Below are 137,113 nucleotides of genomic sequence, written 5' to 3'. Positions count from 1 at the left end.
GCCCCCCAATTTCCGTCGCTTGCATGCCAGCGCCGATGCGCCACAATCCGATCGCGTGCGCCAAAACCCTGGGGCAATTCAGGGAAAATCAACGCAAATCGGAAATATTCGGGTAACACGACGGGAAAACGCGAATCGGGCCCTTAGTAAATGACCCCCAATATCTTCCCCCATCACTGAGGCTCCCAATGTGTAAGCAGAGGCTGATGACTAGTATATACTGTATATACTGTACCCCTGAGGTCCTATATTATGCCTATGAATGTAATATGTAATATATGGTGTCCAGAGGATAAATCATTAAGTAACTACCAGGGAGGTCAGGGGTGAGATGACTTTTAGGGAGCCCACTCCCCAGAGCCCAACTCTCCCACTCCCCAGATTTCAGGTTGTCTACAGTAGCCCTAGAACACATTACATGTTACTATTTACTATCATGAACCCCATATGATATCGCACAATAAATATTAATCAATAACTTAAATACTCATCAGACACAAGGAGAAGTGGCCTCTAGCATCATCTATTTTTATCGTTAACATAACTACATGGTGACTTCTCCTGGCCAAATCTTTTTCTTGGGAATTCGACCCCAGATGTTTTCTGCTGCTTGTAACAGATTGCCACACTGTGCTCCTAAAAGTATTACAGTCATGTTTCCTGGATAACAACATTGGCCCAATATTTAGCCGCTCACTAACTCCATTCTGGCACCAACTCTCCTGAATCCTTTGAAGTTCTGGAGCAGTGGAGCATGGGCTCCCTGCAATCACCGGCAGAACTTTGCCCAGAACTCAAAAACCAGGGCATAAGAAGCTAAAAGAAGAGCAGATCCTGCCAGAGGGGGCACACACCAGTATGTCAGTGTTGCTGTGTTTACAATCCTTCATCCTGGTGGTAGATGTTCTTTTAAAGAAAAAATTCCTCATCTAACCCACCCTCATTATGGCACTAAGGTTGTCTCCCTAAGGGACATAGCCAATGTGTTCATGGATTTTTATTCTAGTTTGTATAACATCAAAGATGATCCGTTCCCTCCCAGGATCATATTCAAAAATTCTTGGATAAAATTTCCTTCCATAAAGTAAGCCCTGAACGACTCATTGCTCCTAACTCTCTTATCTCAGAAACCCTACAGAGTAATGAGGCTCCGGGCTCTGATGGACTCCCCGGGCGTCCTACAAAAATTTCTCCCCAACGCTATTAACTTACCTCCGCAGAGTGTTCGATGACGCGGCTTCCCAAGGAAGATTCCCGGAGAGACTCTGTTGAGCCACTTATAGTAACCAAAGCCGGTAAAACATTGGACAACACATCGAATTTGCGTCCAATCTCGTTGTAAAACGACGACGTTATGCTTGTGGGCGTATGTCTTTTTGACATTACGGAAATTTAGTTATGACGGACACATACAGTATTTATGGCCATAGGCTTTATATTCTCCGCCTACAGGTAAAGTATTTGTAAATGACACTTTGCCCCACCGGATCACCCTGTTGGACAAGATGTCATGGCTGCCCACCTTTCCATGATAATTGTTGTTCTGTCTATCGAGCCTCCTGTAGAAGATGTAAGGTCCCAACCTTATATCTGGGGGAAAGAGGTCAGAGGTCGTGATCACAGAATCCCATTATTTTAAGTTCGCCTTCCCTAGACCGTTCCCTACAACACGTTTGTGATGCTACGTTGGAGTAAGATTAGCAGGAGGCCTCGATTGTCAGATCTAAAAGACTATTTGGCAATCGAGGCATTGGTGGAAAGGGGAAAAAATACGGCCTGGAAAGATATAGAAGGAGGTTACAGGAAAAAATCCCCACTATTTTATTGTATATAGATGGTCCCCTACTTAAGGACACCCGACTTACAGATGACCCCTAGATACAGACGGACCCCTCTGCCCTCTGTGACCTCTGGTGAAGTCTCTGGATGTTACTATAGTCCCAGACTGCAATAATCAGCTGTAAGGTGTCTGTAATGAAACTTTATTGATGATACTTGGTCTCATTACAGCAAAAAATTTTCGAAAATCTAATTGTCACGGACAAAAAAAGAAAAAATTGTCTGCTACAATTATAAAGTATACTAGTTCTGACTTACATACAAATTCAGCTTAAGTACACATTATTTTCCTGGTCATGTGATGTCCCACAGGTGCACGGCTCGTTACATCCATGGTCATGTGATGTCACACAGGTGCACGGCTCATTATATCCCTGGTCATGTGATGTCACACAGGTGCAGGCTTGTTATATCATACCGGTGTCTTAACTCTGTGTGATATAACGAGCCATGCACTGGTATGACATCACATGACCTGGGAAATAACAAAGCCGTGCACCTATGTGACATCACATGACAGCAGGGGACGGGAGGAGGATTTTAGGAGCTTTTAGGAAGACAGTTATCTAGAATGGAAAATGTTTAATCTGGATGCAGATAATATAATTGTCAAAATAATAATGATAAATAAAAATTATAATATTAATATATATTTATTAACATTTAAAAAAAACATTTATTGTGATATAGCTCAGGATTAAATATCACACTTTAGAATCATTTTAAATCAATAAATCGAAAAAAAAATCTTTTAAATTGAAATTTTTTTACATTTTAAAAACATGTCAAATACTGTGTGCAATCAGATAATGATGTGCTGCCCCCTTCAGGTGATGCTGGTCACTACATTTTCATTTTTACAAACTCTTCTCCCCAGAGCTTCACTAGGAGATTACCGATAGCTGAAGCATTTGGGGGACTATATCGCCAAACTTTTACTCAAGAGCTTTAGGGCACGATGGGAGTTGTAGTGCTGGGAATAATGGATTGTATATACATTTTTGTCTGATGAGTGCAATGCCATAATAACTTTCTGGGGATCTCTAAGATCATTGTGATGTGTATGTAGTTTTATTCACTGACAGCAAGCAGAGCTCTAGATACAAGCTTGCAGGAGGAGGCTGTAGACATAACTGTATAAGTGGGATAACATTTTAGTGTGATTCGTTTGTTTTACATAGGACTGCAAACACAGCGCTGATTGTCCTTAAGGGAAACTATCAGCAGGTTTGACCATGCAAAATGCAGACTTTTTACTATGTAAAAAATATACTTTTTTATATGTTTTTAGAAAACAAAAAATTCTGAATTGTGGGATTTTCAGGAGCACTGGAGGCTTTTCCTCACACTGCTGTGCTCTTAGCGCCTTATATTCCTTACACATCTGCTACAACTTAGAATCAAAACAGAGGGAAAGGGCTTTAGAGTTCAACGTATAAAGCACAGAGCACAGCAGTGTGAGGACACTGGAGGCAGAAGTAACTACAGAGAGCTAAGAGCACAGCAGTGTGAGGACACTGGAGGCAGAAGTAACTACAGAGAGCTAAGAGCACAGCAGTGTGAGGACACCGGAGGCAGAAGTAACTACAGAGAGCTAAGAGCACAGCAGTGTGAGGACACTGGAGGCAGAAGTAACTACAGAGAGCTAAGAGCACAGCAGTGTGAGGACACTGGAGGAAGAAGTAACTACAGAGAGCTAAGAGCACAGCAGTGTGAGGACACTGGAGGCAGAAGTAACTACAGAGAGCTAAGAGCACAGCAGTGGGAGGACACTGGAGGCAGAAGTAACTACAGAGAGCTAAGAGCACAGCAGTGTGAGGACACTGGAGGCAGAAGTAACTACAGAGAGCTAAGAGCACAGCAGTGGGAGGACACTGGAGGCAGAAGTAACTACAGAGAGCTAAGAGCACAGCAGTGTGAGGACACTGGAGGCAGAAGTAACTACAGAGAGCTAAGAGCACAGCAGTGGGAGGACACTGGAGGCAGAAGTAACTACAGAGAGCTAAGAGCACAGCAGTGTGAGGACACTGGAGGCAGAAGTAACTACAGAGAGCTAAGAGCACAGCAGTGGGAGGACACTGGAGGCAGAAGTAACTACAGAGAGCTAAGAGCACAGCAGTGTGAGGACACTGGAGGCAGAAGTAACTACAGAGAGGTAAGAGCACAGCATTGTGGGGACACTGGAGGCAGAAGTAACTACAGAGCGCTAAGAGCACAGCATTGTGGGGACACTGGAGGCAGAAGTAACTACAGAGCGCTAAGAGCACAGCATTGTGAGGACACTGGAGGCAGAAGTAACTACAGAGAGCTAAGAGCACAGAATTGTGAGGACACTGGTGGCAGAAGTAATTACAGAGCGCTAAGAGCACAGCAGTGTGAGGACACTGGTGGCAGAAGTAACTACAGAGAGCTAAGAGCACAGCAGTGGGAGGACACTGGTGGCAGAAGTAACAACAGAGCGCTAAGAGCACAGAATTGTGAGGACAATGGAGGCAGAAGTAACTACAGAGAGCTAAGACCACAGCAGTGTGAGGGCACTGGAGGCAGAAGTAACTACAGAGAGCTAAGAGCACAGCAGGGGGAGGACACTGGAGGAAGAAGTAACTACAGAGAGCTAAGAGCACAGCAGGGGGAGGACACTGGTGGCAGAAGCAACTACACAGAGCTAAGAGCACAGCATTGTGAGGACACTGGTGGCAGAAGTAATTACAGAGCGCTAAGAGCACAGCAGGGGGAGGACACTGGAGGCAGAAGTAACTACAGAGAGCTATGAGCACAGAATTGTAAGGGCACTGGAGGCAGAAGTAACTATAGAGAGCTAAGTGCAAAGCAGTGTGAGGACACCGGAGGCAGAAGTAACAATTATGGAACATCAGTGCATTTTTCACAGTGCTGCTGCTACTAACATTGCACACAAAAGAGTGGTTACAAATCTCTCCAGGGACAATACATCACACTGGCTACGGAGAGCTAAGAGCACAGAAGTGTAATGACACACCCCCAAGTGCACTTGCAGAAGTTACAATCCTGGAATATCAATCCACATTACTATCACTAGAGGTAAAAGTTACAATCCTGGGACATCAATGCATTTCCACATTCCTGCTGCTACTAACAACACATATAGGAATGATAACAATTATCTCCACGGATGATACTTTCCACTGTAAGCAGGGAGCTAAGAGAACAGCAGTGTGACTACACTCCCCCAGTAATATTCGCCCATATATAATCCTGGAGTATAAATGTATGTATCACAGTCCTGCTGCAACTAAAAACACACACAAAGGTAACACCACACACCTATCAATAGATGATACCTAACACTGGCTAACAGATTTCATATAGATATAAAATATGCCCTGTTGGGTCAGTAACCTAAAAACTCCCCTGCCCCTAAACATCAAAAGAAAGGGTTAATTAATGACCTTGAACATAAAGATGAAGGTCGCCCCCAGTAGATGTAGGGAGTAGTGGAGGCCTGCACCTCCGTCCGTGCAGGTGATGTCTGACTTAAACTTCAGATGTCCAAATGTCCCTTCCTCGTGTCGAACAGCACAGAGGCTGGGGGTGGCGCAGCCACGTATCGCCGTAGGGGGTGTTCCTGGAAGGGAGGGGTACAACAAAGATCAGTGTAATGATATAATATCTACTGTCCCCCTGAGGCTTCCGTATATTCTGTAACATTAGGTAAAGGACGTTACCTCTTATGTGTTTTGAAAATGTTCAATAATTATTTCAGCCCTAGTTTTATCCTCTGCTCACTGTTTTGGTTGTCCTGACATGATGTGTTTGAGGTAAGTGCATGTGTAATGTGTATATATATATATATATTATACGAGCTGTAGGTATAGTATAGTAAATAAAAATGTTTTTAATCTATCTATGCATCTATCTTTCCCTGTCTGTCTCTCACTCTCCCTGTCTCTCAATTACTCTCCCTGTCTGTTTCCCTGTAATTCACTCACTCTCCCTGCCTGTCTCCCTGTCTCTCACTCACTCTCCCTGCCTGTCTCCCTGTCTCTCACTCACTCTCCCTGTCTGTCTCCCTGTCTCTCACTCACTCTCCCTGCCTCTTTCCTTGTCTCTCACTCACTCTCCCTGTCTGTGTTACTCACTCTCCTTGCCCTTCTCTCTGTCACGTACTCTCTCTGCCTGTCTCCCTGTCTCTCACTGACTCTCCCTGTCTGTCTTCCTGTCTCTCACTCGCTCCCCCTGTCTGTGTTACTCACTCTCCTTGCCCTTCTCTCTGTCACTTACTCTCCCTACCTGTCTCTGTGTTACTCACTCACCTTGCCCTTCTCTCTGTCACTTACTCTCCCTGCCTGTCTGTCTCTCAATAAATCACTCTCTCTACCTGTCTCTCAATCACTCTGCCTGCCTGTCTCTCTGTCTCTCATTTAATGTCCCTGTCTGTCTCATAATCACTCTCCCTGAATGTCTCTCTTATGGTCACTCACTCAATCACTCACTCTCCCGGCCTGTCTTTCACTCACGCACACACTCAGCTTTATATATTTGATATTGGGGCTTATTTACTAAGGGTCGTGGATCTGTCCGTGAGCGTTAAAGAGCTAGTATGTGATGGTATAATTTACATGAGTGTTCATGGCTGTTTTATTTATACATATAATGTATAGCTGATCTTATTATGCTTTAGGGGAGGGGTTACAATAGGCTTTATTTTAAGCCCTCTGTATCAATTGCCCCTGTGTACCCGATATAGTACTGCTGTAGCCCCATGAATTATCAAGTCTGGTTTTCTGATAATTACCTGAAGACATGGCCACCTGCGATATGCACTTAGTCTCATTTCCGATGCACTCCATGTAGAGGTCAGAGTCACAGGGGCGGGCTTCCATGCTCTGGCAGCCTTTGCAGATAAGACCGTTTTTCTTGGAGGTTATTGGAGGCACTGATATAGGAGGAGATAATCCAAAAGTCAAAATGGGAAGCAAAAAATTCTTTAGATTGTATTGTTGGGTGAAAGGGGGAGGTCCAGACTACACAATCTGACTACACTGATACAACCAAGTGCTGTATGTCTCCGAATGCTCCAAAAGTTTGTCTGACTTTTAACTACTACAAGACGGCTCTGAGACACTATAGTGCATGGTTATTATGAAGGTGACTGTAAGTACTTACATACAGGACGCGGAGGAGTGCAGCTATCTGTATAACAGCAGGAGGAGCTAGATATGATTCTAGCATGAGGGATGCTCACACTGCTGGATACAAAGCACTGAGCTTGATTCCCACAGCCTCGCATGAACAGTTTTACTACTGGTATTCCATCTGCAAAGACATGAAGATTAAGTCATCACATTCACATTTCATTTAATTCATATATATTCTTCAGTCGGATATTATTTAAAAAATTATTACTCTGATATTACTCTGATGTGATAATCCCTTTAAGGGTAACATGCAGTCAGAGACCACAACAAAAGCATTTCATTATATTAATCAAAATTTTATTGTCACATACCTATTAAAGTCAAGGCAAATTCAGATACACAGACCTCGTTCTCATCACATGTATCTGCATCTCCTGTACAGGGGACATCAGTGGCGTCCTTACACTCTATACAGGATAATGAGTGACCTAGAAGGAGATTACAAGTAGTAAATATACACAGAGATAAACATATTTTACCATCCTGAGTTCACATCATGTATTATACCCCAGAGCTGCACTCACTATTCTGCTGCTGGTGCAGTCACTTTGGACATACATGACATTTCTTATCCTGTACTGATCCTGAGTTACATCCTGTATTATACTCCAGAGCTGCACTCACTATTCTGCTGCTGGTGCAGTCACTGTGTACATACATGACATTACTTATCCTGTACTGATCCTGAGTTACATCCTGTATTTTACTCCAGAGCTGCACTCACTATTCTCCTGCTGCTGGTGCAGTCACTGTGTACATACATGACATTACTTATCCTGTACTGATCCTGAGTTACATCCTGTATCACACCCCAGAGCTGCACTCACTATTCTGCTGCTGGTGCAGTCACTGTGTACATACATGACATTACTTATCCTGTACTGATCCTGAGTTACATCCTGTATTATACCCCAGAACTGCACTCACTATTCTGCTGCTGGTGCAGTCACTGTGTACATACATGACATTACTTATCCTGTACTGATCCTGAGTTACATCCTGTATTATACCCCAGAGCTGCACTCACTATTCTGCTGGTGCAGTCACTGTGAACATACATGACATTACTTATCCTGTACTCATCCTGAGTTACATCCTGTATTATACCCCAGAGCTGCACTCACTATTCTGCTGGTGCAGTCACTGTGTACACACATGACATTACTTATCCTGTACTGATCCTGAGTTACATCCTGTATTATACCCCAGAGCTGCACTCACTATTCTGCTGCTGGTGCAGTCACTGTACATACATGACATTACTTATCCTGTACTGATCCTGAGTTACATGCTGTATTATACCCCAGAGCTGCACTCACTATTCTGCTGGTGCAGTCACTGTGTACACACATGACATTACTTATCCTGTACTGATCCTGAGTTACATCCTGTATTATACTCCAGAGCTGCACTCACTATTCTGCTGCTGGTGCAGTCATTTTGTACATACATGGCATTACTTATCCTGTACTGATCCTGAGTTACATCCTGTATTATACTCCAGAGCTGCACTCACTATTCTCCTGCTGCTGGTGCAGTCACTGTGTACATACATGACATTACTTATCCCGTACTGATCCTGAGTTACATCCTGGATTATACTCCAGAGCTGCACTCACTATTCTGCTGCTGGTGCAGTCACTGTGTACATACATGACATTACTTATCCTGTACTGATCCTGACTTACATCCTGTATTATACCCCAGAGCTGCACTCACTATTCTGCTGCTGGTGCAGTCACTGTGTACATACATGACATTACTTATCCTGTACTCATCCTGAGTTACATCCTGTATTATACCCCAGAGCTGCACTCACTATTCTGCTGGTGCAGTCACTGTGTACACACATGACATTACTTATCCTGTACTGATCCTGAGTTACATCCTGTATTATACCCCAGAGCTGCACTCACTATTCTGCTGCTGGTGCAGTCATTTTGTACATACATGGCATTACTTATCCTGTACTGATCCTGAGTTACATCCTGTATTATACCCCAGAGCTGCACTCACTATTCTGCTGGTGCAGTCACTGTGAACATACATGACATTACTTATCCTGTACTCATCCTGAGTTACATCCTGTATTATACCCCAGAGCTGCACTCACTATTCTGCTGGTGCAGTCACTGTGTACACACATGACATTACTTATCCTGTACTGATCCTGAGTTACATCCTGTATTATACCCCAGAGCTGCACTCACTATTCTGCTGCTGGTGCAGTCACTGTACATACATGACATTACTTATCCTGTACTGATCCTGAGTTACATGCTGTATTATACCCCAGAGCTGCACTCACTATTCTGCTGGTGCAGTCACTGTGTACACACATGACATTACTTATCCTGTACTGATCCTGAGTTACATCCTGTATTATACTCCAGAGCTGCACTCACTATTCTGCTGCTGGTGCAGTCATTTTGTACATACATGGCATTACTTATCCTGTACTGATCCTGAGTTACATCCTGTATTATACTCCAGAGCTGCACTCACTATTCTCCTGCTGCTGGTGCAGTCACTGTGTACATACATGACATTACTTATCCCGTACTGATCCTGAGTTACATCCTGGATTATACTCCAGAGCTGCACTCACTATTCTGCTGCTGGTGCAGTCACTGTGTACATACATGACATTACTTATCCTGTACTGATCCTGACTTACATCCTGTATTATACCCCAGAGCTGCACTCACTATTCTGCTGCTGGTGCAGTCACTGTGTACATACATGACATTACTTATCCTGTACTCATCCTGAGTTACATCCTGTATTATACCCCAGAGCTGCACTCACTATTCTGCTGGTGCAGTCACTGTGTACACACATGACATTACTTATCCTGTACTGATCCTGAGTTACATCCTGTATTATACCCCAGAGCTGCACTCACTATTCTGCTGCTGGTGCAGTCACTGTACATACATGACATTACTTATCCTGTACTGATCCTGAGTTACATGCTGTATTATACCCCAGAGCTGCACTCACTATTCTGCTGGTGCAGTCACTGTGTACACACATGACATTACTTATCCTGTACTGATCCTGAGTTACATCCTGTATTATACTCCAGAGCTGCACTTACTATTCTGCTGCTGGTGCAGTCACTGTGTACATACATGACATTACTTATCCTGTACTGATCCTGAGTTACATCCTGTATCACACCCCAGAGCTGCACTCACTATTCTGCTGCTGGTGCAGTCACTGTGTACATACATGACATTACTTATCCTGTACTGATCCTGAGTTACATCCTGTATTATACCCCAGAACTGCACTCACTATTCTGCTGCTGGTGCAGTCACTGTGTACATACATGACATTACTTATCCTGTACTGATCCTGAGTTACATCCTGTATTATACCCCAGAGCTGCACTCACTATTCTGCTGGTGCAGTCACTGTGAACATACATGACATTACTTATCCTGTACTCATCCTGAGTTACATCCTGTATTATACCCCAGAGCTGCACTCACTATTCTGCTGGTGCAGTCACTGTGTACACACATGACATTACTTATCCTGTACTGATCCTGAGTTACATCCTGTATTATACCCCAGAGCTGCACTCACTATTCTGCTGCTGGTGCAGTCACTGTACATACATGACATTACTTATCCTGTACTGATCCTGAGTTACATGCTGTATTATACCCCAGAGCTGCACTCACTATTCTGCTGGTGCAGTCACTGTGTACACACATGACATTACTTATCCTGTACTGATCCTGAGTTACATCCTGTATTATACTCCAGAGCTGCACTCACTATTCTGCTGCTGGTGCAGTCATTTTGTACATACATGGCATTACTTATCCTGTACTGATCCTGAGTTACATCCTGTATTATACTCCAGAGCTGCACTCACTATTCTCCTGCTGCTGGTGCAGTCACTGTGTACATACATGACATTACTTATCCCGTACTGATCCTGAGTTACATCCTGGATTATACTCCAGAGCTGCACTCACTATTCTGCTGCTGGTGCAGTCACTGTGTACATACATGACATTACTTATCCTGTACTGATCCTGACTTACATCCTGTATTATACCCCAGAGCTGCACTCACTATTCTGCTGCTGGTGCAGTCACTGTACATACATGACATTACTTATCCTGTACTGATCCTGAGTTACATGCTGTATTATACCCCAGAGCTGCACTCACTATTCTGCTGGTGCAGTCACTGTGTACACACATGACATTACTTATCCTGTACTGATCCTGAGTTACATCCTGTATTATACTCCAGAGCTGCACTCACTATTCTGCTGCTGGTGCAGTCATTTTGTACATACATGGCATTACTTATCCTGTACTGATCCTGAGTTACATCCTGTATTATACTCCAGAGCTGCACTCACTATTCTCCTGCTGCTGGTGCAGTCACTGTGTACATACATGACATTACTTATCCCGTACTGATCCTGAGTTACATCCTGGATTATACTCCAGAGCTGCACTCACTATTCTGCTGCTGGTGCAGTCACTGTGTACATACATGACATTACTTATCCTGTACTGATCCTGACTTACATCCTGTATTATACCCCAGAGCTGCACTCACTATTCTGCTGCTGGTGCAGTCACTGTGTACATACATGACATTACTTATCCTGTACTCATCCTGAGTTACATCCTGTATTATACCCCAGAGCTGCACTCACTATTCTGCTGGTGCAGTCACTGTGTACACACATGACATTACTTATCCTGTACTGATCCTGAGTTACATCCTGTATTATACCCCAGAGCTGCACTCACTATTCTGCTGCTGGTGCAGTCATTTTGTACATACATGGCATTACTTATCCTGTACTGATCCTGAGTTACATCCTGTATTATACCCCAGAGCTGCACTCACTATTCTGCTGGTGCAGTCACTGTGAACATACATGACATTACTTATCCTGTACTCATCCTGAGTTACATCCTGTATTATACCCCAGAGCTGCACTCACTATTCTGCTGGTGCAGTCACTGTGTACACACATGACATTACTTATCCTGTACTGATCCTGAGTTACATCCTGTATTATACCCCAGAGCTGCACTCACTATTCTGCTGCTGGTGCAGTCACTGTACATACATGACATTACTTATCCTGTACTGATCCTGAGTTACATGCTGTATTATACCCCAGAGCTGCACTCACTATTCTGCTGGTGCAGTCACTGTGTACACACATGACATTACTTATCCTGTACTGATCCTGAGTTACATCCTGTATTATACTCCAGAGCTGCACTCACTATTCTGCTGCTGGTGCAGTCATTTTGTACATACATGGCATTACTTATCCTGTACTGATCCTGAGTTACATCCTGTATTATACTCCAGAGCTGCACTCACTATTCTCCTGCTGCTGGTGCAGTCACTGTGTACATACATGACATTACTTATCCCGTACTGATCCTGAGTTACATCCTGGATTATACTCCAGAGCTGCACTCACTATTCTGCTGCTGGTGCAGTCACTGTGTACATACATGACATTACTTATCCTGTACTGATCCTGACTTACATCCTGTATTATACCCCAGAGCTGCACTCACTATTCTGCTGCTGGTGCAGTCACTGTGTACATACATGACATTACTTATCCTGTACTGATCCTGAGTTACATCCTGTATTATACCCCAGAGCTGCACTCACTATTCTGCTGGTGCAGTCACTGTGTACACACATGACATTACTTATCCTGTACTGATCCTGAGTTACATCCTGTATTATACCCCAGAGCTGCACTCACTATTCTGCTGCTGGTGCAGTCACTGTACATACATGACATTACTTATCCTGTACTGATCCTGAGTTACATGCTGTATTATACCCCAGAGCTGCACTCACTATTCTGCTGGTGCAGTCACTGTGTACACACATGACATTACTTATCCTGTACTGATCCTGAGTTACATCCTGTATTATACTCCAGAGCTGCACTCACTATTCTGCTGCTGGTGCAGTCATTTTGTACATACATGGCATTACTTATCCTGTACTGATCCTGAGTTACATCCTGTATTATACTCCAGAGCTGCACTCACTATTCTCCTGCTGCTGGTGCAGTCACTGTGTACATACATGACATTACTTATCCCGTACTGATCCTGAGTTACATCCTGGATTATACTCCAGAGCTGCACTCACTATTCTGCTGCTGGTGCAGTCACTGTGTACATACATGACATTACTTATCCTGTACTGATCCTGACTTACATCCTGTATTATACCCCAGAGCTGCACTCACTATTCTGCTGCTGGTGCAGTCACTGTGTACATACATGACATTACTTATCCTGTACTCATCCTGAGTTACATCCTGTATTATACCCCAGAGCTGCACTCACTATTCTGCTGGTGCAGTCACTGTGTACACACATGACATTACTTATCCTGTACTGATCCTGAGTTACATCCTGTATTATACCCCAGAGCTGCACTCACTATTCTGCTGCTGGTGCAGTCACTGTACATACATGACATTACTTATCCTGTACTGATCCTGAGTTACATGCTGTATTATACCCCAGAGCTGCACTCACTATTCTGCTGGTGCAGTCACTGTGTACACACATGACATTACTTATCCTGTACTGATCCTGAGTTACATCCTGTATTATACTCCAGAGCTGCACTTACTATTCTGCTGCTGGTGCAGTCACTGTGTACATACATGACATTACTTATCCTGTACTGATCCTGAGTTACATCCTGTATTACACCCCAGAGCTGCACTCACTATTCTGCTGCTGGTGCAGTCACTGTGTACATACATGACATTACTTATCCTGTACTGATCCTGAGTTACATCCTGTATTATACTCCAGAGCTGCACTCACTATCTGCTGCTGGTGCAGTCACTGTGTACATACATGACATTACTTATCCTGTACTGATCCTGAGTTACATCCTGTATTATACCCCAGAGCTGCACTCACTATTCTGCTGCTGGTGCAGTCACTGTGTACATACATGACATTACTTATCCTGTACTGATCCTGAGTTACATCCTGTATTATACTCCAGAGCTGCACTCACTATCTGCTGCTGGTGCAGTCACTGTGTACATACATGACATTACTTATCCTGTACTGATCCTGAGTTACATCCTGTATTATACTCCAGAGCTGCACTCACTATTCTGCTGCTGGTGCAGTCACTGTGTACATACATGACATTACTTATCCTGTACTGATCCTGAGTTACATCCTGTATTATACCCCAGAGCTGCACTCACTATTCTGCTGCTGGTGCAGTCACTGTGTACATACATGACATTACTTATCCTGTACTGATCCTGAGTTACATCCTGTATTATACCCCAGAGCTGCACTCACTATTCTGCTGCTGGTGCAGTCACTGTGTACATACATGACATTACTTATCCTGTACTGATCCTGAGTTACATCCTGTATTATACCCCAGAGCTGCACTCACTATTCTGCTGCTAGTGCAGTCACTGTATACATACATGACATTACTTATCCTGTACTGATCCTGAGTTACATCCTGTAAATCTTTTATTTTATATATAAAAATGAAAAACATAACAATCATAAACATAAATCAAGCCATAACTTCTGGCAAAATAAAACAATAATAATAATAACAAAACAATAATACAAACTAAAAGAGTCTTATGAAAATCTCCTGGCCCAGCCACACACACACCACACAATCAGCATTATAAAACAAAACCTTCACCCAATCCCACCACCTAATTTTTTTTTTTTAATTATTATTATTTTTTTATTTTTTTTTTCCATAAATAACTAAAGAATACACAAAAAAAACATAAACAGGAAATAAAAACATTAAATATAACTAACTAAATCCCACGCCCATCACCCTCCCACCCAGACACTGGTCTAACGTCCAAAGTTCGCGCTATATAGTCCAGACCAGTGCCCAGGATCATATTGTCCAAATCCCGTCCACCCCCCTCCCAACCTAACACCCTAACACCAACACCCCAAAACCAACCAACCTATATACACATTAACTATAACTACATATAACTATATACACACTGTACACAAAATACAAACACATTAAACAAATCAACATAACAAATCCAAACCACATAAAGCCCAGGTTCGGCGCCTGCAAGCCCAACATCACTATAACCTCAGAACACAAAACAAAAATCTACTGTGCAGCATCAGCCCAACACCAGGAGAGGAGATGACAGACTAAGGGACACTAAAGGAGAACCCCCTCCAAAGGAGAGAGGCCCTCCCCGTGCCCCGCCTCTCATACTCCAGAGAGCGCACCTTCACCAGGTCACCCAGAATGTTCCTAACCACCTCAACCACCGGGAGGATTTTACGCTGCGTCGATACTAAACCCTGTGCGTTCCACGTGTGGTACCTGACCACTAGACTAACTAGGAATAACGTGCAGCGGTCCCGGCCACCCAGGCCTCTGAATGCTCCATAGGCCCACTCCGCATAGGAGAGAACGGCCAACCCGGGCCAATGGATGGAAGCGCCCACTCGGTTGTACACCTTCATGTTAAAGGGGCACTGAAGCAGGAAGTGGTCCATGCTGTCCAGCAGGCCACCGCACTCCTCCCGGGGACAACCCCTTTCCTCAGAGCTCCTACACTTCAGATTGTCCCTCACACACAGCTTTCCATGGAAGCAGCGCCAAGTCAAGTCCCAAAACTTCAAGGGGATCCTGATGGAATTCAATAAACTCAAATCCACCCCAAGATCCCGACTTGGCAATCCCTGAGGGCCAGAGGCTTCTGGAAATGGGTCAACAGAACTCTCTTGTCAAGGAGTTTCCTCGACATGGTCCTGATCTCCCACATTCCCAGACCCCACCGGCGAATCACCTTCAGAACCGGGGTAGCCAGAGCCGGAAGATGCCCATGAGGTGTGCGGAGATCCTTCACTCGCCCTCCTGTCTCCCATTCCTGGAAGAAAGACCTAAACCATCCCCTGCAAGAGTATACCCACGGAGGAGCCCTCTCTTTCCAGAGGTTTGCTACATTGATCTTAAGAAAGGTATTCACTAGGAACACCACAGAGTTGACCATACACAGCCCTCCTTGTCTCCTCGTGCGGTAAGTAACCTCTCTCTTGATTAGGTTCAGCCTATTCCCCCATAACAGCTGGAAGAACAGACTGTAGACCCGAGTCCAGAGGGGTTCTGGCAACATGCACACACTGCCCAGATAAATCAGCAATGGGAGCAGGTAAGTTTTGATCAAGTAAACCCTTTCCCTGAGGGTCAAAGACCAACCCTTCCACTGGTCCACCTTCTGGGCGGCGATCTTAAGCCTGCCGTCCCAGTTTTGCATGGGGTAATCCCCCTGACCAAAATCGATGCCTAGAACTTTGGCAGAGTCTTGAGGCCCTGGAAGAGTGTCCGGGAGATCAAAGCATGGATCCCCCTCTCCCAGCCAGAGACTCTCACACTTATCCCGGTTGATCTTGGACCCAGAAGCCTCTGAGTAGCGGTCAACCTCTGACATCACCCATTGCGCCTCCCCTCTCGAGGACACAAAAACGGTGACATCATCGGCATACGCTACCACTCTAAGTGTGGCTTCCGGTGCTGCCCGATCTATCCCGACTCCCACCAACGGCCCACGATCAACCCTCCTAAGGAATGGGTCAATCGCAAACACGTATAAAAGTGGGCTCAGAGGACAACCCTGGCGAACACCAGACCCGACCTCAAAAGAGCGGCCAATCCAACCGTTCACAAGCGGGAAACTCTCTGCCCCTGCATACAAAACCTTTAGCCAATTGACAAACTCCCCCGGCAGGCCATACCTCAGAAGGACAGACCAGAGGTACTCGTGGTTAACCCGATCAAACGCTTTTGCCTGATCCAAGGACAGCAAGTACCCCTTCCAGTTACCAGCCCTGCCCTGCTCCACTGCCTCCCGGACACAAAGCACAGCACTAAATGTACTACGGCCTGGAACAGAGCAGTGCTGGGTCCCCGAAAGGAGCCGGGGTGCAAACTGCACCAGCCGATTAAACAGCACCTTTGCCAAAACCTTTCTGTCCGTATTGAGAAGCGCTATGGGACGCCAGTTCTCAATACGAGATCGGTCCTTACTAGAGATGAGCGAGCACTAAAATGCTCGGGTACTCGTTATTCGAGACGAACTTTTCCCGATGCTCGAGTGCTCGTTTCGAGTAACGAGCCCCATTGAAGTCAATGGGAGACTCGAGCATTTTTCAAGGGGACCAAGGCTCTGCACAGGGAAGCTTGGCCAAACACCTGGGAACCTCAGAAAAGGATTGAAACACCACGGAAATGGACAGGAAACAGCAGGGGCAGCATGCATGGATGCCTCTGAGGCTGCTTAATCGCACCATTATGCCAAAATTATGGGCAACAGCATGGCCATGACAGAGTGACCGAATGAGGCTAGATAGCATCTAAAACATCCAATAATTGACCCTGACACTATAGGGGACGGCATGCAGAGGCAGCGGCAGCGGCAGCAGCGGCAGGCTAGAGAGTGTCATGGCAACATACCCTAAATGGAGTCAGGCTTCAAACCAATGGGTGGCAGAGAGGAACCAAAGGAGGTGAGCAAGAAGCGCTCAAATAATATCGGTACATGATAAAAGTTTGCCAGTATATTTTGTGGATTACACAGCAGGGTGGCGACAAAGTTAACATGGAAGCCATGAAAACAATCCAAAATTCTGCCTGACACAGCTCGTTTGATAAGGGGACCATGTACGGAGGCAGTGAACTAGTAGTAGATTAAAGGTGCTGCAGTTAAAACTATGTTAGTTGGATCTTGGCATGGAGCTGGCGCTCCGCTGCCAGGCGAGCTTTCGCCAATCCAAGCCCCTGTCTCTAGGCTACTCCCCAAACAGCACTTCTAAGAACCTTTTGTATAAGATCAAGTGTAGTAGCGTTCTTATAAGTTTGGGATATAGCGGGTGAGGGGAATGTAAACATCTGCGCAAGAAGCGCTGAAATAATATCCGTAAATGAAAAAAGTTTTCCAGTATATTTTGTGGCTTACACAGCACGGTGGCGACAAAGTTAACAAGTTTGATGTGGAATGCCCTGTAATAGCTCTTGGGCGGTGTGCCTTTTATCACCTAGGCTCAGCAGTTTGAGCACCGCCTGCTGTCGCTTAGCGACGGCACTGCTGCTGTGCCTAGAGCTACCGACTGATGGCGCCATGCCCACGGATGGTAATTCGGAGGAGGAGGTGGAGGAGGGGTGGGAGGAGGAGGAGGCATAGTAGGCCTGAAACACCTGGACCGAGGTAGGCCCCGCAATCCTCTGCGTCGGCAGTATATGACCAGCCCCAGGGTCAGACTCGGTCCCAGCCTGCACCAAGTTAAGTGTAGTAGCGTTCTTATAAGTTTGGAATATGGCGGGTGAGGGGAATGTAAACAGATGCGCAAGAAGCGCTGAAATAATATCCGTAAATGGTAAAAGTTTGCCAGTATATTTTGAGGATTACAACGCAGGGTGGCGACAAAGTTAACAAGTTTGTTGTGGAAGCCATGAAAACAACCCAAAATTCTGCCTGACACAGCACGTTTGATAAGGCGGCCATGTATGGAGGCAGTGAACTAGTAGTAGATTAAAGGTGCTGCAGTTAAAACTATGTTAGTTGGTTCTTGGCATGGAGCTGGCGCTCCGCTGCCAGGCGAGCTTTCGCCAATCCAAGCCCCTGTCTCTAGGCTACTCCCCAAACAGCACTTCTAAGAACCTTTTGTATAAGATCAAGTGTAGTAGCATTCTTATAAGTTTGGGATATGGCGGGTGAGGGGAATGTAAACAGATGCGCAAGAAGCGCTGAAATAATATCCGTAAATGGTAAAAGTTTGCCAGTGTATTTTGTGGATAACACAGCAGGGTGGCGACAAAGTTAACAAGTTTGATGTGGAATGCCCTGTAATAGCTCTTGGACGGTGTGCCTTTTATCACCTAGGCTCAGCAGTTTGAGCACCGCCTGCTGTCGCTTAGCGACGGCACTGCTGCTGTGCCTAGAGCTACCGACTGATGGCGCCATGCCCACGGATGGTAATTCGGAGGAGGAGGTGGAGGAGGGGTGGGAGGAGGAGGAGGCATAGTAGGCCTGAAACACCTGGACCGAGGTAGGCCCCGCAATCCTCTGCGTCGGCAGTATATGACCAGCCCCAGGGTCAGACTCGGTCCCAGCCTGCATCAAGTTAAGTGTAGTAGCGTTCTTATAAGTTTGGAATATGGCGGGTGAGGGGAATGTAAACAGATGCGCAAGAAGCGCTGAAATAATATCCGTAAATGGTAAAAGTTTGCCAGTGTATTTTGTGGATAACACAGCAGGGTGGCGACAAAGTTAACAACTTTGATGTGGAATCCATGAAAACAACCCAAATTTCGGCCTGACACACCTCGTTTGATAAAGGGACGATTTATGGAGGCAGCTATATAAACGACTTTTGGAGGTAGCAATGGAGACAACGTGTGGAGGCTGCTATGGAGACAATTCAATTTGGATAGTGCCTGTATCTGGCAGTCCAAAAAAGTTTTCAAACCAGAGGAGCAGGTAGGTGGCCCTCCATAAAAATGGAATAGATTGAGTGCCTGTATGTGGCAGTCCAAAAAAGTTTTCAAACCAGAGGAGCAGGTAGGTGGCCCTCCATAAAAATGGAATAGATTGAGTGCCTGTATGTGGCAGTCCAAAAAAGTTTTCAAACCAGAGGAGCAGGTAGGTGGCCCTCCATAAAAATGGAATAGATTGAGTGCCTGTATGTGGCAGTCCAAAAAAGTTTTCAAACCAGAGGAGCAGGTAGGTGGCCCTCCAGAAAAATTGAATAGATTGAGTGCCTGTAGGTGGAACTCCCAAAAATTGTTTAAAACAGAGGACCGGGTCGGTGGCCCTCCATAAAAATTAAATGCATAAAGTACTATAGCTAGAGCCAGTGGGCCCTGTCCAAAAATAGACAGTTTCCTCTACTTTACTGTACAAAGAGGAGGAGAAGGAGGAAAATGAGGAGGAGGAGGAGTGGATAAATTATTCAGGTTGAGCTTCCTTCACCTGGAAGGCGTGTACGCTTATCGGTGATGATGCCACCAGCTGCACTGAAAACCCGCTCGGACAAGACGCTAGCGGCAGGGCAGGCAAGAACCTCCAAGGCGTAGAGCGCCAGTTCGTGCCACATGTCCAGCTTTGAAACCCAGTAGTTGTAGGGAGCTGTGTGATCATTTAGGACGATGGTATGGTCAGCTACGTACTCCCTCACCATCTTTCTGTAAAGATCAGCCCTACTCTGCCGAGACTGGGGACAGGTGACAGTGTCTTGCTGGGGTGACATAAAGCTGGCAAAAGCCTTGTAAAGCGTACCCTTGCCAGTGCTGGACAAGCTGCCTGCTCGCCTACTCTCCCTCGCTACTTGTCCCGCAGAACTACGCACTCTGCCGCTAGCGCTGTCAGAAGGGAAATACTGTTTCAGCTTGTGCACCAGGGCCTGCTGGTATTCATGCATTCTCTTTTTTTTTTTTTTTTTTTTTTTTTTCAACAGATCGTAACATTTCCTAAAAGGAGAAAGACCACATCCCTTAATCTAGTAAATATTATTCTATAAATTTCTACAAGTTGATAAATGAAGAATACCAGATTTAATATACTACACAAGGAACCTAGTGTCATTAGATTACTTTTAAACCCCTTAGTATACAACATCAATTGATATAAAAGATAGTGTACCCAATCCCACCCCCCCCCCTCCCAGTATGTAGACAAAGAAAAAATATCACATTTAATATACTATACAAGTAAATTTGTATCATTGGTTTACCTATAAACCCCTTGATATTCAACACCAGTTGATATAAAAGGTAATGTACACAATCCCACCCCCCCTCCCAGAAAGTAGACAAACAAAAAACAACAAACAAAACAACAAAAAAAAAAAAAAAAAAAAAATTTTTAACCCGTGCCTCTCTCACCCCCCCCCCCATCAAAAAATTCAGCTATCACACACCTCCCAGCATCAATATCTCCTCCCGACCGAATTTAACCTCAATCCATAACTTCCAGTCTCTCCTTATTTTTCCCCATCTTGATCCACCTCTTAGCATACTCGCAAAGCCTTCGGCTAGAATGGTGTTATTCATAATTCTCTGCCACATCCCTATTGTCGGACAGTCTTTAGCAGTCCATTTTCTTATCAAACAAAACTTAGCTACTGATAGTAGTTTCACCAGGACGTTGTATCTAACGTTCTTACATTCTACGGTGTCTAATATACCCAACACACAAGTCTGAAGTGAGTCTGGTATAACGACCTCGAAGACCCTTTCAATATCCTCCAATACCACTCCCCAAAAAGGCCTAATCCTCGGACAGTACCATAACATATGTATATCGTCAGCTCTCTCCATGCCACACCTCTTACAGCAAACAGTCCTTCTGCCGAATTTAGAAAGGATTTTCGGTGAGTAGTATATTCGATTTAATGTAAATAAATGGGCAACACGCTGGGCCGGGACCACAAGGATCCTGGTTACCTTCCCAAGTAGCCTTTTCCAGGTACCTTCCTCAATGATGCCCACCTCTCCAATCCATTTATCTTTTAATTTCAGCAAGTTATTATGCTGGTTGTTCACAGGAAACAGCCGATAGAGCTTTTTGCTCTTAATTTTGAGATACTCCAGGATTGGCTGGGGTTCCCCGGCACCACCCAACACCGCCTCCACTGCCCTCCACCATGATTTTAGCTGCATATAGGTATAATAGCCCGATACATGAATCCCAAATTCCTCCTGTAATTGCCAAAAGGATTTGAGGACACCGTTATTAATAATTTGTTTGACATGTATCACACTCTTCTCAATCCATAGTTTAGCATTGGAGTCTGGCACCTTCAAGGTCTTATTGCCCCAAATAGGGGTAATGGCAGAAATTCCCTCGATGTTAAATCTAGCCTTTAGTTCTTCCCAAATTCCAGCCATAAGCTTCAGAGTGGGCAGTGAACTATCTTTTTTGGGGCACTTCCAGATCCCGGTCTCCAATAGTTCTAAAACATTATAATTATACTGTTTCAACTCGAATCTACAATGGGTGGCCAAGGTGTTTTTATCCCAAACCAAAATATACTTTATCTGAGATATGACAAAGTGCAACCTCAAATCCGGCAATCCAAACCCACCCCTTTCATAGGGTTGCTTAAGTACTGCCATCTTAAGACGAGGCTGCTTGCCTCGCCATACCAGATCGGCCAATAGACTTTCGATGATCTTAAAGATTTTATTCGTGATCATTATCGGAGAGGCCGCTAAAACGTATAGGAGCTTAGGGAGCATTATCATCTTGGCCACCGCTATTCTTCCCATCATATTTAATGGAAGTTTTTTCCACACCTGAACTCTCTTCCTCAGATCAGCTACCACTGGAAGAATATTTTTAACTACGTAATCCTTTAAATTATCCGAGATATTAATACCCAAGTATTTTACTGTTTGGCCCCTATCAATAGTGACCAATTGCTGTGGAGGGTCTGCAGCCGCCATATCTAGGGGCATCCAAGCCGATTTATGCCAGTTGATGCGTAATCCGGAGAGTTTCCCGAAGTCCCCAAACACCCCAAAGACTCTTTCAATTGACCTGTATTCTCCCAAGTATAGTAGAACATCGTCGGCATATAATGAAATTTTCTCGTGCGTACCCTCATATCTAAACCCGACGATGTCATGATCTTGTCTTATTTTACATGCCAGCGGTTCCATAGTAATTGCAAAGAGGAGTGGGGAGAGTGGGCATCCTTGCCGGGAACCTCTACTAAGATTAAAAGGTCTGGAGACTTTCCCATTAATTAATATTCTTGCTGTTGGGTCAGAGTATAAGAGTTTCACCCAGGAGATAAACTTCTGGCCGAAACCCATTCTTTCCAGTGTTTGCCATAAAAATTTCCATTCCAGGGTATCGAATGCCCTAGAGGCATCCAAAAACATTAGAGATCGCTGTCCAGGATTGGATGGCATGACCTGCATGTTTAAAAAAAGCCTGCGGAGATTATCCAATGTCGAGCCTCCCGGCATAAAGCCATTTTGGTCCACGTGTACCACCTCCCTAATTACTGTCTTCAATCTTTCAGATAAGACCTTAGCAAGTAACTTATTGTCGACATTAATAAGGGAGATGGGGCGATAGGACTCAACTTTACATCTATCTTTATCAGGTTTTGGTATTAGAGTAATGAGAGCCTCTCTCATTGAGGGGGGGAGACACCCTTTCTCCAGGGAGTAATTCCAAACCTCAACCAACTGCCCCAATAGTTCTTCCTTATAAAGATCATAAAATTCAAAGGGAATGCCATCCAGTCCCGGCGTGCTACCCCTCGGTGAACTGGCTAGTACCCGTTGGACCTCTTCCACCCTAATTTCCCTATCGAGGGCATCTCTCCCCTCCCTGGAAACCTGTGGGATAGTACAGCCACCCAAATACTCCAATATTTCTTTTTGTGTTGATGAGTTCTGGGACGAATAAAGATCCTCATAATAGGCAGTAAAGATTTCCTGGATCTCCTCAGTGACGATTGTAAACCCACCTCCAGGTTTCTCAACACCCATTATGTGTGTATTCTCCCTATTATTTTTAACCAGATTGGCGAGCATCTTTCCAGAGGTGTTAGCCTGAATACATCCTTTCCTGGCCTGTGCCATAACTTTCCTATCTGCCTGTATCTTAATCAAATCAATATAGCATGCACGCGTATCCTCCCAGTTCTGTCTATTCAATGCCGTGGGTAATTTAAGAAATTCTTGTTCCATTTTCTTAACCCTCTCTTCCAGTTCCATCAAACCCGCATTTAAGTGTTTTTTGTACCTACAGAGTTGGGCCTTATATTCCCCCCGAATAAAAGCCTTAGCTGTATCCCATATGATATCCTTTTCAGCTGCCCCCATATTTGTCGAAAAAAAGTTAAACAAATTATTAGTGAACCATTCTTGTTTACCTAAAATCCCTAACCATGTTGGTGCAATTCTTATTGTGTTAGGTAGTTGGTGAACGCCTATTTTAAAATTTACCACCAACGGTGCATGATCTGACACCCCCTTACTCCCAAAACAAATCTTATCTACAAAATGTAATGCCTTACCATTGGTTAAGGCCATATCTAAACGTGAAAAAGCTTGGTGTGAAGCAGAAAAACAGGAATACTCCCTTTTATCCGGATTAAATATTCTCCATGTGTCAAACCAATTAAATTCCCTTACCAATTTTTCCAATGTCGAATTTTTATGTGAAGAGGCCTTCCCGTGCATTATGTGATAAGTGTCAATGCAAGAGTTCATTACTGTGTTACAATCACCGATGAGAATTATATGGGGGTCCTCTATCTCTAAACAAAAGGTATAAAACTGGATGATAATATTGGGGGAGAAGGGTGGGGGTACATAGATGTTTGCAATTGCCCACTTCTTCCCCTCAAAGGTACCGGCCAGGAAAACAAATCGGCCCTCAGAATCTATTTTTGCCCTATCTTCTATAAAACTAAATTTTCGATGCATAAGAATGGAAACACCCCTGGAATAAGACGAGTAACAAGAATGATATGCCTTCCCTATCCAGGGTTTTATGAGAACATCTCTCTTTTCTCCCACAAGGTGGGTTTCCTGGATAGCGATTATATCCGGGCTTTGTCGTCTTATTAAATCAAAAACCGCCACTCTTTTTGCAGGAGTACCCAGTCCTCTAACATTCCATGACAAGATTTTCATGTCACTGGTTTATTCCTGGTTTAACCTCTAACCCGAAAGATAACATGGAAGGGGAAATGAGAGAGAGGCATGAGAGAAAAAAAAAAAAAAAAAAAAAAAAAACCACAACATAAACGAACAAATTCCCCCCCCCCCACCCACCAGGTGGCCGATACTCAATCCCCTGGGTCGCAAGGCCCATAGGTCTCAGTTACCGCCTCTATCCCAAGCATCCCCCTCCCGCCTCCCCCGGAACCACCCCCCGCAATCCACCCCTATCGACATCAGAGGACAAAGTGCGGGAACAAAAAAATAATTAAGGCCAGGGAAAGACACTTTATTTCACAACCCTATCTAGCCATTCTATTACTTCATTGGGGTTGTCAAAGAAGACCGTCTTATCCTTCCAAATTATTCGCAGACGAGCTGGGAATAACATGGAATATTGGATTTCCTTCTGGCGGAGCCTATTCTTGGCTTCAAAAAAACTGTTTCTTTTCTTTTGAGTATCAACCGCAAAATCTGGGAAGAATCTGATTAAATGTCCCTCGTATTCGGTTCTCCCAATTTGTCGCATTTTTTTGAGAATCAAATCCCTATCTTTAGACACCACCAGTTTCATAAGAATGGGACGTGGCATGGCTCCAGGGATAGGAGGTTTACTCGGAACCCTATGGGCTCTTTCTATAAAGGAGGGGAATGATGCAAAACCTTCTCCGAGGATTCCAATTAACCAGTCCTGCATAAACTTAATAGCATCTCCCCCTTCAGCTCCCTCCGGGAAGCCAAGGCATCTCAAATTGGCACGACGTGACCTGTTTTCTAGGTCAACAAGTTTCCTTTTTTGCTCTTCCTGCCCTGACTTTATTATTTTCAACTCAGCCTTCAGTTTAGACATATCATCCTCTAAATCTGAGGTCCTCATCTCCACCCTGTCTAAGCGTTCCCCCTGTTTGTGTACATTTGCCCTTATGGAGGCCATTTCCTCTTTAAACTGGCCAATTTCCTTGGACAGGGTCACTATGGACCCCTTACATTCCATAATGGCTTCAAAGATCTCCGACAGAGTAGGGACTCTTCCTCCCTCAGCCCTCTCTTTTGAGTGTTGATTTCTTCCCGAAAGATCTATCAACCCATTCTCCTCAATTTCAACTGGGGTGTTTTGGCCAGTGTTCTCTCTACTCATAGATTGACTATTTTCAAGGGGATTGGGGCTGTCTTCCTGTAAGTTTTCCTCAGTCGGCCGGGTCCCCTCCTTTAGCGGGGAGACCGGGTCCAGCTGCGGTCCAATCAGGCCTCCACGCTTCTCCACTAACTTGGGGGAAACGGCATATTTGTCTAGTTTTTTTATAGCATTTTCTCTCACTTTCTCAGCCATTTTTTTAGGTGTTTTACTTGGGGATGAGACAGGGGTAATATTTGTCCCCTTTTTTTTGGTTCCGGGTCTGGTCATCATGAAACAGAGGAGGAGGGATAGCAACCCCTTCCCCTCCTTAAATGCAAATAGTCAAGAAAAAAAATAATGCAAAATTTCAACGTACAGGGGCCAGTGACCGATCACATACAACAAAGTTAGTTATTATTAGTGCGAATAAATAATTAAGCCTAAAATAAATCCCCAAGAACCAAGTCCTCTAATAAAGCCCTCTTTAACAATAAGCTTCAGTAATTATCGACAACTGATAACAAGCAAGGACCCAAATAATATAAAATAAACACTTAAAGTCCAGGACAGTTATGTGTACACCAACGGATATTTCCAGTTCTCAAGACGTCCAGACCCTTTTATATTGAGCTCATGTCCAAACCATGAATAGGAGGCCCCCCTTTGACAATTAAATGTTTACACAACAGTCGTTAACCGCAGCATTTGGCCAAAGTTGTTATACTGGGCACATTTAGTGTAAGCATGGACAGAAACCCTCCTGGCAATCAATTAAGGAATATGAGATGCATTCGAGCCCGGTACCATCCACGCTACCGCGCTTGAAGCAGTCAATAGGTGAAACACAAATTAACGACTTAATGTTACGAAGTTAAGTAGCAAGTTATCGGCAAGATGGTATTTAGTTAAAAGAAAGCCCTCTTTGACAATATGATTGACTGCCAGGGAGGGCTAAAGTACTCCGTGGCCAGGAGAAAGGACCGTATTGCAGAATTATACAGGATTACAGTTGGCAATAGATAGCGACAACCAATAATAAAAAAAGGACTCAGTTAGTATGGAAAAAAAAAAATCCTGAAAGTCCAGAACAACTGTATATATACCGACAGAGGTTTTCCAGTTCTCAAAGAACGTCCAAAACTTTTTGCTTTTAAAGTCGTGCCCAAGCAATTAATAAGGCGGTCCCCTTTAAATCACTAGATGTTTACAAAGCAGTCGTTAACAAGTTCACCATTGACCAAAGTTATTATACTGGGCCCAGTTAGTATAAGAATGGACAGAGCCACTCCTGGCAGACAGTTGTGAAATCCGTTAGCGACAACCAATAATAAAAAAAGGACCCAGTTAGTATGGAAAAAAAAATCCTGAAAGTCCAGAACAACTGTATATGTACCGACAGAGGTTTTCCAGTTCTCAAAGAACGTCCAAAACTTTTTGCTTTTAAAGTCGTGCCCAAGCAATTAATAAGGCGGTCCCCTTTAAATCACTAGATGTTTACAAAGCAGTTGTTAACAAGTTCATCATTGACCAAAGTTATTATACTGGGCCCAGTTAGTATAAGAATGGACAGAGCCACTCCTGGCAAACAGTTGTGAAATCCACCCTATAATGCTTGAGGTAGTTAGTAGGTAAGACACAAATTTAACGCCTTGATGTCATCAGATTAAGTAGCAGGTTATCGGCAAAAGGAGTGTTAGTTGGAGTTAGTGAGGGAACATGGCCATTATCCAACATACGGGCAGAGATGTGATGATTCACGATACTTAAACATCAAAGAGAGCTGGGAGTCTTTACAGCTCTTAAAAGGAGTATGATAATACGACCTGGTGGAGAGGGTCCTCGTCTGAAACCAGGGAATAGCAGTCCTGGTCGGTCCAACCGGGGCGGGGGGTCCGGAGCCGTGAAGGTTAATGTCCCCCAGTCATCCTTAGTAGACGCTAGTGGACTTCGCCTCACCGCATGGGATCACACCCGCGTCCTTTCAGGCACCAGCCACGACACACACCAACGGATCCCTCACGTTACCTCCACCAAGGGGCAATGTTGACCAATCCACACTCCAAAGAAAGACAGGGGTCCCGATGTCAGGGGATAAACGCCTTGCCTTTTACTCCATGGCCGAAAGCTGCCCTCCACGCTCTAGGAAGAGTTTCATGCTCAGCGTGGCTCCGGGAGAGCACAGGGAAGCGGGCGGGCGTGACGTCACGTCCGCTCACATGCTCCTCCCATCTCCCCCGTATTCATGCATTCTCACACTCCTTTCCTCTCCAGGGATGAGAGTGGAAAGATTTTGCTTGTACCGTGGGTCCAGGAGAGTGAACACCCAGTAATCGGTGCTGGAATAAATTCTTTGAACGCGAGGGTCACGGGATAGGCAGCCTAGCATGAAATCTGCCATATGCGCCAGAGTACCAACGCGTAAGAATTCACTCCCCTCACTGGCCTGACTGTCCATCTCCTCCTCCTCCAACTCCTCTTCTTCTGCCCATACACGCTCAACAGTGAAGGACTCAACAATGGTCCCCTCTTGTGTCTCGCCAACATTCTCCTCCTCTTCCTCCTCATCCTCCTCCACCTCCTCCGATATGCGCTGAGAAACAGACCTAAGGGTGCTTTGGCTATCAACAAGGGAATCTTCTTCCCCCGTCTCTTGTGAGGAGCGCAAAGCTTCCGACTTCATGCTGACCAGAGAATTTTTCAACAGGCCAAGCAGCGGGATGGTGAGGCTGATGATGGCGGCATCGACCATCTGTGTTGACTCCTCAAAGTTACTCAGCACCTGACAGATATCAGACATCCACGTCCACTCCTCATTGTAGACTTGAGGAAGCTGACTGACCTGACTACCAGTTCTGGTGGAAGTTGACATCTGGCAGTCTACAATCGCTCGGCGCTGCTGGTAAACTCTGGATAACATGGTCAGTGTTGAATTCCACCTCGTGGGCACGTCGCACAACAGTCGGTGAGCGGGCAGTTGGAGGCGGCGCTGCGCTGCCCTGAGAGTGGCAGCATCTGTGCTGGACTTCCTGAAATGCGCACAGATGCGGCACACCTTCGTGAGCAAATCAGACAGATTGGGGTATGTCTTGAGGAAACGCTGAACTATCAGATTTAACACATGGGCCAGGCATGGCTCATGTGTCAGTCTGCCGAGTTGCAGAGCCGCCACCAGGTTACGGCCGTTGTCACACACAACCATGCCTGGCTTCAGGTTCAGCGGTGCCAGCCACAGATCAGTCTGCGCCGTGATGCCCTGTAATAGTTCTTGGGCGGTGTGCCTTTTATCGCCTAGGCTCAGCAGTTTCAGCACCGCCTGCTGTCGCTTAGCGACGGCACTGCTGCTGTGCCTAGAGCTACCGACTGATGGCGCCATGCCCACGGATGGTCATTCGGAGGAGGAGGTGGAGGAGGGGTGGGAGGAGGAGGAGGCATAGTAGGCCTGAAACACCTGGACCGAGGTAGGCCCCGCAATCCTTGGCGTCGGCAGTATATGACCAGCCGCAGGGTCAGACTCGGTCCCAGCCTCCACCAAGTTAACCCAATGTGCCGTCAGCGATATATAGTGGCCCTGCCCGGCAGCACTCGTCCACGTGTCCGTGGTCAGGTGGACCTTGTCAGAAACGGCGTTGGTCAGGGCACGGATTATGTTGTCTGACACGTGCTGGTGCAGGGCTGGGACGGCACATCGGGAAAAGTAGTGGCGACTGGGGACCGAATACCGAGGGGCGGCCGCCGCCATGAGGCTGCGAAAGGCCTCGGTCTCTACTAGCCTATAGGGCAGCATCTCCAGGCTTAGCAATCTGGAGATGTGCACATTAAGGGCTTGGGCGTGCGGGTGGGTTGCACTATATTTGCGTTTCCGCTCCAGCGTCTGGGGTATGGAGAGCTGAACGCTGGTGGATGCTGTGGAAGATCGTGGAGGCGACGATGGGGTTTTTGTGGCAGGGTCCTGGGCAGGGGGCTGACTATCAGCTGACACAGGGGAAGGAGCAGTGGTGTGCATGGCCAGAGGTGAACGCGCTTGTTGCCACTGAGTGGGGTGTTTAGCATTCATATGCCTGCGCATACTGGTGGTAGTTAAGCTATTAGTGGTGGAACCCCTGCTGATCCTGGTTTGGCAAATGTGGCACACCACAGTCCGTCAGTCATCCGGTGTTTCCTTAAAGAACCTCCAGACTTCTGAAAATCTAGCCCTCGCCGCAGGAGCCCTCGCCACGGGAGCTTCACTAGTTGACACATTTGGCGCTGATGCACCAGCTCTGGCCCTGCCTCTCCGTCTGGCCCCACCACTGCCTCTTCCAACCTGTTCTGGTCGAGGACTCTCCTCCGTCTCAGAAGCACTGTGTTCACCCGGCCTCTCAACCCAGCTTGGGTCTGTCACCTCATCATCCTCCGATCCCTCAGACTGCTCCCCCCTCGGACTTCCTGCCCTGACAACAACTTCCCCACTGTCTGACAACCGTGTCTCCTCATCGTCGGACACCTCTTTACACACTTCTTCCACTACGTCAACAAGGTCATCATCACCCACAGACTGCGACTGGTGGAAAACCTGGGCATCGGAAAATTGCTCATCAGCAACCGGACAAGTGGTTTGTGACTGTGGGAAGGGTCCAGAAAACAGTTCCTCAGAGTATGCCGGTTCAAATGGCAAATTTTGCTGGGAGGGGGCAGACTGGGGGGGAGGAGGCTGAGGTGCAGGAGCTGGAGGAGTGCCGATTTCGGTGACATGGGTGGACTGCGTGGAAGACTGACTGGTGGACAAATTGCTCGAAGCATTGTCGGCAATCCACGACATCACCTGTTCGCACTGTTCTGGCCTCAACAGTGCTCTACCACGAGTCCCAGTAACTTCAGACATGAACCTAGGGAGTGTAGCTCTGCGGCGTTCCCCTGCTCCCTCATCAGCAGGTGGTGTCTCACCCCGCCCAGGACCACGGCCTCTGACCCCTGCAGTAGTTGGACGCCCACGTCCCCGCCCTCGTCCTCTACCCCTAGCCCTCGGGTTAAACATTTTGAAAATGAGAGTTATAACTTTAATTTTTTTTTTAACTTTTTTTTGTGTTTTTTTTTTTTTTTGTGTGTTTTTTAGTTTTTAAAACCAAACGATGCTATCCTATTGCTATGGCTATTTTCTAGCCAAGTATGAAAGCACACTGCTATGCCAGATGAGATGACGCTGAGTTATGAAAAAAATAAACGTAAAATAAAAAAGGAAATGGCAGACTGTGCCTAATTGAAATCCAACCCCGGGCCCTAATAAATTTTCCCACTTCGGTCTTTGCGATGGATATGTGCGTCACTAAGCGCAAAACACAGTGGTCGCAAGTCTCACTCCAAATTGCTCACAATTTGCTAGTAGATGCACTGCAACAACTACAGCCACCAGCAGATCAACCAGAAATCAAATATATATAACGCTACTGTAGGCGTAAGTAAGCCGTTTGGATTTTCCTATGGCTATTTTCTAGCCAAGTATGAAAGCACACTACTATGCCAGATGAGATGACGCTGAGTTATTAAAAAAATAAACGTAAAATAAAAAGAAACTGGCAGACTGTGCCTAATTGAAATCAAACCCCTAATAAATTTTCCCACTTTGGTGTTTGAGGTGGATATGTGTGTCACTAAGAGCTAAACACAACGGTAGCAAGTCCCCCTGCTAATTCCTCACAATATGGTACTAGCTGCACTACTAGTGCCAGCAATCCCAGCCACAAGCAAATAAAAAAAAAAAGGATAACGTTATTGTAGCCCTAAGAAGGGCTGTTGGGTTGTTGTAGAATCACTCCTGCCTAACAGTAAGCTAATAGAACAGCCTAACGCTTTCCCTGACCAGCAGCAGCTCTCTCCCTAGCGGCATCCAGACAGAGAATGATCCGAGCAGCGCGGGCAGCGGCTAGTCTATCCCAGGGTCACCTGATCTGGCCAGCCAACCACTGCTATCGACGTGTAAGGGTACCACGTCATGCTGGGTGGAGTGCAGAGTCTCCTGGCTTGTGATTGGCTCTGTTTCTGGCCGCCAAAAAGCAAAACGGCGGGAGCTGCCATTTTCTCGAGCGGGCGAAATACTCGTCCGAGCAACGAGCAGTTACGAGTACGCTAATGCTCGATCGAGCATCAAGCTCGGACGAGTATGTTCGCTCATCTCTAGTCCTTACCCTTTGACAGAATGATCAGAGCAGACCTCCTCATTGACTTCGGCAGAGCGCCCGAGGAAAGACACTCATTATATACCTCAGTCAAGAGGGGAACCAAGTAGAGATGAGCGAACATACTCGTCCGAGCTTGATGCTCGATCGAGCATTAGCGTACTCGTAACTGCTCGTTGCTCGGACGAGTATTTCGCCCGCTCGAGAAAATGGCAGCTCCCGCCGTTTTGCTTTTTGGCGGCCAGAAACAGAGCCAATCACAAGCCAGGAGACTCTGCACTCCACCCAGCATGACGTGGTACCCTTACACGTCGATAGCAGTGGTTGGCTGGCCAGATCAGGTGACTCTGGGATAGACTAGCCGCTGCCCGCGCTGCTCGGATCATTCTCTGTCTGGATGCCGCTAGGGAGAGAGCTGCTGCTGGTCAGGGAAAGCGTTAGGGTGTTCTATTAGCTTACTGTTAGGCAGGAGTGATTCTACAACAACCCAACAGCCCTTCTTAGGGCTACAATAACGTTATCCTTTTTTTTTTTTATTTGCTTGTGGCTGGGCTTGCTGGCACTAGTAGTGCAGCTAGTACCATATTGTGAGGAATTAGCAGGGGGACTTGCTACCGTTGTGTTTAGCTCTTAGTGACACACATATCCACCTCAAACACCAAAGTGGGAAAATTTATTAGGGGTTTGATTTCAATTAGGCACAGTCTGCCAGTTTCTTTTTATTTTACGTTTATTTTTTTCATAACTCAGCGTCATCTCATCTGGCATAGTAGTGTGCTTTAATACTTGGCTAGAAAATAGCCATAGGAGAATCCAAACGGCTTACTTACGCCTACAGTAGCGTTATATATATTTGATTTCTGGTTGATCTGCTGGTGGCTGTAGTTGCTGCAGTGCATCTACTAGCAAATTGTGAGCAATTTGGAGTGAGACTTGCGACCACTGTGTTTTGCGCTTAGTGACGCACATATCCATCTCAAAGACCGAAGTGGGAAAATTTATTAGGGCCCGGGGTTGTATTTCAATTAGGCACAGTCTGCCATTTCCTTTTTTATTTTACGTTTATTTTTTTCATTACTCAGCGTCATCTCATCTGGCATAGTAGTGTGCTGTAATACTTGGCTAGAAAATAGCCATAGGAGAATCCAAACGGCTTACTTACGCCTACAGTAGCGTTATATATATTTGATTTCTGGTTGATCTGCTGGTGGCTGTAGTTGTTGCAGTGCATCTACTAGCAAATTATCAGCAATTTGGAGTGACACTTGCGACCACTGTGTTTTGCGCTTAGTGACGCACATATCCATCGCAAAGACCGAAGTGGGAAAATTTATTAGGGCCCGGGGTTGTATTTCAATTAGGCACAGTCTGCCATTTCCTTTTTTATTTTACGTTTATTTTTTTCATAACTCAGCGTCATCTCATCTGGCATAGTAGTGTGCTTTAATACTTGGCTAGAAAATAGCCATAGCAATAGGATAGCATCGTTTGGTTTTAAAAACTAAAAAACACACAAAAAAAAAAAAAAACACAAAAAAAAGTTAAAAAAAAAATTAAAGTTATAACTCTCATTTTCAAAATGTTTAACCCGAGGGCTAGGGGTAGAGGACGAGGGCGGGGACGTGGGCGTCCAACTACTGCAGGGGTCAGAGGCCGTGGTCCTGGGCGGGGTGAGACACCACCTGCTGATGAGGGAGCAGGGGAACGCCGCACAGCTACACTCCCTAGGTTCATGTCTCAAGTTACTGGGACTCGTGGTAGAGCACTGTTGAGGCCAGAACAGTGCGAACAGGTGATGTCGTGGATTGCCGACAATGCTTCGAGCAATTTGTCCACCAGTCAGTCTTCCACGCAGTCCACCCATGTCACCGAAATCGGCACTCCTCCAGCTCCTTCACCTCAGCCTCCTCCCCCCCAGTCTGCTCCCTCCCAGCAAAATTTGCCATTTGAACCGGCATACTCTGAGGAACTGTTTTCTGGACCCTTCCCACAGTCACAAACCACTTGTCCGGTTGCTGATGAGCAATTTTCCGATGCCCAGGTTTTCCACCAGTCGCAGTCTGTGGGTGATGATGACCTTGTTGACGTAGTGGAAGAAGTGTGTAAAGAGGTGTCCGACGATGAGGAGACACGGTTGTCAGACAGTGGGGAAGTTGTTGTCAGGGCAGGAAGTCCGAGGGGGGAGCAGACTGAGGGATCGGAGGATGATGAGGTGACAGACCCAAGCTGGGTTGAGTGGCCGGGTGAACACAGTGCTTCTGAGACGGAGGAGAGTCCTCGACCAGAACAGGTTGGAAGAGGCAGTGGTGGGGCCAGACGGAGAGGCAGGGCCAGAGCTGGTGCATCAGCGCCAAATGTGTCAACTAGTGAAGCTCCCGTGGCGAGGGCTCCTGCGGCGAGGGCTAGATTTTCAGAAGTCTGGAGGTTCTTTAAGGAAACACCGGATGACCGACGGACTGTGGTGTGCCACATTTGCCAAACCAGGATCAGCAGGGGTTCCATCACTAATAGCTTAACTACCACCAGTATGCGCAGGCATATGAATGCTAAACACCCCACTCAGTGGCAACAAGCGCGTTCACCTCCGGCCGTGCACACCACTGCTCCTTCCCCTGTGTCAGCTGATAGTCAGCCCCCTGCCCAGGACCCTGCCACAAAAACCCCATCGTCGCCTCCACGATCCTCCACAGCATCCACCAGCGTTCAGCTCTCCATACCCCAGACGCTGGAGCGGAAACGCAAATATAGTGCAACCCACCCGCACGCCCAAGCCCTTAATGTGCACATCTCCAGATTGCTAAGCCTGGAGATGCTGCCCTATAGGCTAGTAGAGACCGAGGCCTTTCGCAGCCTCATGGCGGCGGCCGCCCCTCGGTATTCAGTCCCCAGCCGCCACTACTTTTCCCGATGTGCCGTCCCAGCCCTGCACCAGCACGTGTCAGACAACATAATCCGTGCCCTGACCAACGCCGTTTCTGACAAGGTCCACCTGACCACGGACACGTGGACGAGTGCTGCCGGGCAGGACCACTATATATCGCTGACGGCACATTGGGTTAACTTGGTGGAGGCTGGGACCGAGTCTGACCCTGCGGCTGGTCATATACTGCCGACGCCGAGGATTGCGGGGCCTACCTCGGTCCAGGTGTTTCAGGCCTACTATGCCTCCTCCTCCTCCCACCCCTCCTCCACCTCCTCCTCCGAACGACCATCCGTGGGCATGGCGCCATCAGTCGGTAGCTCTAGGCACAGCAGCAGTGCCGTCGCTAAGCGACAGCAGGCGGTGCTGAAACTGCTGAGCCTAGGCGATAAAAGGCACACCGCCCAAGAACTATTACAGGGCATCACGGCGCAGACTGATCTGTGGCTGGCACCGCTGAACCTGAAGCCAGGCATGGTTGTGTGTGACAACGGCCGTAACCTGGTGGCGGCTCTGCAACTCGGCAGACTGACACATGTGCCATGCCTGGCCCATGTGTTAAATCTGATAGTTGCGCCGCATCTGTGCGCATTTCAGGAAGTCCAGCACAGATGCTGCCACTCTCAGGGCAGCGCAGCCAACTGCCCGCTCACCGACTGTTGTGCGACGTGCCCACGAGGTGGAATTCAACACTGACCATGTTATCCAGAGTTTACCAGCAGCGCCAAGCGATTGTAGACTGCCAGATGTCAACTTCCACCAGAACTGGTAGTCAGGTCAGTCAGCTTCCTCAAGTCTACAATGAGGAGTGGACGTGGATGTCTGATATCTGTCAGGTGCTGAGTAACTTTGAGGAGTCAACACAGATGGTCAGTGGCAATGCCGCCATCATCAGCCTCACCATCCCGCTGCTTGGCCTGTTGAAAAGCTCTCTGGTCAGCATGAAGTCGGAAGCTTTGCGCTCCTCACAAGAGACGGGGGAAGAAGATTCCCTTGTTGATAGCCAAAGCACCCTTAGGTCTGTTTCTCAGCGCATATCGGAGGAGGTGGAGGTGGAGGAGGATGAGGAGGAAGAGGAGGAGAATGTTGGCGAGACACAAGAGGGGACCATTGTTGAGTCCTTCACTGTTGAGCGTGTATGGGCAGAAGAAGAGGAGTTGGAGGAGTTGGAGGAGGAGGAAATGGACAGTCAGGCCAGTGAGGGGAGTGAATTCTTACGCGTTGGTACTCTGGCGCATATGGCAGATTTCATGCTAGGCTGCCTATCCCGTGACCCTCGCGTTCAAAGAATTTATTCCAGCACCGATTACTGGGTGTTCACTCTCCTGGACCCACGGTACAAGCAAAATCTTTCCACTCTCATCCCTGGAGAGGAAAGGAGTGTGAGAATGCATGAATACCAGCAGGCCTTGGTGCACAAGCTGAAACAGTATTTCCCTTCTGACAGCGCTAGCGGCAGAGTGCGTAGTTCTGCGGGACAAGTAGCGAGGGAGAGTAGGCGAGCAGGCAGCTTGTCCAGCACTGGCAAGGGTACGCTTTACAAGGCTTTTGCCAGCTTTATGTCACCCCAGCAAGACACTGTCACCTGTCCCCAGTCTCGGCAGAGTAGGGCTGATCTTTACAGAAAGATGGTGAGGGAGTACGTAGCTGACCATACCATCGTCCTAAATGATCACACAGCTCCCTACAACTACTGGGTTTCAAAGCTGGACATGTGGCACGAACTGGCGCTGTACGCCTTGGAGGTTCTTGCCTGCCCTGCCGCTAACGTCTTGTCCGAGCGGGTTTTCAGTGCAGCTGGTGGCATCATCACCGATAAGCGTACACGCCTGTCGACTGACAGCGCTGACAGGCTGACGCTTATCAAGATGAATAAAGCCTGGATTTCTCCTAATTTCCAATCTCCACCAGGTGAAGGAAGCTCAACCTGAATAATTTATCCACTCCTCCTCCTCCTCATTTTCCTCCTTCTCCTCCTCTTTGTACAGTAAAGCAGAGGAAACTGGCTATTTTTTGACAGGGCCCACTGGCTCTAGCTATAGTACTTTATGCATTTAATTTTTATGGAGGGCCACCGACCCGGTCCTCTGTTTTAAACAATTTTTGGGAGTGCCACATACAGGCACTCAATCTATTCAATTTTTCTGGAGGGCCACCTACCTGCTCCTCTGGTTTGAAAACTTTTTTGGACTGCCACATACAGGCACTCAATCTATTTCATTTTTCTGGAGGGCCACCTACCTGCTCCTCTGGTTTGAAAACTTTTTTGGACTGCCACATACAGGTACTCAATCTATTCCATTTTTCTGGAGGGCCACCTACCTGCTCCTCTGGTTTGAAAACTTTTTTGGACTGCCACATACAGGCACTCAATCTATTCCATTTTTCTGGAGGGCCACCTACCTGCTCCTCTGGTTTGAAAACTTTTTTGGACTGCCACATACAGGCACTCAATCTATTCCATTTTTCTGGAGGGCCACCTACCTGCTCCTCTGGTTTGAAAACTTTTTTGGACTGCCACATACAGGCACTCAATCTATTCCATTTTTCTGGAGGGCCACCTACCTGCTCCTCTGGTTTGAAAACTTTTTTGGACTGCCACATACAGGCACTCAATCTATTCCATTTTTCTGGAGGGCCACCTACCTGCTCCTCTGGTTTGAAAACTTTTTTGGACTGCCACATACAGGCACTCAATCTATTCCATTTTTCTGGAGGGCCACCTACCTGCTCCTCTGGTTTGAAAACTTTTTTGGACTGCCACATACAGGCACTCAATCTATTCCATTTTTCTGGAGGGCCACCTACCTGCTCCTCTGGTTTGAAAACTTTTTTGGACTGCCACATACAGGCACTCAATCTATTCCATTTTTCTGGAGGGCCACCTACCTGCTCCTCTGGTTTGAAAACTTTTTTGGACTGCCACATACAGGCACTCAATCTATTCCATTTTTCTGGAGGGCCACCTACCTGCTCCTCTGGTTTGAAAACTTTTTTGGACTGCCACATACAGGCACTCAATCTATTCCATTTTTCTGGAGGGCCACCTACCTGCTCCTCTGGTTTGAAAACTTTTTTGGACTGCCACATACAGGCACTCAATCTATTCCATTTTTCTGGAGGGCCACCTACCTGCTCCTCTGGTTTGAAAACTTTTTTGGACTGCCACATACAGGCACTATCCAAATTGAATTGTCTCCATAGCAGCCTCCACACGTTGTCTCCATTGCTACCTCCAAAAGTCGTTTATATAGCTGCCTCCATACATCGTCCCTTTATCAAACGAGGTGTGTCAGGCCGAAATTTGGGTTGTTTTCATGGATTCCACATCAAAGTTGTTAACTTTGTCGCCACCCTGCTGTGTTATCCACAAAATACACTGGCAAACTTTTACCATTTACGGATATTATTTCAGCGCTTCTTGCGCATCTGTTTACATTCCCCTCACCCGCCATATCCTAAACTTATAAGAACGCTACTACACTTGATCTTATACAAAAGGTTCTTAGAAGTGCTGTTTGGGGAGTAGCCTAGAGACAGGGGCTTGGATTGGCGAAAGCTCGCCTGGCAGCGGAGCGCCAGCTCCATGCGCATCATGCGCTTCTTGCGCATCTGTTTACATTCCCCTCACCCGCCATATCCTAAACTTATAAGAACGCTACTACACTTGATCTTATACAAAAGGTTCTCTTAGAAGTGCTGTTTGGGGAGTAGCCTAGAGACAGGGGCTTGGATTGGCGAAAGCTCGCCTGGCAGCGGAGCGCCAGCTCCATGCGCATCATGCGCTTCTTGCGCATCTGTTTACATTCCCTTCACCCGCCATATCCCAAACTTATAAGAACGCTACTACACTTAACTTGGTGCAGGCTGGGACCGAGTCTGACCCTGGGGCTGGTCATATACTGCCGACGCAGAGGATTGCGGGGCCTACCTCGGTCCAGGTCTAAAAAAGGCCTACTATACCTCTTCCTCCTCCCACCCCTCCTCCACCTCCTCCTCCGAATTACCATCCGTGGGCATGGCGCCATCAGTCGGTAGCTCTAGGCACAGCAGCAGTGCAATCGCTAAGCGACAGCAGGCGGTGCTCAAACTGCTGAGCCTAGGCGATAAAAGGCACACCGCCCAAGAGCTATTACAGGGCATTCCACATCAAACTTGTTAACTTTGTCGCCACCCTGCTGTGTAATCCACAAAATATACTGGCAAACTTTTATCATTTACCGATATTATTTCAGCGCTTCTTGCGCATCTGTTTACATTCCCCTCACCCGCCATATCCCAAACTTATAAGAACGCTACTACACTTGATCTTATACAAAAGGTTCTTAGAAGTGCTGTTTGGGGAGTAGCCTAGAGACAGGGGCTTGGATTGGCGAAAGCTCACCTGGCAGCGGAGCGCTTGCTCCATGCGCATCATGCGCTTCTTGCGCATCTGCTTACATTCCCCTCACCCGCCATATCCCAAACTTATAAGAACGCTACTACACTTGATCTTATACAAAAGGTTCTTAGAAGTGCTGTTTGGGGAGTAGCCTAGAGACAGGGGCTTGGATTGGCGAAAGCTTGCCTGGCAGCGGAGCGCCAGCTCCATGCCAAGGTCCAACTAACATAGTTTTAACTGCAGCACCTTTAATCTACTACTAGTTCACTGCCTCCATACATGGTCCCCTTATCAAACGAGCTGTGTCAGGCAGAATTTTGGATTGTTTTCATGGCTTCCATGTTAACTTTGTCGCCACCCTGCTGTGTAATCCACAAAATATACTGGCAAACTTTTATCATGTACCGATATTATTTGAGCGCTTCTTGCTCACCTCCTTTGGTTCCTCTCTGCCACCCATTGGTTTGAAGCCTGAGTCCATTTAGGGTATGTTGCCATGACACTCTCTAGCCTGCCGCTGCTGCCGCTGCCTCTGCATGCCGTCCCCTATAGTGTCAGGGTCAATTATTGGATGTTTTAGATGCTATCTAGCCTCATTCGGTCACTCTGTCATGGCCATGCTGTTGCCCATAATAACACTTTTCCTGCGCCTTTCTCTGCAGGCTGCACGGGATGTTTGGGAGGCACCGCACTACAAGCCCCAGAAGCCCCATCACGCTGCCGCTGCTCACCGGAGCAAGCAACAGCGCTAGGGGCCACAGGAGCCACCGCCACTGCCCCTGGCACTGGGCCACCCCCCCTTCCCACTAGGAGGCAGCGCACAGTACCAGGACCTGCTGGATCGCCCTCACTGTCCGGCCTTTCGGCCGATGCCTTCCCTGCACCATCCTTGCTACTGCAAACAAGGCTGGTGCTCTGCGCCATGATGGAACGTGGCTTTGTACTCTCCCCGCACCCTGGCACCGAGTCCACTGCAGGATTCGTGCTGGGCTTGGTAACGGGGCCTACACGACAGGCTGACACTGCTGCCCGCCCGGAGGAAACAGGGAGGGGACGAAACACCAGATTCACCTCCTGAGACGCCTTGGTCTTCTTGGCTCTCTTCTTTCTCTTTAGGTCCTCATCTGGCAAATCATCACCGAAGGAGAAGTTCTGGAGGTGAACTGGGGACTCAAGCTGTCGGATCTGAGCCATTAGCGCCCCTCCCTGGCCGCTGTCATCACTTTCCTCCTCCAGGTTGGCAGAGCCGCAGCCTGATGGTAATGGCGCTTGCTCTGCAGGCAGCCTGTCGTGCGAGGCCTGCTGGTGTTTGTGCAGGCCACCAGACGGACACGGCAGGTCTTCCTCATCCTCCTCATCATCGCCATCATCCGCCTGGATCTCAAGCCCCTTCAGCTTTCTCAGCTTATCCTGGCGCATATCATCAAATCTGGCGTCGTTTTCTAATTTCTCACGAAACGGACCGCTGTGCTCACGGATTAGATGACGCTTTTCTTCCAGAGCGGTGACCTCGGCTTTTAGTCTGTCTATGGTGGTAAGTAGATCAGACTTTTTCTTTCTCTGCGTAGCCACCCCCGCTAGGGCCAAGGTCTCCCTTATCTCCTCCTGGAGCCTCCTCAGCGCTTTTCCAGCTTCCTCGTACCCACGGAGGTGCTCAGCAATCCGGGAGCCATAGATGGAAGCAGACTCCCGGGCCCTAAGTTCACCCCATGCTTTTTGCACACCTCCGTGAGCACCCGGCTTTCCAGCTGAACCACCCAGCTTTCCCGCACAGTCACTCAGCTTTCCAGGAGGAGCACTCAGGCTGATGTTACTTGCCTTAATATTCTGTGTTCCGGAGACCTTGCGGCTTCCCTGGGTCTTAAGGGTGGCAGCCTAGGTCACATCGCTGCGTCCTTGGCTCCGGGCAGATCTTCTCACGCCATCAGTTTTGGCCGGTAACTGGATTCTCCTGCCCCCCGCCGGCCTGGTCCGGGAGACAGGAGCCTGGGACTTTCCTGCAGGATTCATCCCACAGAACCCACTCCCTCCCTGGGGAGGAGAGAGCAGGCCTGGGTGGATTGGGTTTGCTCCAGGTGGTGCAGGAGCTCAGCAGAACACAACCACACCCGTCAGCAGTGCACAGCAGAATGAGAATGCACTCACTATTCTGCTGCTGGTGCAGTCACTGTGTACATACATGACATTACTTATCCTGTACTGATCCAGAGTTACAGCCTGTATTATACCCCAGAGCTGCACTCACTATTCTGCTGCTGGTGCAGTCACTGTGTACATACATGACATTACTTATCCTGTACTGATCCTGAGTTACATCCTGTATTATACCCCAGAGCTGCACTCACTATTCTGCTGCTGGTGCAGTCACTGTGTACATACATGACATTACTTATCCTGTACTGACCCTGAGTTACATCCTGTATTATACCCCAGAGCTGCACTCACTATTCTGCTGCTGGTGCAGTCACTGTGTACATACATGACATTACTTATCCTATACTGATCCTGAGTTACATCCTGTATTATACTGCAGAGCTGCACTCACTATTCTGCTGCAGGTGCAGTCACTGTGTACATACATGACATTACTTATCCTGTACTGATCCTGAGTTACATCCTGTATTATACCCCAGAGCTACACTCAATATTCTGCTGCTGGTGCAGTCACTGTGTACATACATGACATTACTTATCCTGTACTGATCCTGAGTTACATCCTGTATTATACTCCAAAGCTGCACTCACTATTCTGCTGCAGGTGCAGTCACTGTGTACATACATGGCATTACTTATCCTGTACTGATCCTGAGTTACATCCTGTATTATACTCCAAAGCTGCACTCACTATTCTGCTGCAGGTGCAGTCACTGTGTACATACATGGCATTACTTATCCTGTACTGATCCTGAGTTACATCCTGGATTATACTCCAGAGCTGCACTCACTATTCTGCTGCTGGTGCAGTCACTGTGTACATACATGGCATTACTTATCCTGTACTGATCCTGAGTTACATCCTGTATTATACTCCAGAGCTGCACTCACTATTCTGCTGCTGGTGCAGTCACTGTGTACATACATGACATTACTTATCCTGTACTGATCCGGAGTTACATCCTGTATTATACCCCAGAGCTGCACTCACTATTCTGCTGCTGGTGCAGTCACTGTGTACATACATGACATTACTTATCCTGTACTGATCCTGAGTTACATCCTGGATTATACTCCAGAGCTGCACTCACTATTCTGCTGCTGCAGTCACTGTGTACATACATGACATTACTTATCCTGTACTGATCCTGAGTTACATCCTGTATTATACCCCAGAGCTACACTCAATATTCTGCTGCTGGTGCAGTCACTGTGTACATACATGACATTACTTATCCTGTACTGATCCTGAGTTACATCCTGTAGATCTTTTATTTTATATAAAAGTAAAAAACATAACAACACAAACCAAACATAATATACAATATATATACAATATCTTACCTGCTGGTCCAGCCCCATTCACACCTAGCAAAAACACTAACTTACAATACACCAAAATTAATAAACACCAAATACCACAACCTCCACCCAACAAATTATCACATCCTAAACCAAACCAATAAACAAAGACAAGCCACACCCACAAATAAACATAATTGACCATAAATATACATTAACCCACCCCACACCCTCCAATAACAAACCACCCCACACCCATATATATATATATATTTTAAATATATAATAACAAACACATAACACTACACTGCACTAGATCCCTCGCCCGCACCCTCCCCTTCCCCCCAGACACTGGTCTAACGTCCAAAGTTTGCGTTAAGTAGTCCAGACCAGTGCCCAAGGTCAGTTCGTAAATCCCACCACCATCACCCCCCTCCCAACCTAACGCTATGTCCCAAACCCCACTATATACAATATATACAATATATACACTGATTACAACATAACATAAAGAAAACATAATACAAATAAAAGCTGAACAACATCAAAACCACATAAAGCCCAGGTTCGGCGCCTGCAAGCCCTACATCACTACATGCTCAGATACAAAACAAAAATCTACAGTGCAGCATCAGCCCAACACCAGGAGCGGAGATGACAGACTAAGGGACACTAAAGGAGAACCCCCTCCAAAGGAGAGAGGCCCTCCCCGTGCCCAGCCTCTCATACTCCAGAGAGCGCACCTTCACCAGGTCACCCACAATGTTCCTAACCACCTCATCCACCGGGAGGATTTTACGCTGCGTCGATACTAAACACCGTGCGTTCCACGTGTGGTACCTGACCACTAGGCTAACTAGGAATAACGTGCAGCGGTCCCGGCCACCCAGGCCTCTGAATGCTCCATAGGCCCACTCCGCATAGGAGAGACCGGCCAACCCGGGCCATTGGATGGAAGCGCCCACCCGGTTGTACACCTCTGTGTTATAGGGGCACTGAAGCAGGAAGTGGTCCATGCTCTCCAGCAGGCCACCGCACTCCTCCCGGGGACAACCCCTTTCCTCAGAGCTCCTACACTTCAGATTGTCCCTCACACACAGCTTTCCATGGAAGCAGCGCCAAGTCAAGTCCCAAAACTTCAAGGGGATCCTGATGGAATTCAATAAACTCAAACCCACCCTCAGATCCCGACTTGGGCAATCCCTGAGGGCCAGAGGCTTCTGGAAATGGGTCAACAGAACCCTCTTGTCAAGGATTTTCCTCGACATGGTCCTGATCTCCCACATTCCCAGACCCCACCGGCGAATCGCCTTCAGAACCGGGGTAGCGTAAGCCGGAAGATGCCCATGCGGTGTGCGAAGATCCTTCACTTGCCCTCCTGTCTCCCATTCCTGGAAGAAAGGCCGAAACCATCCCCTACAGGAGTATACCCACGGAGGAGCCCTCTCTTTCCAGAGGTTTGCAACATTGATCTTAATAAAGGTATTCACTAGGAATACCACAGGGTTGACCATACACAACCCTCCTTGTCTCCTCGTGCGGTAAGTAACCTCCCTCTCCAAAACTCCAAAGCTGCACTCACTATTCTGCTGCTGGTGCAGTCACTGTGTACATACATGGCATTACTTATCCTGTACTGATCCTGAGTTACATCCTGTATTATACTCCAGAGCTGCACTCACTATTCTGCTGCCGGTGCAGTCACTGTGTACATACATGACATTACTTATCCTGTACTGATCCTGAGTTACATCCTGTATTATACACCAGAGCTGAACTCACTATTCTGCTGCTTTCTTGGCTTTCAGAGCCTCTAGGACACATATTTATTTTAAATACAGACAAGACTTCTATGATATACCCCAGAATCACTGTCTCCTTAATCTATTTGTTTAAAGTTTAAACCCAACTAAACTCTTGGTTCCGGTTAGAACTACCTGGACTATACATAATCAAACAGAGATCCAAATCAACCTTCTAAATAATACCTTAGATCAGGGGTAGGGAACCTATGGCTCGGGAGCCAGATGTGGCTCTTTTGTTGGCTGTATCTGGCTCTCAAACAGATCTTTAATAAATAGTGATGGCTGCTGTGTGTCATAGACTGATCGCTGGACACAGGCAGCAATGTTACCGCTGCCTACGTCCTTTGTATGACCCAGACGCCATCGTCTAAGCCTGGGTCAAAGAGAAGAGTGTCGGAGCAATGAGGAGCTGGCTGCAGGGAGTGCTGGTAAGTGACTACCTATTTTTGGGGAGCATGTGCTGTGGCTACTTATATACTGGGAGGCATGTGCTGTGGCTAGCTATCTATTTGGGGGCATGTGCTGTGGCTAGCTATCTATTTGGGGGCATGTGCTGTGGCTACCTATCTACTGGGAGGCAAGTGCTGGGGCTATCTATCTCCTGGGAGGCATGTGCTGGGGCTACTGATCTACTGGGAGGCACGTGCTGGGGCTACCTATCTACTGGGAGGCATGTGCTGGGGCTACCTAACTACTGGGGGGCATGTGCTATGGCTAGCTATCAACTTGGGGGCATGTGCTGTGGCTATCTATCTACTGGGGGTATGTGCTAGGGCTATCTATCTCCTGGGAGGCATGTGCTGGGGCTACCAATCTACTGGGAAGCATGTCCTGGGGCTACCTATCTACTGGGAGGCATGTGCTGTGGCTACCTAACTAACAGCAGGCATGTGCTTTGGCTACCTATCTACTGGGGGTATGTGCTGGGGCTACCTAACTACTGGGAGGCATGTGATGTGGCTATCTATCTACTGGGGGTATGTGCTGGGGCTACCTAACTACTGGGGGTATGTGCTGGGGCTACATATCTACTGGGAGGCATGTGCTGGGGCTACCTATCTACTGGGAGGCATGTGCATATTGTACGGCTCTTACAAAATAACATTTTAAAATATGTGGCGTTCATGGCTCTCTCAGCCGAAAAGGTTCCTGACCCCTGCCTTAGATACACCCTGTTAGAAGCTATTGGTTTAGGCAATGAAGACCTAGAAAAAAACCTACAAAATTAAAAAGTAAACAGCTAATGTATGTGTAAGCATTGGGGTCACTTACTTGTTGTCAATGAGGAAAAAACACACACGAAAAGAAGAGAGAAGATCATAATGACTGTGACCAGAAGATGCAGATCCTGGAAATGTCCTGTGTTGATCACAAGTGGTTATGACAAATTTGTTACACAGGAAAGAATCTCACAAGTGTCAGCAAAATAAAAAATAATCGACATAGCTGCTGATTTGTGAGATCTGCAGAACTATTCTTAATTTTAGCAGAGAGATTACAAAATTGTTTATCCGGTTTTGTGCTTGTGTCCTGGTCATAAGAAAAGTCTGTGGATGGAGTAGGAGGTCTCTCTGTTGTAGTGTTATGGCAGTTACTATGGTCGGTAGGTTGCGAGTTTTCCCCACTATGGACCCATTTGAATCTGCTTTCTAGGGTTTTTCAGTCCATCAAGTCGGTTGGACTTGATGGACTGACTTCTTTCTTCAACCATGGTACTATGAAAGGCAGTGCTGCTCCATCAACAAAGCTCTATAGCACTTGTGGAGCCACTTAATCCCGATCACCAGAGATGTCAGCAGTCAGACCCCCAATGTAAATAGCAGATATTTGACTGTGCTGAAACACTGGGGGTCATTTACTAAGGGCCCGATTCGCGTTTTCCCGACGTGTTAACCAAATATTTCCGATTTGCGCCGATTTTCCTGTATTGTCCCGGGTTTTTGGCGCACGCGATCGGATTTTGGCGCATCGGGGGGCGTGGCCAAGCGAAAACCCAACGGATTCGGAAAAAAACAATGCATTTAAAAAACCGAAAGTGTCGCAGAGCTTGCACTTACCTTCATCCAGGATAGGCCGGTGTACTTGAGTGCGTTCCGATGCTCTTCAGCGCAGCAGCGCCACCTGGCGGACGTCGGAGGAACTACCTTAATGAATCCTGACCGGACCCGAATCCAGCACAGAGAACGCGCCGCTGGATCGCGAATGGACCGAGTAAGTAAATCTGCCCCACTCCCTTTAATTAATAAAGGGTAACAGTTAATTTAAAAAAAATGTTGTACCCAAAGATAAAGAGTTAATTATATAAAATGTGTATTTTTCTGTGGAATTTCGTTTCAGCTTTTGTGGTACCGCAATGGGATTTCATATGACCCCATCTTTACAAAGTGTTATCTTTATATATTAACTAAATCAGCACCAAAGGGTTAAAGCTGAAAAATAATGCAATATCTTGGAAAAAAAAAACCTTTCAGCCATAAATGATGTAATGCATATGGATAAGTGACCGGGTCGTTTAGCTCTGCAGTCTTTCTTGGAGGTTTGTCGTTTAGAACCCCTTAGATGAAGCATTGATGGAGTAACCTAATATGTGTAGATTCTGTTTGACTCTTCAAAAATGGAATTTTACCTTTTTACATTATTTACATGCTATTTTATCTCACCAAATTGTGTATACTGTGTATTTTATTTAGTTACAGCAAAAAGGAAACAGGAAAGATAAACCTCAATGAGGTCACATGATTCATTGTATCAGCTAATAGGAATATCCTGACTAACAAACATGTGTTCTCTACACTCCTCCACCCCCACCCACAATACCAAAACTCCAATGCATGAACAAAATTTGCGTCAGGGAGCAATAAAGTTACTATACATGGAATATTTGGGCATGTCAGTCAGTTAGAATTAATGGTTCTCCCTCCCCCCACTTGCACTCAATTGATCATCTTCATATCTATATTTTAGTTATATTTTCTCTTCAGCAGAATTTTACTTTGAGAAACCAGACAATGTTCAGCGTGTGGCTGAAAATACAAAAAAATGGCGCTCCCAACCCCCTTCCTCTACACAACTTCAAATTTACAGTATGGGAATAACATTTATTTACATTATTGAAAATAATCTAAAATAACTATAAAATGAGATGAATTTACTTGAAAATGGCGCCGCTGGCACATAAATAGCTCTGTTCACATATTATAGCACATGGGTCAGTGATGAGAGGACCCACACCAACAATGTTCAGGTCTGTGCTGAACATTGCCTATTCAGGTCCCCAAACCTGGACTTCAGCAAGAAACCCAGCACCGATCCTGCACCTTTAACACCTAGGATCAGTGTGGGGGTTAACAACAAATGTTGACTCTTTAAATACAACCAAAAGGGGGTCACAATGCCACATCCTTAAAATGACAGGGGTCAGAAATCCATTCGTTTGGATTTCTTACCACCTCTTTGCTGTGGTCACTTGGAAGTCGCTGTCACCGGTGCCCCTGCGATCCATATATCAACCCCTCTCCATAGTGACAACCCGTCTCGGCTGGCCAGCGCACACGTCCTTGCTCCTTATGGTGCGCTGGCCACGCTGGCACTCACAGATTTAAAGAGCCAGTGTGCCGCTGATTGGCGCTGGCCACTTCCGGGATTCTTTAAAAACTGCTCAAAGCAACCCCCCACCCTGGATCTTAGTGCTCCTAGCCTATGAGAAATCTTGTACTCTGACCTCCCGTTGTGACCCCGGACCTGACCCTGACCTTGTTCCTTCGCCGCCAGCTCTGACCTCCTGCTACGTTCCAATTTTTGCACCATTGCTGCCCCCTTTGCGGAGGGCTCTGGTGAAGACCGAGTGCCACTTAGATTCCGGCTTGTGTAATCATCCGCGGTGGTCCAGGGGGTTCCCTAACCCCATGCCCAGGTAATCTGTTAAACTTACTTGCAGTTTGACCACGGTGCCACTGAGATCTTTTACTACAAAACTTGTTTAAGGTCCAAAGTCACAAGTAGTTCTTGTCTAAGTTCTCAAAGACAGCGCATCATTGGCCACAACCACCTGTAGAGATCAGACACTCAAGGCACAACTTATACGAGCTTTATTTAGTCAAGACATTCGTGGGTGTCTTTTTTTTCCGGGTTTTGGGCTTGTTTAATTTATCTTGGAGGATGATATTTTTGGCATTTGAGTTTAATTATTTTAGGACTTTTTTGCAAAAAAAATTGCATGAAAGAGTCTTGTATACCATTAATGTAGGTTCAGGACTGCAGGGTTTTTTTGCCCATTTTTACTGCGATTGCGCAAAAATTTGGGAATTTTTCATATGGCCACATATGGATTTTAAAGATATATTAGGTGAAACACCGTTAAAAAAAAAATTGGCAGCAAAAGTAATCAAAAAAAGGTGAAAAAATATGAGAGAAAAAAAAGAAAAACTGAGAAAACTACCCCCTAAAGCATCACTTATTGGAACATTCATGGATAGCTAGGATTTTTCTAAATGTGGATATGGTTGAAAGCGTCAGGTGTTTTCCTTAGAAAGTCTTGATTTATCACCAATATTTGGTAGTAATAGTAATTACACAATAATCTGACAAACAACGACCAATTTCAATTAGAAAATATTTATTATTCCAGATTATGAGTTTATATCTACTGTATTCCAGTGGTACCTAATGGGATCAAATTTGACCCCATGAAATATTTGCTTATCAAATGCATTATTTTGCTCACCTGCCAGTGTAGTGCAGGGTCATAGCTGATAAATGATGCATTTCTTTCTTGCTGCAATAACCACTAACATGTCCTGTCATCAAATGGTAAAATTATCCATTAAAAGTCTAAATTGTAAGGTGCCCTCCTAAGTGTCAAGGGGTTTTTCCTACTAAGCAATATTCTGGCACCAAAACTTGGTCAAGGGGGTCCAACACTTAATTGAATCTGTGTTCTTCTTATGGGCCACTGCAGGTCCAATTGAATTTTTCTCTGGCCAATTTCACCAAGGTCCAACATCTGGTTGCTGCAAATTGATTTGGACTGTGTGTGGCTGTAAACTGTTTGGACAGTTTCATGTTCCTGGTGGGGGGTCCCAAGAGGCAAACTCCTATTGACCAAGAAGACATGGTGTGTACAAGTGATGACCACCGTTTACTTACACGGGATAACTCTTTTAATACACATGTTATTGGAATAATTAGAGGCCATAGTTGTAATTTTCCATTCTGGACTTAATTATTACTAAAATGGCAAAAATATATTAGAAATAAGTACCGGTATACAATGTGCAAATATTTAACTTAAATGAGATCTACCATCCGAATTATTGATGGTAGACCCACCAAACTTACATGCTCCATTTACAAAAGACGGTGGTAAAACATGAAAATGAACCGGAGGGGCTCCGGCCTATGTCACGAGAGTGCAATTTGGTTCTGGATCAGATTATACGTGCACGCCCCCACTCTTTGTATTTTAACCTGGTCCTGCCCACCGAATCGCAATGATGTCACGAGTGGTGGGTTGCTAAAATACAAAGAGTGGGGGTGTGCGTATAAAATCGGATGGGAGAACCGAGAGGCACTCCCGTTACATAGACCAGAGCCCCTCCGGCTCATTTTCATGTTTTTACAAGGTCTTTTCACAAGAATGCACCTATTCAATTACATAAGAAAAATGGAGCCAGATACTTTGAAAATGAAGGATCATGTAAGTTTGGACAGTCTACCACCCGTAAATCTGATGGTCGATCTCCTTAAAGGCTTAATTCAAGTTTTGTAAAAACAGTGTAACCTTGCATAGATACATGCCGCAAATATACAGCGGAAGCAATAGCCATACAGTAGGTAGGACAGTACCCCGGCAGATACTGTGTGCTTGAGCAACTAAGATTCAAAAGTTAACATGAGGATTTCCAAAAAAAGCTGAACGAGAGGATCAGAAGGATCAACGCGGGTTGAACATGGATTCCGCTTCTGGAACAAGTGTTTTCTACGTTGACGATCATCTTCCCCAGATTCCACAACTGACGGGCAGGTTGGCACATATCTTTGGTGGCACACCCTTGTACGGCTGTTGTGGCGGAAACGTCTCCTAAAGAATATTGACAGCAAGTAAATAATAGGGTTATATAAACAATGATATATTAATATAAATAATACAAGAAAATACAAAAAAAATCTGAAAAAGCTAAATTTTTAAAAGAAACATTTGAAAAGTCTAATTTAGTCTAATTACATTTAGAGTTTATATCGGAATCATGCGTCAAGAGTAGAGACGGAAGTTCTCAGAGCCTTGTGTAGGACAGATAAACCAAAGGGGAAATCTATGATAATGGGAAGTTTTCGAAAGAAATATTTCTAAAAAAATGTTTCACCCTTTGTACATATAAAACTGGCCCTAGACCACACACTCAATGAGACTTATCTGCATGTGGCTGCCTGTTATGGTTCCCACAGATTTCTCTATAACGCATCCTACCCTACTAGATGTGATTAGTCTGGAAAAGAGACGACTACGAGGGGACATGATTAATTTATATAAATATATGAATGGTCCATACAAAAAATATGGTGGAAAGTTGTTCCAGATGAAATCAAATCAAAAGACAAGGGGGCACTGTCTCCGTCTGGAGAAAACAAGGTTTAATCACCGGAGACGACAGGGCTTTTTTGCTATGAGAACTGTCAATCTGTGGAATAGCCGAGCTCAGGCGCTGGTCACAGCAGGGACAGCGGAGAGCTTCAAGAAGGGTCTAGATTAGAGATGAGCGAACATACTCGTCCGAGCTTGATGCTCGTTCGAGCATTAGCGTACTCGAAACTGCTCGTTGCTCGGACGAGTATTTCGCCAGCTCGAGAAAATGGCATCTCCCGCCGTTTTGCTTTTTGGCGGCCAGAAACAGAGCCAATCACAAGCCAGGAGACTCTGCACTCCACTCAGCATGACGTGGTACCCTTACACGTCGATAGCAGTGGATGGCTGGCCTGATCAGGTAACCCCGGAAGAGACTAGCCCCTGCCCGCGCTGCTCGCATCATTCACTGCCTGGATGCCGCTAGGGAGAGAGCTGCTGCTGGTCAGGGAAAGCGTTAGGGTGTTCTATTAGAATAGTGTTAGGCAGGAGTGATTCTACAAGAACCCAACAGCCCTTCTTAGGCCTACAATAACGTTTTATTTTACTTTTTTTTGGTTTGCTTGTGGCTGGGCTTGCTGCTATTAGTAGTGCAGCTAGTACCACATTGTGACACACATATCCACCTCAAACACCGAAGTGGGACAATTTATTAGGGGTTTGATTTGAATTAGGCAGAGTCTGCTGATTTATTTTTTTTTACGTTTATTTCTTTTTAGAACTCACAGTAATCTGGCAAAGCAGTGTGCTTTGAGTGTGGGCTAGAAAATAGCCATAGGAGAACCCCAACGGCTTATTTAGGCCTACAATAGCGTTATATTTTCCGTTTTTTTTGGTTTGCTTGTGGCTGGGCTTGCTGGCATTAGTAGTGCAGCTAGTACCATATTGTAAGTAATTTGCAGGGCGACTTGCGACCGTTGTGTTTAACTCTTAGTGACACACATATCCACCTCAAACACCGAAGTGGGACAATTTATTAGGGGTTTGATTTGAATTAGGCAGAGTCTGCTGATTTATTTTTTTTTATGTTTATTTCTTTTTAGAACTCAAAGTCATCAGGCACAGCACAAAATCCAGTTGTGTGCTGTCAGTGTAGGTTAGAAACTAGCCATAGCAATAGTATAGCATCGTTTTGTTTAAAAAAAATAAAATAATTTTTTTTTTAAAGTTTACACTTTAATTTGGAAAATGTTTAACCCCAGGGCTAGGGGTAGAGGACGAGGGCGTGGACATGGGCGTCCAACTACTGCAGGGGTCAGAGGCCGTGGTCCTGGGCGGGGTGAGACACCACCTGCTGATGAGGGAGCAGGGGAACGCCGCAGAGCTACACTCCCTAGGTTCATCAAGTCTCAAGTTACTGGGACTCGTGGTAGAGCACTGTTGAGGCCAGAAAAGTGCGAAGAGGTGATGTCATGGATTGCGGACAATGCTTCTAGCCATTTGTCCACCAGTCAGTCTTCCACGCAGTCCACCCATGTCACCGAAATCAGCACTCCTCCAGCTCCTCCACCTCAGCCTCCTTCCCCCCAGTCTGCCCCCTCCCAGCAAAATTTGGCATTTGAACCAGCATACTCTGAGGAACTGTTTTCTGGACCCTTCCCACAGTCACAAACCACTTGTCCGGTTGCTGCTGAGCTATTTTCCGATGCCCAGGTTTTCCACCAGTCGCAGTCTGTGTGTGATGATGACATTATTGACGTAGTGGAAGAAGTGTGTAAAGAGGTGTCGGACGATGAGGAGACACGGTTGTCAGACAGTGGTGAAGTTGTTGTCAGGGCAGGAAGTCCGAGGGGGGAGCAGACTGAGGGATCAGAGGATGATGAGGTGACAGACCCAAGCTGGGTTGATAGGTCGGGTGAACACAGTGCTTCTGAGACGGAGGCGAGTCCTATACCAGAACAGGTTGGAAGAGGCAGTGGTGGGGCCAGACGGAGAGGCAGGGCCAGAGCTGGTGCATCAGCGCCAAATTTTTCCCGTAGTCAAGCTCCCGTGGCGAGGGCTAGATTTTCAGAAGTCTGGAGGTTCTTTAAAGAAACACCGGATGACCGACGGACTGTGGTGTGCAACCTTTGCCAAACCAGGATCAGCAGGGGTTCAACCACTACTAGCTTAACTACCACCAGTATGCGCAGGCATATGAATGCTAAACACCCCACTCAATGGCACCAAGCCCGTTCACCTCCGGCCGGGCACACCACTGCTCCTTCCCCTGTGTCATCTGCTTGTCAGCCCCTGCCCAGGACCCCGGCCCAAACACCTCCCGTGCGAGAACCCCATCTTCGCCTCCACGATCCTCCACAGCATCCACCAGCGTTCAGCTCTCCATACCCCAGACGCTGGAGCGCAAAAGGAAGTTTAGTGCAACCCACCCACATGCCCAAGCCCTCAACGTCCACATCTCCAAACTGCTTAGCCTGGAGATGCTGCCTTATAGGCTGGTAGAGACTGAGGACTTTCGAAACCTCATGGCGGCGGCCGCGCCTCGGTATTCGGTCCCCAGCCGCCACTACTTTTCCCGATGTTCCGTCCCAGCCCTGCACCAGCACGTGTCAGACAACATCATCCGTGCCCTGACTAACGCCATTTCTGACAAGGTCCACCTGACCACAGACACGTGGACGAGTGCTGCCGGGCAGGGCCACTATATATCGCTGACGGCACATTGGGTTAACTTGGTGGAGGCTGGGACCGAGTCTGACCCTGGGGCTGGTCATATACTGCCGACGCCGAGGATTGCGGGGTCTACCTCGGTCCAGGTCTCAAAGGCCTACTATGCCTCCTCCTCCACCCGCCCTTCCTCCACCTCCTCCTCCGAATTACCATCCGTGGACATGGCGCCATCAGTCGGTAGCTCTAGGCACAGCAGCAGTGCAGTCGCTAAGCGACAGCAGGCGGTGCTCAAACTGCTGAGCCTAGGCGATAAAAGGCACACCGCCCAAGAGCTATTACAGGGCATCACGGCGCAGACTGATCTGTGGCTGGCACCGCTGAACCTGAAGCCAGGCATGGTTGTGTGTGACAACGGCCGTAACCTGGTGGCGGCTCTGCAACTCGGCAGACTGACACATGTGCCATGCCTGGCCCATGTGTTAAATCTCATAGTTCAGCGTTTCCTCAAGACATACCCCAATCTGTCTGATTTGCTCATTAAGGTGCGCCGCATCTGTGCGCATTTCAGGAAGTCCAGCACAGATGCTGCCACTCTCAGGGCAGCGCAGCGCCGCCTCCAACTGCCCGCTCACCGACTGTTGTGCGACGTGCCCACGAGGTGGAATTCAACATTAACCATGTTATCCAGAGTTTACCAGCAGCGCAGAGCGATTGTAGACTGCCAGATGTCAACTTCCACCAGAACTGGTAGTCAGGTCAGTCAGCTTCCTCAAGTCTACAATGAGGAGTGGACGTGGATGTCTGATATCTGTCAGGTGCTTAGTAACTTTGAGGAGTCAACACAGATGGTCAGTGGCGATGCCGCCATCATCAGCCTCACCATCCTGCTGCTTGGCCTGTTGAAAAACTCTCTGGTCAGCATGAAGTCGGATGCTTTGCGCTCGTCACAAGAGACGGGGGAAGAAGATTCCCTTGTTGATAGCCAAAGCACCCTCAGGTCTGTTTCTCAGCGCATATTGGAGGAGGTGGAGGAGGAAGAGGAGGAGAATGTTGGCGAGACAGAAGAGGGGACCATTGTTCAGTCCTTCACTGTTCAGCATGTATGGGCAGAAGAAGAGGAGTTGGAGGAGTTGGAGGAGGAGGAAATGGAGAGTCAGGCCAGTGAGGGGAGTGAATTCTTGCGCATTGGTACTCTGGCGCATATGGCAGATTTCATGCTAGGCTGCCTATCCCGTGACCCTCGCGTTCAAAGAATTTATTCCAGCACCGATTACTGGGTATTCACTCTCCTGGACCCACGGTACAAGCAAAATCTTTCCACTCTCATCCCTGGAGAGGAAAGGAGTGTGAGAATGCATGAATACCAGCAGGCCCTGGTGCACAAGCTGAAACAGTATTTCCCTTCTGACAGCGCTAGCGGCAGAGTGCGTAGTTCTGCGGGACAAGTAGCGAGGGAGAGTAGGCGAGCAGGCAGCTTGTCCAGCACTGGCAGGGGTATGCTTTACAAGGCCTTTGCCAGTTTTATGTCACCCCAGCAAGACACTGTCACCTGTCCCCAGTCTCGGCAGAGTAGGGCTGATCTTTACAGAAAGATGGTGAGGGAGTACGTAGCTGACCATACCATCGTCCTAAATGATCACACAGCTCCCTACAACTACTGGGTTTCAAAGCTGGACATGTGGCACGAACTGGCGCTGTACGCCTTGGAGGTTCTTGCCTGCCCTGCCGCTAGCGTGTTGTCCGAGCGGGTTTTCAGTGCAGCTGGTGGCATCATCACCGATAAGCGTACACGCCTGTCGACTGAGCGTCGCTGACAGGCTGACACATATCAAGATGAATAAAGCCTGGATTTCTCAGAATTTCCATTCTCCACCAGGTGAAAGAAGCTCAACCTGAATAATGTATGCACTCCTCCTCATTGTCCTCCTTCTCCTCCTCTTTGTACACTAAAGCAGAGGAAACTGGCTATTTTTTTCCAGGGCCAACTGGCTATAGCTATAGTACTCTATGTATTTAATTTTTCTGGAGGGCCACCTACCCGGTCCTCTGTTTTAAACAATTTTTGGGAGTGCCACATACAGGCACTCAATCTATTTAATTTTTACGGAGGACCACCTACCTGCTCCTCTGGTTTGAAAACTTTTTTGGACTGCCACATACAGGCACTCAATTTATTTAATTTTTCTGGAGGACCACCTACCTGCTCCTCTGGTTTGAAAACTGTTTTGGACTGCCACATACAGGCACTCAATCTATTTAATTTTTCTGGAGGACCACCTACCTGCTCCTCTGGTTTGAAAACTTTTTTGGACTGCCACATACAGGCACTATCCAAATTAAATTGTCTCCATAGCAGCCTCCACACGTCGTCTTTTTAGCTGCCTCCACACGTTGTCTGCATTGCTACCTCCACACGTCATCGCCATAGCTGCCTCCAAAAGTCGTCCTTATAGCTGCCTCCATACATGGTCCCCTTATCAAACGAGCTGTGTCAGGCAGAATTTTGGGTTGTTTTCATGGCTTCCACATCAAACTTGTTAACTTTGTCGCCACCCTGCTGTGTAATCCACAAAATATACTGGCAAACATTTACCAATATTATTTCAGCGCTTCTTGCGCATCTGTTTACATTCCCCTCACCCGCCATAACCCAAAATTATAGGAACACTACTACACTTGATCTTATACAAAAGGTTCTTAGAGGTGCTGTTTGGGGAGTAGCCGAGAGACAGGGGGCTTGGCGAAAGCTCGCCTTGCAGCGGAGCGCCAGCTCCATCCCAAGATCCAACTAACATAGTTTTAACTGCAGCACCTTTAATCTACTACTAGTTCACTGCCTCCATACATGGTCCCCTTATCAAACGAGCTGTGTCAGGCAGAATTTTCAGGTGTTTCACCAGATACATAGTGGAACTCGGCCCATCTGTCGCCGCCATGCTGGAGACCTGAAGTTGCAATCATAGCAGCGCAATATGGATACCCCATACTGTCGCTCTTAATCATGGAACAATTTCCGAAAAAACAATTAAAAATAGAACCATTATGCTATTCCATTATTCCTAGGTGAAATATTCAAACGACCTGGCCTGCTTTGAAAATTATAATTTTTTCAAAGTAAACGCTTCTGGCCCCCAGGCCCATTTTGGGTGGGGAGGAGCCGAGAGACAGGGGCTTGGACAGGCGAAAGCTCGCCTGGCAGCGGACCGCCAGCTCCATCCCAAGATTAGGCAGCCTCAGAGGCATCCATGCATGCTGCCCCTGCTGTTTCCTGTCCATTTTGCCTCCACGATCCTACACAGCGTCCACCAATGTCTCCATGCGCAACTTTCAACTCTCTATACCCCAGACACTGGAGCACGAGAGGATATGCAGCACATCATCCCCTTATCAAACGAGCTGTGTCAGGCAGAATTTTCAGGTGTTTCACCAGATACATAATGGAACTCGGCCCATCTGTCGCGCCATGCTGGAGACCTGAAGTTGCAATCATAGCAGCGCAATATGAATGCCCCATACTGTCGCTCTTAATCATGGAAGTCGTCTCCATGGCTGCCTCCACATGTTGTCCCCTTATCAAAAGAGCTGTGTCAGGCTCATTTTTCGGGTGTTTCACCAGATACGTTATGGAACTTGGTCACTATGTCGCCACCATGCTGTGTTATCGACTAAATATACCGTCAACCTTTTGTTGACATAGGAAATCATTTCAGCGCTTCTTGCTCACCTCCTTTGGTGAAACCTGAGTCCATTTAGGGTATGTCGCCATGACACTCTCTAGCCTGCCACTGCTGCCACTGCCTCTGCATGCCGTCCCCTATAGTGTAAGGGTCAATAATTGCATGATTTAGATGCTATCTAGACTCATTCGGTCACTCTGTCATGGCCATGCTGTTGCCCATTATTTTGGCATAATGGTGCGATTAAGCAGCCTCAGAGGCATCCATGCATGCTGACCCTGCTGTTTCCTGTCCATTTCCGTGGTGTTTCCATCCTTTTCTGAGGTTCCCAGGTGTTTGGCCAAGCTTCCCTGTGCAGAGCCTTGGTCCTCTTGAAAAATGCTCGAGTCTCCCATTGACTTCAATGGGGCTCGTTATTTGAGACGAGCACTTGAGCATCGGGAAAAGTTCGTCTCGAATAACGAGTACCCGAGCATTTTAGTGCTTGCTCATCTCTAGTCTAGATGCCTTTTTACACCTAAATAACATTGATGGTTATGTTATATAGAATTGTTTCCCCTTAATCCCCTCCTCATCCAATCCCTTCCCTTCCTTGATTGAATTTGATGGACATGTGTCTTTTTTAAACCGTATAAACTATGATAAACTATGATCCCTGGAGACCTCCGGGATGGGGACCTGCATAGTGATGGGATGCAAGTTCACTTGACTGGCTGCTGAATTTTGAGGACCACAAATAAGTAGGATGAAGGTCTAGCGTTCTATCATTTACGAAAAAAATTTAATTTTTATCTTCATGCAAATTAGCTTATTGTTGCACTAGGGGCAGGGCCGAGTCTTCTCAGACGTGATATTGTGTAAGCAGTTATAATTAAGCTATAATAGGAATACTATAAAACAGTAGGGTACAACTATACAACCAAAATACTAAATGTGATGTGGAGGGAGAAGTGTTGGGCTGAAAGAAGGTAGGTGTGATTCTGAGCAATTAGATCTCTATCCGCCAAACAGAAGATCTGAAAGGGATCATATGATTCATTCTGGAACACTTGGTTCAGTGCAAAGTGTCTATCATTAGTGATGAGTGGACCCCTAAAAATTCGGGCTTGACTAAGACCCTGCCCCTCCCCGACCACCACCACCAATTTCTGCAGCCATGTGCGCCACCATTTTTGGCAGGATAGTCACTCTCGATAACATCATCTAGAACCTATGATCCTCCCCAAAATAGAGGCGCCCTGCACTGCCACCATGCTGATGCATCTGGTAACTTTGCCAACACCATTTAAAGAGTTAATGCCTGCGATCAGTACCAGCAGTATCAGTATCAGTACCAGCATCGTGGGAGGTTTAGCTGAACATGGCCCCAAACTTCTAATTAATTTTTTCACCAAACTTTGCCGCTCATCACTATCTATCACATATTTTTTTTCAAAGCTACCAACTGGCTCATAGGGATGAAATATCATGTTCCTTGGGTCTACTGGATAAAATTTTTCCTGGGGTCTACCCTTCACCAATCCCTAGGACTAGGAAATAAACTACTTTAGTCTCCAAATTAGGTTATTTTCTGCTAGGGTCTAGTATTTGGTTAGAGGCTGTTCCTACTGGAGGATCCTCTGATGCACCGGTGGGCCAGTCCGACACTTCTGGAAGGACATTACACTTGTATTTTGGTTTTGTTTTGACTGTGCCTGGGGGATCTTTAGAGCCTCATTTATGGGTAAAAACCACCCCCTAGGCTGGTAATTCTAACAAGAATAGTTAAAGAGGACCTTTCACCACCTCACACATGTAGAGATTATAATACCATCCTGTAGGGGCTGCTTCACAGATTCAGGCACACTTGGAATTTTCCTTCTAGCCCCCGTGGTTGCGGAGATATCATTCCGAGGTTCTAACCATTACAATCTGTGTTTGGTCGAAGAGGAGGAGCTGGGGCTGGAGCTGGGGGCGTGTCTTATGCTAATCTTCTCTCATACTTTCCAATCAGTGGCAGGCAATGTCAGAGAAACCATTATGAATATTGATCTGTGAGTTTTTTCTATGTTCATCTAATGGTTGTGTTCACACACATTCGGCTAATATTCTGTTGACATTATGTTTACGATGTTTGGGCAGTTTTGCTTGTGGTTGCGATTACGCGGCGTTTGCGCCAGTAATGATTACGTGGCGTTTGCGCGAGTTACGATTACGCTTATTCCGCATTTGTGACTGGGTTATGCTTACGCGGTATTTGCGTCCCATTTGCGCTTATGAGCATTTGCGGCACATTAACACTTACGCAACAGTTGCGTCACGTTTACGCTTACGCTGCAATTACGTTTCCGCTGCAATTATGTCACGTTTACGCTTACGCTGCATTTGCGTTACGCTTACACAGTGTTTGAATTATGGTTAATTTGCGCCATGTTACATAGCATTCGCCTTTATGTCGAGTGTGACTTGTGTTTTTGCTTATGTAAACTGCTCTTGCGTTTACGGCACATTTACACTTACATTTACATGCCATTTGCATTTATGTCTGGTTAGCATCATGTTTACGATTATGTGGTGTATGCATTGATGTCTCCTTTGCACTTACGTTTACACAGCGTTTGCGTTTCCGTTTACATTGCCTGTTTACCAATGCGTGTAACATTGCATTTTTGTAAACATTGTGTAAATGCAATGTCAACAGAATATTAGAATGTGTGTAAACATAGCCTTTAGATACAGATAGAGAAATTACATCTCACCACTGACAGTATGAGATAAGATTAGCATAACACACGCCCCAAGCTCTTGCCCCAGCTCCTCCTCTCTGACCAAACACAGATTACAATGGTCAGATCTCATGACTAATAACTCTGCAACCGAGAGGGCTAGAAAGAACATTCAAAGTGCCCGTGAATCTATGTAGCAGCCCCTACAGAATGGCATGATAATCTCCATATAATTGAAGTAGCGAAAGGTCCTCTTTAATCTGTGTCTACCAATGAAATGCAAAAGGGGCCGAGGCCGGTCATAAAGAAATGTTGATTGTCTGGTACCTGTTCTGGTTGTGACTTGATTTATACACATGGTCTCATTTCCAATACAGTCGGTGAGCAGGTCTGAATCACAAGTCTTCGAATTTGTGGCAAAGCATGTTTTGCAAGACAAACCATTTTTTTTAGTAGACTCCCCAGGAACTACAAAGAAAAATCAGTAATTGTCATAAAATAAACATAAAAACAAATAATACAAAATCATTAAAAAGAGTGATAGTCAAAGTCTAAAGTCTTATTCCTTTCCAATGTCTCCTACAGACCTTAGACAGTCCCATACAAAGGTCTGAATCACCTACAAAAAATGACATGATTATGCTCTATCTGCAGGCACCACTAGGGGGAGCTATTTGTTTATATATATGCAATAATCTCTGGAGCTTAATGTGTTCAGCCCATGGAAACATACCCGTATGTTGGTCTGATCCGAATACATTGAACAGGATGGGAGTCCTGGTAACATACAGAAATATGGTGCAAGGACTCCCTTTCATCTGCCTGCCAAACTGCAGCATTGGTACTGCAGCATTGCTGCTGTTTGGCTGGTTGATAGCGAGTCCTTGGATCATATTTCTGTCTGAAACAAGGACTCCCAACCTGTGCAATGTTTTCTGATCAGTCCACCATACCGATATGTTTCCATGGGCTGAACATTTTCATGTGCAGCCGGCATTAGGTCCTCAAGATGCGAGAGATTCCAAATTTTTTAGTTTCTCCAAAAGATGCTCTAGATGAGGTCACAAAAAAATTTACTGAATAATTTGCAAAATGTATTCCAAGTAGAGAACTTACGGACGGGGTTGGAAGGAGCACAATCATTGGTCCTACAGCAGGTGGTCCCGGCTTTTATTCTACCATTGGGGAGGCTGATGCTCCCACTTTTGGAGCACATGGCCCGTTTTCCACATTGGCGAATGTACATTTCTGATATTTCCATTCCACCTGGAAAAGAAGAGACACTTGTTTAACCACAGGGGCAATGGAAATCCGGGCCCATGCGGCTGAGAGGGCCCATAAGGTGTCACTTTCCCATATGAGAAGACTAGTACTATTAACTATATATAATAATTAGCGGCCTGGCCAAACCTTTACACCGGGGCCCATCATCTTCAGCTTACACCATGGTAAAAAGTCAAAAAGTCAAAAATTTCAGCCAAAATATGGCGCAGAGTTCAAAAATACTGCCCAAAAATAAATAAAGACCAGTATAACAGTCTGATTTGAAGATAAATTTTGAGACCTACCCATGTATGTAACTATATAAGATGAAATGCAGGAATCATCTCCAGAGGGGCAGAGCTTCGACGTCCCATTACATATGGTGTCACCCAGCGAGGTGCATTCAATACATGACAGAGAATAACCTGAAGGAGAGACACAGGGAGAAGAATCAGTCTGGGAAAAGTTGCAAGAATTTTTTTTATATAAGAAACGTTGCATGGGGGGACCTGAACCCAAACTTTAGCCAGAAGTTTGGTATCACCTGAAAAAGCTGATTGAAGAGCTGCCGAACCAATGAGCTGGATCTTAGACTCACCACTCACACTCGCAATTGGAGGCAGGACTTACAATTCTGCCGACGTGCATGTGCTGTTTGGGTTTGGGCTCAGGTACCCGAACCAAACTTATATTCTAAACTTGTGTGAACTCACCAAACCTGAATTTGCTCACAAATCCCTAATTATAATAGTTATCGCTTTTATGTCTTAAATCTCACAATAACATCATTTTGCCTAAGCTACAATGACGTGTTGCTCCCTTCTGGCCAAGAATGGAAATGCAATGTGTGCAGTGAAGGCTTTGTCCTGTGTTATACAGAGGCCTCCCTGATTTCATGTTTATGGCTCCAGTGACATCTGCAGCTGCACCCAAAATTTGTCTGCCCCATGCCTGGAATTTGTTTTTAACACTGTGTTGACAGATGCATTCCTAGCAGCTGAACTCCCAGCATGCACTGCATTTGCATCCAGCGAGTTGTGATAAATATGTTTTATACAGCAGAACACCTTACTGTACATCTTCTATAATCTGCCCAATGGGCTTTTGATATAGTCAGAGACTTGTCTTATACAAGGATCCTTAGCTCTGCTCATGTATTCCTTCTTCATAAGTTGGGACCCGAAAGCCACCAACCACCACATTTAAGGTCAGTTCATGTCTCTCTAAAGATAAGATCACCAATTTCACCAATTCTGGTTGACCTTTGGTCCAGTTTCTCTTCAACATCTTATGATTCTGAATCTTCTTGAGATCTTTGGTCTGGGCTCGTAGTCAATTGTTTGGAAGAGAATTGTTCTTCGACAAATACTCAACTCATTAAGACATTATCCCGTTTGTCCTTTATTTCACCCAAAACAGAAGCTAGGATATCATCTTCAGATGATGTTTGGATGAAGCATAGCCACACACTGCACCCAGATTCCTCAGGACGGGGGAGCGCCCTCTTGGCTTTCCACATGTATTTAACGTTCCACTTTTAACATTTGACCACGATTAAAGCGTCTTTTCTCTTTGTAGACTTTGTAGCTTTTTGCTACAGCTCATGCAAGTTCTTCATGATAAACTCTTCATCAATCTAATGTTAATTTCCTACTATGTCTATTACAGTAAGGTGTACATGACTATAGGGACAGTTTTAAAGGGGTTGTCCACTTTCACCAAACAATTGATATTGTTTGTGGCTTTTTATATCCCTGGTTATGTGATGTCACACAGGTGCATGGCTCATTATCTCACACAGCCCCTGTATGATATCACATGACCGGTAATATATGTGTGACATCACAAGTCCATGGACCTGTTTTTATCCACTAGAAGTAGACAATGAAGCCTCCTATAGAACTACAGCAAGCAGAGATGTAGAAAACAGGCAGGAGTTGATGCAGAAAGTATATTGGAAAACTTTTCTTTACAATATCAATTATTTGCTTAAAGTGGGTATCCCCTTTAAATACCACCACAGCAAGACCACTTCTAGATATTCCTGATGATCTGTAACCCTTGACAAAATAATACAAGCCATTAGATCATTTTGGTCGGTTACTTGGGGCCCCCACTGATCGTCTGGCTGCTTCTGTATGGTGGCTATAGTGGGTCATTGCACATCAGCTTCCATTCATGTGAAGATAACTCACCAATCTGTAGAGGACAGAACAAGTCTTCCGGCACTATATTCTCTCCAGAGATTGGGGGGGGGGGGAGGTCCCAAGTGTTGGTATTTTAGGGAAGATAGCCGTTTATCGTTTATGATAAACAAACATCTTACGGTAAATTCATTTTACTTGAACTATTCTTGGTCTAATCTCTCGGCAGAAAAATGGCAGAGATGGTCGCTCTTCGGAGTGTTGTACTCACACTGTGTCTCAGTTACTCCTGGCACAGGGTGGAGGAATCTGGAATGTACAAGTCACTAGGACAAGCTCTGAAGTATTAATAATCCAGAAGGACACAAACTCCTGACTGATTATAGGAGCAGAACATGCACCGGACAACCCAACCAGGTTCACAAGTTCATAAAAAACTGCTCGGAAACAAACATTCCCATATAGAGGAGTGGAAGGTGTGTGAAAAAATGGCTAGACCATTGGATATGATGATTAATACAAATGTGTTATACATGTAACCCTAACACCACCAACATGCCCTGACCACTGGACATGACCATACGACAATACTAATATACTCTACACACAGAACAATACAACCCTCACCGTGAGCCAACCACTGGATATGACTGCAATTCAAGTCTATTATACACTATACATACTGCACCATGCACTAACCACTGTGCATGACTATACTACTCCATACATAAAACATTACAACCCCTCAAACATGACCGACCACTGGGCAGGAGCATAATACAATTCTGTTATACTCTATACATAGATGAATACCAATCCCAACATGACCAACCACTGGGCAGGAGCATAATACAATTCTGTTATACTCTATACGTAGATAAATACCAATCCCAAAATGGCCGACCACTGGGCAGGAGCATAATACAATTCTGTTATACTCTATACATAGATGAATACCAATCCCAACATGACCGACCACTGGGCGGGAGCATAATACAATTCTGTTACACTCTGTACATACATGAATACCAATCCCAACATGACCAACCACTGGGCAGGAGCATAATACAATTCTGTTATACTCTATACATAGATGAATACCAATCCCAACATCACCAACCACTGGGCAGGAGCATAATACAATTCTGTTATACTCTATACATAGATGAATACCAATCCCAACATGACCAACCACTGGGCAGGAGCATAATACAATTCTGTTATACTCTATACATAGAAGAATACCAATCCCAACATGACCGACCACTGGGCAGGAGCATAAAACAATTCTGTTATACTCTATACATAGATGAATACCAATCCCAACATCACCAACCACTGGGCAGGAGCATAATACAATTCTGTTATACTCTATACATACATGAATACCAATCCCAACATGACCGACTACTGGGCAGGAGCATAATACAATTCTGTTATACTCTATACGTAGATAAATACCAATCCCAACATGGCCGACCACTGGGCGGGAGCATAATGCACTTCTGTTATACTCTATACATAGATGAATACAAATCCCAACATGACCGACCACTGGGCAGGAGCATAATACAATTCTGTTATACTCTATACATACATGAATACCAATCCCAACATGACCGACCACTGGGCAGGACCATAATACAATTCTGTTATACTCTATACATAGATGAATACCAATCCCAACATGACCGACCACTGGGCGGGAGCATAATACAATTCTGTTATACTCTCTACATAGATGAATACCAATCCAAACATGACCGACCACTGGGCAGGACCATAATACAATTCTGTTATACTCTATACATAGATGAATACCTATCCCAACATGACCGACCATTGGGCATGACTATTATATAAGTTCATTATAATAAATTCACAGAGCACTACAACCACCACTTTGCCCTGAACACTGTACATAACCAGAATACAATCACATTGTAGAGCATTGAAACCCAAAATACAGCCAACCATTGGACAGTACTCTATAGAGAAAGCATTACCTCCTCCAACATGAATGACCACTGGTCATGGCCATAATACTATTATTGTTTCTATACAGAACACAAATCCCAACATGAATCAACCACCAGACATAACCATAATATAAGATAAGATAAGATAATCCTTTATTAGTCCCACAGTGGGGAAATTCACAGCGTTACAGCAGCAGAGAGGGTACAGAGAATATTAGGGATAAATGAACAAAAAGAAAAGGGGGATAAAAAGACAAAAAAGAGACAAGCAATGATCGTCAGTTTGATGTTTAGTCTGTTGATGGGACCTGCAGGGACTGGTTATATGGGGGGCGCAGGTTGGTTGGGCCTTGTTTGTTGAACAGCCTGATGGCAGCGGGAGGAATGACTTACGATAACGCTCCCTCTCACACTTGGGGTGAAGCAGTCGGTCAGTGAAGGTGCTCCCCAATGCCACCACAGACTCATGCAAGGGATGGGAGCTATTCTCCAGAATAGACTTCAACTTACACAGTGTCCTCCTCTCAGCTACCACCTGCACTGTGTCAGAGGACCCCCAGGACAGAGCTGGCTTTCCTAATCAGTTTGTCCAGTCTGCTCCTCTCCCTAGCTGAGATGCTGCTTCCCCAACAGACTATGCCAAAGAAGATGGCTGGTGCCACTACAGAGCTGAAGAAGGTCTTAAGAAAAGCCCCCCGCACTCCGAATGCCCTCAGCCTCCTCAGCAGGTGTAGCCGGCTCTGACCCCTCCTGTGAAGTGCGTTTATGTACTCTGCCCACTCCAGTTTATTGTTGAGGAGGACACCCAAGTACTTATAGGACTTCACTGCCTCGATGTTTCTATTATACTATATACATAGAACACTCCAACTCCCAACAGGACAAAAATACAATTACATCCACAGAGCACCGCAATCTTCACCATGAGCTACCAGGTGGATAGAGCCCGGGGAATTGTATTGTACCTTTGTTTGTTGTCAGTCGTCATATAATATCTCACTATTCATATCTTGTATTCAGTGGTAGGGGATTTTTATTGGAGGGGGCGGTTGTTAATTAATCGCTGCTATTCATAGTGTAGATGCATTCATTCTGAATATACAGAATTACTATGGGTGTGGTTACTCCTTGACTTTAAAATCTGATATCCCTGGCCGTGACCCAAAATTCTACTGGCATCGGTCCCTTGTCATCTCCCTGCTATCTCTACTACAAACCACAACACTGTCCATTTACTGTAGATCCAGATCACTTTGGCTCCAGGAAGCCCGTTTTCCCATGAAATGTATTTATTGTGGATCCAGTACCATAGGGCATCATGCTAATGGTTTCAATGTATGTGTTTACTTGGTTGGACTGTGGCCTGTGGTTTACACACCTCCGTTTTCTTAGCCTTTTCCAAAGAAGTGAAGACATTTTTTAATTTTTTTGTTCCATCAGGGATTCTGGGAGGTTGGCACCAATCAGCTTTTCAGCCTATCAAAAATACAGAGCAAGGTGATGGAAGGTCCATGAAATGTGCAGTGGCCAGAAGTGATATACTTTTGCTCCTTGCTCTGTATTTTAAACAGCTCTCCAATAAGATATTGATGTCTATCTGTCATGGTTTCATTAGAAAAATTTTTAAAGTGGTTATTTTGGAGTTAAAGGGGTTTTTCGAGTGTGTATAAAAATCTACAGGTGACCTGGGAGGGGTTACGGGCTGTAAAAAAACAATTGTCCTTCCTGCCCGACAACTTCTGCCAACCTGGCATGCCCACTCATGCCCTGTCCACAGGCCGGTATGACTGCCAGCACTGGACAGTTGCGCCCCACCTCCCTAGGCCACCAGTAGATTTATTAACACACCCAGGCAACCTCTGTATTTACAAAATAACAACTTTAGGGACTCAAAATTCTCATGCAACCGAGACCATGGGAGCTGTTTATCACTTTTTGGCAGTAATGAAAAGACTCATCAGTATTCGATTCTGGCCAGTATGGCCAAACCTAAACCAAAAGTTAACACTTTAAATGCGTCCGGTCACCCAATGGTAACACCCTCAATCAGTGCTGGCACTGATTACAGGTGTTATCCTCTACATGCAAAAGCAAAGCATTTCTTGTTGCTCCCTTTGATGAAATGGGGAGCCACAAGATTGTTGCTTTGCCAGCATCGATTGTGGGTGTTACCGATGGAGTTGCGGTGTGAGCCGAACCCAGATTTATGACTAAAAATATTATCAGGTAAAATACCATGTGACCTCATTTAAAGGATGGAGTTTATAGTAGCAATGTTCTGCATGGGTCACATGATTTTATCACAATCAACTAAAGAATGGCAAAAATAATCACCTTTGTAAAAAGAGGGAAATTAGGGGTTGACAATTATTACTTAAAAACAGGATGGTTGATAAAGCTATGATCACTCAGGTTCTTACTACTAGGACCTCCATTGTGGTCCTATGTCCCCTATTTTTATAAGCTGGTGACTACATATGAGTAGTGATGAGCAGACTGAAACTACAATGTTTGGGTTCTTGAATATCATTGTACGTTTGGGTACCCAAACCCGGATGGTTGATGAGCTGCCGAGAGGCTTGTTCCCTAGGATTGTCGCTCCCCGATGATGTAATAGGGAGCAACGGTCCTAAAGAAAATTGTGGCATGTACACGCTGCTGGTATTTTAATTCCACCAATCACTTTACTGGTGGCATCTTACGAGTTCACACCCACAATCTGTGCCCGCACCGATGCCGGTTGTTAGCAATTTGCTCTGGTTCATGTACTCAAACTGAACATTTGGGTACTGAACTGAACTTGTGGAACCTGAACCCAACTAAGTCCACTCATCACTACTAATGTCCCATTTTATCTCTATGAAACAGATAGATTGTGTGTGACACAATCGCAGTGCAGAAACTGTTTAAATACCTGTGCAAGTTGTTTTTAGCCATGATGAATGATAACATTCCAACTAAAGTACGGTGCAAAGCGGCACAAAACCCTTAGTTGATGTGCCAGTCATGAGACACCATAGGATAATATATTTTACACACAACCTGTGCACCCAACAATTGCATAGAATATAAATCTTTTTATTAGTTCAACCTCTATAATACTCTCTAAATATCACAATCAGCGATTTTTTTTTTAGAAGCTGAAGTTTGTGGTTTTACAGTTCCTCTAATAAGTGCAACAGCTGCCACTGCTTGTCTTATCTAGACATGAACATCAAGATATATGTATCACTTCTCAGAACACATAACCTACAGTATGCACATAGCTTTATAAAATACTTATAAGACACATTTACTTACTTCATCATCTCCACAGTGTCCTGTCCTCCATACACTCAAATAGACCAAACTATTCCTATTTTGTATTTTATAATTTCCATTTGTACCTTTTAATACACACAGATTTATATATAAATTATGATAATATTATCAGGACAGGGTTAACATCTCTGACCGCAGTTGATGATGATGACGAAAATCAGAAGTCAACTTCATGTTGGGGGAAAAAATGAAACTTTTTTTTCAGGATTGTAAAAGTTTATCTGAATATAAGAAGAGTTGAAAAAGCAGAGGATCAAGTGTATACAAAGCAGATTTGAGATTGTAATATATAATATATAACATGGGATTTTCATAAATCTACTGTATTATGATTATCTGATATCTATGCCTTTATTATTCAACATATGGCTTACTTATAAAACTCCTCACCCGTAGGATATGTGAGCAGTCCCATGTCCCTGTCTATTTATATGCAGTCCATACCAGGCTGATGGTCATATTACAGCAATTGCTACTACATGTTATTTTTTTTTTTTTTAGAAAATTGTCCTTACCTGTGGCTGCAATAGCAGACAGGAGGCAGGTGACCAGCAGACAGGAGCTCATTGTCTTCATAGCTTCCAGGGCTATTCTCAGAGCAGAGCTTTAATCTCAGCTGCCGTGTTCTGTTATAATTCATCTATGGGTGTTGCCAGAACTGGCAGATATGATAGGGAGGGGGGATTGAAAAGGAGATGACATGTTCCACTAAAAGTACACAACCAAAGGTTGGCTTGTTTATTTTTTTTTTAATATTTACCCTTATGTGACCTCCTAAATAGGGACATGACAGCAGGGGTAGCAGCCCTATCAGCTGCTCCTGGGCCCACAGGGTTATGGGGCCCGGTCCCCAAACTACCACACAACAGAATGGAGGGTGTGCACTGTTGCACATTGTACAAAATAATTGACCTAATTTTTCGAAAGTATCTAAAAGAAAACTTAATTTTTGTGAATTAGTAATTAGTGTGAATAAATGTATGTTTGTGTAAATGTTGTATGTGTGTTTATGGTGTGTATGTGTGTATAAATGTGTGTATGCTGTTTGTGTGACTATGCTGTATGAGTGTATATGGTATATGAGAGTACATGTTGTATCTCTGTGTAACTGCTGTACATGTTTGTATATGCTGTATATACTGTATGTGTGTGTATATGCTGTGTTGTGTGTATATACTGTATGCATATGTATATGATGTCTAAATAATATCTTTAAGTGTATATGTCGTATGTGTGTATATATGCTGTATATGTGTGTACATGCTGTATGTGTGTTTATAATGTATGTATGTGTATATATGGTGTTTACAATTTATGTATGTGTCTATATGTTGTGCATATACTGTATGTCTTAGTATTTCATGTATATACTATATGTGTGTACAAAATGTGGAATGACATACAGTACTTTATGTGATTGGTGATTTGGGTTTGCCCAGCGTCTATACCAGCAGAATTTAAAGAGTGAAGATTTGCAATAGGTGCCAGCACCGATTGCAGGTGTTACCGCTGGTTGGGGTGAGCCAAATGCAGAACCCAAATTTGGACTTCTGGCAGGTTTGGGATCGCTCATCACCATCTCTGATCAATGTGGTTTTTGCCTTGGGAAGGTTTTTGAAAAAGAAATTGAGATAATCACTGGATTATGAGAATAATTTGTTCCGGGACCATGTTTGTAATCTTAATTGCTTGTATACCAAAGCAAGCTTTCCCATAGGAAATCATTGAAATTCAAACGATTTGTTCCACATTCCAAAAATACAGTGTAATCTTGCATTAAGAGCATGATTTGTTCCGGGAACAAATCCAAACTGCTCGTAAATCAAAGCAAGTTTATCCATAGGAAATCATTAAAACGTAGAGGATTTGTTTCACCCCCAAAAATATTTATTCTTGTGTGGTACAACATCTACCCCTTTCTTTTTATTACCTCTTCAATTTTTTGTTATACAGTTTTGTGATGAAGGGAGGTACAGTACAGTAGAGGGCTCACATAATCTATAATCTATGTAAAATACAAGTATGTCTTGTATAGCACTTCTGTGCATATTTTATGAGAGTCAGTTGAACCCAGGGGTGCACCAGACATGAGGCGAGTTGAAACTCTTGCCTCAGGCGGCACCACCTGCAGCAAAATGGGGGGCAGCATTAGAAGTGCAGTCACCTGCTACAAAGCAGAACTTGACACTTAAAAATAGCATCTTTTCACGCCTGATGTCAATGGATGGGTATTGGACACTGCATGGAGAACCTATATACTAAAAAAAACTGATATAACTAGTGGATGGGGTGGAGAGGGCACCGTTCTATTGTTTGTCTCAGGCAGCAGAAAGTTTATGTTTATCCCTGTATCAACCTTCTAGTTTCTGCAGGTTGAGCTGAATATCCAATATGTATGGGGCTTCCCGAATCTCTGCAGACTCTTCCCCCGCTGGAAGTTATTTTTGGAGATAAGGATCGGGTGTATTTTAGTTTGACCTGACAACAATGGCCACTATCTTACAAACTCTCAAAAATGGAGTGTGCTGCAAAGCAATGGCACAAAAATCCTTTACAACTGTAAGACAAATCTCTGATACATGGTATATATGTCCCTAGAACAATGTCTATCTATATACAGGATGCTCATGACCCTGGCACATACCTTGTGTACTGAACTTTAAGGAAGATCTCTTCTTACCAGAGCAGAACAATGTAAATAATATATGTCATAGGACAACATTCCCATTGACGTAAATTAGAAGCCGGAATGTTGTCTTTTCTGTAATGGCTCGGGCACGGCCTGATATATATCTTTATATGACGGTAGAGAGGTCCTGGGTAACCAAACACCAATTAGGGAGTCTTCTGAAAGACACATTTTACTATTATAGGGTAGAGTATTTCTGTGGCAACTGCAATGGATGGCGGTGAGATTCAGAACAGTATCTGTGGACATTTATACAGTCGTAAGATAATATTATATAGTAACAATAGAATATGTTTTCTCAAACAATCTGATGTAGCATAACCTGCAATATTCTACAGAGCAGGGGCGTTACTACAGTGGTAGCAGCCATTGCAACTGCTATGGGGCCCACAGTGTGAAGGGGCCCGGCATTTGGGCTATTGGGTGTAAATATGCCGCTTGTGTGTATTTATGATATGTATGTGCTCTAAATGTGTATGCATATGTGATGTGTATATGCTGTATGTCAGTGTATATGATACATGGGTGTATATGGTATTGTTATATCTGCGTATAAGCTGCATGTATGTATATATGGTGTGAATATATGGTATGTATATTTTAAGGGGTAAGTGGGGCCCCATTCAGAAGTATGCCTAGGGGCCCCTGCCTCTCCTAGTCCAGTTATGCCACTGTTACACAGTACTGCCCCTCCCCCAGAGGCCAGGAAGCGACAGGGAGCTGAATACAGAGCCCTACCTGTGTGAGAACGTCCTTTATTTAGGTCTTTGTCAGGCGTTAAAATAAAGGTAGAAAACAAAATAAAAAACCAACAGGCGCCACTTGGTGCAGATAGAACTAAACGGATTGTCGGGTGAGCTAGGTAAGTTAAAATTTGCTCACCTTATTGTTTTGGAGAATGTTAACTTGAATGTCACCTCTTGGATGATGAAAAATCCCGGGTTTCGGATGTATTAGGTCATTGCCCAAAAATGTCACATGTATAAGAATAAAGGATCAGTGTTGGAGGTGCGTTTCCAGGTGATTAAGATACAGGGATTGTAAAAATAATGGCAAAAATCCACGTTCACATTTACGAGAACTCAATGGGGGTCATTTACTAAGGGCCCGATTCGCGTTTTCCCGACGTGTTACCCGAATATTTCCGATTTGCGCCAATTTTCCCTGTATTGCCCCAGGATTTTGGCGCGCACGATCGGATTGTGGCGCATGAGCGCTGGCATGCACGCGACGGAAATCGGGGCCGTGGCCGAACGAAAACCTGACGGATTCGGAGAAACCGCCGCATTTAAAAAAAAAAAAGTGTCGCGGGACTCGTGCTTACCTTCACCTGGAATAGGCTTGTGAACTTCAGGGCATTCCAGCGGGCCTCGGGGGACTTCAGCGCAGCAGCGCCACCTGGTGAATGTCGGAGGAACTACCTTAGTGAATCCCGGCCGGACCCGAATCCACCGCAGAGAACGCGCCGCTGGATCGCGAATGGACCGGGTAAGTAAATCTGCCCCTATGAGTTGTGTATAACAGTCCTCTGGACACTGTAACTGCCAGCTCTGGTCCTAAAAGTTTTTCACACCTGATGAAGATTCCGATTTGGCTTCGAAGTGCGTTGTCATTTCTTTACCATTATTTTTACTAATAAAAACATTTGGTGCAAAAAATTATTATCCCTGTATTTTTAATCTCTGATCCTTTTTTCCTCTATTCATCCGTCGGTAGTTGTCTTCTTCATTACCCCCCTCCATTCCTACGATGGTAATGAGATGACTCGTTTTACCCTGTCATATAATAAAACGATGGTGACTTACATAATCTTCTGTAGGGAATGTAGAGATGCTTGTGCTTACCCAATTTTTCACGATAATGAGATCCCCCGCTTACCCAACTAACCCTGACCCAACTATTTAAGGATAATGAGATGAAAGTTCCGATCTAACTCTCTTATGATAATGAGAAGACTGTTGACCCCACCTTGTTTTGATAATGAGATGGTGACACTAGCCTCACCTTACAATCATGATGAACCATTGTCCTCATCCCATTCTTTGGTGATGGCACTGACCTGATCTCTTTTCATAATGAAATAACTCTACTGCCCCAGTACTCTAATATTAATGAGATGACTGTTGACCCCAGCTTCCACGAAAATGGGTTATACTGATCCTACCCGCTAACGTTAATAAGATGGTTGTCCATACCCAACCCTTTGAGGATGGTACTGACGTAACATCTTATGATAGTGAGATGACTCTGCTGACCTATGGTAAAAAGATGATGGCTCTCATCCATTAAAAGGGCTGTGTAGACTTGGGGGGGGGAGGGGGCTCTGAAAACCACAACAATCTTATACTCACCTTGTCTGACGCTCCCGTTCACCTGTAGTGCCAGTTGGTCTACAGAGGCCAATTGATACATCTGTGCCAGCGTCTTTCTTGATTCATGCTGGGAGACTGAGAAAATGCAGATTTTCTAAGTGTGTCACTTTCTTTGACAGTGTGAACAGTGGCTTATTTGCTGTGCTGATAATTAAATTAACCACACCAATCTCTCTGAAGCTGATGGAACTTAAATCCAGTCACTTGGGGAATATTTCTGGATGCCTATAAAGATATTGGGGGTCATTTATTAAGGGCCCGATTCGCGTTTTCCCGACGTGTTACCCGAATATTTCCGTTTTGCGCCGCTTGTACTTAAATTGCCCCGGGATTTTGGCGCACGCGATCGGATTGTGGCGCATCGGCGCTGGCATGCGCGCGACGGAAATCGGGGGGCGTGGCCGAACGAAAACCCGACGTATTCGGAAAAACCGCCGCATTTAAAAACCGAAAATGTGTCGCATAAGGACCGCTTACCTTCACCTGGTCCAGCTCGGTGCATTCCGGCGCGATGAGTTTACTTTCAGCGCAGCAGCGCCACCTGGTGGACGGCGGAAGAACTACCTTATTAAATCCCGGCCGGACCCGAATCCAGAGCGGAGAAGCCGCCGCTGGAACGCGAATGGACCGGGTAAGTAAATTTGCCCCATTGTGTCCAGGTTCCCACCTGCTGGTTTATGTTGCCCTGTTTAATACACAGTGAGTGAGACTTCTATCTGTATTCCTGGCACATGCTGATCTTGGCTTCTGTTATTGACTATTCTCTTGTATCTACGACTTTGTACATCAACTTTTGCAACCTCACATATTTGTTGTGTAGTTTGTCATTATGTTACATGCTTTAACTTTGGCGTATGGAGTGAACAATGCCCTGGTTACCACTGGCCACTGGTTAGGGTGGATCCACTAAGTAGGCAAGGACAGTTCACGGGGCTCAGTTTTGAAATGACTGTTGTGGCCATAACTTCTAAAGATAATGAGACGACGGCTAATTACTAAAAATAACATACCCTTATTTGGCAATATTCTTTGCAATTGGTTTACAAATTATGGATTTGTTCGTCCTTAAGATACGTTTATCAATCAAATGTTTTTGACAAAAAAATATTCCAGAACTAAGATGTGGAAACACATTTTATTACACGACATGGAGGATGAGAACATACACATTGCAGCATTGATGTGGTTTTTTTATGGGGAACACTTTATGATAATATGTGGACAGTTCCAGCGGAGACAATTATAGTAACTAAATCACGGAGTAATGAGTGTGCCATCTCTGCACACCCATAGCCCTTCCATAGCCACACCCATAGCCCTTCCCTTCTGGACAGTCACAGTAGATACAACTCATTCTCTATCTAGTGCTTCTGATTGGTGGAGAAGAATCATGTGATTCTGTCTATGGCGTTAAAGATGGTGTCCTGCAGAGAAAAGACACCATGTTCTACAATACACAGAAGCAATATCCAGATAGGACGAAGACTTTAGAATATTCGGGTAAGCAAGACATATACATTGACCATGATCAAACAGGCTACAGAGACGTACCGAAATCCCTTTAAAGTGTAATTCAGAAGTTGAGGTTGTGAGTCAAGAAAACCTTCTGAGCCCATGACAAATCATGTTGTCCCTTTGTCCTGACAGCTTTGTGTTATTAAAGGGATTATGTTTGTTATTATATCTTCAAGAGGCTGGATAAATACTAGTATTAAAGGGGCTGGGGCAGGAAGGACAGGACCAAAAAAACCCACTTACCCTTTGACAGCTCCCAATTTCCGCAACCCATGCACAGTCAACCTGGCACTGCCAACTAGATCGCAAATGTCCACAGTCATGTGACCACTGCTACCAATCAGGGACTGCAGTGGTCACCGAAGACAGAGAAATGACATCACTGTTGAATGTCAACAGATTGTCAAAGAATGAGCCTTTGGATCAGGGATATGGAGCAGTTTAAGTAGTTTTCAATTATTCGTGCCTGCAGAGGTTACTCTGGAAAGCACAGATAACTTTTATGGGTTCCAGATATTCGGAAGGCAAGGATAAATAAAAAAAGAACAAAAACTTTACCCACCGCCCTTGAAGGCCTCACACCATTCCAGCAGTGGTTCTCCAGACTCCAAGGATTCAGGTCCCTTTGGACAAGAGGTAACGATGTCACGTATATATTGTGCGTGTGACTTCTGACCCAATCACTGGACTCAACAGTCATGTGACATTAAGGTTAGATTCACATATCATTTTTTCCCCCACGTTGCAAGGACACATTGGGGGTCATTTACTAAGGGCCCGATTCACGTTTTCCCGACGTGTTACCTGAATATTTCCGATTTGCGCCGATTCTCCCTGAATTGCCCCGGGATTTTGGCGCACGCGATAGGATTGTGCCGCATCGGCGCTGGCATGCACGCGACGGAAATCGGGGGGCGTGGCCGAACGAAAACTCGACGGATTCGGAAAAACCGCCGCATTTAAAACAAAAAATCTGTCGCGGAGCTTGCACTTACCTTCACTCAGCCCGAGTCGGTGAACTCCAGCGTGTTCCGATGCTTTTCAGCGCAGCAGCGCCACCTGGTGGAACTACCTTAATAAATCCCGGCCGGACCCGAATCCAGTGCAGAGAACGAGCCGCTGGATCACGAATGGACCGGGTAAGTAAATCTGCCCCATTGGGTAGATTCCAGACATGTCCTTACAAGGTAGGGAACATACGTATCTAACTGCGTGCACTACCGATGCCTTCTTCTCCGCTCTGAATGAGGGGAAGGAGTAAACATCTGCAGTGACAGTGACATCACTCAGGACGTATGCGCTCAGTGGAGGCCAGGGGAGGATACATTCTACTGCATCCACCCCCCATAGATATCAATTGCCTCTGCTGACCATATACATCACTCAGTAGGAGGGATATATGATGTATACTGTGCAGACTGAGTAAGTCTACCAGTATAAGTCCATAGGTACACTCAGCATATACACCAGAAGCTCTCCTAGCATATACGCTGAGAGTGTCAAGAAGACGAGTTGAGTATCTAGCCTTATACGGTTGATTGGCTCAGTGGTCACGTGCACAATGTATGTGGTGTCGTCATCTTAGTTCCATTGAAAGCAGGAGTCTTAGAGACTAAAGAGCCAACACTGGGACTGGGGACACTTTAGTCCTATATGAGTATAGATTTTATACACATTATTTTGTGTGTGTGTATATATATATGTTTTTTCAAATGTTGACTGCTGAATTTTTTTATTAAATCTCGAGACGATTTGCACAAACCCCTTTGGGGAGGAACTGTTTTTGGTCACACAATTGTGTCTCTTGTTGGATAATATATCTTCTAAGACCGACTAAGCAGACTAGAAGGACTTCATATTTGAATTTTCTTCGTACTATTAGGTTTTTAACCTATTTGTGGGAGGAGCCTCTATTGGGCGACCTCTTAGGAGCCCTTCAACAATTTAATTTAAAGGGTTATTTCACTTTAATTAATAATGTATTTGTAAAAAATTTGTTGAGTACAAATCCCCATTGTTCCCTTCAGGACCTAATAATCAGTCATGGTCATGTGATGGACGAAGAGGTGCTGGGTCCATCTGTGTGAACTTCATATGCCCAGGACAGATTATTATCCACTGATATTGTATTTCCTGTATATCTATTGGTTTAAGAAATTACTTTCATGATAAAAAATGCCAGCAGCAGCAGGATCGGCGCTCCCACATGGATAGCAGCAGCACTAGGTAATGGGGTTTGGCAGGTCACAGTGATTGTAGATGTTGCTCCTCCAAATTGAATCCCTCGTTCCCCCACTGTGCACAATTCTGGTGTGCCGCAGCCACGGATGCTACTTCCAGAAGAGATTTCTCCTGAAATACAAGTTTTGTGGTTTAATTTTTTGGCGCTCTTTGGGAGCGGAGGTGTATAATATGAGGTTCTGCAGCAGCTGAGGTGTGTATTATGAGGTTCTGCATCAGCAGAGGTGTATATTCTAAAGTTTTTTTGCAGCTGAGGTGTGTTTTTTGAGATTTTGTAACAATTGAGGTGTGTATTATGATGTTCTGCAGCAGCTAGGGTGTGTATTATGAGGTTCCTCAGCAGCTGAGGTGTGTATTATGATGTTCTGCAGCAGCTAGGGTGTGTATTATGAGGTTCCTCAGCAGCTGAGGTGTGTATTATGATGTTCTGCAGAAGCTAGGTATTATGAGGTTCCTCACCAGCTGAGGTGTGTATTATGATGTTCTGCAACAGCTTAGGTGTGTATCATGAAGTTTTGTAGCAGCTGAGGTGTGTATTATAAGGTTCTGCAGCAGCTAAGGTGTGTATTATGATGTTCTGCATCAGCTGAGGTGTGTATTATGAGGTTCTTCAGCAGCTGAGGTGTGTATTATGAGATTCAGTAGCAGCTGAGGTGTGTATTATGATGTTCTTCAGCAGCTGATGTGTGTATGATGAGATTTTGTAACAATTGAGGTGTGTATTATGAGGTTCTGCAGCAGCTTATATGTGTATTATGATGTTATGATGTTTTGCAACAGCTTAGATGTGTATTATGAGGTTTTGTAGCAGTTGAGGTGTGTATTATAAGGTTCAGCAGTAGCTGAGGTGTGTATTATGAGGTTTTGTAGCAGTTGAGGTGTGTATTATAAGGTTCTGCAGCAGCTCAGGTGTGTGTTATGAGGTTCTGCTGCTGCTGCAATGTGTATTATGACTGAATGAGATTTATGACAATGTACTCTTGATGATCTTACCTTTTGTAGTCACATTGTTCATGGAGACACATTGCTTCTCCTCCCCGGTGCACTCCATCCTGGCCATGCTCGAGTCACAGTGCACCCCCTTATCAGTGTTGCAGGTTTCACATAAGAGCCCGGTCTTGTCCGTTTTCATTTCTGGCACTTTAGAAGAATATAAAGAATTTTAAACTTAACATTTTTATATGTCCAAGATATTCCATAACCCCAAACCAGTTATCATCATTTTCTTTACTCCCTGAACTCCCCAAGGTGGCCAAAAAATCCTGTAAACTAAAGTATTTTCGAATTTGCCCCCCAACCCCCAAAGTTTTTTTCTTGCTTTTGGGGAACTTATACATAGAGCAAAATAAAGGGTCCAAATGTACCTGGTACTTCAGATTTTTGGTCGGCCATTTTGAATTCCCACTCTTCCACCTAAACTATATATGTAGAGGCAGATTTGGCATTTTGAGCTAAACCTTTCTCTTTCTCCTCCTAAGTGTATTGTTTATGTGGCCTCCATGGTTTTCACTCTTTAGCCACTAGAGAGGGATCTGGAAAGTGTTGCAGAGCCGTCACCAGGAAGCTACCTCACCTCTATGGGCAACAGCATAAACCAAATGCCCTTCGGGAGACAATCCCATCAAAACTGATGCAGTTGGAAGTCCTTCTAGATCCTTTATGAAATACTTACATTTTGGAGTTGCAGGGGAACAGTTACTGGTGAAGCAGCAAGAACTGGCGACCTTCTTCGTTCCGGCGCTTGTGGTCAGGCTTCCAGTAAAAGAGCACATATTTTTTTCTCCACAATACTGACGATAAAAGGTCGTTTCTGTCCCATCTATAAAGAGAAGGTGAACAAGTTACATAGAAGAAGCTTTGCGCCACATGATGGAGGAATCGGGGCTGTCTGGTCCACAACACAAAATGTCTTGGGTGAGGGTCGACCTCTTTTAAATAATAAGAGTTTGTGTAATGTTGGTCTTCTAGAATCTAAATCTATGTTCATAACCCCCTTAACAACTTGGCCCTTTTGACGTTTTGTTCCCCGCCATCAGTAAGTTTTACCATGTACAGAGCTGTTTGGAGGGCTTGTTTTTTGCATAACAAATTGTACTTTTCAGTGACAGTATTAAGCTCTCCATGCCATGTACTGGGAAGCAAAATGTAGCAAAATTGGCCATTTTCTTGACACTTCCTCTTTATTCCTTTGGTATATAGGTACTAGATGTAGCTCCAGACGATGCCCGGGATAGTAAATAACTGTTCTTAGCTATAACAAAATAGAATGGGTTAGCAATGGGTTATCTATAGACTATCTCAGACTGTCTCTGTCTCTGATAGTCTCTTCCAGTGACTCTTATTCCAGTGGCTGTCTGTCTCGGGCACTCTCATTCCAGTGGCTGTTTGTCTCGGGCACTCTCATTCCAGTGACTGTATGTCTTGGGCACTCTCGTTCCAGTGATTGTCTGTTTCGAGCACTCTCGTTCCAGTGATTGTCTGTTTCGAGCACTCTCATTCCAGTGACTTTCTGTCTCGGGCACTCTCATTACAGAGACTGTCTGACTCGGGCACTTTCATTACAGAGACTGCCTTTCTCGGTCACTCTCATTCCAGTGAATGTCTGTCTCGGGCACTCTCATTCCAGTGAATGTCTGTCTTGGGCACTCTCATTCCAGTGACTGTATGGAGACTGCTCAGCCCGTGACTCTACGCTGACCCACATTAATAAAATGCTGTGATTCGGGAAGCGTTTAGTGGAGTATGTGTGTAGAATATGTGGCTAATAGAGTAGGTCCCAAGGATATATGTGCCCCAATAGACATATGGTAATGAGAGAACCCCTTTAAGCCCTTTACCTGTGTGTTATATTGGACACCTATCCAGAGTAACTACGGTAAATATACATCATAGTTACTACTATATTCCAGAGCTAAGAACTTAATCTCATGAGTCTAGTAGTGGATCATAACAGGGGTGGTTTGGGCGGTAGCCGGGACACAAACCTTCTAGGGGGCCTATAACCACCCAAACCACCCACCAAGTTTTATACTCAGAAGGACCTTCTCCCATGTGATCCTTATACATCTGTTCCTGCTCAAAATACACATGTACGCAAGAGCCATTGCAGGAAGGTCCTCTTAAGGTCCTGAAACCGCAGATTGAAAGCAGCAAGAAGCTGATTCTAGTACCAGATGGAGGAAGTGACTTGTAGGGGCCCTAATATTCCTACAGCCCAGGGCCCATCGGAGTCTTACTCCATCCCTGTATGGGCCGATGCATTTTGAATCTACACCCATGGAGCACTTTATAATATTACAGACCTATCCTTTATATCTCACCTTGCACATAACTTTCAATGGTTGCAACACAAGCATCCAAGCCAGAACGGCAAGAGACGGAGGGTCCCTGGCATGTTCTACCCACTGCTCCCAGACATTCTGTGCACGATAGAGAGGAGCCTGAAATATAGAAGGAATAACAATTACCTCCATAGAAATCCAGCAATAATCCATTGCCCTGTGCTCAAGATCATGGGTAAAAATTCTATTATGTTTTAGAAATGTAGACCTATTTACTTGCAGTACCAGGCTTGGCCTCAGGGTGTGCTGTTGAAGAGAAACATGACCATAGACGTTAACTGACACATGTTGCTGCTGTAAATGAGACTTAAGTATGAGTACAGTGTGTGTTTAACATTTAGCAGTATATTAAATACGGTTGATTTTCAGCACAACCCCATACTACAGTATATACAGTATATGCGCAGTATTGTGGTAATAGGTATATACAGATAGGAGTATTAATGTGGGGAATAACAACTGCCTGGTGTGACGGTTGGTATTTCTCTTCCACCAATTACAGTACATATTCACGGTCTAACTTCGGGCATGATCTGATCTAACACCATCTGCCAGTGTACCCCTATGGGGATGTTCAGTATATACGCTCGGAGCTTTCCCAGTATATAAAGTGAGCATATACTGTATATAGAAAAACAAGGTGTGAACCTAGCCTTAAACAGACTTCTCATTACACATACATACAGTACATACAAGTTACACTTATCACATACACATTGTATATACATACATACACACTACACATACATATTTCATATACACACAAATGCATACACATTACACTTGCACATTATACATACATACACATTACACATACATACTACGCATATTTACATAAATATTACACATACGTACACATTACACAGATACATTTTACGAGTTACACTTATGACACACATAAATGTTACACATACACCCACATTACTCATAGATACACATACAAATATGTACACATTATACATACACATTTCATATACCTACACATATGCACTCATTACACTTGCACATTGTACACACATACACATAAAACATACGTACACATACACACACATACTACACATGTATACACATACCCATATACATATTACACAAATGAACACATTACACATACAGTACATATACATCACACATACGTACATATCACATGTTACACTTATCACACACATACATATATATTACACATACGCACATTGCTTATAGATATACACATATACACACCTATACACAAATGTATACACATTATACATACATATATCATATACATACATACACATATGTACTTATTACACTTACACATTGTTGGAAATATGACATGATGTGGCTTGAGAAAGTTTAAGGGTCTTTGTGGACAGAGGAAGAACTAAGCCATAAATGCCTACATTGCCCCTAATAAAGATTGCAGAGACAGCTGCATGTGATTACAATGGACTGTGCTATTACACCTGGAGGCCATCGCCCCCTGGACATTCTCCCAGATCCTGTGGGAAACAAAGACTCAAGTTACTTGTCCTGCAAGGTTGTGGGATAAGAATGTATTGATTCTACATCATCATTGGATTGGCCAAGACAGTGGTGGAGGTGGGATGATGGGCAATGTGTGTGAGCTATGTGTGTGTGTATATAAGATGGTATACAGATCTTTAGTTAGAGCACTTCCTCCCCTACCATCTCTCTATCCCTTAGTTAGTTTACCCTCTATGTGTATTCCCCTGTATTGTACCCTTAATAAATCCCATATAAAGATCCATTGAATATTGTTGTTAATTTAATATTAACTGGCACCCCAAAAACCAAGCAGATTTTACATTTGGCACCCCAGATGGGACCTGTAATTTAAATTCTACAGAGAATCCACGGCAAAATATCTGCGCTACTTCAATCTATGAACGGAATTTGGATCTTTGGTACAAAGAAAATCCTGGTAAGTAACAAGTTTTCATATTACATTACTATCTTTGATAAGCCAGGTTGTTTTATGTGAATGTATAGGAAGTCGCCTGTTGAGATTGTAGGTTAACGTTAAGTGTGAGCGGTTGTGTTTTAGTGTACAGAGGTAAAGTTGTAGGAAAAAGTGTGTTCCTTGATATAGCTGTACATTTTCCTAGATTGAATGAGTATAAAGGCTTAAGCAGTGTGTAAAGTAGCCTTTCGGAACGTTAGTATAGTAGATAATTACACAAACTGTGTTTGCTTAGTTTGTCATTTGTGTGTTTGTCAGTGTGTATTGTGGTAACAGAGATGGAACTTGTTCAAAAGTTTGTTAAAAAGTATGCCTCTGCTCGCTACCATTCATGTGAAGATGGTTCACTAGAGGAGCAATATAAGGAGCTGATGATGCAATGTAAGGCCCATAATAAGAAGTTAGATAGGAAAGTGCTCAGTAAGAGAGGGAAGAAAGAAAGGTTGGGCAATGAAATTATGATGTTAATTAAGATGAAAGAATTGGCTGAGGTAAAGGAAGTAAATTGGTACATACAAAGGCTCCAATGTAAGGAAAGTATAGACAGAATCAGTGACTCTGTGATTGACATTTCTGCTAAAACAACTAGTGAGATGGATAATCTACAAGCAAAGGTGGATGAGCTGACTTTAAGAAATGAAGATTTGGATAAGCAGCTACATGAGTGTAGATTGAGTTCTGTGTCTACTGAAACTCATACACAGTCCTTAGAAAGGGAGATACAGCAGAGGGACATGATAATTACCTCACTAAAGGGTCAGTTGTCTGAAACAATGGCCCAACTGTGTAAACAAGAAGAACAGATCCGGTCCCTCCAAGTACAGAACCAGACCTGCCATAAAGCAGCAGATGTCTGCATTGTCACACCCGGGGGTTGGAGTGATGAACACAATCTAATACCTGCAGATAAGTCTCCAACACTCACCATCCAGGATAGACTACATCTGTGTCAGGTCATTGGAGAATGGGATACAAATGAATCACCAATAATTGTATCCAATAAATTTGAAGCTGTGGTGAAGCAATACAACTTATGTAATAAGGATGCCTGGTCTCTGCTCCGAGCATGGCTTCCTGGGCCTCTGGCAGCACAATTGTCGTCTGCACACATGGGAGATGAGGATTGTGGTGCGGACTTAAGAAGGAAGGAACTGCAGCGTATCATGGGAGGGAGAGACATAAGGGGTGAGAATACCCTGAGAAGATATAGGTGCAGGACAGGTGATGACCCCCTTATCTTCTGTAACAAGTATCTGACCTTATTTAGGAGTGTTTACAACTGCCCGGATATGTCTCAGGATGACTCTGATTTCCTCTATTCAATGGCAAATCAGTGTAATGTGGATTACACCACAAAAATTGCCCTGAGGAACGCCAAATCCCTAGAGAACTTTATTAATATACTCAGGGACTGGTGTGAGGAGTCTAACAATAGGGATGAACCATCAGGAAATCTGTCTACAGAGTACAGAGCTAGGAGGACGAGATATGTCCGGTATTGCTATGGATGTGGGAGGCCAGGACATATTAAACGTTTCTGTGATGTAAATAATGCAAACCATGAGACACATTATAATTCATTGCATGCAGAAATTGATGTCATTGAGCCTGAGACCATTGAGGAGGCCATGACATCTTTTGGAAGTAGCCACACAGAGACATGTGAGGAGGCCATGACACCTCCTGGAAGTAGCCACACAGAGACATGTGAGGAGACCCTGGCACCTCCTGAAAATAGCCATACAGAGACATGTGAGGAGAACACATCACATGCAAATAAGATTCCCAATATACACAGGGATAAGAAAGAACAGCCTCCCTCTCACTGCAGACAGCACAAGGAAGGTGCTAATGTCCCAGGGTACAATCCATGGGCAGGGCTGCCATTCTGGCTATTCTGGAGCTGGTCACAGATCGCCCTCCCCCTGCTAATAAACTCTGCACAGTACAGCAGCAGCGTGGCTTATTAATGTGTGGATATACCAATACACATTGTGAATGAATAGACTTGGAATTGTGTTGATGGTATGAATTGCAAGGTTTCTAACTATGTTTTCTTTCTCTTGTAGACTGGATTTCTTTTGTCACATGACTCCAGGACAAAGAAACTAACACTTTGTTTTGTTTCTACAGGCTCCATTCTTTGATCTCGTGTTTTACATATCTGTTTTATATATTGTTTGTGTGATAACTGTCATTGTGTTTTTGTTTTAGGCAACAAGGTGGTTTGCTGAAGAAACAAGTTATTAATATTGACATTTTTGTTTACAGGTCATAAAAAAAGTAGTATGTATACAAATAAAACCACGTGGTGTAATGAGCTCAAAATTTATGAGGGTTAATTGTTTGCAAACAATGAAAAAAATGAAGTAACATCCCATTGTGATGTGTAGGTCCTGTATGTAATATAATTGTTGTTTTTTTTTTGTGCTATGTCTGTTCTTTATCTTGTCCCATAGATGACCTTACGTAATCATTGACAGAAGAAGGATTGGAAACTGCCTGCTGTCCCCCCCTAAGATGTGTAGAAGCTGAATTAGCTCTCATTGTTTTATGTTGTCTGTTTTGTGTTCTGTTAAATGTAGTATGTAAACTGTGTCAATACACATTTTTTGTTTTTGTTCCTGATGCTCAGGAATGTTGGATTTGTTGGATTTTTTTTTTCCCCATTTTTTTTTTTTTAAATGGAGCATTTTTTTTTTCTTGATTCAAGTATTATTATTTTTTTTTTTATACAGTGTTTGGTACCATTTTGTGGTACCAAAGGGGCATGGTTTTAGAGAGTAATGCAGTACCAAAGGGGCAGACTATAGTGAATTCACATAAATATTTAATTTTTTTTTTTATTTAAGGTTTTTTTCTCTGATACATTTGTCTCACTGGCAACTTAATTTTAAGTTTCTCAAACAAACTGCACGCTCCTTTATACCAGTAAAGCATCTAAATGAAGAACATAGGGTATTAAAAGCAGCATTCAGTTTGAATTTTTTTTTAAATTTTAATGTTCTTAATCTATGTGTGTGTCTTCAAGGTTGCGTAAAACATATAGTAATTAATGGCTCAGTATACGGTTACTATATTGTATAATGCACAAGTAAGATTACCAATATAAGAGGTTAGATGGACACCTACTCTAAAGGTTGATTAGTGGAATGACTTATAATTTTTTTTGCTATGTGTTTTATGCACTTGATATACTTTTGGTTAATTTATAAGTCAGGACGATGGGAGACATATATAAGGTGTGATATGAACATTTCTATGGAGTGTAAATATAAACTTACAGAATTAGATTTGGTAATGGGAAAAAGCTAAATGAAAGTTTATGTTTAAACTAAACATATTTGAAGTCAAGTAAATCTGGAAACCCTTAGATAAACCACCCTGCAAACTTCTACTTGAAATCAATCCTTTGATTTACTATTGGTAATGTTTTATAGTTCTGTTTGGGTTTCCTTTTATGTAATTTCATATCTATAGCTTATGTTGATATCTACAATGTTATTGCCAGCTTGCATTCTGTATGACGTGGGATTTATATTTGCATATTGTAAATATGACAGACAGTTACTAGCATATATGGAGATCTATATTTGCTGGATAAATGGTATAGATGAAAAATGTTATTCAAGAAATGGATATGAGAATGAATGTGAGTGAATGGTGTGATGACCATTGGTGCCCTATTCCTTACCCATACAACCTTCAACTACTTTGCCTTGAGGAAAAGCCAGAAGAAGAAAGATCATTTCCACACCCAAAGAAGATAATGGAGGAGAAATGGATTTTATTTCTGTTCTAAATATGGTCTAATGGTGTGTGGGCCTTTTAGGCCCAAAGGGGCATAATGTTGGAAATATGACATGATGTGGCTTGAGAAAGTTTAAGGGTCTTTGTGGACAGAGGAAGAACTAAGCCATAAATGCCTACATTGCCCCTAATAAAGATTGCAGAGACAGCTGCATGTGATTACAATGGACTGTGCTATTACACCTGGAGGCCATCGCCCCCTGGACATTCTCCCAGATCCTGTGGGAAACAAAGACTCAAGTTACTTGTCCTGCAAGGTTGTGGGATAAGAATGTATTGATTCTACATCATCATTGGATTGGCCAAGACAGTGGTGGAGGTGGGATGATGGGCAATGTGTGTGAGCTATGTGTGTGTGTATATAAGATGGTATACAGATCTTTAGTTAGAGCACTTCCTCCCCTACCATCTCTCTATCCCTTAGTTAGTTTACCCTCTATGTGTATTCCCCTGTATTGTACCCTTAATAAATCCCATATAAAGATCCATTGAATATTGTTGTTAATTTAATATTAACTGGCACCCCAAAAACCAAGCAGATTTTACACACATTATACACACATACACAAAAAAACATATATACACAAACACACATACTAGACATGTCTACACATTACACATATTTACATACATATTACACATACACACATTGCTCATAGAAACACAAATACACACGTGTACACAAATATGTACACATTATACATACACATTTCATATACATACACAAAACATATATGAACACATACACACATACTAGACATGTACACACATTACACACACGTAGACATTACTCATACATACACATGCACACATACACTACACACCAGTGCACACTGCGTAGCATTTAGTAAGGGATTATTTTCCGCTGTATTTGGGTCCGGGCTCTCCGGGAATAACATTCCACGACTAGAGTTACGCGCCAGAGTTTCTAAATTTAATCCACTGTCTACTTGAAGAATAAAGAGGAACAACTCTGAGAGTTAACTAGTGAGAGAGCCGCAGCCTCCAGGACAGCCAAATCTCCTACAACTGCAGCCAAGTCCCGGACAAATATGGAAGGAGGGGATTTTATTTGTTACTTTCCCGAAGATCCGAAGATGTAAGTTTCTTGCTGCAGGGACCCAAGAACGCGGTAACTTTTAGAACTTTACTTAACTAGAAAATCTGATACAATGTTATTAGACGTCGGCAGATTTTTGCTTTTATAATTTTATATATATATTTTTTTTTGCCTCTTGTTTTTCACGTTGGTAATTAAAAACAAATGGAAAAACGAGAAAGAATCTACCAAAAGAAGGGAGGGGGGATGGGGGGTGAAATGGATACTTTTTCTGTAGCTACAAGAAATCCTGATACAGATTTCGGTTTTAAAAAGTCGTTTTACATCTATTTTTTTTTTAAGACGCTTTTTTGTAAATTCAGTGAAAAACATAAAAAAAACAAAAATAATATTGGAAAATGATTCCAGACAGGAGGTACTTACTGCTGGTGACCAGGGCGGACAGGATGAGGGGGAGCAGGAGCGCAGCACCGGCCATGATTCCGGGAGGATTATACCAGAACAACTGTGCGACCCACAGCCGGAGACCGTTAGTTTTTTTTTTTTTTTATAAAGCAGGGCGTTGGTTTTGTGAGTCACTCCGAGTGCGTGCGTGTGTGTGTCAGCTCTCTGAGAGGGGAAAGGGAAAGGAATACAAGGAGTTTAATCTGATTTCTGTCATCGGATAACTCAATGTGGCATCAGTTTAAATACAACGTTTTGTTAGTTTTTAAAACTTTTTTTCATATCAATCCATCCAAAAATCCAAACTTATGCTGTAGTTTTCCAGCCATTGTGACTCATCAAAGCCGGCTCCAGGTTTCAGTGGCCCCTTGGGCCCTTTTGTAGTAAACCTGCGTAGCAGCATGGATTCTGTTCTCTTCACCCCCCATAAACTAATTATATGCACCCCCCCATGGATTAATTATATACAACCCAGGCTCCCCTCACCACCTATAGTTTCATTATATGCAACCCCCACCCCCCACATGGATTATATGCATCCCCCTAACTGCCTGTTATATGCAGCCCCCCTCCCCCACATGGATCATATGCAGCCCCCTCCTCTGCCTCCACACATTATATGCAGCCCCCTTCTAACCCCATACATAATATGGAGCCCCCTCCCACCCAATACATTATATGCAGCCCCCTCCTCATCCCCCATTCATTATATACAGCCCCATCCTGATCCCCCCATTCATTATATACAGCCACCTCCTCAACCCCCATTCATTATATACAGCCCCTCCTCATCCCCATTCATTATATACAGCCCCATCCTCACCCCCCATTCATCATATACAGCCCCTCCTCATCTCCCATTCATTATATAAAGCCCCTTCTTATCTCCCATTCATTATATACAGCCCCTCCTCATCCCCCATTCATCATATACAGTCCCATCCTCACCCCCCCATTCATTACATACAGCCCCTTCTCATCCTCCCATTCATTATATACAGCCCCCTCCTCACCCCCCATTCATTATATACAGCCCCTCCTCATCCCCCATTCATTATATACAGCCCCTCCAATGTGCCAAAATATGCACCGGCTCATTGTTGTGTCGTAACTAAGGCCAAGCCCAAGTTGGTCATGCAGCAGTTTCGGAATATTATAGACATCTGCTGAAGAGATGGGATTTTTGGGCATCTTTGAAGCTTTTGAGGTTGGATATTAGTCTGATAGTCCGGGGAAGGGCATTCCAGAGAATCAGTGCAGCTCGTAATAAGTTCTAAAGATGTGAGTTTCGAATTAAGGAAAAAAAAATAAACTAAGATGCCTGGAAGATGTCAGAGCCCAGGTTGGGCAATAGACTCAGATGACGGAGGAGGGGTATGAAGATGCAGCTTTGTGGATGAGGGGGGATTGGTTTAAATTGTATTTGGAAGTAGCGATGAACAGACCCGTTTGGGTTCACCTGAACTTGACCAAACATGAATTTTAAAACATTTGTTTACGTCCGGGTGCCAAACCCCAACCAGTAATAACTGAGGACACGTGCACCATCATTTTGGGGAGGATCATCACTGCCCGGTGACTTCATTGTTTGTGCAGGTTTGAATAAGATAATCTGGAAGTGTCTTCAGTGGAGGTAGGTACATCCTTACAGAGAGGTCAGGGACATTGGCTAGAGGTCAGGAGCCACGAGGAGGCTGGTGAGATACTCAGAAGAGGTGATGCCTCCTATGAAACTCCTATGACTATCAGGGCCTGGAGAATGTCTCACCAATGGATGTCTGGTTGCCACCTACCTGGCATTTTTCCGGTCTAGTTGATATTTTTTACTGTTAGGCCTCTTTTTTTTTTTTACTTCCTTTACAGAACCTGGTACTTTTACATAAGTGCCAACATGGCAATTTAAGCAGTAACATGTTTCTATTTGTTTTGTCATGGCTCAGGACACCAATACAGTTAAAAGAAAGGAGAAATTCAGATTATCTTTGTAGCTCCCTTCCAATGTTTGGGCAATCAAGAGGCCTCCTAAACCAAGCCGTATTTTGGATGAAAATAGTCGCCCCTATTAAGAATATAAAGTTTTTTCAGGGAATTATGGATTTATATATTTTATAAAATATCTACAATGAGGTCTGGTTGTCCAGTAGCCCTGAGATGTCGCCTTAGTGTTCAGTAAACGGATAAAAACTAGCCTGGATGGAGAATAGTCGATTAGTGGGATGAGTGTTTTTGGCTTCCAGGCCATCATATAAAAAGAACAAAAGTAAAAACCAGATCTAGAGCAGCCAAATACATTACTAGTGACAATAGAGGCTGCTGGAGCTAACAGTAAGTTATCTTTCTCACCCAAACAGCTTTTTTCAAATCATTATATAGAGTATTCCTTTATAATCTCCTAAATTATCCTACTAAAACCTCTGAGAGGAACCAGACGAGCATAGAGAGAAGCTTCTGGGGCTTAGAGCGTGTTTTTACTTTAAACTCAGCCAAAGTGCTTGACTTACACCAGTAGAGATCTCTATATATTGTCCTCTATGATCTTGCAGTTCCTTTTGACTGATAGAGTTGAGACACAGGTGATAGAAATTTTTATCTAGGGCTTAAACCGCCATTACTTCAGTTGTAAAGGTGACTTTCAAATTAACTCTTTCATGGCTGCCCGGTACCGGGACGAGAGAACACACCCAAGACACATCAGTCTCTTAGTGTATGTAGAATCCCCCCCCCCCCAGTTTATTATTGCCCAGTTGCATATATAAAACAGAACATCATCATTGGGGCGTGAACAGAAGATAGAATACTGCAATGCTATTGGCCATAATGAATTTTACCAGGACTTTCTCCAAAAAAGGTTAATAAATTAAGGTCTTTCCAGGCCTTGTTCACACACATGTTTATACTAATTGGCCTTGTGTTAGCTTGTATAAGTCCCAACATGGCATTCAGACAGAGAGGAGCGAGAGCACAGTAATTACTAAACATTTTCACACTGGATGAAGTTTGAATAGTGACATTAGCTGTACATAAGTCAAAAGCACCCCCGGCTAAAACTAAAATGTCCACTTGATTTTCAAAATGGCTTCTGTTTGGTTCTCTTGGTCCAAGATGGCCGCTGTAGAGGAATACATCATTAACACAGGTACAGAAAGAGAATGCTGCAGCTAAAGGTAAGTTTTCTATCTCGCCCTAAGTGCTGTATTTGAATCAGTACAGGTCAGTACTTTATGATTTCCTATTTTGAGCATGTTGATGTTTCACACAGACACAGAAAGAGGATGCTGCAGCTAAATATTAAGTTTTTATCTTACCCAAACTGCTTAATCAAGTCAGTTCAGGTCAGTCCTTTTCTATAATGTTCTCTATAATGTTCTATTCAATCCGGCTGATTCTCGAATGAGAGAGAGGAGAGACACAGGCAAAGATAATGGCTGTTGCAGCTAATAGTAAGTTTTCTATTTCACACTGGAAGCTTTGTTCATGTAGTTAAGGGTCATTCCTTTTCTATAACATCCTATCTGCTGATTCTTGAATGAATGAGAGGAGAGGCACAAGCATAGATAATGAATGTTGAAGCTAATAGCCGAAGCTTATAGTAAGTGGTTTATTAATGTAAGTAAAGATAAGTCTTTCTCTATAACAGTGGTGGCGAACCTATGGCATGGGTGCCAGAGGTGGCACTCGGAGCACTTTCTGTGGGCACCCAGGCCATCATCCCAGCACAGAGTTTCCAGACAGGACTTAACACCTCCTCCTGCCATCCCTGGCTATCCCGCATCTGCGGTGATTAAAGCTATTTTAAAGCTACACATCTTTAGCTGCCTGGGACCACAGGAAGAGCTAGGAGGTCCAGACAAGGCTGCGTTGTTATTGGGGCTCCTGCTCTGGGCCCCGCAGTTCTTCCTGTTCAGGGGACCCTGGAAGGGAGCTACAAAGATAATCTGAATTTCTCCTTTCTTTTAACTGTATTGGTGTCCTCAGCCATGACAAAACAGATAGAAACATGTTACTGCTTAAATTGCCATGTTGGCACTTTGCATTCAAATAAATGGGTTTGGCTGTAGTTTTGGCACTCGGTCTCTAAAAGGTTCACCATCACTGCTCTATAACATCATATTTGCTGATTTGCTGGAAAAGAGAGACACAGGCACAGACTGAGGCTGCTGGGGCTTATGGTAAGTTTTTTTTTTTAATTAATCTTACCCCAAGTGCTTTATTACCACCATTACACGTCAGTTCTTCTCTAGAAAGACTCCACCAGAGCCGTATACCAAAGGGGGACATGACTTCAGGAATGGGGGATGATACCTCCAGCATACCATGGCTCATGTCATACATAATGTAGTTGCATTGGTTTTAAAAGGTTGATCCACTTGAAGAGGTCGGAGTATGTGGTGTCTGGTGTATCTGTGTGATGGGTGAGGATCAGGAATAGATGTCAATACTTGTCTCTCTCTTTCCCCCACCAGAAGAACTGAAGGAAACATGTAAGTTCCATCACCCAAAAGGACCCCAATATTTTATCTTGTACCATGAAGTGTTGTTTTCTGACTGCTGTAGGATGAGATGAAGTTGGCGTTATCCTTCTAAACCCAAAAGAATTGCAACCCTTCAGCCAATGTTCCCTAGAGGTTTCCTTTAAAGGGTCGAGGGAGCTGATGTCTTCTCCTGAGTGCCGAGGGATGTCTCTTGGGAATTGGAGGTTTGCCAGATTTTATTTTCCTCTGGACAAGGCTGAGCTTTGGAAGTGAAGAACCTGATGGATGTCATCCAGCCTCATTGTGTTTCCATTAGTTTCCCATATCGAGAAGATCCATGTCATGTCCTGTATGATCCTTCTAAACCTGAGAAAGTTATGTAAGACTTCATAGTAGCTAGTCTCCTACCGCTAGCTGTGAGGATAGATATGTTTAAGAGAACCTGTCATCAGCAACTGACCTAATAAATCACCACCAGTTTATCGCCAAACAGCATAACACCTTCTAGTTTTTTTCAAGGTCCAGTGTGGTGGCATCAACCTGAAAATCAAGTTTGAAGTGACATGTAAATTTATTGTATAAAGTCAATCTGCGGAGCTCTGAACGCCTCCTCCTCTGTGATTGACATCATGCATGTCAGGCTTCTGGGGTAGTGAACCCCCTGGACCACCGTGGACGATGACACAAGCCGACACCTGGGTCCGGAATCTAAGTGGCACCTGGTCCTCACCAGAGTCCGCCGCAAAGCAGGTTGGTCTTGCTCCGTACCACCAGGTTGTTCCACAGGCGTGACTTGTTCATGGTGGCAACCAAGGTCGAGGTAGAAAATCAATCCGTAGCCTCGTGGTCAGGAACAGGCAGATGGTCAAGGCAGGTGGCAATGATTCGAGGTCAGTGACAGAGCAGGAGAGCAGGAGATCAAGTGAAGAAGCAAAGTCATGGTCAGGTCCGGAGTAACAATGGGAGGCCATGTAATAATCGCAGAGGGAAGCTTTCTCAGTGGCTTGAAGTTCAAAGATCTGGCGGGGGTTGCTGGGAGAAGCCGGCTTTTCAAGAATCCCGGAAGTGGACAGCAGCAATCAGCGGCGTGCTGGCCCTTTAATTCTGCGAGTGCCGGTGTGCACACACCCTAGGGATCGGGGGCGCCCATGCTGGCCAGCCAGGACGGGAGAAAGAACTTGGAGAGGTGAGTGAGCTCGGAACGGGGTGCTGCCACGGAGAGGGGCATGGGTGTGCCTGCGATCCAAGACACAGATCGCAGGGGCACCCGTGGCAATGCATCAGACGTCCGGAGATCTGGATAGTGATGTCTCTTGATGCAGGACCATCAATTACAGTGAAGGAGGGGTTCTGAGGAAGAGTGAGCTTAACTTCAGTGCTAAAATCGCTGTCATCCTTGACTTTACATATCCAGTTTACACCTCACTCCAAAGTAGATTTTCTGGATGATGTCACCACACTGGGCCATGAAAGAAACGTGATCTGGAAGGTGTTAGGTTGCTTGACAACATTCTGGTAGTGGTTTATTAAGTACATTTCTGCTGACAGTTTCCCTTTAAAGGAAATCAGAAGAATTGCTTATTGTGAGTTTTGGATGTGACTGGAACAGTAAGAATATCTTAAGGCAAAGTATGTGTGAAATTGTTCTTTAATGTATCCGTAGTTTTACACTGTGGCTCCTGTCACATCACGTGGTAGTTGTAAATCTGGAGAAGATGGCGGCAATAAGGACAAGGAATATTAAACTATTGTGGAAACTGTCACTATCGCCTGTGCAGGAAAAGTTGGATTTCACTCGGGTGTTATTTAATTTTACACCAACATGAGCGACTTCACACATTTCTTTTGTAGCACAACCTCGAACGGCCGCCCCGTGCTGGAACCCTCCACCTGCAGAGACATAACGCAACAATAATGATATTTTGTGTCTCCTAGTGCGACACAATCCCCTTCTAAATACCTGTCACAGGAAATCCCGAAAATGTTGGGATGTCCGACGGCAATGCGATCCGCGGACCCTTAGTAAATAAGCCCCTCAGTCTCTGACAGCTTCTCTCTCAATCCCCTCCAACCGGCCCTGTGTCTGAGCATAATAATAATAATAATTCCTTTATTTATATAGTGCACACAGATTATGCAGCGCTGCACATCAGACCCTGTCCCCAATGGGGCTCACAATCCAACAATCTACCAGTATGTTTTTGGAGCAGGATGCTATTTCCTCCACTATGTACTGAGGTCTCACCCACCAGCCCGGGGCTTCTCTGGAGCTGTTTGCATGGGGCCTGTAAGTCCATACTGTCTCTGGCAGCAATGGAGGAAGTGTTCCCCTTCACAGACACTGGGTCTATAATATGACATCAGCTGCTTAGAGCCGGCTGTCAGGATGGTGAGTAAGGCAGAAGAAGTGCTGGAAATCCAGGTGCAGTCCTGTGGCCACTACCTGGAGAGGTAGGTGTGTAACTGTATGTGTCATCTATATGTGCAGCATGTGTGATGTGTACAAATATACCATGGTGGAGGTTTATCATACGCTGGCGCTTGTGCACTGATGTGGGATGTAATCCCTGCCTATCCGGATACATCAAGAGGCTTAGGCGTTTGGGTTGCGTATATCTCCATGTCAGGTCTTACATGGCGAAGAAGTATGCTGTAGCCTTGGGACAGTTTGCTGGCTGCAGTGAGTAACAGGCCCACTCCGCCGCCCTTTGGCCAATATCTCAACTTTGTTAGAACTCTACCTGCCTAGACCTTGGCTTGTCCCTGACCATTCTCCATTGACCACATGGTTAATCTCTTCACCTGCCCGGGTTGATGGATGAAAAAAAAAACAACATTACCTATGGAGTCAAACTGTTAAAATTAGATACAATTATAGTTATTGTTCACAAGCTCACCTGAAGCAGATATAAACCGAGAGATACAATTTGTCTCCCCCACGGAGCAATTCACAAAGACGTTACAATCGCAGGCTCGGGCATTGAAGGCAAAACAGGATTTACATCTTATTCCATTGGGTTTTACTTTCTCATCATTTTTATCTGTTGGAACTTATTAGGAAGAAAAAAAATTATGAAAAAGAATCAAATTTAACCCTAAGAATAATAAATCTTTGCACTTCTAATGTTGACCACTAGATGTCAGCAGAAAACTTTCACTTTTAGAGAAGACTACAGCCTGCAGTAAAGCAGAACGTAATCTTACAGGAATGATTGGTTTCAGTGACGTTCACAGCTCAGTCTGTCCACAATCGCAAATGTGTGGCTAGAAGTAAAGAGGGATAGTCCAAAAATAAGAAAACCTTACGTCTATCCTGTTTTGGTGTTTTTCTCTCATCATTCTTTGTTTGTCACAAGAACTGCCTGCAATGGCCACAAATTTGCACATCATGGACAAACCCTCTAAACATATCTGTTTATTGATTTTGGATCAGATAAATCATAGATAGATATGAAAAATAGAAATTAAGTAGATAAATATAGATAGATATGAGATAGATAGATAGATAGATAGATAGATAGATAGATATGAGATAGATAGATAGATAGATAGATAGATAGATAGATAGATACATAGGAGATGGATAGATAGATAGATAGATAGATAGATAGATAGATATGAGATAGATAGATAGATAGATAGATAGATAGATATGAGATAGATAGATAAATAGATAGATAGATAGATAGATATGAGATAGATAGATAGATACATAGGAGATGGATAGATAGATAGATAGATAGATAGATAGATATGAGATAGATAGATAGATAGATAGATAGATAGATATAGATAGATAGATAGATAGATAGATAGATAGATAGATAGATATGAGATAGATATGAGATAGATATGAGATAGATATGAGATAGATAGATAGATAGATATGAGATAGATAGATAGATAGATAGATAGATAGATAGATAGATAGATATGAGATAGATACATAGGAGATAGATAGATAGATAGATAGATACATAGGAGATAGATAGATAGATAGATAGGAGATAGATAGATAGATAGATATGAGATAGATATGAGATAGATAGATAGATAGATAGATAGATAGATATGAGATAGATAGATAGATAGATAGATAGATAGATAGATATGAGATAGATACATAGGAGATAGATAGATAGATAGATACATAGGAGATAGATAGATAGATAGATAGATAGGAGATAGATAGATAGATAGATAGATAGATAGATAGATAGGAGATAGATAGATAGATAGATAGATAGATAGATAGATATAGATAGATATAGATAGATAGATATAGATAGATAGATAGATAGATATAGATAGATAGGAGATAGATAGGAGATAGATAGATAGATAGATAGATATGAGATAGATAGATAGATAGATAGATATGAGATAGATAGATAGATAGATAGATAGATATGAGATAGATATGAGATAGATATGAGATAGATAGATAGATAGATAGATATGAGATAGATAGATAGATAGATAGATAGATATGAGATAGATATGAGATAGATATGAGATAGATAGATAGATAGATAGATAGATACATAGGAGATAGATAGATAGATAGATAGGAGATAGATAGATAGATAGATAGATAGATAGATAGATATAGATATATATAGATAGATAGATAGATAGATAGATAGATAGATAGATATGAGATAGATAGATAGATAGATAGATATAGATAGATATAGATAGATAGGAGATAGATAGGAGATAGATAGATAGATAGATAGATATGAGATAGATAGATAGATAGATAGATAGATAGATATGAGATAGATACATAGGAGATAGATAGATAGATAGATAGATAGATACATAGGAGATAGATAGATAGATAGATAGGAGATAGATAGATAGATAGATATGAGATAGATATGAGATAGATAGATAGATAGATAGATAGATAGATATGAGATAGATAGATAGATAGATAGATAGATAGATAGATATGAGATAGATACATAGGAGATAGATAGATAGATAGATACATAGGAGATAGATAGATAGATAGATAGATAGATAGGAGATAGATAGATAGATAGATAGATAGATAGATAGATAGAAGATAGATAGATAGATAGATAGATAGATAGATAGATAGATAGATAGATATAGATAGATATAGATAGATAGATATAGATAGATAGATAGATATAGATAGATAGGAGATAGATAGGAGATAGATAGATAGATAGATAGATAGATAGATAGATAGATAGATAGATAGATATGAGATAGATAGATAGATAGATATGAGATAGATAGATAGATAGATAGATATGAGATAGATATGAGATAGATATGAGATAGATAGATAGATAGATAGATATGAGATAGATAGATAGATAGATAGATAGATAGATATGAGATAGATATGAGATAGATATGAGATAGATAGATAGATAGATAGATAGATACATAGGAGATAGATAGATAGATAGATAGATAGATAGGAGATAGATAGATAGATAGATAGATAGATAGATAGATAGATAGATAGATATAGATATATATAGATAGATAGATAGATAGATAGATAGATAGATAGATATGAGATAGATAGATAGATAGATATAGATAGATATAGATAGATAGGAGATAGATAGGAGATAGATAGATAGATAGATAGATAGATAGATAGATAGATAGATAGATATGAGATAGATAGATAGATAGATATGAGATAGATAGATAGATAGATAGATAGATAGATATGAGATAGATAGATAGATAGATAGATAGATAGATATGAGATAGATAGATAGATAGATATGAGATAGATAGATAGATAGATAGATAGATAGATAGATATGAGATAGATAGATATGAGATAGATATGAGATAGATATGAGATAGATAGATAGATAGATATGAGATAGATAGATAGATAGATAGATAGATAGATAGATAGGAGATAGATAGATAGATAGATAGATAGATAGATATAGATAGATATAGATAGATAGGAGATAGATAGGAGATAGATAGATAGATAGATAGATAGATAGATAGATAGATAGATAGGTAGATAGATAGATATGAGATAGATATGAGATAGATATGAGATAGATAGATAGATAGATAGATAGATAGATATGAGATAGATAGATAGATAGATAGATAGATAGACAGATATGAGATAGATAGATAGATAGATAGATATGAGATAGATAGATAGATAGATATGAGATAGATAGATAGATAGATAGATATGAGATAGATAGATAGATAGATAGATAGATAGATAGATATGAGATAGATAGATAGATAGATATGAGATAGATAGATAGATAGATAGATAGATAGATAGATAGATAGATAGATAGATATGAGATAGATAGATATGAGATAGATATGAGATAGATATGAGATAGATAGATAGATATGAGATAGATAGATAGATAGATAGATAGATAGATAGATAGATAGGAGATAGATAGATAGATAGATAGATATAGATAGATATAGATAGATAGGAGATAGATAGGAGATAGATAGATAGATAGATAGATAGATAGATAGATAGATAGGTAGATAGATAGATATGAGATAGATATGAGATAGATAGATAGATAGATAGATAGATAGATATGAGATAGATAGATAGATAGATAGATAGATAGATAGATAGACAGATATGAGATAGATAGATAGATAGATAGATAGATAGATAGATATGAGATAGATATGAGATAGATAGATAGATAGATAGATAGATAGATAGATAGGAGATAGATAGATAGATATGAGATAGATAGATAGATAGATATGAGATAGATAGATAGATAGATAGATATGAGATAGATAGATAGATAGATAGATATAGATAGATATAGATAGATAGGAGATAGATAGGAGATAGATAGATAGATAGATAGATAGATAGATAGATAGATAGGTAGATAGATAGATATGAGATAGATATGAGATAGATATGAGATAGATAGATAGATAGATAGATAGATAGATAGATAGATATGAGATAGATAGATAGATAGATAGATAGATAGATAGATAGATAGACAGATATGAGATAGATAGATAGATAGATAGATAGATAGATATGAGATAGATATGAGATAGATAGATAGATAGATAGATAGATAGATAGGAGATAGATAGATAGATAGATAGATAGATATAGATAGATAGGAGATAGATAGATAGATAGATAGATAGATAGATAGATAGATATGAGATAGATAGATAGATAGATAGATATGAGATAGATAGATAGATAGATAGATAGATAGATATGAGATAGATATGAGATAGATATGAGATAGATAGATAGATAGATAGATAGATAGATACATAGGAGATAGATAGATAGATAGATAGATAGATAGATAGATAGATAGATAGGAGATAGATAGATAGATAGATATGAGATAGATATGAGATAGATAGATAGATAGATAGATAGATATGAGATAGATAGATAGATAGATAGATAGATATGAGATAGATACATAGGAGATAGATAGATAGATAGATAGATAGATAGATAGGAGATAGATAGATAGATAGATATGAGATAGATATGAGATAGATAGATAGATAGATAGATATGAGATAGATAGATAGATAGATAGATATGAGATAGATACATAGGAGATAGATAGATAGATAGATAGATAGATAGATAGATAGGAGATAGATAGATAGATAGATAGATAGATAGATAGATAGATAGATAGATAGGAGATAGATAGATAGATAGATAGATAGATAGATATAGATAAATATAGATAGATAGATATAGATAGATAGATAGATAGATATAGATAGATAGGAGATAGATAGGAGATAGATAGATAGATAGATAGATAGATATGAGATAGATAGATAGATAGATAGATATGAGATAGATAGATAGATAGATAGATAGATAGATAGATAGATAGATAGATAGATAGATATGAGATAGATATGAGATAGATATGAGATAGATAGATAGATAGATAGATAGATAGATAGATAGATAGATAGATATGAGATAGATAGATAGATAGATAGATAGATATGAGATAGATATGAGATAGATATGAGATAGATAGATAGATAGATAGATAGATAGATAGGAGATAGATAGATAGATAGATAGATATAGATATATATAGATAGATAGATAGATAGATAGATATAGATATAGATAGATAGATAGATAGATAGATAGATAGATAGATATGAGATAGATAGATAGATAGATATAGATAGATATAGATAGATAGGAGATAGATAGGAGATAGATAGATAGATAGATAGATATGAGATAGATAGATAGATAGATAAGGTTTAGGAAGAGGCAGCACTCCAAAAAAAGTGCTGCCTCTTCCTAAACCTTATATTGCAGTCCCCCTGCCTGGGGACTTACGGACTTGCACCCACCGGAGTTGCTGTGCTGCTCTAAACTTTCCTTTTTCTAGATAGATAGATAGATATGAGATAGATAGATAGATAGATAGATATGAGATAGATAGATAGATAGATAGATAGATAGATAGATAGATAGATAGATATAGATATATATAGATAGATAGATAGATAGATATAGATATATATAGATAGATAGATAGATAGATAGATAGATAGATATGAGATAGATAGATAGATAGATATAGATAGATATAGATAGATAGGAGATAGATAGGAGATAGATAGATAGATAGATAGATAGATAGATAGATAGATAGATAGATAGATATGAGATAGATAGATAGATAGATAGATATGAGATAGATAGATAGATAGATATGAGATAGATAGATAGATAGATAGATATAGATAGATATAGATAGATAGGAGATAGATAGGAGATAGATAGATAGATAGATAGATAGATATATAGATAGATATGAGATAGATAGATAGATAGATAGATATGAGATAGATAGATAGATAGATAGATAGATAGATAGATAGATAGATATGAGATAGATAGATAGATAGATAGATATGAGATAGATAGATAGATAGATAGATAGATAGATAGATAGATATGAGATAGATAGATATGAGATAGATATGAGATAGATATGAGATAGATAGATAGATAGATATGAGATAGATAGATAGATAGATAGATAGATAGGAGATAGATAGATAGATAGATAGATAGATAGATAGATAGATAGATAGATATAGATAGATATAGATAGATAGGAGATAGATAGGAGATAGATAGATAGATAGATAGATAGGTAGATAGATAGATATGAGATAGATATGAGATAGATATGAGATAGATAGATAGATAGATATGAGATAGATAGATAGATAGATAGATAGATAGATAGATAGATAGATAGATAGATAGATATGAGATAGATAGATAGATAGATAGATATGAGATAGATATGAGATAGATAGATAGATAGATAGATAGATAGGAGATAGATAGATAGATAGATAGATATAGATAGATAGGAGATAGATAGATAGATAGATAGATATGAGATAGATAGATAGATAGATAGATAGATAGATAGATAGATAGATAGATAGATAGATAGATATGAGATAGATAGATAGATAGATAGATAGATAGATATGAGATAGATATGAGATAGATATGAGATAGATAGATAGATAGATAGATACATAGGAGATAGATAGATAGATAGATAGATAGATAGATAGATAGATAGGAGATAGATAGATAGATAGATATAGATAGATATGAGATAGATAGATAGATAGATAGATAGATAGATAGATAGATAGATAGATAGATAGATAGATATGAGATAGATATGAGATAGATATGAGATAGATAGATAGGACTTGCACTTACTGGTGGGGACAGTCGGGGTACAGTTATCGGTATTGCAGCAGGTCGCGTTGATCCTCAGGATTCCTTTGTCAAACCGAACACTTCCCGTCTTATGATTTGAGCAGTTACCACAGAGTCTCATGAAGAAAGAATTTTCCTTGGCACCTGTGCAAATATATAACAGAAATCAGTGAAGTGATCAATGTAATGTATCATCTATCTATCTCATATCTATCAATCAGCAACACCCCTGCCAATGCATAGGCAGAGGAGTAGTTGCGAATAAGCCCCTTTGTCTATGTGTACCCAGTAGGTGAGCCTGTACAACTCACTTCAAGGTCATATAGTTAGAGGTAATTAGCAGCAGTAGATAGTGTGTTGATAGGCAAGGGTTAACCTTATTGAATGTTATTATCCAATGTTGTTCCACCTTCGTAACTGGAGTGTGATAGGAGAGTGAGACCACCTGACCAGAGTGTAACAAAAACTCCTTGGACAGGAAGTGACAAGCTCTCTTTAGGCCCAGCTCTTTCCAGCCACCTCTCACCAGAGAGGTCTTGAGTTCCAGAAACTTCTTAGAGCACAAGCTCCTGGAACCCAGCTCTCCTAGAGAGCACATCCATTACATCACTGGGTGACTAGAGACAGCGTGTAGTGCACACCTCTAGTGCCCAAACACACAGAACACCCAGGATTAGAGCTGCAGCTTCCAGGATTGGACACAGATACATCCCAGCCTGCCCCTGCATCCGGGCTGGTGACCAAACTCCTGAGGTTCCTCTCCAAGATCACCCCAGTAACCTGCACTTGTACAGAATCGTTTGGCGTGTTGTTACCGTTGGTTCGAATAAAGAACTGTAAGTTATTTTCTGCACAACGTTGCCTCCGTCTGGTCCCTTCTACGGCTGTATCACCATCAAGGGCGCCCCATCTATCTACCAGGGACACCTACTGGAGATTCTAAGGGCTGCCCCAGGGAGAACCAGTACATCAGCCTCTCCCTCTATATCATTTCTTGCACACATCACCTGCTGGACACCTGCCAGGCTGTAGGACAGCCCTCCGGTCTCCATACCAAGCACCGTGACACTAGCGTGCCTAGGCCGCAACCGCCAGCCACTCCGGTATCCGGGCCCCGGCTGTCTCCAGGCCCTAAGAAAAGGCCGGGAACCGGTGGGTGATGTTGCATATCTATCTATCTATCTATCTATCTATCTATCTATCTATCTATCTATCTATCTATCTATCTATCTCCTATCTATCTCATATCTATCTATCTATCTATCTCATATCTATCTATCTCATATCTATCTATCTATCTATCTATCTATCTATCTATCTCATATCTATCTATCCATCTTCTATCTATCTATCTCATACCTATCTATCTATCTCCTATCTATCTATCTATCTATCTATCTCCTATCTATCTATCTATCTATCTATCTATCTATCTATCTATCTCCTATCTATCTATCTATCTATCTATCTCATCTATCTATCTATCTATCTATCTATCTATCTATCTATCTATCTCCTATCTATCTATCTTACAGAACTCCCCCCGTCATATGACGTCCTATCCTGTACCTGTAGATTTCTATGCCTAATTTTTGTTATCTTTTTCTGCTTTCTACAAATGATGATAAAGCGATGTTCTTGTAATTGAATTCTTCGTGTTCTTGTGTCTCCAGTAATTAGCGGCCGCCGTCCTTACCTTCAGGAAGTCTCTCGTTTCTATGGACCTCACTAATGTGTGTTCTTTCTTATTTTAATGTTTCCTGTTTCTTCCTAATGATTTCCAGATCTTGAGGCTCTGAGATTGTAGAGGAGATTGTAGCACTAGAAATAGCGGGAGCGCGGGCAGCTGCGGATATGATGATGGATAGCGCCCCCCTAACTAGCACAGGAGGGGTTCATGTACAATATACACTCACAAAGTGCTCGTAAAGAAACATACAAATGTACACATCAGTCTCACATCAAAATCTGCATGAATATATTCTCAAATACAACTGCAGTTTGGGTTACTGACGAGAACCGGGGCTCTTGAAACTGCCCATTAAGTATTATACTACCCCGTAATTTGTAATAAGAAGGATACTGAGCCCTGCACTACTCATAGATGTACACTTGGTCCTGGCACATACCTAACAGGTCAAAATCCTTAAACTGCAGTACTAAACTTTACAGAAGACACAGGATTTAATGAAAGGGGTATTTTGGGAATTTGAGAATCTGATTGAAACACCCATAATGCTATAAATAAATTCATACAACAAAACCCAATGACATTCATCACAGAGCAAAGGTTAAATAGTTTGCTTTATAATCCACAAAATATTATGGGCTTTCTAATGTAGGCGGAGTTATTTCCAATATGGTTGTCATCTACAACTACTCCTCCCATGATCCCTCAGTTATCAGTAACTCCTCCTCCCTCTTATCCTCTGCTTTCAGTGATGATGTAACAGACTGTCCTGCTCTGTTTCCATAGTAACGATGTGTAAATGCCATCACTGCACATGACCTCACTGAGATGACATCTCACCCCAAAACTGACCGTAATGGATGCACTGCAACCAAACATAGTGATGGTCACATGACCTGCCCAGGCAGTTGCAGGATACTACTATTATCCTTTATATATGGTCACAGCACAGTACTATTACTCCTAACCTATATATTTAAGAATGGTAACAGCACAGTACTACTACTTTAAGTATGCAAATATGGACATAGCACAGTACTACTCCTATCATGTATATAAGCACAGCACAGTACTACTACTCCTATTCTGTATATAAGCACAGCACAGTACTACTACTCCTATCATGTATATAAGCACAGCACTGTACTACTACTCCTATCCTGTATATATGGGTACAGCACAGTACTTCTACTCTTATCTTGTATATATGGGCTCAGCACAGTACTACTACTCCTATCCTGTACATGTGGGCACAGCACAGTACTACCACTCCTATCATGTATATAAGCACAGCACTGTACTACTACTCCTATCCTGTATATATGGGTACAGCACAGTACTTCTACTCTTATCTTGTATATATGGGCTCAGCACAGTACTACTACTCCTATCCTGTACATGTGGGCACAGCACAGTACTACTACTCCTATCATGTATATAAGCACAGCACTGTACTACTACTCCTATCCTGTAGATATGGGCATAGCACAGTACTACTACTCCTATCCTGTATATATGGGCACAGCACAGTACTACTACTCCTATCATGTATATAAGCACAGCACTGTACTACTACTCCTATCCTGTAGATATGGGCACAGCACAGTACTACTACTCCTATCCTGTATATATGGGCACAGCACAGTACTACTACTCCTATACTGTATATATGGGCACATCATAGTACTACTACTCCTATCCTGTATATATGGGCACAGCACAGTACTACTACTCCTATCCTGTATATATGAGCACAGCACAGTACTACTACTCCTATCCTGTATATATGGGCACAACACAGTACTACTACTCCTATCCTGTATATATGGGCACAGCACAGTACTACTACTCCTATCCTGTATATATGGGCACAGCACAGTACTACTACTCCTATCCTGTATATATGGACACAGCACAGTACTACTACTCCTATCCTGTATATATGGGCACAGCACAGTACTACTACTCCTATACTGTATATATGGGCACATCATAATACTACTACTCCTATCATGTATATATGGACACAGCACAGTACTACTACTCCTATCCTTTATGTATGGGCACAGCACAGTACTACTACTCCTATACTGTATATATGGGCACATCATAGTACTACTACTCCTATCCTGTATATATGGGCACAGCACAGTACTACTACTCCTATCCTGTATATATGGGCACAGCACAGTACTACTACTCCTATCATGTATATAAGCACAGCACTGTACTACTACTCCTATCCTGTAGATATGGGCACAGCACAGTACTACTACTCCTATCCTGTATATATGGGCACAGCACAGTACTACTACTCCTATACTGTATATATGGGCACATCATAGTACTACTACTCCTATCCTGTATATATGGGCACAGCACAGTACTACTACTCCTATCCTGTATATATGAGCACAGCACAGTACTACTACTCCTATCCTGTATATATGGGCACAACACAGTACTACTACTCCTATCCTGTATATATGGGCACAGCACAGTACTACTACTCCTATCCTGTATATATGGGCACAGCACAGTACTACTACTCCTATCCTGTATATATGGACACAGCACAGTACTACTACTCCTATCCTGTATATATGGGCACAGCACAGTACTACTACTCCTATACTGTATATATGGGCACATCATAATACTACTACTCCTATCATGTATATATGGACACAGCACAGTACTACTACTCCTATCCTTTATGTATGGGCACAGCACAGTACTACTACTCCTATACTGTATATATGGGCACATCATAGTACTACTACTCCTATCCTGTATATATGGGCACAGCACAGTACTACTACTCCTATCCTGTATATATGAGCACAGCACAGTACTACTACTCCTATCCTGTATATATGGGCACAACACAGTACTACTACTCCTATCCTGTATATATGGGCACAGCACAGTACTACTACTCCTATCCTGTATATATGGGCACAGCACAGTACTACTACTCCTATCCTGTATATATGGACACAGCACAGTACTACTACTCCTATCCTGTATATATGGGCACAGCACAGTACTACTACTCCTATACTGTATATATGGGCACATCATAATACTACTACTCCTATCATGTATATATGGACACAGCACAGTACTACTACTCCTATCCTTTATGTATGGGTCAATTTCTTGGCGACCACCATAAAAAAAACTAATTAAAAAATCCAGGATTTGCACCTTAAAATAGTACCAAATTTTTTTCATGCAATAAAAGAAAAACAGCACAATTTGGGGTAGTGGCCCCGGGGAGCGGTTCACTTTAACTTTGTTCAAAATGGATTTATATTTGAGGGTTGTAGCTTCTTGTGCACTGAAGGTGTGTCCTAACACTTCTGTGCTCTGTGCTCTCTGCAGTGAACTGCCCATTACTCCTGCCCATTACTCCTCCCCTTTGCTGTAGTACATAAACCAGAAGCCTGTTATAGAATTTATTCATTACATGTCAACAGAGCTTTATGTAAGCTCAATGCAGAGAGCACAGAGCACAGCAGTGTGAGGACATATTCCCAGTGCACTTTAAGAAGCTATAATCCAAGAACATAAATCCAAATTTCATAGTCCTACTACTGTTACCATACACAAAGGAACGACTTAACCAATCTAACACTGACTGAAGTTTTGCACAAAAAATGGAACCTGTTATTTATTGATTTTTTTTAATTACTAAAAGGGATTTTTCGGAACAGTCTGGACCGTTATCAGAGGCGGGGTATTGGGACTCCAGTCATGGGCCTGGCTAAGAGAGACGACCAGGGCCCCTGGAGTTCCTGTATTCTGCCCCTCTCAACAACAACCCTTGGAGTTGTTGTTGCGCCATATAACCCTATGCAGAGGGGCCCTCACCTCTTTCTTCTCTCCCCGGCACCGCCGTGTGCCCGCCGTGCTACGTAAGGCAGTGTGAATGCGCCCTTAAAGTTACAGTATTACATCACATTGCATGGATTTGAGGCACTTGAGTAATGCAGCAGAGCAGGGTAAGTACTCTCTCTCTTTTTTTCCAGTCCTGCCCCAGTCCCCAGGGGCTTCCCTGATTACAGGAATTTTGTAAAATCATATCAAAGCTGGAATAGAAGCTGGGAAGACGTGCTCTTACCCTGCTCCGGTCCTAGCATCACTTCTATTGCCCATTCACCAAGTCAATCAAGTCCTTCAAGTTTTGTCAATCATATGACATAAATTCTTCTCTGTCACCTTGAAGTCACTAATTAGTTGCACTGGGTCTCATCACCACCACTATAAGCTTATCCGGCAAACAAAAATGATGTCTATCTCTAGTGTTACCAAATGTTTAACAAATCCACAGTCAGAAATGTTGAAATGCATTAGCTACACGGCTGCTGCAGATAATGGTAAGTCTTGTATCATACCCCACATATGACTACAGCTCAGTGTGATTCTACTGATGCTCCTGTGAAAGAAAGATTAATGGAGCAGGTTTACCTTGTCTTCTATGTGCAGTATATGGAGGACATCTTAGCAGCCGGTCTCCAGCCACCAGGGGCAATTGAGATATAAAAGACATACGGTACCTACCTATTTTGGTAAATTCCAGAACGGAGATGCACACGTCACTGTGTGATGGACATTCCTGCGCGATTCCTTGGCATTTCTTCTCATTTTCTGCCGTGCACTTTACACATGATATAGAGAAACCTAAAATACAACATAAACTCGGTTAAAAATAACCAAAAAAATACAATTATTCCGCAGTTTACTTCTTTTATCCATAAGGGGCAGCATTGAGCTAGTCACTACTATTTAGTAGAGCATAGACTAATGATTGTGTATGACCCCACTAGGTAGGTCATGAAGATATAACCCCTTTAACTCCTTAATGACTTGTACCGTTTGCGTTTCTACTTTTCACCCCCCCCCCCTTCAAAAATTCATAATGTTTTTATGTTTCCATGTACGAGGGCTTGTTTTCTGCATAACAAATGTCTTGTATACATGGCCTCTGTATCTATGGCTTTTACTGCGCGCTCCAAATGACACCTCTCCTTTCTGTTTGGGTCAGTACCATCACAGGGGATACCAAATTGATATAGGTTTTTACATATTTTTATTGATTTTAAGAAAATTTTTGACTTTTTGCACAAAAAAATATTTATTTTGCCCTATTCTGTGTAAGGTGTAATTTTTCGGGGGATGATCTGACATTTTCATTGCTACCTTTTGGAGACTGCACAACCTTTTGATTGGTTTTTCATAAAATTTTTGGTGTTGAAAAATAGTGACGGGGTTCATCGTTTGGAATAACCATTTTTTATATTTTGAGAAAGCTGGACTTTTGGGACGTGGTGATACCTCACATGTTTATGATTTTATTTGGTAGTGATTTGAACTTTTAGTTTTTTTTAATTATCTCAATTTTTGAAGGTTATTTTTTTTTCTGTAGGTCCCCTAGGGTAATTGAACCCGAGGGGCTCTTATCATATCAAATGATTTGTATCAGTCTGTCACTTACAGACTATTGAATACCTATCTAAATAATTGGCCTTGAAGTCTAAAACAGACTCTGCGCTATCATGGAGATGCATTGTCAACCCCCCACCCCCACCCCGATTATGCCCCACCCACACCAATGATGCCCCACCTTCCCTCAATGATGGCAGGTCCCAAGCATTTAAATGGTTAACGACCCCAATTGGTACGACCATCAATTGTGGGTGTTATGGCAAAGCTCTTGAGCCCTCTCTGTACTAACTGTTCCAATGCTGTGGCGTAATAATATGATGCGTATAAGAAGGGGTTATTATATAGAGGCTACAGTGTAGTAACACACTAGGCCTGCAGTGGCCGCTGTTGCTGAAGCAGCTACAATATGAAAGCTGCGGATAAAGCATAAATATAGAATTGTGGTCCAGTTAAAGGTCATGTGCCTACGAGCGTTGAAATATTTCAACACCTACTTGTAGAAGGTGTCACATGATACACAACACATGAGACCCAACATGATACACAACAAACACAAGATCCTATGGACGAGGACCTCCACTATTCAATGACACTGGATCTTTCTGTATATCAAGGTCCACCGAGCACTGCCCCAAGACCACTGGTGGCAAACCTATGTTATGTGTGCCAGAGGTCCACAGCACCAGATAGAACTCAGGACCTCCTCCCAGACAACCCAGGATGTGCTGGACTTCCAAAAAAAGTGAGATAGTGCAGAAAGGGTTGGATTATCACTGAGGCTATTGAAGCTTCTCCTCCGGGCCCTGTAATTCCTATGATGCAGGGGGGGGGGGGTATGGAGTGAAGCCACAATAATAACATGAATTAACACTACACCGTAACCAGTAAAAACTGTGGCAGAGCAGGGATCAATAAGTTGGTAAAAAGTTACTGCTTGAATTGTTGTATTGCTATATACTTGGGTATAAGCTGAGTTTTTCAGCACAATTTTTGTGCTGTAAAAAAACAAGGTTCCTCCCGGCAGTGCTGGCAGAGTCACATCTATGCACTCACGCACACATTATAACGTGGAAGTGTTGCCACTTGCTGATGTCACAGTGTGTGCGTGGGCACAGCGCATAGATGTGACTTTGCCAATACTGCCAAGAGGAGCCTTGAGCAAAAGAGGAGATGCTGGGAGCGCCGGAGGGTAAGTATATAAGTTTAAGTAGGGGCCATGCTGGGTACTTCAGTAATGAGTGGGGGACATGCTGGGTACTTCAGTAATGAGTGGGGGACATGCTGGGTACTTCAGTAATGAGTGGGGGACATGCTGGGTACTTCAGTAATGAGTAGGGGGACATGCTAGGTACTTCAGTAATGAGTAGGGGGCCATGCTGGGTATTTCAGTAATGAGTGGGGCACATGCTGGGCATTTCAGTAATGAGTGGGGCACATGCTGGGCATTTCAGTGATGAGTAGGGGGCCATGCTGGGTATTTCAGTAATGAGTGGGGCACATGCTGGGTATTTCAGTAATGAGTGGGGGTCATGCTGGGTATTTCAGTAATGAGTGGGGCACATGCTGGGTATTTCAGTAATGAGTGGGGCCATGCTGGGTATTTCAGTAATGAGTAGGGGGTCATGCTGGGCATTTCAGTAATGAGTGGGGGTCATGCTGGGCATTTCAGTAATGAGTGGGGGCCATGCTGGGCATTTCAGTAATGAGTGGGGGGGACATGCTGGGTATTTCAGTAATGAGTGGGGGGTCATGCTGGGTATTTCAGTAATGAGTAGGGGCCATGCTAGGCATTTCAGTAATGAGTGGGGGCCATGCTGGGCATTTCAGTAATGAGTGGGGGCCATGCTGGGCATTTCAGTAATGAGTAGGGGGACATGCTAGGCATTTCAGTAATGAGTAGGGGGACATGCTAGGCATTTCAGTAATGAGTGGGGCCATGCTGGGCATTTCAGTTATGAGTGGGGGCCATGCTGGGCATTTCAGTAATGAGTAGGGGGACATGCTAGGCATTTCAGTAATGAGTGGGGGCCATGCTGGGCATTTCAGTAATGAGTAGGGGGCCATGCCGGGCATTTCAGTAATGAGTGGGGGCCATGCTGGGTATTTCAGTAATGAGTGGGGGCCATGCTGGGCATTTCAGTAATGAGTGGGGGGACATGCTGGGCATTTCAGTAATGAGTGGGGCACATGCTGGGCATTTCAGTAATGAGTAGGGGGACATGCTAGGCATTTCAGTAATGAGTGGGGGCCATGCTGGGCATTTCAGTAATGAGTAGGGGGCCATGCCGGGCATTTCAGTAATGAGTGGGGGCCATGCTGGGTATTTCAGTAATGAGTGGGGGCCATGCTGGGCATTTCAGTAATGAGTGGGGGGACATGCTGGGCATTTCAGTAATGAGTGGGGCACATGCTGGGCATTTCAGTAATGAGTGGGGCACATGCTGGGCATTTCAGTGATGAGTAGGGGGCCATGCTGGGTATTTCAGTAATGAGTGGGGCACATGCTGGGTATTTCAGTAATGAGTGGGGGTCATGCTGGGTATTTCAGTAATGAGTGGGGCACATGCTGGGTATTTCAGTAATGAGTGGGGCCATGCTGGGTATTTCAGTAATGAGTAGGGGGTCATGCTGGGCATTTCAGTAATGAGTGGGGGTCATGCTGGGCATTTCAGTAATGAGTGGGGGCCATGCTGGGCATTTCAGTAATGAGTGGGGGGGACATGCTGGGTATTTCAGTAATGAGTGGGGGGTCATGCTGGGTATTTCAGTAATGAGTAGGGGCCATGCTAGGCATTTCAGTAATGAGTGGGGGCCATGCTGGGCATTTCAGTAATGAGTGGGGGCCATGCTGGGCATTTCAGTAATGAGTAGGGGGACATGCTAGGCATTTCAGTAATGAGTAGGGGGACATGCTAGGCATTTCAGTAATGAGTGGGGCCATGCTGGGCATTTCAGTTATGAGTGGGGGCCATGCTGGGCATTTCAGTAATGAGTAGGGGGACATGCTAGGCATTTCAGTAATGAGTGGGGGCCATGCTGGGCATTTCAGTAATGAGTAGGGGGCCATGCCGGGCATTTCAGTAATGAGTGGGGGCCATGCTGGGTATTTCAGTAATGAGTGGGGGCCATGCTGGGCATTTCAGTAATGAGTGGGGGGACATGCTGGGCATTTCAGTAATGAGTGGGGCACATGCTGGGCATTTCAATAATGAGTGGGGCCATGCTGGGCATTTCAGTAATGAGTGGGGCACATGCTGGGCATTTCAGTAATGAGTAGGGGGACATGCTAGGCATTTCAGTAATGAGTGGGGGCCATGCTGGGCATTTCAGTAATGAGTAGGGGGCCATGCCGGGCATTTCAGTAATGAGTGGGGGCCATGCTGGGTATTTCAGTAATGAGTGGGGGCCATGCTGGGCATTTCAGTAATGAGTGGGGGGACATGCTGGGCATTTCAGTAATGAGTGGGGCACATGCTGGGCATTTCAGTAATGAGTGGGGCCATGCTGGGCATTTCAGTAATGAGTGGGGCACATGCTGGGCATTTCAGTAATGAGTGGGGCCATGCTGGGCATTTCAGTAATGAGTGGGGCACATGCTGGGCATTTCAGTAATGAGTAGGGGGTCATGCTGGGCATTTCAGTAATGAGTGGGGCACATGCTGGGCATTTCAGTAATGAGTGGGGGGGACATGCTGGGCATTTCAGTAATGAGTAGGGGGCACATGCTGGGCATTTCAGTAATGAGTGGGGGGGACATGCTGGGCATTTCAGTAATGAGTGGGGGCCATGCTGGGTATTTCAGTAATGAGTGGGGGCCATGCTGGGTATTTCAATAATGAGTGGGGGCCATGCTAGGCATTTCAATAATGAGTGGGGGCCATGCTGGGCATTTCAGTAATGAGTGGGGGCCATGCTGGGTATTTCAGTAATGAGGTGGGCACATGCTGGCCATTTTAGTAATGAGTGGGGCCATGCTGGGCATTTCAGTAATGAGTGGGGCACATGCTGGGCATTTCAGTAATGAGTGGGGCACATGCTGGGCATTTCAGTAATGAGTGGGGGTCATGCTGGGCATTTCAGTAATGAGTGGGGCACATGCTGGGCATTTCAGTAATGAGTGGGGCACATGCTGGGCATTTCAGTAATGAGTGGGGGCCATGCTGGGACATTTCAGTATTGAGTGGGGGGGTCATATGGGGACATTTCAGTAATGAGTGGGGGGACATGCTGGGTATTTCAGTAATGAGTGGGGGCACATGCTGGGCATTTCAGTAATGAGTGGGGGGACATGCTGGGCATTTCAGTAATGAGTGGGGGCCATGCTGGGTATTTCAGTAATGAGTGGGGCCATGCTGGGCATTTCAGTAATGAGTGGGGGCCATGCTGGGCACTTCAGTAATGAGGTGGGCACATGCTGGCCATTTCAGTAATGAGTGGGGCACATGCTGGGCATTTCAGTAATGAGTGGGGCACATGCTGGGCATTTCAGTAATGAGTAGGGGGCCATGCTGGGCATTTCAGTAGTGAGTGGGGGACATGCTGGGAATTTCAGTAATGAGTGGGGGCCATGCTGGGTATTTCGGTAAAGAGTAGGGGGCCATGCTGGGCATTTCAGTAATGAGTGGGGCACATGCTGGGCATTTCAGTAATGAGTGGGGCACATGCTGGGCATTTCAGTAATGAGTAGGGGGCCATGCTGGGCATTTCAGTAGTGAGTGGGGGACATGCTGGGCATTTCAGTAATGAGTGGGGGCCATGCTGGGTATTTCAGTAATGAGTAGGGGGCCATGCTGGGCATTTCAGTGATGAGTAGGGGGCCAAGCTGGACATTTCAGTAATGAGTGGGGGGTCATGCTGGGAATTTCAGTAATGAGTAGGGGGTCATGCTGGGCATTTCAGTAATGAGTAGGGGGCCATGCTGGGCATTTCAGTAATGAGTGGGGGCCATTCTGGGTATTTCAGTGATGAGTGGCGGACCATGCTGGGCATTTCAGCAATGAGTGGGGGGTCATGCTGGGCATTTCAGTAATGATTGGGGGGTCATGCTGGGCATTTCAGTAATGAGTGGGGGGTCATGCTGGGTATTTCAGTAATGAGTAGGGGGCCATGCTGGGCATTTCAGTAATGAGTGGGGGTCATGCTGGGCATTTCAGTAATGAGTGGGGTCATGCTGGGCATTTCAGTAATGAGTGGGGGGGTCATGCTGGGCATTTCCTTGATGAGTGGGGGGTCATGCTGGGCATTTTATCGGTGAGGTTGCTGCTGAACACTTTATTTAAGAGTAGCAGCTGCATTTACCATTCTAGGCTTATACTCGAGTCAATAAGTTTTCCAAGTTTTTTGTGGTAATATTGGGTACCTCGGCTTGTACTTGAATATGCACGTTATGTTTTTTTTTTGCAGTTTAGGTACTCGTTGCCTAAAAGTTTCATCATCACTGGTGAATAAAGTACCTTGATGAGCAGTTTAAAGGGGTCACTTCTTTGTTCGGGAAATTAGTTTTTTAAGAGGGTCTCGTGGATTATGACAATCCTAAACTTGAGAAGTAACAGATGGCTGTTTGACTACTCATGGCAAGTGGTGGAGAATGCGGGCACATTTGCCCATAGATGTTACAGCAGATCTTCTATATAGGTTGGTGAAGTTGGCACTCCAGCCTGTCCCATTAAAGCTGGACTGGAGGGGAGTCTTCTGGTGGCCGGGCTGTGGTGGGACTCTCCTTATCTGTCCCGTCTCTCATATGGTGATGGATATTGAAGGAAAATTGGATTGGGATGTATTTTGTGAGCAGGCAGCGTTATGTATGTAAGATGTCTGTCAACAAAAGCAAAGGCATAGAGGTGTATTTGCCTTCATTCATTTCCAAGGCTGATACTCTGTACTAGTGGTAGTTATTGCAGAAGAAAGGCCAATCAGAGACTGTGAATCATCTGTGGTGCTAATGAATTTAGCATCAAGGTAAATAAGTTATAGAATTCTTAGAGATTTTATGGTTTTGACTCCATTCAAAGCAAATTCATTGAATAATGCAGGTACTCATTAGACTCATTTTATTTGTATTCCTACAGTAGAACCTTATTAGAACCTGTTGTCCTGCTCTTCCTTTCAGCCCCCTGTACAAGGTATAATTCAATGAATCAACTTTGACAAGAATATTCCTTTAAGCCCTGTGCAAAAGTTCCCAGGATGGACAAACCTAGAACAGTCTCTATTAGCTATGGCTGGGGTGTAGCTGGACAGAAGACATTATATTACAGTACCAAGATGGCCGAAAGAACTTGTGCTTAGACAGTCCAGAGGTAATAGAAGATGATGTTTGGTCATCACAATATAGACAGTCCCGTGATACGTACGGGATACATTCTTTAGGTTTGTACTTAAAGGAAATCTACCATTTGATTTGATGCATTATGAAGCAAACATACCTTGAGAATGCTGTAGCTACACTGATGCAGAAACATATCTTGGTTAATCCCTGTGCTGAGTGGCTTTACTGATTATAACATTATGATACGGAAGCTCTGTCGCTTCTATGGCTGGTTCAGCGCTTCTCCTAGCATGTGAGTTATTCTCTGCAGGAGAGGATGATGTAATCCCTGGGTTGTGCTTGAAGGCAGAATAATCAGTTGCTGCACCATCCCCCAGCTGCTGTGTATGAGTGATCCAACTCAGGTTGATTAGTCATGTCTTGACTAACCTCCATTTGTAATTACAAGCTCCAGTATGTAATGTGTTAAAGTAGGCAGCCAGCCTGACCCAGCTTTCCCAAGGTCCTGAATGTTATAATTGTTTCTTCAGCAAAACCCCTCAGCACAGATTAACCAAGATATGATCCTGCATCAGTGTAGCTACAGCAGTCTCAAGGTATGTTTGCTTCATAATGCATCAAATCAAATGGTAGGTTTCCTTTAAGTTAAATTTGTATGTAAGTTGGAACTGTATATTTTATAATTGTAGACCCAGACAATTTTTTTTTTCGTCTCAGTATCAATTTCAAAATTTGATGTTGTAATGGGACCAAGGATTATCAAAAAGCTTCATCACAGACATCTTACAGCTGATCATTGCATCCTTGGACTAAAGTAAAGTATCCAGAGAGCTTCACCAGAGGTCACAGTGGGTAGAGAGGTCCGTCTGTAACTAGGGGTCATCTGTAAGTCGGGTGTCCTTAAGTAGGGGACCACCTGTTGTCAACTGAAGTCACAGAAGGTGGTTAGAAATGTCTTGATCTTGGGTCATTGTACTCTAAGGGCGGCCTGTAACTAATGGCCATTCCTCTAGAAACTTCAACATGATGATGTTGACAACATAAAATGTTGGAAAGTTCTAGAATAGTAATATATCTTGTTTTTCTATACATGTTAAAATTCTACTTGCAATAAAAAACAGAACATTTTCCGATATATTGGGAGAGATTTATGTGATCACTTACCAGATGGCTCCTAATAAATCCGACGGGCGCATGCGCTGTGCCGGGCCAGCGGGGAAGTTCTACGCCCGGTCCGGCCTAATCGGGTGCAGGCTACAGGTGGTGCGCAGGCCTCTCCAATGCTTTATGCCCACTTGATAGCATAAAGGAGAAAATAGGTGCATGCACCAAAAATGGCGCCTATTTCCGAGCTTGTACGCCAGATTTCCGGCCCTGATAAATCTGCGCCATTGTCTTGTATGCCGGTCACATACAATAGAGAGTAAAGGTACGGGGACATCTGTAGTAACGTCTGGCCTGTAATATAATCGTCTGTCTAGTCACCAGAGATCAATAATCCTTACATCATCCTCATCACCGGCCGCGGCCTCGATTATACAGAGAAATAAATCAACGTCATTCCGGAAATTTAGGACTACAAGAATTTGTATCAGCGTCACTGAAAATGTCCCAGCGAGGGGGAATCAGGCCGTAATCTCATTGTCCTAAACTAATTGTACATCAAGTTTCATGTACAAGAAAATGGAATAACATCATTATTTAGTGCTCGCAAAAAAAAACTAAGAAAAAAACGTTTAAAACTGAATTATAATTACAATAGCAACAACGATGATAATAATAATAATAACAGTAATAATGTAATTAGGTAAATAAAAATATACAGTGCATATATTACTATTAATATTGTTATTTATTTATTACCTCTATACAGGCAGTCCCCTACTTAAGAGCACTCGACTTACATACGACCCCTAGTTACAAACGGACCTCTGGATGTTGGTAATTACTGTACTTTAGCCTTAGGCTACAATAATCAGCTGTAACAGTTATCACAGGCGTCTGTAATGAAGCTTTAGTGTTAATCCTGGTTCTTATGACAACCCAACATTTTTAAAATCCAATTGTCACAGAGACCAAAAAAGTTCTGGCTGGGATTACAATGATAAAATATACAGTTACGACTAACATACAAATTCAACTTAAGAACAAACCTACAGACCCTATCTTGTATGTAACCCGGGGACTGCCTGTATTTAATAATAATAATAATAACAGTAATAATGTAATTAGGTAAAAAATAAAGATATGCAATGCATATATCACTATTATTATTATTATTTATTTTATCAACTTTATATTTAATAATAATACTAATAATAACAATAATAACAAGAACAACAATAATAATGATGATAATAATAATAATAATGTATTTGCATATTTTTTATTTACCTAATCACATTATTAATATTATTATGATAATTATTATTTTTAAGTATGATTGTTATTATTATTACTATTATTATTATTATTATTATTATTATTATTATTATTATCATTATGGTTAGAATTATTATTATTATTATTATTAGGGTTATTATTATTACCATTATTATCAGTAAACTTAGTTAAATAATAATAAAAATAATAATAATAATAACAATAATAATAATAGTATAATAAAATTTGCATTGTATATTTTTATTTACTTAATTACACTATTATTATTATTATTATTATTATTATTACTATTATTAGTTTTTATTATTAAACATTACTAAAATTCATAGTAAAATAAAATCGAAACAGATATTTTAATTTTCATGATGGATTTTTACATTTTATATTTTATTGATTTCATTTTGCATATTTAGCTGTTTACACCTAGAATAGTTGGGTGTATTATTATATACAGGGTTTGAATACTACTCATACTAATAATATTGATCTGAAATGAATACAAAAATAAATTTACAATATTTAAAAACTGAAATACAATATACAACAGATATAAGAAATCATTTGAGGAAAATAATCCTCATGTATTTCAATCTGTAGATGTTAGAATAGGATTTCTATCATTTTCAGAGTTTTAACAAATTAACCAAATAATAAGAACAATTAGTAAGTAATAAAGAAATAATAAAACCCAGTAACAATGTGTTGCCTGTAGCGCCCCCCCACCCCCCCCCGGGGTCTGGTCACCCACCTGTAGCTGCGATGCCTGATAAGATGCAGATGAGCAGGAGGCCGGAGATGTCCATGACTATGAAGTTGCAGGAGGAGGTTGTGATAACAAGTAGTTTACTCCGCAGCTCGTGCAGAGATTTACTTTATAACAGGGCGTTGGCCTCATAAGATTATACAGAGGGGAGGGGGGGGGGGGAATAAAATGGACGGTAAAAGCTCCACTATTACATCAGACATGATGGAAGGATCAGGGAATGGGATGCGCTGCCGTCTGATTGTGGTAAAGCAACAGCCACATTATAACGTTATTATGGATGAGGAGCGACCTGCGGCATCACTGCACAAGAGAAGACGAAGAAGAGATTCACTTCACCTCAATGTCACATTGTAGAAACATCGGAGAGGTAATAATACAGAATATGACAATATGGCCACAATCTATTGTTAGAATAAATCTCACTTAGAGACCAAGTGGCAGGATGACCTGCGGAGGAGAGGGCAGGAGGACAGAGGAATCCGCGTGGTGCCTGTCTACGCAGAAAGTGCGGCTATTCTCACCTAAAGACCAACGTGTTCTGTGCAGAGGATCAGACAGAGGCTCGAATTAGCAAAATCCCACCAAAAGTGCAACATATGAGACAAAAAAAATCGTATATTTCTTAATAACTTGGACATAACCCATATTTATAAGCCCCTGCTAACAGGATAGACTGGAGAGAAGGGGGGAGGGGGTTGCTCTATTATACTTGCAAATTTTGGGTAGGTAATTCTCCAATGAACCCACTAAATCACCCCCATCCCCAGAAACATCCCTGGCTGCTTGGAGGCAATTACTTCATCCTCCTATCAAGAGTTAATAAAAAAGATAACTCACTGAGGATAAGGGGAGCAGGTATACATCCGTCTCTCAATGACATCACAGTCAGGGGGGGGGGGGTGGCAAAAACCTCCTGGCTTTAAACTAGCGAGCCCCAGAAATTCCCATTGGTCTGTCGTTTTGAGATTCCATCACCACTTAGGAAGGTAAAAAATGTCTTAGCTGGATGTCACAGCTGTGAGTAAGTTTTGACTATTCACTAGTAAAGCTCTTCGTTTTTATCCCTTTTTATTTTTATAACTTTTTATGTATCAATTGTATATATATTCTTGTAACCTTTATTTTATCTGACAAATATACACTCACTGGCCACTTTATTAGGTACACCATGCTAGTAACGGGTTGGACCCCCTTTTGCCTTCAGAACTGCCTCAATTCTACGTGGCAAAGATACAACAAGGTGCTGGAAGCTCCTCAGAGATTTTGGTCCATATTGACATGATGGCATCACACAGTTGCCGCAGATTTGTCGGCTGCACATCCATGATGCGAATCTCCCATTCCACCACATCCCAAAGATGCTCTATTGGATTGAGATCTGGTGACTGTGGAGGCCATTTGTGTCCAGTGACCTCATTGTCATGTTCAAGAAACCAGTCTGAGATGATTCCAGCTTTATGACATGGCGCATTATCCTGCTGAAAGTAGCCATCAGATGTTACAGGGTACATTGTGCTCATAAAGGGATGGACATGGTCAGCAACAATACTCAGGTAGGCTGTGGCGTTGTACCAAGGGGCCCAAAGAGTGCCAAGAAAATATTCCCCACACCATGACACCACCACCACCAGCCTGAACTGTTGATACAAGGCAGGATGGATCCAGGCTTTCATGTAGTTGTACCAAATTCTGACCCTACCATCCGAATGTCGCAGCAGAAATCAAGACTCATCAGACCAGGCAACGTTTTTTCCAATCTTCTACTGTCCAATTTCGATGAGCTTGTGCAAATTGTAACCTCAGTTTCCTGTTCTTAGCTGAAAGGAGTGGCACCCGGTGTGGTCTTCTGCTGCTGTAGCCCATCTGCCTCAAAGTTGGATGTACTGTGCGTTCAGAGATGCTCTTCTGCCTACCTTGGTTGTAACTGGTGGCGATTTGAGTCACTGTTGCCTTTCTATCAGCTCGAACCAGTCTGCCCATTCTCCTCTGGCATCAACAAGGCATTTCCGCCCACAGAACTGCCGCTCACTGGATGTTTTTTCTTTTTCAGACCATTCTCTGTAAACTGGTTGTGCGTGAAAATCCCAGTAGATCAGCAGTTTCTGAAATACTCAGACCAGCCCTTCTGGCACCAACAATCATGCCACGTTCAAAGGCACTCAAATGACCTTTCTTCCCCATACTGAAGCTCGGTTTGAACTGCAGGAGATTGTCTTGACCATGTCTACATGCCTAAATGCACTGAGTTGCCGCCATGTGATTGGCTGATTAGAAATAAAGTGTTAACGAGCAGTTGGACAGGTGTACCTAATAAAGTGGCCGGTGAGTGTATGTTTAATGTTTGCACTGCACATCCGTGTATTAAATCTTAAATGGGGTTTTTGCACCAAGCAAGTAAGACCCTTTCCACAGGATAGGGCCTAACTTTCTGATCAGTGGGGGTCTCAGTGATAAGACCCCCATAGATAACGAGAACGAGGGGTCCGACGTATCCTGTCAAATCCTCACTGCTCGAGATTGTTGGTCATGCATGGCCAGGCTGCCCTGTTCCTCTCTATAAAGCTGACAGAGATTGCAGAGCACCATACATTGGATACTATTGGACCCCTCGTTCTCGGGATGTAAGGCATGTATCTATATCCAAATCTACCATATAGCGAAGACTACATGAAAGTAACTACAGAGGGGTCACTGCACGGTGCCAGCCAATCATAAGCCTCAAGAATAAAAAGGCTAAAAAACATCTAGAAAAGCCGCACAGAACATTTGTTGGACAGACAAAATCAAGATCAACCTCTACCAGAATGATGGAAAGAAAAAAGTATGGAGATGGTGCGGTGCCGCAGCCCAGCATATCATGTGTATGTACACGGAGGAGGTAGTGTGATGGCCGGGGTATGGCTGCCAGTGAAATCCGGTCACTGGTGTTTTTAGCGTTAAATAATAGAAATGACGGGGGTTACTTATCTATAGACTCATTAGGACAGTTCTATGTCTATTTTCGGAGCTCCGCTGCCCATCAGATTCAAGTGGCTTTGGCCCTTTAAAAAATGTTCATAAGGTCCATTTTTTCTCTGGGATATTTTTTCAAAAAGTCCCAAAACAGGGGAGTGGAGTGACCATGAGACTTTTATAGGTCATGAATCTGGCTTTGTACTTTGCACTATCATTAGTTCTATATTTACACCAGATTAATGAGGAGGTGGAATAGTCCTGTGAGGCTTTTTAGCAGTGAAAAGTTTCAAAAAACCTCAATGCAACAATTTTTATGGCAAAAAGCCCCAAAAAACAATGATGATTAACCCCTGATATCTCTATTTTCCAGCAATACCAAATATACATTTTTTTGGTTTTTATTTTTTACATTAAAAAATTTCAGTTCGCGTATGGAAATGGTAATCATATTTTCTTTTTAAATAAAGCTTTATTGATATTTTTGATTCTTTTCTTTTAAGTCCCACAGTGGGATCTGTTGATCACTTTGATAATAAATTCCAATACTTCTGTATAAGGCAGGCAACCTACTTAACCCGTCATCAGAAGGATGGACCTAGTGCTCTGTTCTACAGGGTGCTGAGATCAGAGGAGAGAGGGAGGCCTCTACCTCACAAGGCTTGTAGATCCTGGGTTCATCATGTAACCGGTTGAACGGTCAGGATCAGATCTCTGCCCGGTATGAGGGGCTTTCCCAGTACTTAGATTAATTTTAGACCGAAACACCCGTCAGCCTGAGAACTCTCAGTGACCAATGGAAAAACTTTTATGGGTGGTCACTATGGGGTTAACTTCTATCTGATTCTACGTTGCAGCGTAATATCTTAAAAAGTAAGGTGTAGAAATTCAATTTTAAAATTCACCGTAAAGTTTTCTTCGACTCCTCGGTGGAGGGGTACTGAAACACCGCGGCCACTAGTTGGCCCCCAAAACTGTAAGGAAGATGATATAAGGCACCTTATACAGTAAATGATAAGAAATCTACAACGTCCAAGTAATAAACTTTCTGGATACAATTTATAGTGAAATTCTGAGCTAAAGAGCTAAAACAATGAGCCACATCCCACGCGCTAATGTATATTCTATAATATGCCTTTGAATAATTCAGTCTTCACACTTACCGACTATTAGCGCCAGATCGTGAGCACATAAAACCACCACAAAGCTCAATATCGCCTTGCGCTGTATACCATGCTACAGGGAATGTGGTGGTGCCCCAGGAGCTTTAACCTCTATATACTATAGTGCAGTTCATTACTATAAACTATACATTATAGTTATGGGACCGTTACCCATTGGGACGCACCAGTTATGCCTCTGCCTATATGGGGGTGAGAATGCTACCCCAGATCTTTGATACAGTAAAGCAATAAAGCTTTGGCCTGACCCATTGTTGTATTTCGGTAAAGGGAGTGATGTTGGGGTGAATTCGAGTAACCAGTCAGACTCAAGCTGTAACTATTATTATGCTGTGACTACAATGTCATCCAATGTCTTAGAGTTGTTCACTTTCACATTTCTCTTCCTCCGTCCCAGATCATAATTACAACGTCTACCAACAATGACTTCGGCATCTTCCCTAACTCTTCTTCATGCAAATGTCCCATCCTGCTTCCCCTCTTTCCCCCTGCCAATGTATTAAGGAGTTTGAAGTGTTGTCTTTATCTTTGCTCTTGGTGAGTTAAACTTGGCTACACCTCTAGACACCTTCATGGGTTCAGTGGGTGGTTCATAGTTTCTGACGTGAGGCTGATGCCCCCAGCATTCCCCTCTGCCTAAGCCAATGTATTTATAAGCAGGGCATGGCTAGCATACAGAATCTCTTCTCTTGGTCTCCCAAATCTGGCTTTAACTCTGGTCACCCTAATGGTGATGGTAGTTGGTTCAAAGTTCTCATGGTGGGATGAGGGACACCAACAAGACTCTCTGCCAATGTGTTTAGCTCTGGGGAATATTATTAATCTTTGCTCTTTGAGAATAAAATCTTTGGACACTGTTGAGTTCCAATTTTCTAGACTAGGTAGAGGGAATCACTAAGCCCCTGTGTCTTGCCAATGTATTTAGATGTAGGGATTTGGTAGCCAAATGAATTATGTCCCACTTGTCAGCCAAACCAAGCTACTCCAATAGGCTCTTGTTACGGGTGGTAAGTTGCTGATAACAACCCCTATGGTGAGGTACAGGTATGTTATCAAGTGGCCCTTCAAGATCTTGTTTCTTTCACGACCCAATATGGTGGAATCATTGGGAAAATCTACTTTGAAGTGAGATGCAAATTGGTTGTTTATAGTCAAGGAGGCGGAGATTTTAACACTGAAGTCAAGCTCTCTCTTCCTCAGAAAGCCCATTCACTGTAATTGATGGTACTGCATCCAGATAATCTAGCATCACATCTACTTCTTATAGTAGATTCCTCAAGGTATATTTAATTTAAAGGGAACCAGTCATAAGAAATTGACCTTATAAACCACTACCAGTATGTTGCCAAGCAGCTGAAAACCTTCCAAATCATGGTTCTTTTATGACCCAGTGTGGAGGGGTCATCCAGAAAATTAACTTTTAAGTGAGATGTAAATTGATTGTATAAAGTCAAAGGACACTGAAGTCAAGCTCTCTCTTCCTCAGAAAGCCCCTTCTTTGTAATTGATGGCCCTATATCCAGAGTCATCACTAACCAGATCTCCTAAAGTCTGATGTATAATAGCAATCACGGAGGAGGAGGCGTTCGGAGCTCCCTACCTTGACTTCAATGTTAAACTCTCCGCCTCCTTGACTTTATACAACCAATTTACAGCTCACTTCAAGGTTGATTTTCTGGATGATGCCACCCCACTGGACCATGAAAGAAACAAAAACTAGACGGTGTTACACTGCTTGACAATATTCTGGTAGTGGTTTATTAGGTCCATTGTTGATGACAAGTTCCCTTTAACCAAGGTAATAAGCTGTAGGGAGTGGCTAGGATAGCAGTCTAAAGCATTGCCCTTTAATTATAACATTCAGCAACAAACAGTATCCTGGTCACATTAGGGGCTTGGAGATTTGGGGGAGAGGGTTGTCTGGAGTTCGCTGGATGGGACAGGGTCAGTAACAAACCCCTCCACCAAGGGTGCACCAGCCATGTGGCAGGTTAAGCCTCTTGCCTTGCTAACCCCCTGCCCCCCAGACTCCCCACCCCTGGTACCTTTGCTGGTCTTTCTAGTAAGGTTCATTTCTCATCTATGACCGGTTACAGATTGGTTGGGGCCACATTTCTCCGGGCCATGACTGATATCACATATCTATTACCAGTAATGAGCAGCAATCCGCCCCGTGTATTGCTCTGCAGCCAGATGGAAATTCATAAAGTATAAATTATTCAGCTCATTACGAGACACAGGCCAAATCCATCATCATCAATTAAGGGTAAGCGATAACCATCACGCAACACACACAAGTAAATGAGCCGCCAAGTGAAAGTGCAGCTTAATAACAAAAGGGCCACTTTAGGGCAAACCTGTCCCCATGGTAACATTACCGAAACATTACTGCCTGTATATGGCGGCCTCCATTGCAACAGCTGTCCCCGGCCTCAGACCCCAGACCCTTTTAATTTGACATCAATGGGACATTAATCATTCATGACACTAATAGACATGTAAATCACAGGAAAGAATGTTCCCAATTGTCCTGGATGGAAAGTGTACATGTTCTACAATCAATCTCGGATCTACTAAATGTATCTCGAGCCTCAGGCGGCAGCTGTGGGTGTCTAACATGTGGGGGCATGTAGCTTACTCCTTATTTTTCTTTGGAGCATAATTGAGACATTTGGAAGGTCTTTTATTTGTGCCTTATGCGCCTCTTGTGATACTTTTTTTTCTTGGTATCTTGTGATACTATTCCCCTCCGCTGGCTGCTCAATGCACAGGACAGGAAGTGGGGAGGAGAGCTTTCCCCTTCCCAGGGACTCACCACACGCTGCTGGCAGGGAGCCAGGTCATGTAAATCAAACTATCATAAAGTACTGAAATGATTCAAAATACTGACAAAGTCATTTTTAAAAATCAGAGGAGCCTGTTACCAGCTCGAATTTGTAAGCTTTTAGAAAAATATTGCAAGCGTCTACATTCAGATTTTGGTTCTGATTTTTATTTATCCAAAGATCCCTTATTATGTACACATTTCGATTTTTGGTGATTACGGCGCCATCTGCCGCCAAAATTAAAAAAGAAGGAGGTCAAATCAATTGAATTTTTCCCAGATGAAATCTGTAATGACAATTGTGGTTCCCATTTCAGATTTTTACGTTGAATCCCACCCCCAGAGGGTGGGGTAGGATACTGAGTTTGTTACCATTGGGTACATTTTTGAAAAATATATATGATATATATATTTTTAGTTTTTCTATTCAATGTGTATTTTGTACGATATTCCACCACCCAACCTTTTTGAGTGGGGCTCATTTACTTATCCGTCTGGAGGAGTTTACAGAAAGTGCATCATCCGAGCGGAATGCACTCTGCCGCGATAAGATCGTGCGCCCGATTTCCTGTTCAGGTCCGCCGAAGATCCACCGAAGTTCACCTTCTTCCACCTGGTGTATGTCAGTGCTTGATCTTGTGACATAATTTGAAAGTTAAATACCGCGCTCAGTCCGAATCAGTCGCATTACCCGACGGCACGCGGCCTAATTTCTGTCACATGAAACCCAGCACAGCTGCGCCAAAATCCGATCCCGCGCTACACAATCCCGTTAAATACCTGTAACAGCCGTGCAAAACCCGAAAATGGTGGATAATGTGACGAAAGTGCGTCCGCGGACCCTTAGTAAATAAGCCCCAGTATATGTACAGTATATGTATAAACAAAAGTCCAATGAAAATAATTTTAAAGACGTTGGGTGCAGGTATTTACTCCATGTAAGGCTACATTCCCACAAACATATTGGGGAAGTATATAGGCAAGTATATATGGCCTCACGGCGCCGTACAGGTGCGGTACGGTGCCGCACATCTGCGGCACTGTACTGTTCTGTAGCCCAAAGAAAGATAGGACATGTCCATCTTTCCGATCCCGATCCCAGCAGTGTTCTTCTTTAATGGTGTCATGCCTGGATGACCCAGAAAAGAAACTTGTAATTAGCCTGCCGGAGTTCAGGGACAAGATGTCCGGCGCTCTGGGCTACTAATTATTCACGTCTTATCAAGTTGGGCATTGGCAGATACAAAAAAGGACTTCGGGATCATGATAGGTAGGGTCCTGCAGAGGTATAAAAACCTCAGTAAGATGCTCATTTCATAAGCAACTATCCTCCCGTACCATGAAAGGATCACCTCCGAAAATGTGTCTAACTCTTTCTTTATGTTATGCATAATCTGTTTTTTGTAAAAACAGGGTCAGTGCTTGGTCTACAATCCCTGATTCTGGTGGTAGATGTCCTTTAACAATTCACCTGCCATTATTGCCCTATAACAATATGCAACCTAGGGTAGGTAGTTGTTGCGAATAGCGTCCTCTCCATGTTAGGAGCTGTTAGGGAGACTGGCCATCTCTCTAGGAGGTATGTAAAAGTGGAGAACTTAGTAATTGCAGCTGAAACCACTGTCTGGTAAAGCAAGAGTTAACATGTGAAATGTTATTAACCAATGCTATCCGTTGTGCTATTGTAAGGCAAGCTGGAAGCTGGTTGGACCCGTTCGACCCGTTCTCCGTCGAGGATTCGGTCTTCCGGCGATTCACTAAGGTAGTGTGCCCGATGTCCACCAGGTGTCGCTGCTGCGCTGAAGTCCGCCGGAGTTCGCCGGAGTTTACCTTCCTATCGTGGGTGCAGGTAAGTGCGTGTAAAGCGACACTTTTTTTTTTAACTACCGCGGTTTTTCCGAATCTGTCGGTTTTTCCCACGGCCACGCCCCCACAATTTCCGTCGCATGCCTGCCGGTGCTGATGCGCCCCAATCCGAATGCGTGCATTAAAAACCCGGGGCAATTCAGGGGAAAACATTGCAAATCGGTAATATTCGGGAAACCTGATGAAAAATAGCGATTCGGCCCCTTAGTAAATGACGCCCATAGTCTTAAGCACGACTGCAAAGTAAGCGGAGGAGAGAGCAGCAAATGTCTGTGCTGCACCAGCATAATACCAGGAATCAAAGGTGTCTCAGGCCACTGCCTGACACCCTGAGAAAGTCAAGAGACTAAGCCCCAAAGCAGAGGTCCACCATCTGGACTCGACTCCATCTCTACTAGCCCAGCTTGAAGTTACTACCTTCCTGCAGACCAGCTCTCTCTTACCAGCTTTCCAGTCTGCTGAACCTGCTGCTGATATTAAGGCCGTCGCCTGCTGTGAGTTGATTTGTACAACGTTGCCTATGTGTGATCCTTGTTCTCCATCACGAGCTCCCCATCCTCCATCATCCAGGGACTCCTATATACACCTCAGGGGTTGCCCCAGGGAGAAGAAACCTCCTTCATCAGCCTCTCCCTCCATATTTTATGCACTCACCACCTGCTGGAGACCTGCCAGGCTGTAGGACAGCCCTCCGGTTCCCATACCAAGCACCGTGACATCAGCGTGCCCTAGGCCGCAACCGCCAGCCACTCTGGTATTCTGGGCCCTGATTGTCTACAACCACTGAAGAAAGGCCGAGCCCCCGGTGGGCAGGGGCGGACTGGCCATTGTACCCACCGGGAATTTTCCCGGTGGGCCGGTCGGTCCTGGGCCGGTGTGGGGCCGGTCCGGAGCTGGTGCGGGGCCGGTCCGCACTCCCTCCCTACAACTTTTCATCTAATCTATAGTACCTGCATCGTACGATCGTTCGATGCAGGTACTATTGATTAGTACACAGACGCAGCGCAGCACCGCTGCTTCTGCGTCTGTGTATAACGGGCAGCTACACAGGTCGCGCAATTGACGTCATTGCGCGACCTGTGTAGCGTGGAGGAGGCTGGCACTTACCATGTCAGCTGTCCGGCCCTCCCTGCAGCTCCGCGGCTTGGTGTGGAGGCGCGGAGCAGTGACGTCACTATCCCGTGCCTCTCCACCAAGCCACAGAAGACCGAGGGAAGAAACCTGTGCTTAAAAGGGTGAGTATGATGTTTTGTTTTGTTTTTAATGATAGAATGGGGACAATAATTATTTCTGGGGCGGGAGGGGGGTGCATTAAGGCTGGCAGGGGGCATAAATTATAGGTCTGGGGCGGGGGGGGCATTATTGTATATCTAGGACTAGCAGGGGGCATTAATTCTACATCTGGGGCTGGCAAGGGGCATCAATTATATGGTGGGGGCATTATTGTATATCTGGAGCTGGCAGGGGGCATTAATTATATGTCGGGGGCATTATTCTATATCTTGGGCTGGCGGGGGCATTAATTATATGTCTGGGGCGGGGGGGGGGGCATTATTCTATGTCTGGGGCAGGTTGGGGCCATTATTCTATGTCTGGGGTAGGCAGGGGGTATTAATTCTATGTCTGGGGCAGGCGGGTGCCATTAATTCTATGTCTGGGGCGGGCTGGAACCATTAGTTCTATGTCTGGGGCGGGCTGGGGCCATTAGTTCTATGTCTGGGGAGGGCTGGGGCCATTAGTTCTATGTCTGGGGCAGGCTGGGGCCATTAGTTCTATGTCTGGGGCAGGCTGGGGCCATTAATTCTATGTCTGGGGTAGGCTGGGGCCATTAATTCTATGTCTGGGGCAGGCTGGGGCCATTAATTCTATGTCTGGGGCAGGCTTTGGCCATTAATTCTATGTCTGGGGCAGGCTGGGGCCATTAATTCTATGTCTGGGGCAGGCTGGGGCCATTAATTCTATGTCTGGGGCAGGCTGGGGCCATTAATTCTATGTCTGGGGTAGGCTGGGGCCATTAGTTCTATGTCTGGGGCAGGCTGGGGCCATTAATTCTATGTCTGGGGTAGGCTTGGGCCATTAATTCTATGTCTGGGGTAGGCTTGGGCCATTAATTCTATGTCTGGGGTAGGCTGGGGCCATTAGTTCTATGTCTGGGGCAGGCTGGGGCCATTAATTCTATGTCTGGGGTAGGCTTGGGCCATTAATTCTATGTCTGGGGTAGGCTGGGACCATTAATTCTATGTCTGGGGTAGGCTGGGGCCATTAGTTCTATGTCTGGGGCAGGCTGGGGCCATTAATTCTATGTCTGGGGTAGGCTTGGGCCATTAATTCTATGTATGGGGTAGGCTGGGACCATTAATTATATGTCTGGGGCGGGCTGGGGGCATAAATTCTATGTCTGGGGTAGGCTGGGGGCATTAATTTTATGACTGGGGAAGGCTGGGGCCATTCAATTTATGTCTGGAGCAGTCTGTGGCATTGATTCTGTGTCTGGGGCAGGCTGGGGGCATTAATTTTATGACTGGGGTAGGCTGGGGCCATTATTATTACACCTGGGTCATTGTCGGAGCTCTATCAATACTGGGGTGGAAGTGGGGGGTTAAGGAGGTTAAAGGTGAGAAAGAAGAAATACATTATCCTTACATCATGGGGCACTATTTGTGTGGTACTAATATTGTAGGGGGCTCTATTACAGTATTTGGGGCACAGTATTGGTGGTAGCAGAAGAAGGGACAATGGGAAAGTGCAGAACATAAGACGTCTGTGTGGTAAACTCTGCAGGAAAGCTGTGTACCTGGAGGAAGAGAGAAGGTGATGGTGGAACTAATGGAGAAGATGAGGAACAAGCACAATCCGGGGAGACGTCACCTGATGTCACTGGATGCAATAGGTGAGGATCTCATGTGTTTTCTGTAGCTGTATATGATAAATACTGATTTTTTGCATGTTCGCTTCTGTGTATATATGTAGTATTATAGTAGTTATATTCCTGTACATAGGGGGCAGTATTATAGTAGTTATATTCCTGTACATAGGGGGCAGTATTATAGTAGTTATATTCCTGTACATAGGGGGCAGTATTATAGTAGTTATATTCTTGTACATAGGGGGCAGTATTATAGTAGTTATATTCTTGTACATAGAGGGCAGTATTATAGTAGTTATATTCTTGTACATAGGGGGCAGTATTATAGTAGTTATATTCTTGTACATAGGGGGCAGTATTATAGTAGTTATATTCCTGTACATAGGGGGCAGTATTATAGTAGTTATATTCTTGTACATAGGGGGCAGTATTATAGTAGTTATATTCCTGTACATAGGGGCAGTATTATAGTAGTTATATTCTTGTACATAGGGGGCAGTATTATAGTAGTTATATTCTTGTACATAGGGGGCAGTATTATAGTAGTTATATTCCTGTACATAGGGAGCAGTATTATAGTAGTTATATTCCTGTACATAGGGGCAGTATTATAGTAGTTATATTCTTGTACATAGGGGGTAGTATTATAGTAGTTATATTCTTGTACATAGGGGGCAGTATTATAGTAGTTATATTCCTGTACATAGGGGGCAGTATTATAGTAGTTATATTCTTGTACATAGGGGGCAGTATTATAGTAGTTATATTCCTGTACATAGGGGGCAGTATTATAGTAGTTATATTCCTGTACATAGGGGACAGTATTATAGTAGTTATATTCTTGTACATAGGAGGCAGTATTATAGTAGTTATATTCTTGTACATAGGAGGCAGTATTATAGTAGTTATATTCTTGTACATAGGGGCGGTATTATAGTAGTTATATTCTTGTACATAGGGGGCAGTGTTATAGTAGTTATATTCTTGTACATAGGGGGAAGTATTATAGTAGTTATATTCTTGTACTTAGGGGGAAGTATTATAGTAGTTATATTCTTGTACATAGAGGGCAGTATTATAGTAGTTATATTCTTGTACATAGGAGGCAGTATTATAGTAGTTATATTCTTGTACATAGGGGGCAGTATTATAGTAGTTATATTCCTGTACATAGGGGTCAGTATTATAGTAGTTATATTCTTGTACATAGGGGGAAGTATTATAGTAGTTATATTCTTGTACATAGAGGGCAGTATTATAGTAGTTATATTCTTGTACATAGGAGGCAGTATTATAGTAGTTATATTCCTGTACATAGGGGGCAGTATTATAGTAGTTATATTCTTGTACATAGGGGGCAGTATTATAGTAGTTATATTCTTGTACATAGGGGGCAGTATTATAGGAGTTATATTCGTGTACATAGGGGGCAGTATTATAGTAGTTATATTCTTGTACATAGGGGGCAGTATTATAGTAGTTATATTCTTGTACATAGGGGGCAGTATTATAGTAGTTATATTCTTGTACATAGGGGGCAGTATTATAGTAGTTATATTCCTGTACATAGGGGAAAGGTATATAAGGCTTACCGGGTCATGTGTTTGCATCATTTACTGATCGACAGGTCACATTCTTTGCACATCAGATTCACTTACTAGTAAAAGATGTTCTTGCGTTAAGGCCATCTACCAACAATTTGTCTGTTATAACCCCCACCCACATTATCTGACCACACCCACTTGTTTTGACTCCGCCCATAAAATGGGGCCACTTTTACAGTATTTTCCAGGGCCATTTTAAATTCCCAGTCCGCCCCTGCCGGTGGGGGATGTTACAAATATAAGAGTAGACAATATGGAATAAAGACTCAGGTCCATCATATCCAAACGTTATTCCTCTAGTGTTGATTCAGAAGACGGCAGAAAAACCACCCGATGATACTGGTGCCAATTGGTTTATAGTGGGGAAAATTCTCTGGTCAGAATAACTCCCTGGATCAGTGTATCATCCCAGGAATCTAGAGCCTATGACATTCGGTATTTGAACTTCCAATCTATCCAGTCTATGATGATATTGATGCATCTCTAGAGCCCCTCCTACAATAATGTATATATACTATTTACAGCTGATTATCAGGCACAGGCGCCCTATAATAGGGTCCATCACAGACACCCCATAAATGCCAGTGACTATTCTGTATAATACACAGTTGACCCTGCGCCTGCCAGTCCAGCAAACATTCGTCATAACGTCCATATATGTGACACCCACCAGAAACATCCTCATACTAGTAAATCTTATACCGTCTCCAAAAGTCCATCAGACTCATAAGTCCCAACTCTAGATGCCTAGAACGCTGTGGGGATCAGCCATTCTCCAAAATTACCTTAAATTTCCCAAGCAGCGCCCTCTACTGGTGAAAAATAGTATTACACGCAGATCATGTCCATTAACCCCTTCATGACCAAGTTTTCCATTTCAAGTTTCAAGATCAAGTTACGGTGTGTAAGCATCATTATGACTTTTCCGTTTACAAACCCGCACGAGGGCTTGTTTTCTGCAAGACAAATGCTATTTTCCGTCGCGTTCCCTGCGGAGGATACGGGTTCTGCTGGGATTCACTACGGTAGTTACTCCGACGTCCACCAGGTGTCGCTGCTGCGCTGAAGTACACCAGAATGCACTGGAGTTCACCGTCCTATCATGGGTGCAGGTAAGCGCGTGTCAAGCAACACTTTTTTTTTTTAAATGTGTCGATTTTTCTGTCAGGTTTTCGTTCGACCACACCCCCCGATTTCCGTCGTGTGCATACCGGCGCCGATGCGCTACAATCCGATCACGTGCGCCAAAATCCCGGGGCAATTCAGGGAAAATCGTCGCAAATCGGTAATTTTCGGATAACCCGTCGGCAAAACGCGATTCAGATCCCTTAGTAAATGACCCCCTTTGGCTCAAACAGATCACACAGAAATTTGCATAGTCGTTTTTTTTTTTGCATCGACTTTTTGCTACCAAAAGTGACATTTCATGCCAAACAAACATAAGACCCCTGATACTTGTAGCAGTCTGCCGGCCAGTGCCAGGCAGGATTTATGAACTGCAACTTTTTAAAAAGTCCCCAAACTGCTCCAATTCCCCCACTGACGTATGCGAGATCAATGCGACTTTTTAACAAAACGGCAACTTTTTTCACCCGTTTTTAAAAAAAAAGTGACTAACCTCTGCATGGAAGAAGAACACAGCCGCCAGATTTATTAAAGTGATTTCCCTCCATGATAAATCAGAAAGCGGAGCAACAACGATGGACATTATATGGTCACATGATGCTACCTAATGATAAATGTCGCTGTACAGGTGGTCCCCTACTTAAGGACACCCAACTTACAGACGACCCCTAGTTACAGACGGAGCCCTCTGCCCACTGTGACCTCTGGTGACCTCTCTGGATGTTACTATAGTCCCAGACTGCAATGATCAGCTGTAAGGTGTCTGTAATGAAGATTATTGATAATCCTTGGTCCCATTACAGCCAAAAATTTTGAAACTCCAATTGTCACCGGGGCAAAAATTTTTTTTTGTCTGGATCTAAAATGATAAAATATACAGTTTTGACTTACATACAAATTCAACTTAAGAACAAACCTCCGGACCCTATCTTGTATGTACCCCGGGGACTGCCTGTATCTAGAGATGAGCGAACATACTCGTCCGAGCTTGATGCTCGATCGAGCATTAGGGTACTCGTAACTGCTCGTTGCTCGGACGAGTATTTCGCCCGCTCGAGAAAATGGCAGCTCCCGCCGTTTTGCTTTTTGGCGGCCAGAAACAGAGCCAATCACAAGCCAGGAGACTCTGCACTCCACCCAGCATGACGTGGTACCCTTACACGTAGATAGCAGTGGTTGGCTGGCCAGATCAGGTGACCCTGGGATAGACTAGCCGCTGCCCGCGCTGCTCGGATCATTCTGTGTCTGGATGCCGCTAGGGAGAGAGCTGCTGCTGGTCAGGGAAAGCGTTAGGGTGTTCTATTAGCTTACTGTTAGGCAGGAGTGATTCTCCAAGAACCCAACAGCCCTTCTTAGGGCTACAATAACGTTATACTTTTTTTTTTTTTATTTGCATCTAGTACCATATTGTGAGGAATTAGCAGGGGGACTTGCTACCGTTGTGTTTAGCTCTTAGTGACACACATATCCACCTCAAACACCAAAGTGGGAAAATTTATTAGGGGTTTGAGTAGAATTAGGCACAGTCTGCCAGTTTCTTTTTATTTTACGTTTATTTGTTTAATAACTCAGCGTCATCTCATCTGGCATAGCAGTGTGCTTTCATACTTGGCTAGAAAATAGCCATAGGAGAATACAAACGTCTTAATTACGCCTACAGTAGCGTTATATATATTTGATTTCTGGTTGATCTGCTGGTGGCTGTACTTGCTGCAGTGCATCTACTATCAAATTGGGAGCAATTTGGAGTCAGACTTGCGACCACTGTGTTTTAGTGACGCACATATCCATCGCAAAGACCGAAGTGGGAAAATTTATTAGGGCCCGGGGTTGTATTTCAACTAGGCACAGTCTGCCATTTCCTTTTTTATTTTACGTTTATTTTTTTCATAACTCAGCGTCATCTCATCTGGCATAGTAGTGTGCTGTAATACTTGGCTAGAAAATAGCCATAGCAATAGGATAGCATCGTTTGGTTTTAAAAACTAAAAAACACAAAAAAAAAAAAAAAAAAAAAGTTAAAAAAAAAATACAAGTTATAACTCTCATTTTCAAAATGTTTAACCCGAGGGCTAGGGGTAGAGGACGAGGGCGGGGACGTGGGCGTCCAACTACTGCAGGGGTCAGAGGCCGTGGTCCTGGGCGGGGTGAGACACCACCTGCTTATGAGGGAGCAGGGGAACGCCGCAGAGCTACACTCCCTAGGTTCATGTCTGAAGTTACTGGGACTCGTGGTAGAGCACTGTTGAGGCCAGAACAGTGCGAACAGGTGATGTCGTGGATTGCCGACAATGCTTCGAGCAATTTGTCCACCAGTCAGTCTTCCACGCAGTCCACCCATGTCACCGAAATCGGCACTCCTCCAGCTCCTGCACCTCAGCCTCCTCCCCCCCAGTCTGCCCCCTCCCAGCAAAATTTGCCATTTGAACCGGCATACTCTGAGGAACTGTTTTCTGGACCCTTCCCACAGTCACAAACCACTTGTCCGGTTGCTGATGAGCAATTTTCTGATGCCCAGGTTTTCCACCAGTCGCAGTCTGTGGGTGATGATGACCTTGTTGACGTAGTGGAAGAAGTGTGTAAAGAGGTGTCCGACGATGAGGAGACACGGTTGTCAGACAGTGGGGAAGTTGTTGTCAGGGCAGGAAGTCCGAGGGGGGAGCAGACTGAGGGATCGGAGGATGATGAGGTGACAGACCCAAGCTGGGTTGAGAGGCCGGGTGAACACAGTGCTTCTGAGACGGAGGAGAGTCCTCGACCAGAACAGGTTGGAAGAGGCAGTGGTGGGGCCAGACGGAGAGGCAGGGCCAGAGCTGGTGCATCAGCGCCAAATGTGTCAACTAGTGAAGCTCCCGTGGCGAGGGCTCCTGCGGCGATGGCTAGATTTTCAGAAGTCTGGAGGTTCTTTAAGGAAACACTGGATGACCGACGGACTGTGGTGTGCCACATTTGCCAAACCAGGATCAGCAGGGGTTCCACCACTACTAGCTTAACTACCACCAGTATGCGCAGGCATATGAATGCTAAACACCCCACTCAGTGGCAACAAGCGCGTTCACCTCCGGCCGTGCACACCACTGCTCCTTCCCCTGTGTCAGCTGATAGTCAGCCCCCTGCCCAGGACCCTGCCACAAAAACCCCATCGTCACCTCCACGATCCTCCACAGCATCCACCAGCGTTCAGCTCTCCATACCCCAGACGCTGGAGCGGAAACGCAAATATAGTGCAACCCACCCGCACGCCCAAGCCCTTAATGTGCACATTTCCAGATTGCTAAGCCTGGAGATGCTGCCCTATAGGCTAGTAGAGACCGAGGCCTTTCGCAGCCTCATGGCGGCGGCCGCCCCTCGGTATTCGGTCCCCAGCCGCCACTACTTTTCCCGATGTGCCGTCCCAGCCCTGCACCAGCACGTGTCAGACAACATAATCCGTGCCCTGACCAACGCCGTTTCTGACAAGGTCCACCTGACCTCGGACACGTGGAC

At 43.8% G+C, this 137,113-nt stretch overlaps 4 protein-coding genes and 1 pseudogene across 4 annotated transcripts; 1 reads left to right on the top strand and 4 right to left on the bottom strand.

Annotated features, from left to right (window-relative positions):
- Positions 1-3,915: 3,915 nt before the first annotated feature.
- Positions 3,916-45,960, bottom strand: LOC140134600 (phospholipase A2 inhibitor and Ly6/PLAUR domain-containing protein-like). The gene is made up of 5 exons (XM_072155035.1): positions 45,877-45,960; positions 7,328-7,444; positions 6,985-7,134; positions 6,614-6,754; positions 3,916-5,443 (listed from the first exon to the last, which is right to left on the bottom strand). Exons 1-5 carry the CDS (start codon positions 45,923-45,925, stop codon positions 5,256-5,258), a joined length of 645 nt encoding a protein of 214 aa, XP_072011136.1. The 5' UTR covers positions 45,926-45,960; the 3' UTR covers positions 3,916-5,255.
- Positions 45,961-50,253: 4,293 nt separating this feature from the next.
- LOC140065513 (phospholipase A2 inhibitor gamma subunit B-like) lies at positions 50,254-69,573 on the bottom strand. The gene is made up of 5 exons (XM_072113108.1): positions 69,438-69,573; positions 61,784-61,903; positions 61,332-61,481; positions 60,543-60,683; positions 50,254-50,683 (listed from the first exon to the last, which is right to left on the bottom strand). Exons 1-5 carry the CDS (start codon positions 69,496-69,498, stop codon positions 50,490-50,492), a joined length of 666 nt encoding a protein of 221 aa, XP_071969209.1. The 5' UTR covers positions 69,499-69,573; the 3' UTR covers positions 50,254-50,489.
- A 5,526-nt stretch (positions 69,574-75,099) lies between these two features.
- Positions 75,100-88,473, bottom strand: LOC140134599 (phospholipase A2 inhibitor gamma subunit B-like). Its single transcript, XM_072155034.1, has 5 exons — positions 88,334-88,473; positions 81,060-81,179; positions 79,412-79,558; positions 78,733-78,879; positions 75,100-77,850 (listed from the first exon to the last, which is right to left on the bottom strand). Exons 1-5 carry the CDS (start codon positions 88,386-88,388, stop codon positions 77,648-77,650), a joined length of 672 nt encoding a protein of 223 aa, XP_072011135.1. The 5' UTR covers positions 88,389-88,473; the 3' UTR covers positions 75,100-77,647.
- On the top strand, positions 83,319-85,274 carry LOC140065213 (posterior protein-like). Its single transcript, XM_072112816.1, has 2 exons — positions 83,319-84,792; positions 85,255-85,274. The coding sequence occupies exons 1-2, from the start codon at positions 83,319-83,321 to the stop codon at positions 85,272-85,274; spliced, it is 1,494 nt and encodes a 497-aa protein (XP_071968917.1).
- Positions 88,474-94,456: 5,983 nt separating the features above from the next.
- LOC140065512 (phospholipase A2 inhibitor and Ly6/PLAUR domain-containing protein-like) lies at positions 94,457-119,338 on the bottom strand (annotated as a pseudogene).
- Positions 119,339-137,113: the final 17,775 nt, after the last annotated feature.

Source organism: Engystomops pustulosus, chromosome 6 (genome assembly GCF_040894005.1).
Source record: "Engystomops pustulosus chromosome 6, aEngPut4.maternal, whole genome shotgun sequence".
Classification (NCBI taxonomy): Eukaryota; Metazoa; Chordata; class Amphibia; order Anura; family Leptodactylidae; genus Engystomops; species Engystomops pustulosus.
The sequence above is the reverse complement of the archived record's forward strand: the minus strand, read 5'-3'. Positions and strand labels throughout refer to the sequence as shown.

Coding starts and splice junctions, on each gene's coding strand:
- LOC140134600 (XM_072155035.1), bottom strand. CDS start 45,925: ATGATCTTCTCTCTTCTTTTCGTGTGTGTTTTTTCCTCATTGACAACA. Junction 7,135..7,327: donor ATTTGCCTTGACTTTAATAG/GTATGTGACAAT, acceptor ATGTCTTTGCAG/ATGGAATACCAGTAGTAAAA. Junction 5,444..6,613: donor GCAGGTGGCCATGTCTTCAG/GTAATTATCAGA, acceptor CCTCCCTTCCAG/GAACACCCCCTACGGCGATA.
- LOC140065513 (XM_072113108.1), bottom strand. CDS start 69,498: ATGAAGACAATGAGCTCCTGTCTGCTGGTCACCTGCCTCCTGTCTGCT. Junction 61,904..69,437: donor GTCTGCTATTGCAGCCACAG/GTAAGGACAATT, acceptor TCTCTCCTTCAG/GTTATTCTCTGTCATGTATT. Junction 61,482..61,783: donor TTATATAGTTACATACATGG/GTAGGTCTCAAA, acceptor CTTCTTTTCCAG/GTGGAATGGAAATATCAGAA.
- LOC140065213 (XM_072112816.1), top strand. CDS start 83,319: ATGGAACTTGTTCAAAAGTTTGTTAAAAAGTATGCCTCTGCTCGCTAC. Junction 84,793..85,254: donor AAATAGCCATACAGAGACAT/GTGAGGAGAACA, acceptor TTTTTGTTTTAG/GCAACAAGGTGGTTTGCTGA.
- LOC140134599 (XM_072155034.1), bottom strand. CDS start 88,388: ATGGCCGGTGCTGCGCTCCTGCTCCCCCTCATCCTGTCCGCCCTGGTC. Junction 78,880..79,411: donor TTCCCCTGCAACTCCAAAAT/GTAAGTATTTCA, acceptor ATTCTTCTAAAG/TGCCAGAAATGAAAACGGAC. Junction 77,851..78,732: donor GAACAATGTGACTACAAAAG/GTAAGATCATCA, acceptor CTTGTATTTCAG/GAGAAATCTCTTCTGGAAGT.